Genomic DNA, 104,286 nt, shown 5'->3' on the forward strand with positions numbered 1-104,286 from the left:
TATATTAAAATAGATTGCAGTTCACTTTCAATAGTTTCTTATATTAAGTAGATAGATATGTTTTGTAGATACTATGTTAAATAGATAGACCTTTGATTTGATGTGATAGCCTCGTGTGGCACAGAGTGGTAGGTGGCAGTATTGCATCTGAAAACTCCCCGCAACCTGAGATCGATCCCAGGGGAAGCTGGATTCTCGGGTAGCCGGCTCAGGTCGACTCAGCCTTCCATCCTTCCAAGGCCAGTAAAATGAGTACCCAGCTTGCTGGGGAAGGTGGCGACTGGGAAAGGCAATGGCAAACCACCCTGCTATAGTCTTCCAAGAAAACGTCACGAAAGTGGCGTCCCCCCAAAGGGTCAGACATGACTCGGTGCTTGCACAGGGGACCTTTCACCTTTCACCTTGATCTGATGTGGAGAACTGTTAGTGAGGATCAATGTATTGCCTGCATTAATTTATTGTGTGCATCTTTTTTTTATCCCTTGCAATTCATGATGCTGTATTTCTACCCCACAGATTCCTTTCTGACAAGTCAGTGATTAGCTCTTGTAAATATCTCTTTGCATAAACAAGGCACTTATTTTAGGGGAAGACAAGCATCTTGCCAGCCTACATTGGATTATCTCTTATCTTAGTATCAACACATGGAGCTAATGCTGGCCAAACTTGAGCCTTAAAAGGAGATTCTTGACTAGATAGACTTGGGTTCCTTGCTTCAGGAGGATGTAGATATTTTATTTTTTTAGATAAAATAACTGCATAATTGGTTACTCTGTTCAGCCTGAAAAAAATAGTTTTAGAATTTAGAATTTTACTTTCCACTTTGGATCTTCTTAGTAAAAAAAACTTACAGTAGCCCTGGCTTTCCAGTGAGCTTTGTTTGGAAGAGAAACAGTTTAGAAGTGTCTTTAGAAATACTATGTGAATGTTTAATTTAAAAGTGTGTTATTTTGGAACTATAATAGCTCATATCAGAATTGAAAGGTGCGCGTTGTAATTTATTATAAAGATTAGTCTAAATAAGGAATAGTTAATTCAAGCTCCTTTCTAGGGATACCTATCATAGTAGGATTTACTTATTTATTGTAAACCTGATTTGTTTTGCTTTCAGTTGTTCCTTTTCATGAAAAAAACTGCTTCTTGATGTAAGTGTGAAGGAATAGTGAATTGCCCCTGAATATATTTTCCTGAGTATTTTACAGGTAATGAACTGGATTTGGGGCCAGTCCAAGATAGAAAATCCCAATAGCACACCCTACTCTTGCATGCCTCAATTTACTTCACATACTCATAAGAATTCCATTGCCAGTGCTGATACTGACTCAGGCTAATGGGAACTGTACCCAAATATATCTGGACGGCACCAGTAAAGGGTAGGTAAAGGGACAGGGTAAAGGCTATCCTAGTGTAATGTGCCCCTTGAATCATACCTGATTTGCCATGCATCTGGCCTGATTCTGTATGGAGGTTGGCATATACCATCTTTAACTCTGTAATCCTATATCAGCTTAACAAGAATTCTTTGGTACAGAAGAATTCGTGTCTAGCTAAATACTTCTGTCCGGTGCCAGGGTAGAGAACTTGGAGCCTCAAGATGTTGAAGCAATTCCAGCAGCCTCAACCAGCATGACTAAGGGTGAAGGATATGCTCTATGAGTGAGATGGGTGGTGACTAAATTTGAGATATAAATAAATCCTATTGAAGGCAATATTTAGCTATACAAGGGGTGTTTCATGTCTAGTTGAGGATGTGCTGTCCCAGGTAACAAACCAATCAAATGAACATTGCACTTAAAATCCCTGCAAATTCTCATTGTCAATGCAAGCAGGATTAAGGTATGTCATCTTTTTGCTGAGAAGAAAGAACTTACAGTTGAGCAGTATGTGGAAGTGTTTGAACCTGTAGGTATATCTAAGCATGTGTGTTTTTATTTTCTGCAAGGGCAGCCTAGGAGGCATGGCTTGACACTAGGATCCTCAAAGGTTGCCCATCCATGATCTAGGTCTTCTCCCTTTTTGTTCCTTCTTCATAGATTGTAAACTGCACCAGTGTGTATATTAGCTGCTTCTCAATAACAGACCTGAGAGCTCTTTCCAAGTCTTTGCTGGCTTAGAGAAAATGTGACCAAAAGTACAGTATATATCAAATATAATATGCACACATAGATGAAGATACTTATTTCATGCTCACTTCCTGGGACAGTTATTCATTAAGAGATGCTTTTTAAAACTTTTAACAGGATTTTTCTTAACCATTTTGAAATCCTTATTGAAATGAATATGAATATGAAACCCATGGCTCATTTGTTTTCTTTAGAATGGCTTTAGTATAGGGCAGGATTTGAATGCATCCAGTGCAGCCATTTGCCTAAAAGTAAGTGTGGGGTTGGTCAATGCCTGGGTGAGAAATAACTAGGGAGGTCCATATATATGTTCTACGATGGAAATAAAATAGGATTTACTTGATGATAATATTTTATAATGCAGTATATGTAATTTTGCATAAGTTAATAGGTAAAGTTTGAATAACAGGAAACAACTCAACCAAAAATCTGTTTGAATGCATTTCTAACTTCCTGGTTCTCATGATGAACATGTTATGTGTGCAGGGGCAGGGCAAATATATATGTACAGGAAATTATTCTTAAGATATACTTATTGCAAATGTAATGAATACAATAAAATGATGGTATAACTACTAAGCACCACTGGTTTTTATACTGGAGTTAGTCTGGTGGGAATAGCTAACAGGTGTGCAGATTGGATTTACGTAAGGTGGCTTAGATCGTTCCAGTTGCACCACTCTACCAGGAAAGAGATGAAGCAGGAAAAAAAAGTCAGTTTCCCATTCAACTCCAATTCATTTTCATTATTTACTTGAGATACATGTCTTTTAGTAACTAGAAACAGAAGTAGCACGTTTTCTTTAAATATCTGATTTGACATAGAAGAAATCGGTAGATAACTTTAAATGATTATGAAAACTTTCTTTTTTCATTAACTTGAAGAAATAAAGTCGAAGTTCCAAAACCATTCCATTTTTTCAAGATGACATATTTTCCTCTGCATTTGGATTTTATATGTTAATTCCACATCTGTAGTTCAGGAAACTACAGGAAACTGCATTGTTCATGTAACATCCCAATTTTTTAAAAAGCAAATCAGTTTCTCTACTTAGTGATTAACTTGTGTTACTTCCCAAAATTGAATTGAATTGAATATTGTCTAGAAGAAAACTGCACTAAATTAGCCATTCTCCAGCCATCTGCCCTCAACACATGATAATATGCAAAATGTTTTACATTACAGATATCACCACTTTGGCGCAGATAGGTCCTCCTGTGTCGTCCTATATTTCTAAAAATGCCTTCATTAAAAAAAAATCAGTTTTGTGAAACTATTTGCATTTTGTCATGTGTTGAGGGCAGATGGCCGGAGAATGGTTAATTTAGTGCGGTTTTATTTTTTAAAATATGGATTCTCCCCTCTTTATTCTTCCTTGCTCTTCAAAAAGTTCCATCCACCACTAGAGAGCAGTGTAGCAATAGTGTAACTTCCTTCTCTTAAAAAGATTCAAACTCAATCTTCAGAGCTTTGTGGTTGTGTGATACCTTTAAAACTTTCACTTTTTAGGTAAGTTAGTATTGTCTTTGTATTGGCAGCAAAATAAAGCAAAGGGGTGGTGGAAGATAACAGTTCAAACAGAATGATGGAGGGGGAGCACTGATATTCGGTTCAGGGAGCATTTTTAAGATAGACTGCTGAAAAAACATCCCAGCCCTGAGCATTTGCTAACAAATGAAGTAGAACAGAGGCAGCATTGTAAGAGGAAAGAACAAAAAAAAAATCCTCTTATCAAGTAAAAAGTGCAAGTTTTCACCATTAATTGAGCACTGCCTAAACAACAAGCAGACTGGCCTTCTCCAACATGGTGCCCTCTAGATGTGTTGGACTGTAACCCCATTATCCCCAGCCAGATTGGGAGGATTGTATTAAACCTCTGAAAAATAATAACGCCCTTCCCAAACACAAAGTAGTTTTAATATAGGCCGTTTCAACTTGCGATCCACTCTTAATCGGTGAAACATTTCAAGCATAAGAGGAGGGTGTGAAAAGAGCACAATGTGCTCCTGCAGTAGAAAGTCTGCAGTTCCTTTTATAGAGTGATCATAGTGTTTTGTTTATGACATTTCTATTCCATGTTCAGTATCTGATTCACAAAGCCGTGCTCAGCCACTGACACAAACTCATAACTGATCTCACTGGCTAATTATGGGTTCGGTTTCAGTGAACAAAGGCTTGCAGCAAAGTTGCAGCAAAATGCAAGCAAACAACCAAGCTCAGACAGCACCAGGGACTCCACAGCAAAGTTCTTCCCTATGTTTGAAAGGTGACAGGCAGGATAAAGGTGGGTGGGTGACATACCATGAGCTAAGACTGACACACCTACTGAAAAGGAATTGTGCTCTATCAGCTGATACTGGCAGAAGGAAGGGCTTTGTGTTAAAATAAGAAAAGGCAATCTGGTGCCCTCTGGATGATTTTAGAAGATATTCCACTTGCCATGGGCTGTATTGTTGGGCTTGATTGGAGTTAGTCCAGTATCTCTTCCGGCACCATGTTGCCTCTGCCTGCGTCAGCAGATCAACAATAGCTTCAGGAAAGTACTTGGAAGGGGAATATAGCACTGGTATCTCCCCTAGCAACAGGCTTGCTTGGTTATTTACCAAGTTATTTTTATAATGCATATATACATGGTCTTTCTGCTGAGAACGGTGTTTCTCAACCTCAGCAACTTTAAGACGGGTGGACTTAAACTCCCAGAATTCCCCAACCAGCCATGAGTGAATTTCAGAACAAGATTTACAGGGGGAAAAAAACCCATACTTGTGTTCTGCGTGGCCACTAAAGTTCCCTTCAAGCATATATATCTGAAAAGCCCCACCTCCCAGAGAAGGTCACACTCATTCATAGGCTTACGAAAATCAGCCTCATACAAAAGCTGCTTATCCCTCTATTGCCCTCTCTCTGGTTTCCTGTCACCACATTTAATTTCTTACCCACCTTCTTGAAGCTACCCAAGGTCATTTGGGGTCATCTGTTGTGCCTTTTCCCCAGAATGGGGGCTGCGACTACAACTGAAACAACCCCTGGCACCACACCACTGGGTGGACTTATCTCCTACTACATGCCAGTCCTGCTGATAACAACAATTAAAGCTAGCACAAATAAGAGGCAGGGTGCTGGCCTCTCCAAGGGTATCAGTGCCTTGCACTATTTATGGAATTATGTAAAGAGAGATATAAATAACTAGAGCCTCTGAAGTGATGGCAGCTGGGGACATTTATACTCCAGCCTGAGAGCCAGGTAAACTGTGAGACAGTTGTGCTGGTGTTTTCCTTGGGCTTAACAGGGTTTAAGACAAGGAACAAGACAAGAGAGCCAGTTTGGTCTAGTGGTTAAGGCTAGAAGCTAGAAACCCGGAGACCAAGAGTTCTAGTCCCGCCTTAGACATGAAAGCCGGCTGGGTGACCTTGGGCCAGTCATTCTCTCTCAGCACAACCCACATCACAGGGTTGTTGTTGTGGGGAGAATAGGAGGAGGAAGGAGTATTAGGTATGTTTGCCACCTTGAGTTATCTATAAAAATAATAAAGGCGGGATGATAAATAAATAAAAACATAAATGGATTTTATTTATTTATTTATTTTATCAAACTTTATCACCACCCATCTCCCTCCCAAGGAGGGACTCTGGGCAGTTTACAATAGATGCTCACAAGAACACTTCAGGTTGAGAAGAAATCATCCCCAAAGAAGGTGAGGTCATAAGCAGTGCCGTGAGCTTCTATGTATGACAAGGGGAGACTCACCACCAGGAGATACTACACAATTGATTTTGTCCTTATTGAGACCCTTCAAATCCTCTACTGGGAATTCAACTCAGACATCACACTTTAGATGATTATACAGTATACAGTATATTAGCTTTTCTAGATACCTCTTCCTGCATCTGCTAAGCACCAAGATATGAATAGCTCCAAAAGCTAATACACTGTATTAGCCTTGCCCAGAGTGCCAGGAAGAAAAGGCACAGCTTGGAAAGGGTACACAACTGGCAGTGCATCCTGGCACTGAGGAATCACAGTTTGGGTAGCAATCCCCCCAAAGCTGACCACTTCCTATGTACTCAGTGCATCCTTGCTTGGAGTTTATCAATAGCAAGTAACATTGACCTCATGGAAGGTGTTCCACAAGCTTGATATTCCACTGAACAAACAAAAAAGAAAACAGTTGCTGGGCAACTTTCTGCTCTCTCCAGCAGCCAAAGCAAAAATGGCCACCCAAGACATACAGTGTAGCAGCTAGATGGAGAAGGATTGTCCTGCAACAGCCCACTTGAAGCCCTGAAGGTCATCAACCCAAAGATTCCCTCTCCATGAACTTTAGAATGTTCACATAGGTTTTCTTCCATTTTACCATGAAGAACACCACTTCTCTGCCAGTGTTTTTGGTCCAGGTTTACCTGCCTCAACCATAGGCTAATCACAACATGGATGGTCTACTATGAGGATATAACCTCCTCAAATGTAAGTGGGATGTTTTCAAGCCAGTGCAAGGAAGGTGTATAGATGAACCCACAGATAATCTATGCTAAAAAGCAGAATAGAAGTAATTAATTAATTTTTCTACTCTTGAGACATTTTTCTGCCTGGGGTGAAGAAGGATTAGATGCTATCCTACCCCACTCCACTCCATGCAGGTACCAACTGGATTTGTAGTTGGCAGTTGAGGACATTTTCATATGTACTCTACCTAGTTATAAGCACACACTAATAAAATTACTACAACTACTGTTTCTTTGCCCTGCCCCAGAATAACTCCAGACATGTATTCTTATGTGGTGTTCAACAGTTGAGTTGATTTATTTCTGACTTATTTGTGTTATATCTAAAAAGACAACATTCTGCATAGCCTGTGGGGCCAGACTCTTGCCTCAGCCCATCTTGTGGCTCTAGGACTTCAGCTGATACTGCATTCAGTTCACAGATCATTAAAGAGGACAGATGACGTGACAACTTCATAGGTCTCCACAAAGTTACTACTAAGCCCATCACTGATGATTCTAGCTTATAACATCATCTGAATTGATCTGGATTGTTTTGACTCATCACAGATCCTTGCAATAGTTATTTGTACTGTACAGCAGCACAGAGCAAGAGAGCTGGATGAAACTAACAAACACTTCTGTTTCCTTCTTTTCTTTATTGGGAGGAGCAAAAATGCAAAGCACCAACAATTAGTTGTTTTTCCCTTGTTTATGGAGGGGGAGATGGTGGCTGCAAAATAACTACCCTGCTAATTTCCTAGAAGTTATCATTTACCATAGTTAGGAATATAAACCCAACAAAAGAATGATTACTCCATAGCTTTACAATTACTCCTTTATAGATGTTGCATGGGGGGGTATTGCAAAAAACTAGACAAATGTACATTTGAGGAACATGGGGTGGGGGCTAGCAATTTATTTTCTTTCCACTTAGAGTGAAAGGGTAAGTGGACTTTTGTTACTTCAGGACTGACAGGAGCTTGAGGCGAGGCACTGACTGATTTACAATTTTTTGCACTCTCCTTTGATCAACTGGAGGGAGAGCACTGACTGGTTTCTGGTGCTCCCTGTCAGATCTCTATTCCAAAGTCAACAGGAATAAAGACAACCACATGGCCAGCTTCAAAATAGTTTGGAGGGTTTGGGGAAAACCAATGATGCTGTATAGAAGACCCATGAATCTTAGTTCTATACTAGTGATGAAATGACATTTTCCATTGCACTAGAGGGCGGCAGACTAATTTATGGTGTATAAGGCAGTTTATCTGATGCACACCACTTAGTCTTTCAACACTTTGCTGCTGTGTGCTCCCTGATCTGCCTGGCACCTGCTTTCAACCTACTCAAAATGTTGCAATGCAGTAGTGATAGTTTCAGTAGACATTACATGAGCAGAATGAGGTATGCACAGGCACACAGCTTGCTCATGTGAATAGCCTGTCCTGTCCCCTGGTCCAGCTGCTTCTTCAGTCACTGGACTTTCCCAGTGAGCTGCCTGGATTGAAATGGGCAAAGGAATCTGGCTTGGCTGAGCCAAGTAAACAACAAGCAAATATTGTTGATGGGGTTAAGAGGATGGGTCAACTTGGATAGGGAACTGCAATGGAATGGCCAGTGTGTGTTTCTTTGTGTGGTGGGGAGAAAGAGGCCTGCCACCACAGTTTCCCCTTTTCCAAATATCCACTTCTTGAAAGCTTTGGTAGATGATAAGACAGAGCCCAATTGTCATCTTTTTAGACAAAGAAGGTGCCACCAGGCAGAAGTCTCTGCAGTTTTCTATGGAGTGCACCTGAAAAGCCCCTTTTTCCTAGTTATCATCCCCTCATCTAAGATGGTAGGGCAGCTGGACAACAGCTCTAAATAAATGTTTTATGTTGGGGGGCAGCAGATGATTTTTCTATTCAGTCCTTGTGTTGCAAACAAGATTACCTCCTGACAAAAGCTCAGTATGAGCTGAGGTATTCTTCCAAATTCATTTGTGTATGCACATGTGTGTGTATGCATGTGTAAATACCACTGTCCAGGTATCAATTAAAAAAGGGGAAGCTTTGAACAAGGTCAGAGTAAGAAGTAAATAGCCAAGGCATTAACCAGCTTTTGGTTTGTAACTCCCTCCTCCCAGAAGAGCTTCTTTCTTCTCAGAAAGTTGGTGGGTCAGATTCACTGTGCTTAAATCAACCTAATATTTAGTCCATGTTAGGTAAAGATCTGGCAAATCATTAACTTATCTATAAAATATAATGAGAAGGTGAATCCTATTTAGGAAAGAACCAAGTGCATCCTGCACAGGCCTCTTTGATTATTAAGAGGATCAGAAGGAGAGCGAAAGAGCTGTAGAAGAGATCCAAAAAACAGCTTGGAACAGCATTTGCACTGAAGACAGGCTTGCACATTTCAGAAATATGGAATGTCACTGTTGCCATTCCTCTTCTCGTAATTCATAATGAACACTGGAGCTTACTCCTCCACACTAGTGGCAACCATTAACTGCCTTGATGTAATCCCTCTGTGGGTTTCTTATCTCTCTTCCACATTACTGGCTACTAGCAAGGCAGAGAAACATTAACTGCACAAATATTTTCATCAGCAACTCTTAAGTTTTTATAATGGTTCGACGCTTGATGCCAAGATCCTCTTGCAGCAAAGGCTACATTATTTCTTCCTGCAACCTCCCCAGCCCCCACTTATAGTGTGGCATGCAAAGTTAATAAAGCTCAGAAGTTGAAGGCAAAAGGGTATAGCAAATGCCATTATGCCTAGATCTACTAACATTTATTTTACTTACATGCATGGAAGGACTTCAGAACATGCAAGCTGCATAGCTGCATGAAAGAGATAGATAGTACAGAGTAGACAGGAAGCATTTTAAAAGAAAGCTGTCTGGAACATAATGTCAAATACATAAAGCCTAGATCAATGTTTCTCAGCCTTGGCAACTTTAAGCTGTGTGGGCTTCAGCTCCCAGAATTCCCCAGCCAGCATAAAGTTGCCAAGGTTGAGAAACTCTGGTTTAGAACAAGACTTATCTGTATGGATCAGTTTGGGGGTTTGATTGCCCTAACAAGTCTACTGAAGCTTTCCTCAGTCTGACGCTCTAGCTTGTAAATCTGAGCAAAATACTCATTTGAAGCCACATCTCATGGACAACAGAAGGTGAATTCACGGTAGGTAGCAATTCAAGAAGCAGGGCTGAAGATGCTGGGCATCCCAGTCATTTACTGTTTTTCTCCCTTGCTCCTTCCTTCCTTACCTTCTATCTTCTCTTGCTGTATATATTTAATCATTGTTTCTAGCTGAGGAAAAATTCTGATCACTGAAAGTTAGGGCTTTGCTAATAATAAAGGCAAGATAAAAAAAATCTAAACAAACAAACCTTCTTGGCTCCAGTCGATCTGCTTTATTTTGTCAGTGATGCCAAGGCTATCTTCCAGTTTGAACAGGTGCATCATTGATTCAGCCCTCAAGGCTACTTTTGTTTTGTCCATAACTTACTGTATACACCATGCCCCTCAATATTTATAAGGGAGGAGTAGCACCCGGCTTATCTGAACTCTGCAGAACAACGTTGGCTGCCTCCTGCAAACCTGTCAATATACACCATAGTTAAGAGATGCTGTTAGGAATTCCCATGCACAAACTTGAAAAGTAGAACTATTAATAAATCCTCACTTTAGAATTTGGTGTTTTGAAATCACAGGTTATAGCTGCATAGAGCTTCTGCAAAGCAAGTGGGGAAAGAAAGGCATCTCAACTATGAAGTAATGTTTTTTCTTTATTGTCTCCAGTAATTGTTATGAGATAAAGGAGAAGAGTTACTACTGTATTTTTAAAAACATTATTCATAACTCCTCAGCAATCCCCCCCCAAAAGTCTCCCCAAATAGGGTTGATTTACAATTAATAAAATAAAGTATCAAGGAAGTCTCTGCTAGCAGACTTCCAAACAAAAAGATATGTCACAGAATATTTATTTCAAATCCTGTCTTGCCTCCAAGAACCTGAAGTAGCTTTTAAGCACTACCCTTGCCCCCCCCCCCCGATGTTATGTTCACATAAAAACCCAGTGAAGTAGTTTGGGCTGAGATAGCAACTGGCCCAAAGGTCACCAGCAAGCTTTATGGCTGAGCAGAGATTTGAACAAATGCCATGCAGAAAAGATTTCTCCTCCAGCTTTTTCTACCAGTTCTCTTTCATTTTGCTGAAAGAGAATTTGTTTTCAACCGTTCCTTCAAAGGAAAAGGGAATGTTGGTAAATGGTCTTAGGTGAAATATGGTTTCACCTAATTTTTATGCACAATTTAATTATAAGATAACCAAAAGGGATCCTCTTTCATTCTACAATCATTTCTCCAGCTCTCTGCAGCCTCCCTGGCTTCTCAAGCCTAATTAAGGTAAGACTTCAGGGGGAACTCTTTCTATTGGATTTTTCAGATTGGGAAATGTAGGCAGCCAGGAGGGCTTCATAGTGATGGAAAAATGAAACAGAAAGTTGTATTTAATCTAGGACTCTCAAGGAGAAAACAACAAAACCTGGCACACGTTTGTAGAGTAAGAGTGTGGTTTATAATGCAAGGAATTCAAGATAAGGAAAGGACTTTGTGGAATTGGCCAAAAATCGGAAGAAATTAGGTAGCACCTTTTCCAACTAATGAATGTTATTAAAAGGCATAAGCTTTCATGAGCTGCAGCTCATTTCATGAGATGCATAGAGTGGCTAGACAGATGTAGATTTTAAATTTGGGTGAGGTGGGGGGGAAGTTGGGGGAAGGGAGAGGAAGATAGGTTGATTATGCAGATATAGGTTACATGTGAGACAAATTACAAGTAGCTTATCAATTAACATTTGTAATGCGTTAAAAAAACCCACTGTGTTTCTTGAGATTCTCACAAGCAAGAAGAGCCAACAGGACAATGATACCAATATGGGAACCAGACCCTTCAGCAAATTGAATTGTCTACTTTGCCCCATCACCTACACCAACAGCACCATCACAGGCCCCAGCCAGCACATACAAGAGGAGAGGGGCCGTCACATGCTCTTTCTCTAATGTAATATCTGCCAGCAATGCCCCTCTGGATTTTATGTAGGACTACAGGACAAACTTTGCACAAAAGAATGGACACAAGTTTGGCGTCAGGACTCAAAACAAGGACGGAGTAATATGAGAACATTTCAGCCTCCTGGGACACTGCACAGCAGATGTCCAAGTGACTGTTTTGGAAAAGTGGGACTTTAAAAGTAAGAAATTGTTGAACTCACATCAAAAGATTTCAGCCAATCTCAAAAAATCCCAATAAACACAATGGGTTTCTAAACATTACAGTCGTTGATAATGTGATCTGTCTCTCATGTAACCTACATTTGCATAACCAACATATTTTCCCTTCCTTCTCCCCCTCACCCATGCCAGGCTCACCCCAATTTATTTCCTACATCATTCTAGCCACTCTAGACTGCAGGTGGACTCAAGGTTATATTTGTAAATAAATAAATTATTTCAAAAGCACTGTAAGCCTCAGTCTTGTGGTCTTCTTTTCTTACCCTTCTCCTTGTAAGTTCCAATTTTAAAGAATATGCAAAAATAGACTGCTATGACTGTAATTGTCTTATTGGGCAAGCTGGACTGTAACTTAGATTTGAGACTGAAATTACTCAATAATATTTATTCAGTTACTTAGAATCAGTATTACTTAACATATTTTTTTAATCTTTGTGAAAATTTCAAAATAATTGGTGGCATTGCAGATAGCCAAGATGGCACATTTGTGCATACATTCTTGTCCTCTCTAAAACAACTGTGCTGTATGGCTTGGACAATAGCCTAAAATGACTATGACTTGGGGTTCCTTAATTATGCTTCAGATTAATTAACTTGTTCCTGCAACTACAACTGTCATTCAGAGTAAAGAGTTTGTTTGAACAACAGGCAGAAGAGTCAGATTTTTTAAAAAATTATTTGCATTATTATGATCATTTAACGAATGATCATATACAACAGAAAAATCCAAGACTTCACACTTTTTAAGTTTTATTTATTTTACAACATTTACATCTAAAAAAAACCCCTTAAAAACAGCTACAATCAATAAACAAGATAATCATAGTAACAGATAACAATAGATGTGGCCAACATCACCCCAGGGCCTGAAGCCCACTGAAACTGAATAGCTTTAAGGGCCTTCCTGAATGAGAAGAGGTTAGGGGCTGGTTGCAGTCCATAGAAACTGCTCTTCCCCCATAATTACAAACTGGAACCACCCACTCAGTGTAGGAGCAGAATGGTGCCTTCTATTCCCAAGCATTGCTGTTGGCCCAGGAAAATATTGTGGTCAATAGTACTGAATTTCTGAGTGGTCCAGTAGAACCAGGAAAGGTGCACTCCTCCCATTCAGGTCCCAATAAAGTTAATTCACTACAGAAATCAATGTTTTTTCTGTCCCATGAGTAGGCCTGAATCCCATATGTTAGTGACCCAGGTGCTTCCTCTAGAATCTTTGGTAGATGATTCCCCACCACCTTCTCAACAACCTTGATTGGCTGTATCAAGAAGTGACCTCTTCAGAAGAGGTTGCGACACCACCTCTTTCAAGGCCAGTGGCATAAAGTCCTTTCTCAAATAAACATATAACACCTCCTGAATTCAGCTGCGCATGTCCCACCTGGTTGCACAAAGAAGCCAGGAAGGACATGGATCTAATCCACAGGTGACCGAGCTCAAACAATAGAGGAATTGATCTACTTCCTCAGGTTCTTCAAAACTCAAAAGAATTCCAAGTTTAAGCACAAGATGTTGCCTAGGTCACCTCACTTGGCTCTGCTCAACTGGAATCCAGACCAGAGTGGATACAATTTACTTTATCCACAATGAAACCCACAAACTCATCCTGTCAGCTTACAGGCATATACCCTGTCTTAGTTCCTTATCCTGGATAAGGTCTATATCAATTTGAACAGGGCCATCAGGCAAGAATCCACAGATGCAATGAGATGGAGAAGAACAGACACTTCACTGCTCATATCACCACTGACTGGGCCTGAACATGAGTTTGTACTAGTACTGTTTTTCTTTGGTGCAGTGGTATTTATTGCTCTGATGCTCTCTCACAGAACAGTGGCTACCCCTCCTCCCTGGCCATGGCATTGGGGCTACTGGAGGACCTGAAACCCAGGAGGACAGATTTCCCCTTCCCCATGATTATTTTCTAATTATGGTTTTTCAATAATTTTTTTTAATTTAATTTTTTAATTTTTAATTTCTAAATTAAAATTTAATTCCAATTATGAATTTAGAATCACACCTAATGTATCCCTTTGTTACCACCAACAGTGTCATTTGGCCTTTTCCACAGAAACCTTAGCATTCAATAATGGTCATGTTCTTACGTCTTGAGTACTGGGCTTATGTGAATGCATTGCCTTATTACTGCCATCAATAGATGTTGGATACAAACTATGATCTCTTGAAAATTATGAAATGTATGCTATGATATCATGATGCAAACTGCAGCTTTTTCTACTTGCATCCTGATGTCAGACTCAAGCATGTAAGTTCACATAAGGATTCATGTTTAATTATCTACTCCCCATGTGCAGCACCTTGACTCTGGTTGGTGGCTTCTCTTGTTAAATATGTTTAGTAAAAGTGGATCAGCTGTTTCTTCTACTTAATAGTAATTGGAATTTTAAATCATCTGTACTTGTTGAATTCAAATTCTGGTTAGTATTAATGAGAAACAGCAGTCACTTGCCATTCGTATATCACACTTGATCAGATGAGTGACTGAACAGAAGCAGTGTGGAACAGAGAACTGAATATACCAGTATGTCCTCACATTAATCAGACTGGATGCTTTAATTGTTGTGCAAACAGACTCATAGAATATAACATTACAAAACAATATATCTTCATGGTGCTTATTACAATGAAGAGCATACTATTAACATAGTTTTGTTGTTGTTTATTCGTTCAGTGGCTTCCGACTCTTCGTGACTTCATGGACCAGCCCACACCAGAGCTTCCTGTCGGTCGTCAACACCCCCAGCTCCCCCAGGGACGAGTCCGTCACCTCTAGAATATCATCCATCCACCTTGCCCTTGGTCGGCCCCTCTTCCTTTTGCCCTCCACTCTCCCTAGCATCAGCATCTTCTCCAGGGTGTCCTGTCTTCTCATTATGTGGCCAAAGTATTTCAGTTTTGCCTTTAATATCATTCCCTCAAGTAAGCAGTCTGGCTTTATTTCCTGGAGGATGGACTGGTTTGATCTTCTTGCAGTCCAAGGCACTCTCAGAATTTTCCTCCAACACCACAGTTCAAAAGCATCGATCTTCCTTCTCTCAGCCTTCCTTATGGTCCAGCTCTCGCAGTCATATGTTACTACGGGGAACACCATTGCTTTAACTATGCGGACCTTTGTTGTCAGTGTGATGTCTCTGCTCTTAACTATTTTATCGAGATTTGTCATTGCCCTTCTCCCAAGGATTAAGCGTCTTCTGATTTCCTGACTGCAGTCAGCATCTGCAGTAATCTTCACACCTAGAAATACAAAGTCTTTCACTGCTTCTACATTTTCTCCCTCTATTTGCCAGTTATCAATCAAGCTGGTTGTCATAATCTTGGTTTTTTTGAGGTTTAGCTGCAAGCCAGCTTTTGCACTTTCTTCTTTCACCTTCATCATAAGGCTCCTCAGTTCCTCTTCGCTTTCAGCCATCAAACTGGTATCATCTGCATATCTGAGATGGTTAATGTTTCTTCCAGCGATTTTAACTCCAGCCTTGGATTCCTCAAGCCCAGCATGTCGCATGATGCGTACAAGTTGAATAGGTAGGGTGAAAGTATACAGCCCTGCCGTACTCCTTTCCCAAACTTAAACCAGTCCGTTGTTCCGTGGTCTGTTCTTACTGTTGCTACTTGGTTGTTATACAGATTCTTCAGGAGGCATACAAGATGACTTGGTATCCCCATACCGCTAAGAACTTGCCACAATTTGTTATGGTCCACACAGTCAAAGGCTTTAGAATAGTCAATAAGACAGAAATAGGTGTTTTTCTGAAGCTCCCTGGCTTTTTCCATTATCCAGCAGATATTGGCAATTTGGTCCCTAGTTCCTCTGCCTTTTCTAAACCCAGCTTGTACATCTGGCAATTCTCGCTCCATGAATTGCTGAAGTCTACCTTGCAGGATCTTGAGCATTACCTTACTGGCATGTGAAATGAGTGCCACTGTTCGATAGTTTGGACATTCTTTAGTGTTTCCCTTTTTTGGTATGGGGATAGAAGTTGATTTTTTCCAATCTGATGGCCATTCTTGTGTTTTCCAAATTTGCTGGCATATAGCATGCATTACCTTGACAGCATCATCTTGCAAGATTTTGAACAGTTCAGCTGGGATGCCATCGTTTCCTGCTGTCTTGTTATTAGCAATGCTTCTTAAGGCCCATTCAACCTCACTCTTAAGGATGTCTGGCTCTAGCTCCCTGACCACACCATCAAAGCTATCCCCGATATTGTTATCCTTCCTATACAGGTCTTCTGTATATTCTTGCCACCTCTTCTCTTCTTCTTCTGTTAGGTCCTTGCCATCTTTGTTTTTGATCATACCCATTTTGGCCTGGAATTTACCTCCAATGTTTCTAATTTTCTGGAAGAGGTCTCTTGTCCTTCCTATTCTATTGTCTTCTTCCACTTCCACGCATTGCTTGTTTAAAAATAATTCCTTATCTCTTCTGGCTAACCTCTGGAATTTTGCATTTAATTGGGCATATCTCCCCCTGTCACTGTTGCCTTTTGCTTGCCTTCTTTCTTGGGCTACTTCTAATGTCTCAGCAGACAGCTATTTTGCCTTCTTGGTTTTCTCTTTCTTTGGGATGTATTTTGTTGCCGCCTCGTGAACAATGTTGCGAACTTCTGTCCATAGATCTTCCGGGACCCTATCTACTAAGTCCAGTCCCTTAAATCTATTCTTCACCTCCACTGCATATTCCTTAGGGATATTAGTGAGCTCATATCTAGCTGATCTGTGGGTCTTCCCTAATCTCTTTAGTCTGATCCTAAATTGTGCAAGAAGAAGTTCGTGATCTGAACTACAGTCAGCTCCAGGTCTTGTTTTTACCAACTGTATAGATGTCCGCCACCTTTGGCTGCAAAGGATGTAATCAATCTGATTTCGGTGTTGTCCATCTGGTGAAGTCCACGTATAAAGCCGTCTCTTAGGTTGTTGGAAGAGAGTGTTTGTTGCGCAGAGTGAGTTGTCTTGGCAAAATTCTATCAGCCTATGTCCTGCTTCATTTTGTTCTCCCAGGCCATGCTTACCTGTAATTCCAGGTGTCATTTGATTGCCCACCTTAGCATTCCAGTCTCCTGTTGTCATGATCGCCGGTGCGATGTTGGTGACATCGCAACGGCTCGCATGACGAAGCACGGAGGCTTGCTAATGACTGGAGAGGGATGGGCGATAAAACAGGACAAAGACAGTAATGGGTCTAGGAGATCTACAAGCCCTCATCACCCGGTAATCGGCAATTAACACCATTAGCAAGGGGAAGATCAGGGCGAAGATCGGAAGGGCACGTCTGGATGCTTTCGAGGAATTCTGAAGCCTAATCGCCCGGTAACGAGCCATTACGCCGCAGAAAGAAAGACGGAGCAATGCCCGAGGCGATTGGGGCTGGACGACCCCTCACCTAGCAAGCATGGATGGCCGGTCACCCTGTGGAACTCGTGGGGCACACCCGGGGAATGTGGGGGTGGAGTGCTATTTGGCGCGAGTCTATTTAATTCAACTTTTGGCACGCTTCTCTCACTCTCAGCTTTCTACTGGTGTGCACTCTATTCTGAATAAAAGCCAGAACTTAACTTTGCTTATAGTCTGAGTCTTCTATTTAGCTTAGGCATTCCTCACACCTGTGATGAAAATAACATCTCTTTTAGGCATGTTGTCCAGTAGGTGCTGCAGATCCTCATAGAACTGCTCTACTTCAGCTTCTTCAGCATCTGTGGTTGGGGCGTATATTTGGATCACTGGGATGTTAGATGGCTTGCCCTGAATTCGAATTGAGATCATTCTGTCGTTTTTTGGGTTGTATCCAAGCACTGCTTTAGCCACTTTACTATTAATTATGAAGGCTACTCCATCTCTTCTGTGGTCCTCTTGTCCACAGTAGTAGATCTGGTGGTCATTTGATGTGAAGTGGCCCATTCCAGTCCATTTCAGTTCACTGATGCCCAAAATGTCTATCTTTAATCTTGACATCTCACCAATAACCACATCCAATTTGCCCTGGCTCATAGATCTTACATTCCAGGTTCCGATGGTCTGTTGATCCTTAGAACATCGGATTCGCCGTTCACCACCAGCACCGTCGGCTGCTAGCTGTCCTTTTGGGCTTTGAGCTAGCTGCGTCATCACGTCTGGGGCTAGTTGAACTCATCCTCTGTTCCTCCCCAGTAGCATTTTGACCATCTTCCGACCTGGGGGTCTCATCTTCCGATGGTATACCGACATATCTCTGGTTGTACTGATCCATTGAGTTTTCACAGCAAGAATACTGGGGTGGGTTGCCATTACCTTCCCCAGGGATCGCATTTAGTCTGACCTCTCTGTCATGACCTTCCCGTCTTGGGTGGCCCTTCACGGTTTAGCTCATGGCATCATTGAGGTGCTCAAGCTCCAGCACCACGACAAGGTAACAATCCTTTGCTGAAGATTAACATAGTAGGTATGATTATCCCATATTTTTTTCAGTCATTTGTATATAGTCCATCTGCATCTGCTCTGGACTTGCTATAACTTCATGCTCATAGTATAGATTTATACTATACTATACTATACTATACTATACTATACATACTCATACATACTATATATACTCATACATACATCTCTCTATATACATAGTATATATAGAGTATAATTCTCTCTCTCTCTTTCTCTTCATTTAATTTTTATTGCTTTTGGAGAACAAAAATTGTTTTAAATATTTAAACATTTAGTCATAGAGATGTACCCTATTGGCAACCCAGTTCTAAAGAATGCTTTTGCATCTAGTAGGTTCCAGTTTCTGCACTCCAAGCTCATGTCCTGATTTTCTCATCTCACATGCTCAAAACACAGGATGATACTGGGGACAGGATTAGAGCAGACTGCGTAGCAAAAATAGTTGTGCCCCAAACCCCAGAGCAAAGAAGGCTTGGTTGTGAAAGCAGTCATGTTGTTAGCATTGTCCCATCTTGTTGGTGTAGCGAAAATAATAGATTTCCACGCAGATCTTGCATATCAAATAAATTACTCATTTGTTGTGCAATCTACACATCTTTGCTTAGCATTATATTACTTTCATTTATATTCAACAAGCAGTACAACAGCCTTCTGGCTCTTATGCCAACACTGTCTGGTGAACCTTATGAAGAACAGTTATTTCTTCTTGAAGATTAATTTTAAAGGCTATGTAATCTATTATTGAGAGCCAGTTTGGTTTAGTGGGTAAGGCATCAGGCCAGAAACCAGGAGATCGTGAGTTCTAGTCCCACCTTAGGCATGAAAGCCGGCTGGGTGACTTTGGGCAAGTCACTCTCGCTCAGCCCTGGGAAGAAGGCAATGGCAAACCACTTCCAAAAAAACCTTGCCAAGAAAACTGCAGGGACTTGTCCCGGCAGTCGCTAAGAATTTGACATGATTGAATGGATTGAAAAAAAAAAATCTATGCTCCATCATCTCAGGAATGCTCAGACAGCAACGGTTCTCCCTGAAAAACAACTGTTAGTAATGTTGTTTTGTTTTGTTTGTATTACAGCTGGAGCATATTCTTTGGAAACTGAAACTTCCATTTTTTACACTAAAATGTGGAAAGTTTGTTTTAAAGAATTGCAATTTTTCCTATAGACAATTCTTTTAAGGACTGCTAACTGTCATGAGTACTGATGGTGAGCAGGAGGGGGCCCCTATCCAGGGGGGAAAACGCATGCGTAGTACTGAGGAGTTAAGCAGCCATTCAAAGAGACACAGATCAGACCCGCCTTAACCTTTGGGGTTTATCTGTCTGGGTTTTTCCCACGCTTCTTCAGTTTGTTAGGATTTTCTGTCTAATGTAGCAGCAATAAAGCACTAGAGACCTATTCCTTGTCTCAGTGTGATTTCCTGACTGTTAGGATACTATCTCAACATGCTCCTCAATTACAAGGAAATATAGCAACAATAGTATTTATTTAATTTATCAAATCTGTGCACTGCCATAATCGACAAGGACCCCTAATGTTAACAACATAGGATGCACACACAATTAAAATGTCCATGCCACATAACATTAAAACATCCATTGTAATTATAAATTATAAAATAAAAATTTGTAGATTATTTACATTATACGGCAAATTTTTTAAGGTTAAAATCAATTAACTACCTTATAACTGGAACCATTATACAAACAATCAATCATAAAACAGCAGGGCCAGATAAATATGTATGGGAAAGTTGGCAGAGTCCGGCTTTTTTTGCCCCGTCCTCCCCACCAAATATCTCCAAAGCATCTTCTGAGGATTAGGACACCCTGCAAGACTTGGTCCCGTTGCCTTTTTTCAACCTCTTTTAAAAGATAATTTTCTGTATTTCAGTTTACTGTCTTTTTTTTTCTGTTGTTTGCTTTTAAAAAATAATTTTCACATAGCTTTAACAACAACAACAAAAAAAAAACGTATTTGTTTGAGTATCTCTTTAAAAACTTTCTAAGGTTATACAGTTTGGAAAAAGATGTTGCATAGTGATTTTTACCACTATATTTATCACCTGTGGCCTTTTCCAGGCAAGACATGCCTTACCTCAGTGACACTTGCAGTGTTTCCATCTCAAATGGATGCCTGTAATGCTCTCTATGTGGGGCTACCCTTGAAGATACATGTAGACTGGAAATTATATTGGTGCCTGTAGGACTTTGGCAGTCCAAACATATTACACCCTTCCTGTGCCAGCTCTATGGGATGCATGATTAGGCTTACCATACCTCCAAGAAGTGAAACTGAGAAAAAGTGGTGATCAGTGGGCCTGCCCAGGCAAAGTAAAGTGCCAATTTAAATGGCTAAACCAGCTGTCCCCCAGGCCATCTGACAAAACTGGATTCATTTCTGCCTGCACACAGCTGCTGCTTTGCAGCAGAAAGAGGAATAAGTTGTGACTAAGCCCATGCTTCCTCTTTCTAGGTCTGCACAGCCCTACTTTCTGGAATGTTTTTCTCAAGTGTCTAGAATAGCAGGACTGGCATGCAAAACTAGGAGATACTGTAAACCAAACTGGGGTCATTTCCTTGTCTAATTTATGTTGCTGATATTGGTCCAAACCATTGTGGGTTCTGAAGGCTGAAAGCTCCACACTGGGAGTAGTACAAAGCTTATGCTGTGGTGGCTCTCCATCTGTTGAGTACTCTCCACAGGGCAATCTTTGCAGGCTTCTTTGCTGGAGTCCTACATTTTTAAAAATAAATTCCACTTAGCTTTTGAATGAGTTCTATGCATTGTATAGAGCAATTTTACTGCTGCTCTTATCTAATTTCTTTGTTTCACTGATCTATTAAACCAATAAAATATTATATAACATTGATAAGAGTTAATTTTTTTTAAAAATTACTAGATATATCCTCATCTCTCTTTTGGGTGGTGAAGGTTGCATTTACAGAACTCTTCTAATTTATCTCAGTAACATTTCTGTGATAAGTAGGCTAGGTTGATAGTGTTACTTCCTGATCCTAGTCTAACAGTCACACTAGTTGATCATGTTGTTGTTCAGCTGTTTTATTAGTTAGCTTGCAGTCCATGCTGGGAGAGGGAAAGGGTGGAACTATTAAGTAAACATAAATCATAACAATAAATATTTATTGATAATATTTATATAATGCCTGTCTTGCAAAACGGTCTGTAAAACCTGTAGACCAGATTCAGCATGGCAGAAGGCAGGAACAGGTTTATTGCCTCTTGCTCTGTTTGAGTCAACAGATTCAGGGATGGGAAAATGGAGTGAGGTTGGGGAAAAGATGTGCAACTTTCTGTTTCTGTGATCCTCCTCTGACTGGCTAATGCAGTATAAATCTACTTAGGTATTCTCTTATGATTTAGATGAATGATCACACACAGGCCGGTATGGGCCCTACCACATAGTAGGAATGGAATTTAAAAATCCCTGTCCATAAACAACTGTTACTACAAACATGTTATTCAGATGTGGCTACTTCTATTCCAATCATTGGGTGGGGGAGGGGGGAACAGTACAGAGATATGATAGTCATCAGTCATTTGTGGCTGAGTTCACACCAAGTGCATAACCACTCAAGGAAACAACTGGCAGTCACACAGCATGCTAAATTTGGTGTTAAGTCTTGCTTTAGCACTAAACCTAGCCTATTTAGTTTATTTAAGTTTTAGGGTGTTATACAAACCAAAACATAGGTTAATTCAACAATCAAGTTAACTGAATTATGTGAATGCAGCCACTGTGTTCCTTACAGCAAGAGCCTTCCCCATCAGAAGCTGAACTATTCTTTTCTTGCTTGTTCAAAATAGAAGCCTTGTCAAACTTAGTCTTTTTCCAAGATGTTTCATGTGATTTCCCTTTCTGTATAGAAATATAAAAGTACAACTAGCCCTGAATAAAGGCATAAGCAATCCTGAGGTGTCATTGTATGTCTGTTTCTTAGAAGCAATTCCTGCTTAATTCCATGAGTCATAAAGCTCATCCATCTGTCCCTCTAATTGGAACTTGAAGATGCCTTGCTAATTGTTTTTTAAAGATACGTCATGATTATGCTTTTTCCCATGTCTAGGCTATAGTTGAGAACCCCTAACTTTGTATTTATTTTATCTGATGTTAAAGGGGTGTTTTCCAACTTCTCTTGACACAAACCTTCTGTGAGTGTGATTCCTGGGGCTTCATTACTGGTATGGTTGCGGTGCTCAGGGGCTGCAATCTGCCCAGCACCTGACTGCTTCTGACTGCAGTGTATACATTTTGGTTCATGCTGCTGGATAGATGTACCACCAGGAGAGGTGTAGCAGCAGCAAAATCACTAGAGAGAGTAGTAGAATTCTAGATACAGTAGATAGATATAAATAGACAGACAGACGGATGGATGGATGATAGAGAAAGCTCTTTAAAAAATGGGAGCAGCAGCAGGAAAATCACTACAAAGATTAACTGTAGGGCAACCTGAAAGGTGGCACCTATGATTGTCAAGCAGTCAAAGTGAGAGTCACTGGCGGTGGAGGAAGAGTGCCAGGCCTCTGATTTGCAGTCTTCCATAGCTCAACCCCAACCCACTATAACATAAGGAGGGCAGTCACTGGCTGTTTTTCCTGCTCAGCAGCTGGATGTGGGAATGCTGATGGGAGGAGGTGTATCCACCAATTGCTGTCCCTTAGCTTGCCCCATATGTTCTGGCTTTATTTCTGAGGCTGAGTAGAGACTGACTATGGGGCAAGAGCAAATTATGCTGGTATACGTGTGTGATCTCATGGAAGGAAAAAACATTCAACTGATTGTCTGGATGAGCCCATAACCTCCTCTAAGAGTCTTTAGAACTGCACCCTCAGGCTGTGCTAAGATACTATTTCCCCCAGTGCCTCTCTATGGGAAAGATATTTGGACAGCAACTCAGAACAATACAGGCTGTTCCATTCCAAACCCTGGGTCATATAACACATAGCGGAGCAGACACAGCTTGCCTTGTGCTTCCTAGTGTGTACACACACACACACACATGCACGCACACACACACACGCACGCAACATGGGGCAAGGGCAGAAAGACACCCATGCACATATGCAACATATTATATAATCCCATGGAAGAAAATACAGGCATCTCCTTTGTGGGGATTTTCGCAGCTCACATATGGTAGCCCTAGTCATCTCATTCCGAGCAGAATGAAAAACTTCTTATCTTTGCTCAGAAATGATAGCAATAGACTATCTAATTTTAACTAGATTTTCTTCAGCCATTTTTTTCCATTGTTATTATTTACATCAATGGTTTGTCTTTTTGTCCTGGTACACCTGGATTCATTCTCCTGATTATTATTTTTTTGGTGACCTGCTGTGGAACATTTCTGGCATTGAGTTCGTACTAAACTTGATCATTTACATGTCAAAATACTCTTATTTGTTGCAAAAACAAAGGCTTCATGAAATGATATGACTATTTTTCAAGAAGGATATATGAAAGCTCTAGTTTTCAAAGTACATATTATGGAGTAATGCTGAAAAAGTACGGGATTACTTTAAGAGTGTCAAGTCTCATGTATATTAAAAAGGGGGCTATATCCAATGTTATTCAAGGAAATTTTAATCTCTGCTACCTCCACCTCCATCCTTTCCAAATCTGTGACAAAGAACCTTGAAAACTCCCACGTAAGTCTGGGGGGAAGCACAAAATAGAAAGTGAAGATATTTACAGTGCGGTAGATAGTTATTTTATTGGCAAGAATCCATTCAGTGCAGGCCAAAGATCCCATCATTAAAACATAATTATCACTGTAAATTATTTTAAGCCATATGAAGTTGAAGGCCAGTTCAAACAATTCAGTAGGCTAATAAAAATACTGATGTAAAAGAAGATATCTGAATAATATTTATTCCAAATGGGAGGAAAGAAAATTCTTCAGCTATAGAAAATACTGAAATCCACTTCAGAGTAGAATTATGCAGCTTTACAAATACAGTAACATAATGAAAAAAAGTTTTATTTTTTAATGACACCTTTTCATTAGTTATCTTGTTATCTACAGATATACCATACATATTGTGGTCTAGCAAGAATCCTAAGACTTCCTTTTTAAGTTCAAAGCCCCACACTTTTTGTACAGGCATATAAATACAAAAAGGTGGGGCTTCTGCATTGTCACCTCTACCATCTGGCAGAATTTAACCCCTTCTTGTGGATGTCCCTGTCACTAGAGAAAGATGACCCCTGAAACTGTTATTTCTGTGCCAATGTGTTACCTGGAAGATTCTTTTTCCTGTAAATTCCAAGTTTAATCAGAACTTCGAAAAGAATGCTAGCTCTGTCTTTCTCTCCCCCACCTCGGCAGAGAGATTTTTACTTGTCTCTCTCTCCTGCCAGAGAACTGTCCAGTTTCCCAAAAGAATAAAAACTTTTTCACTTGGAGAGACTGGGTTGTAGGAGATATCTTACTTTCACTATGTGCTAAAGTAAGCATCTCTCTTCAGAAATATCTTGCCTGAGATAGGAAGATGTATACAGTATATTATCTGGGGAGCAGCTGTCCATCTTGTGAATGCCAGGTAGCATCACAACATACAGTACGCATAAAACAGAGATAGCTTTTTACAGCTTTACAACTGTGGTTGTTTTATTTCCTAACACAACAGCTCTAATTATGATTTATTGGAGCACATCTAAAAATGATAGTTGTAAAACATACTTTTCAGAATGAGCTCTGTTAAAATAATAGGATTACACTGTATACAGTAAATATCTTGGAGTAAATACCACTGAATCTCATGTTATTGATGTAATTGCATATTATTTACAAGTTGCTTATATAATGACATCCATTAGCCTTTTTTGATACTTTCCATATAAATGAATTTTTAGATGATTTGATACTTTTCATTATCAATTGTTTTTATCATATGTACATATGTGTACACACACACAAACACACACTGTGTCTGTGTGTGTGTGTGTAACCTAAAACTATCACTATTACTTGGCATAGGAATTGTGTTTTGAGGACATAAGACACCTAACCATATTTATTATCCACAAAAATATATACTAATTGGTTATGTGCCTAATTCTTTAACTGGCACTTTATTAGGCTCAGGGCCCAACATACTCAAGGTTGTATGCTAAGAGTATATAATCCCAGCAGGGTCATCCAAGGTGTGAAGGTCATCCCAGCTGTCCAGCTAAAGCAAGCAGGCATCTATATTGGCAGCAGTGATATAGGAAGATGCTGGAGCTGGAAGATCTCTTTAGTAACAACAGCAAAGTCATAATTTCATACTGCACAGGAAAAGTCAATGGCAAACTACTCCTGTATTTCACCAAGAAAACCATATGGATGAACAATATACTGTAAATCTGTGTGGTTGCTAAGAGTTGACATTGATTTAATGGCATGTAATCAATCAATCAATTAGGACCCCCCTCCCAATCATGACAAGCACAGTACTAATAAATCTATATTTTTATTTAAGAAGGCAGAGTTATGAAAATACAGGTACTGTATGTTCTATCAAGTTTAGATTATATGCATCCTCTTGGCACACTAGAACATATGGATTCCTTGACAACCAATGATTATTCTAAAGTCATGCAGAGAATTTAACACAAAATAAAGTAGGATAAACCCAAATACTAAGGCCAACTACTGAGTAATTGTAAGCAGGCTGTAAAAGAGTGCTTATTTTACCAAGAGGATGCATGTAGTTTACTGGAAAGACAAAATACTATGAATATCAGAATTTGGCTTTTTTTCAATAGAAGGGTAAGTAGCAAGCAAGCAAGCAACTTGGTCAAATGTTTGAAGTTATTATACTTTCTTTTTTAAAAAAATCAATTAAAAATCATTGCCTTTTTGATTAGGGGTATGTGTGTGTGCTTGTTTGTGAATAAAGGGTCCATGGGGCATTGAGCGTTGCCACATGCGCTATAGATCGATGTCCCTTCTGGTTGGTCAAGGAGGTGACATGTACAGTAGCTGGATCCAAGCAGTGATGAATATTTCTTTATGGGAGGGGACTTTTCTGCCTGCCTTAAAGGAGGTGGTGGTCCATCCCCTGCTGAAGAAGTCATTGCTGGATCCAGTGGTACTAGACCACTTTGTCTGGTCTCCAACCTCCCTTTTCTGAAGGGAAGGTTGTTGAGAAGGTGTTAGGCTTACAGCCTCAAAGGATACTGGAGGAAGCAAATTATTTGGATCCATTTCAATCCGGCTTCAGGCTAGGGGATGGTACAGAGGCAGCATTGATTGTGCTTGCTGATGACTTCTGGCAGGCTTTGGATGGGGGTAGTATATCCTTCTTGGCTCTTCTTGATCTCTCAACAGCTTTCAGTGGCACTGATCATGGTATCCTTCTGGGCCAGCCGAAGGGTTTGCAGAGGGAGGGGTATGGTTCTCCTCCTTCCTCTGAGAGTGGTTCTGAGTTGGTGGGAGTGGGGGAAAGGTCAGCTCTAGGCCCCTGCTTTGCAGTGTGCTGCAAGTCTCGACTCTCTCTCCACTCCTCTGCTCCGGGTCCTACCTATTAGGGAGTGTCATTTGGTGGGACCCAGAAAGAGAGCTTTTTCTAGCAAGGCATCCACCTTCTAGAACATCATTCCCCTAGAGACTAGACTTGCCCCAACTCTAGTGGCTTTCCATAAGGCCCTGTAGACCTGCTTCCGTTACTGAGGCTGGGGCCCTGGGCATGTGGTTTAGCCCATATCATGGTCACTCTGATTGTGCTGGCTGGTTTTATCTCAGCTGCTGTATTTTTTATTTAGTGTTTTGTTAGTGTGTTTAATTATTGTTAGCCCTATGTTTCAGATGGGAGGCCATATAAATTGAGTAAATAAATGCGCTCTATGGGGTGCTGCCCTTGAACAGCATTTGGAAGCAGGTTCAAAATATGGCAGCATGTACAATATTTGGTGCACCACAGTATGCCCATGTAACACCACTGTTACATGAGCTACAATGGCTCTCAGTAGGCTTCCAGATGCAATTCAGGGCACTGGTTGTCACCTTGAAAGCCCTACATGGCATAGGGGATTGCCTATGGTGTTTTTTGCCTGCCCCACCAAATCTGGCAGGGTTTTGTTGTTGTTTATTCGTTTAGTCGCTTCCGACTCTTCGTGACTTCATGGACCAGCCCACGCCAGAGCTTCCTGTCGGTCGTCAACACCCCCTGCTCCCCCAGGGACGAGTCCGTCACCTCTAGAATATCATCCATCCATCTTGCCCTTGGTCGGCCCCTCTTCCTTTTGCCTTCCACTCTCCCTAGCATCAGCATCTTCTCCAGGGTGTCCTGTCTTCTCATTATGTGGCCAAAGTATTTCAGTTTTGCCTTTAATATCATTCCCTCAAGTGAGCAGTCTGGCTTTATTTCCTGGAGGATGGACTGGTTGGATCTTCTTGCAGTCCAAGGCACTCTCAGAATTTTCCTCCAACACCACAGTTCAAAAGCATCGATCTTCCTTCTCTCAGCCTTCCTTATGGTCCAGCTCTCGCAGCCATATGTTACTACAGGGAACACCATTGCTTTAACTATGCGGGCCTTTGTTGTCAGTGTGATGTCTCTGCTCTTAACTATTTTATCGAGATTTGTCATCGCTCTTCTACCAAGGATTAAGCGTCTTCTGATTTCCTGACTGCAGTCAGCATCTGCAGTAATCTTTGCACCTAGGAATACAAAGTCTTTCACTGCTTCTACATTTTCTCCCTCTATTTGCCAGTTATCAATCAAGCTGGTTGCCATAATCTTGGTTTTTTTGAGGTTTAGCTGCAAACCAGCTTTTGCACTTTCTTCTTTCACCTTCATCATAAGGCTCCTCAGTTCCTCTTCACTTTCAGCCATCAAAGTGGTATCATCTGCATATCTGAGATTGTTAATGTTTCTTCCAGAGATTTTAACTCCAGCCTTGGATTCCTCAAGGCCAGCTTGTCGCATGATGTGTTCTGCATACAAGTTGAATAGGTAGGGTGAGAGTATACAGCCCTGCCGTACTCCTTTCCCAATCTTAAACCAGTCTGTTGTTCCGTGGTCTGTTCTTACTGTTGCTACTTGGTCGTTATACAGATTCTTCAGGAGGCATACAAGATGACTTGGTATCCCCATACCACTAAGAACTTGCCACAATTTGTTATGGTCCACACAGTCAAAGGCTTTAGAATAGTCAATAAAACAGAAATAGATGTTTTTCTGAAACTCCCTGGCTTTTTCCATGATCCAGCGGATATTGGCAATTTGGTCTCTAGTTCCTCTGCCTTTTCTAAACCCAGCTTGTACATCTGGCAATTCTCGCTCCATGAACTGCTGAAGTCTACCTTGCAGGATCTTGAGCATTACCTTACTGGCATGTGAAATGAGTGCCACTGTTCGATAGTTTGAACATTCTTTGGTGTTTCCCTTTTTTGGTATGGGGATATAAATTGATTTTTTCCAGTCTGATGGCCATTCTTGTGTTTTCCAAATTTGCTGGCATATAGCATGCATTACTTTGACAGCATCATCTTGCAAGATTTTGAACAGTTCAGCTGGGATGCCGTCGCCTCCTGCTGCCTTGTTATTAGCAATGCTTCTTAAGGCCCACTCAACCTCACTCTTCAGGATGTCTGGCTCTAGCTCACCGACCACACCGTCAAAGCTATCCCCGATATTGTTATCCTTCCTATACAGGTTTTCTGTATATTTTTGCCACCTTTTCTTGATCTCTTCTTCTTCTGTTAGGTCCTTGCCATCTTTGTTTTTGATCATACCCATTTTTGCCTGGAATTTACCTCCAATGTTTCTAATTTTCTGGAAGAGGTCTCTTGTCCTTCCTATTCTATTGTCTTCTTCCACTTCCGCACATTGCTTGTTTAAAAATAATTCCTTATCTCTTCTGGCTAACCTCTGGAATTTTGCATTTAATTGGGCATATCTCCCCCTATCACTGTTGCCTTTTGCTTTCCTTCTTTCTTGGGCTACTTCTAGTGTCTCAGCAGACAGCCATTTTGCCTTCTTGGTTTTCTCTTTCTTTGGGATGTATCTGGCAGGGTGGGCATTGTTAATATATTGTTTTCTACTACAGATTAAGGTTACTATGGTAACTAATCATTTTGGCCCGGTGAAGAGATTGAATTTAATTGTCCCCTTTTCACGTGTTAATGGTTGCATTGCCTAAGGGAGGAACTTGCCTGAACTTGTTTTAGTTTGTTTCCCTTCTGTGTAGGCTTGCAGAGAATATGCAGCTGAGAGAGATCTCTCCTCGCAGCAAAAAGCTTGTAAATATGTTTGCTTTCTGTAAATAAATTTATTTTTATAGAAATGCCTGGTGTGTGACTTTTCTGATCTCTCCTGGGCCAAATGCTTTCCTAGCACTCTGCCAACAAGTTATGGGCCCAGTAAGCAGCCCAGTAAACCCAGTAAAACCCCAGAGAGAATAGAGAGATCAGCTCCATACCTCATGCACAATTTAAAGGCAAGTAGCAAAGACCTGTGAAGATTTTCTTTGGAGCTGCCTGGAGATTTTCCAGCAACTGCCGGTCTATAGGACAAAGAAGCCAGCTGAGGTGACTTGCAAAAGAAGGAAGAAGCCATGGCTACCTCCCAGCCCTCAGCAATGCCTCTGGAGTGCCTATCAGAGACCAACTATTTGAACTGGGCCCTGAAGATAGAGATGTATCTTCGCAGAGAGAATCTTTGGCTGCCAATTGGTGAGCAAACCCCTCAAAATTCCAGTGCTGAATGGCTTAGACAGGATGACCGGGCTAGAGCCACCATTATCCTGGGAGTTGAGGACAATCAGCTAGTCCACGTGTGAGGTATGCAGTCTGCAAAGCAACTTTGGGATGCTTTGAGAGACTTGTATGTAAAGGCAACAGCAGGGAGTAAAGTTACCCTGACGAAAAAGCTGTACAAAGCCTACCTTGCAGAAGGAGATAGCCTACCTGAGCACCTGCATTATATTCAGCAGCTGTTTGTTGAGTTGCAGGAGAGAGGAATGGAATTTACACCTCTCACAAAATCCTATATCCTCCTGTCCTCACTGAATGAAATGTGGGACATGCTGATTTGTACCCTGGAGGCTATGACTGAAGCAGACCTGACCCCATTGTATGTTACACAGCGCTTACTCGCTGAATGGGAGAAGAGAGAGGAAAGATCCCCCCACATCTCTTCTGGAAAGCTGCAGTACCAGAAAAGAAGGGAAAAGAAGGGAAAGGAAGCTGAGGCCACAGCGCTAGCAAGCCAGCGATGCTTCACTTGTGGTTCATCTGGACATTTGCAGAAAGACTGTGCCTTGAGACCCAAGAGTAGAAAGACAGAGAAGAAGAACACAAGGACAACACAGAGGAAGGCTCTTCAGACAACCCAAATTGCACAGGTTGCTGAGAAGGGTAATTCTGATGTATGGGTGTTAGATTCTGGGGCCAATTGTCATTTATGTAATTGTAAAAGCTCTTTTGTGTCACTGTCTAAACCTGAAAGACAAAGTGTATCTTTGGCTGACGGGTCTGTGACCAAAATTATGGGACAAGGTGACTTGTATTTATCCTGCTTGGGAGAAATTGTAAAAGGTGTGTTGTATGTGCCAAATTTACAATCAAACCTTTTATCTGTGGCACAATTGGCTGCAACAGGGTATGTCATAACATTTAAGAAAAATGGTTGTGAGATACGTAAAAATGGAAAATTGTGTGCTACTGATATATTAAAAGACTCCTTGTACATTGTGCAAAATGCAAGGAAGCCAAGCTGCAAGTCTGCAGTTGGCAACACGCCATATCATGACCAATGTGTACACCTGATGCACAGGAGATTTGGTCATGCTAATTTCAAGTATATAGCACAAATGCCACAGCTGTGTGCTGACCTAAAGATAAAACCCTGTGACAAATACTTAGACTGTGTAGTTTGCAAAGAATGCAAAACACTAAAAGCTCCTGTGAGTAAGCACAGTGACAGAGTTACAACTAGACCTTTGGAAATTGTACACTCTGACATTATTGGTCCTTTTGCTCCAAGTCTTGGACAAGCAAGGTATGCAATGACCATCATTGATGATTTCTCAAGATACATATTTATCTACATCTTAAAACATAAAGATGAGGCATTTGAGAAATTTAAAGGTTTTGTGACATGGGCAAATGGAAAATTCCCTAGGCCTGTATCTGCACTCCAATGTGATAGAGGAGGAGAGTACCTTTCTCACAAATTCAAAAGGTTCCTAGTGGAAAAGGGGATAGAACAAATCCTTTCTAACCCTTACACCCCTCAGCAAAATGGTGTTGCTGAAAGAAAGGGCAGAACCTTGCAAAATGCGATGGAATGCATGCTGAAAGATTCACATTTATCTTTTAAGTATTGGGGAGAGGCCATATCTACTGCCTGTTATGTACAAAACAGATTGTATAACTGTGATTCAGGACACTCCATTCCATTTGTTTTATGGTGTGAAACCAAAGGTAAACCATCTTAGAGTGTTTGGTAGCACTGCATGGGTTCATATTCCAAAACAACAGAGAAGGAAGGGAGGCCCCACAACAAAGAAAGCCATCCTTGTTGGCTATGAACAAAGCCAAAGGAGCTACAGGTTCATAATGGGAAAGAAATTAATAATTAGCAAAAGCGCTTCTTTTGCTGAACAAAACTGGGGGAGATTAAACTCTAGCTCTCCAGTTGATCTGACCACCACAAGAGAACAGCAAGGACTTGCTGATGGTGATCTTTTGCCTGATGAGGACATTAAACCAGAAAAGCAAACTGAAGATCTGCCTGAGACAGATGCTTCTCAGGAAAGTGATAGGAGTCAAAATTTAAGCCCTGTATTACCTCGCAGATCTCAGAGAAGTAATAAAGGCGTTCCTCCATCACGTTTTCAGGCTGAAACAGTAAAGGCTTTTCACATATTCACAGAACCTGAGTCTTTAGAACAAGTGAATGCTTTACCACCTGAGTGTAATGGTTGCCTATTCTACAACGAATTTCAAAGTCTAACGGTGGCTGCCCATTTGCATTGCGACAGTTCCAGTGAAATGGGTTACCGCCCCCCCCCGCCGTTGAACCATCCAGCTGTGTGAAGATCAAAGGCTGCTGGAGGGGGAAGCTAGGCAGGTCCAAAGCAGCAACCAGATCAGGGTGAATTAAACACCTGGAACACCCAGAGTCAACTAAAGCCCATACCTCTGTAGTTTTTGTGCGGGAACCCAATTTCACTTTTACTGCTAAAGTGGGACAGTCAGCACTCACCATAGCATCTTCACGCCCATCCTCCTCCACCTGCCCACAGGTGCTCTTCATGGCAGGTGGCTGGTGTTTCCCGCTGGCTCCTTAGAGTCATCTTCAGCCTCTCCCGAGAAGTAGATTACTTCCTCAGTGTTGGCTGTCCCCTTGGCTGCTGTCATCCGCCGTGAGGGGGGGGGATTTGGCTGGCGGCTTCCCTGCTCGATCTCCAGCTTTGGCTTTTGGGCAATCAGCTGCTCGGTGGCCCTCCTTTCCGCATCGGAGACACTGACCCCTTGCGTAGCGCTGATCTCTCTCCTCATCCCAAGCTCTATAGCTTGGCCAGGCAGCAGTCATAGCACTTCGGGGTCCCCTCATGGTGGCGGGTGGTTTTTCAGATTTTCTAGTTTGCATGAAGGTATGCTGAGCATGCTCAGCCTTGCCTGCCAGACAGTTCCAGTCGTATAATGACTCTGGGTCGTCTCTACAAAACACCCACCGTAGGACGTCCCGGTTGACTCCCTCTTTAAACTGTTCTATTAGGGTTGACTGAGACCAGTCAGGGATTTTCCCAGCTAGAGCCTTAAACTCTAGGGCGTAATCAGCTATGGACATTTGGCCCTGGGTAAGATCCTTCAGCGCCTTCTTAGCTCTTGCCTTGGCCAGAGGATCCTCAAAATGCAGCTTTAACGCCCACATGAAATCATTGAAATAATCAAGTGCAGGGGAGTCAGCATCACTTAACTGAACATACCAGTCAGCTGCTCAACCCTTCAACTTGGTAGCAATGGCAGTTATTTTAGCCTCTTCGGAAGGGAAGTATGCTCCAAACTGCCTCATATAACTTTTAGCGTTAAAAAGAAAGATAACTTTGTTGGATCCCCATCAAACTTGACAGAAAAGTCTCTCACTCCCACTCCGGTTGGAGTGGAATCGGCAGCCACTTGAGTGGTTGGGCCGCAGGTTACGGGAGCTTTCCCTCTTTGGGGTGGGGATACTGGTGATCGAGCCCTGCAGGGTGGAGATTCATCCCGGAGCCGTCTCCGGCCCCGTTCCACCGGCGGTCTGGATGGGAGGATGGGGGATGGTTGTGGGAAGCTGGGATCTCCTCCGTGCCTCCCCTGCCCCTCCAGTGATGGAGACAGGTTTCTTAGCATGTACTCTATCAATTCTATTTTGGCCTCCATCACTCTTAGTCTTTCAGGGGTTTGAGAGTCCTCCCTCCCTCGCGTGTTCGGCTTTCTCTCTGTTGACACCGTAGTAGATTCTTTGTTTGGGGTTAGTGGGAACCGATACTTCCAGGACGCCCCCGACATCCCTGGCTGGGGTTCCCCTACTTCATCCAAGGTGATCAACTCTGCGAGCAATTCGCTGGGGGCCGGTTGCTCTGGCTCTTCCCCATCATTAGATTCCTCAACCTCAGAATTGGAACTCAATCCATCCCGGCAGTCTGAAGGTTCTGGGGTGAGGTTCAGTTCTCCGCTCTTTACCGTCAACTCCGGCATCAAGCTAGCTGTCTCCTCAAGTCCCCCGGTCGTGAGCTTAGACTGAGCCATTGTTAACTATTTTCCCTCGCAAGAAACTGATCTTGGTAGGAGCTAACAGTACAACTTTGGGGATTCTCAGCTTTATGTAATGGTTGCCTATTCTAAAACACCATCAGACCCATGAGCAGGAATTCAAAGATATCTGATTTATTAAAGAATAGTATGCAGGATCACAGAGAAAGCTGAGAATGATGAAAGCGCGCCAAATTCAAACTAAAAACCCTCTGGGCAAATGAAATCCCTCCCCCCATAGAATCATCTCAAGTTCACAATCCCAGGTGCTCCTAACGGTTTCTGACGGTCTGTGGGAAAAGGCCTTGAACAGATAACATAACCCAAACACATTCCATTGTAATGAATTCAGATTCAGAGCTTGGTACAGGGTTTCACAGCAGCTCCCTCCCAAACAGAAACGCACGTTAGCGCCATGGCATGTGAAACTTTATGATGTATAAACTACATTGAAACAGTGAACATGACACTGAGATTGCACAAAATTGGCATTCTGCCATGCAACAGGAGTTAGCATCCTTGAAAGAAAATAAAACATGGAAACTGGTAAATCTACCTCCCAATGAACGCCGTCTAGGTTGTAGGTGGGTTTTCAAACTGAAAAGGGATGCTGATGGCAAAATCTAAAAATATAAAGCAAGGTTAGTTGCAAAAGGGTTCACTCAAAGGAAAGATTTAGACTTTGACAAGACTTTTGCACCAGTTACTAAAGGTGAATCAATTAAATTACTGTTAAAAATTGCTGCACTCAAAGGAATGTCAGTTCACCACTATGACATTCTAACTGCATTTCTCTATGGTGATTTAGTCCACAAAATATACATGCAGCAACCCCCTGGCTATGAAAAAGGGGAGAATCTAGTCTGTGAACTACAGAAGTCAATCTATGGGTTAAAACAAGCTGCTAGATCCTAGAACCAAAAATTAGATGAAAAACTGCAGAATTTTGGTTTTGAAAAAGGAAAAGCAGATCCATGTGTATATATGAAGAAAGACAGACAAGGCTGTATGTATCTGTGCATTTATGTTGATGATTTGCTGCTGTTCACATCAACAGAAAAACAAAGGCTTGATTTTGAAGGCTGCATGAAAAGCCATTTCACATTAAAAAGCCTTGGAACTGTAACAAATTACCTAGGTTTGGAAATACACAGGAAGAAGGATGGAAGCTTTCTGTTAAACCAAAGGGGAGATAATGTTAAAATAATGTGAATGGAAAGACATACAGAGTTGTCAAAGAAAATTGGTTTGTGTCTTATTCTGTAGTATAAAAAGGGGAGTGTTAATATATTATTTTCTACTACAGATTAAGGTTACTATGGTAACTAATCATTTTGGCCGGGTGAAGAGGTTGAATTTGTCTCCTTTTCACATGTTAATGGTTGCATTGCCTAAGGGAGGAACTTGCCTGAACTTGTTTTAGTTTCAGTTTCCCTTCTGTGTAGGCTTGCAGAGAGTATGCAGCTGAGAGAGATCTCTCCTCTCAGCAAAAAGCTTGTAAATATGTTTGCCTTCTGAAAATAAATTTATTTTTATAGAAATGCCTGGTGTGTGACTTTTCTGATCTCTCCTGGGCCAAATGCTTTCCTAGCACTCTGCCAAAAGGCATGCTCTGGGTCTCCTCAGTAAAGCAGCATCACCTGATGGGGCAGAGGAAGCATGCCTTCTCTGTCATGGTGTCTGCTTTATAGAACAAACTCCAGCCTGAGTTACAGCCCCAACTCTGTTGACCTTCTGGAAGGCCTTGATGTGGGTTTTCCTCCAAGCATTGGGGCTGGGATGTTAGTGGAGGCTGCCACGTGTGTGTTTGTTATGTGCTTAGGGTGATTTTTACTGGGGCCTCTATGAGATTCTTTTAACTGAGTTTGTTGGTTTATTGTGTTTTTATCTTTTGTAAGCTGCCTAGAGTTCTCAGTGACTGCATGGGCAGCTATATAAATTTGCTTAATGATAAATAAACACAGTGACTTAAATAAAAGTTTGTATCATAATAAGTACATTAGTGTTCAAAATGACAGTTTGTTTTTGCTGCTACATCCTAATTTAACTGCAGCTCAAAATAATTTAATCTACACTATTGTTTTTTAAAGTTGGACAAGTACAATTCTACATAACTTTACCTCAAACCAATCACTGAGTTCAGTGGGGCTTACTCTCAGGTAAATGGGCACAAGAGTGCAGTCAACAACAGCAATCTTATGTATGTCTACCCAGAAATATATCTTGTTGACCTGAATAAATTCCGGTGTCAAATAAGTGGATATAGGACTGCAGCTTAATTATATAGTCCATTGGAAAAATTCCTGTCTTCTTCCTCAAAGTTGTATCCTCCTGATAGATTGGATTACAACATCAATCATTCCCAGCCACATGGAAAGATATGAAAATGGGAAGAATGTTACTGCTAAAATACAATAAAAAAACAAAACAAAATTACTGGTAGTTCCCCAAGTTACTTAGGAATGAGGTTGTAATACAAATATAATACAAAAAAATAATAGTCTTCTTTACTTAAATGTTGCAATATGAATTCTCATTATATTTGTTTTAAACACGGTTTCAGAGGCAGGATTTTTGCAAATACCGATGTTAAATATCCAGTTTAATTTTATTGGCTGCTCTTCAGCTGTGGGTAAATAGTCAGTGTTACCAGAGAACAGGGAATTCTAGGTCAAGGGAACAAGCCACAACAATACAACACAGTCAGTGACAAGAAAATTGTATTCTAGAGCCGGGAAATGTGGTTGCCTTTTAGTGGGTAGCATAATGGCAAGGCTATAACTATGAAATAATCATTAATTATTTTATATAGTTTATGTACTACAAGTGATTAGTGATGACTTTTTACAAAATCCTGTTTAAATTTCAAAAGGCATGAAAAGAGATCTGAAACCCCCCCCCCCAAGGTATATGTATAAATTTACGGACTGGATTTCCAAGATCATTACAGTACTGCCCTCCACAACAATTTCCTTCCCAGCTTAACAACCGTGTAATCAAGCAGTAAGAACAAAGGATGTGTTCATTATACAGAAAGCGTCTCAGCATCCCTGTTCCCCCAATTAACGTAAGCACCGCTCCCGATGATGCCCACTAACTGAGCTGCTGCTGCATATGTGCTGGAAGGCACGTAACTCAGATTTAGCCTCGTGGCATGCAGGAGCTTCTGGGAAGGTGTCCTTTGAAAGAGAGAATCCCAGCTCGGCCTAATCATCCAAACGGAGGGCTGAGCGTAACCCACCGCTGTCGACAGGGCTGTCTGAGGAAGTCTGAACGTGTCCTATCGCACATGCACCAAGCCTGCTGCTTTCCCCGCCCCTCAAGCGCTAATCCACGTCCATTTCCATCCAGGGGCCTCCTATCACCATGCGAAGAACTCAGAAGCTACCAGCGCAACATGGATGAAGGCAGCGCCGCCTTCCTATTGGCCGAAACTTTTTCCGTCTCGGCGTTTCATTGGACAGGACGCGAACACCACGAGTCGAGCACGCTCTCCGCAGGCTGACATCTCCCCTCTCGCGCTAATCTCTGGACAACGGAAAGGAGGCGGCTTCTGAGGAGCCAATGAAAGCGGGAGAGGGCGGAGCCTGGGGCCGGGCCTCAAACCGAGAAGGCAGGCGAGTTGGTAAACAAGCTCTGCGCCTCGTGGTGCCACGGGGCGGGTGTCGGCGAGTAGGCAGTCGGGTTAGGGAGCGGCGCCGTGCGGGGCGAGGTAAGCTAAGCGTTGCAAGCATACGGCGCGGCATGGCACCCGTCTGGAGGAGCTGGGAAGGCCTCTGATTTTACCCGCCCTCCGTCAGCCTCCACAGCGCATCAGTCCTGTAGCGGCCGCTGTATTCGGCAAAGGGGAAAATGGTGTCCCGCAGCGGGGAAAGAGGGAAGAGAGATTTTGGCCGCGCTCGCGCGCTGGGAGTGAGGGTCTCTTCGCAGACGTCGCCCCGTGCCAGCGCCCGCAAGAGGGTCGTGGGCTGTGCCTGGTGGGAAGGCGGATGAGGCGAAAACATGTTCTAGGAATTATTGCAGCTGTGGCGCGATGCATGAGAGAGGGACTGGGTTCCGGGAAATAAAAACAGGGCTGCGCTGATATCATCGCTGAACGGTAGCTAGCTTGGGGCGTCTTTTGCAGCCCTTGAGATGTGTTGGATACTGAGTCCCATCGACCCCAGCCCTCTTGACCCTGATGAGAAAGTTATAGGAGGGCGCTGGATGGGGAGCGCTGCATACTGGCTCAGAACAGTTTTCTAAGGCGCAGTATCAAATTGGATTAAATATTCTACGTTTTGAGTCAAGACTGTGACTATTCTTGGTTAATTACCACGGGGCGGCAGAGTCACAGCTTGCTCGAGAGGCGGTGCTGAGAAGCTGGAGCAGAAGAGGGAGGCGTGATAAGCCTCCGTTTTGTTGTTTTTTTTTCCGCCTGGGCGGCAGTTGCAGCTCTGTTTTCTTTCCCTGCCTTATATTTATTCATACCTATCATCCCAAACTCTCTTCCTCACTCCTACTGCTGAATTTTAATGTAAAATATTTGAAATTAGTATATTTTGCTTCCACGTAAATGGATATGGATTGATAAGAAATCCTGTTTCAGCATTTCATGCTAACAAGGAAACTCTTAGCAACTGGCAAGGATAAAAAAAGGCAGCACCTAGATTTTGAAGTGGTGGCCAATAAATTGGGTTGGTGGGAAATATTCACTTGGAAACTGTCTTTTGAAAACAGTTTTTCGTGTTTTTAAAGCCCGATGCTGTATGACAAGTGATCTAAACGGAAAAATGTGTCCTATATGTGTGCGTGTGTATTTCTAATGCTGTTGTTCCCATTTTGGGTTGATCTTTCCATGTTTTGTTTTTAGTTTTGATATGCTAATTAATTTCATGTGTTTTGTTTCCTTCTGATCCTGTGAAAATTATTTGAAGGCATTTTGCATGAAATAATTTGTGCTTGCCAGATTTTGTGTGGAATCTGCCTTGGTGTGACTTGAGTCTCAGAATTGTGCAAGCTGTGCTATGCCATTGTAGTAATTCTCTTTTCAGTCTACCTCATTTATTTTGTTCTGCTGCTGGGGGTATGTGGCTTCAAGAACAGCAACATTGTTCCATAAAATTGCTGGTTTGTTAAAAAAAAAAAAGGAAAAAAATCAGTTATAAAAAACAAAATAACATTTAGATTTCTGTCATTAATTTAATATAAAAACAGAACCTTTCGTTTTAAGAGAGAATAAGTTATAATTTGTCATTTAAGACAAGTGGGCAAAGGTTGGATGAAATTTAATGTTTTGAGGGGGATGAGGGCCATTGTGGGCATGGCACAATTCATAATGAAGTAAGGCTACATTGCAGAGATTGGTTTTCTGTTTTGTTTAGAGGGTTGGAATTTTTTCTTTTTTAAAAATTAATGATAGTCTTATTACTCAATTGTGTTCACACCCAACTGCTGAATGATGGGTGAAATCTGTGTTCCAGATTCTTAATCTTTCCATTCAGTGTTCATAAATTTAGCACTTCAGTATAACAGAAGAAGAGTTGCCAGGTTTTGGCAATTCTGTTGCTGAATTTTGGTGCTGTGGTCACAAAGGACTTCTGGGGCTGCAGACTGGTCACTCCTGGATTAAATCACTGTACTGAAATGGGATCATAAAAGCTAGCAGTGAATGATAAATCTTTTAAATGAGAGTTTCCATAATTATTTTAACACTGTGTGGTATGCTTGTTAAAAACAGTAATTCATTAATCCCTGTCTCCAATTATACAAGAAAACATAAATAAATTATTAAAACTTTACTTCCAACAGAGATTTAAATGCTTGGGTAGGTTTGTTGGTCAGGCTAAAAATTGTAGATTCCTCTTACGTCCAAAATGGTCATATGTAGAGATCTGCCTGCTGGCATCCTTTTGCAGCCACTTGGAAGATCTCAGTCTACTTCTGCTACTTGAGATTTGGAATGAAGATAACTCCCCATCATCCTTGTCAGTGAAATAGCTCACCCAGTTATTCACTTACTTTGACTTAACAGTTTCTGGAGCAAGATCTCCAACTTTGATCCAGTGGGCAGATTTAGAATTGTAAGAGCATGGTATGAATATTCTTTTACAATGGCTTGTGGTGTGTGCAGGTGTTTCATTAACAAAATGACTGTCATGAAGAACATGGCCAAAGCAGTCATTACCAAAAGACAGGCTGGTGAGGTTGCTCCTTGGGACCTCTGTAGTCTTGCATGAAATGTTCTACCACCCAGCTTACTTTTGCATTTTCCCCTTGAAGGTGAGCACTTTACAAAACAAAACACCAGGCTCTAGACTCTCACCAGTTTTATTTTCTAAGAATATCTATATTTTTGAAAGTAAAAAAATAAGTTGGAGGCTGTTATCTTTCTTTGAAGTGTGCAAGCTATTCATTTAATATATAAATGAAAAATGAAAATAAAGTCATGTGGAAAAGGGAGGCTGATTACTGTTTTCTAGGAAGAGAGACATCCCAGAAGTAGGCTTTCAGAAATATATGGCAATGGATGACACAAATAATATATTTTGGAGGCACGCATGCTCTTAAGAGTAGCTGTGCAAGTTCTTGGTTTTCATTTCATAAAAAAAAACCCCAGTCCTTGTTTGTCAGTCTTGTAGACCTATAAGAACTGACCTTTAAAGAAATCAAATTAAAGGATTCAGACTTTTATGTTTTGGCTGTGTTTCTAACTTACAGATATTCATTCATTAGCTATGATAGCCAAATAGCATCCCCTGTGTTCATCATAGACTTATACCTAAATACTATGTATTGGGACAGATGTTCATTTTGTATTGTTATTTTTCCCCAACGAGTTCTTGGCTAGCTGCCATTGAAGATGCAACACTGATAGAGCTGTTTTAATACAGCAAAATAATTCAAAAAGAATAGGAGAATCAGAAAACGTTTATGTCAGCACAAGAAAACGATATTGTGGTCTGAGGAATTTTATCCTTGACATACATGGCTTTAATGCTGCACTGTTTTTATTTACAAATTGGCAAAGGATGAATGTAATAAAGCTAATCTTGCCAGACTTAATCACCATAAACATGGACCATCTTCATTTGACTCACCAGCATTGAGAGCAATGACCCTTGTGACTTTGAAAACTAACATAAAACATATCTGCAAAACTTTATCTTAACACTGATATTATACATGAATTAAGGAAAAGACCTTGGAATGCTCTTAAAAACAAAACAACCCCCCCCCCCAGTAACATTTATATAGAATAAAGATGGCAAAATAAGGAACAATGTTTTTTATAATTTCCTGTTGTCCTCCTTCGGTTTTGCTGACTAATAAACTTGTTCTATAAATTTGTTTATGCTTTGAACACCTGAATAATGGCAATGTGTAAGCACTTTCAGATGTCGGCATTTTGTTTTTTTGGACTTTTCGTCTCCAAGACCAATTGTGTACAAGCAGGTGGTAATGGGATATCATTTCATGTCATGCATGACAATACAAAGAGGTGGGGTTCTCACTTTTTTAGCCTTGATAAGAATTATAAAGAATAAAGATGGCAAAATATGGAACAATGTTTTTTATAATTTCCTGTTGTCCTTCCTCAGTTTTGCTGACTAATAAACTTGTTCTATAAATCTGTTTATGCTTTGAATAGCTGTAGAAAATAGCTAATAATGGCAATGTGTAAGCACTTTCAGATGTCGCTTTTTTATCAGTGATTAACCATAGTTGTTATAATGTTTATATTGCTAAAAAAATCCTTTTATTTGTTAACTTTATTTGCAAAACTTTAAAGAGACCAAATATTTATAGCCTTCCCAATATCACTATATCCCAGGGTGGGATGCTTAAACAACAAAAGATAACTGGTGCATAATGCAGTTGCATGGATAGTAAATGGTGTCAGATACTCGACACATGTAACACCACTGCTGCGTGAGCTGCATTGGTTGCCGGTGTGCTTCTGGGTGGAATTCAACGTGCTGGTTGTCACCTTTAAAGCCCTTGATGGCTTGGGACTGGGATACCTAAGGGACCGTCTTCTCCCAGTTGTTTATACCCATCCAATTCGATCTGACAGGTTGGGTTTGCTATGGGTCCCGTCAGCCAGGGAATGCTGGTTGGTGAGAACTAGAAGGTGTGCCTTCTCTTCTGTAGCACCTGCCCTCTGGAACATTCTCCCTCCAGAAATTAGGATGTCTCCGACCCTGTTGGCCTTTCGTAAGGCCATGAAGACCTGGCTCTGGGCCTGGGGCCCCGAGCGTGTGAATGGTCCCATTTCTTAGTTATATTAACATCCATACATTGCTTACTTGGCAGCCATGTATACTTACTTTGTATTTTAATTGTTCTGATTGTAATTGTTTTAATTGTTTTATAGTTTTATTGTTGTAAGCCTCCCAGAGTCACTTGCTGAGATGGGCGGCTACAGAAATCAAATAAATACATACATACATACACACAAACAAACAAACAAACAATTTAGGTAAACCAAAAATACATACCAGGCTACTGTCATGGACATCTTAACAACTTGGCTGTTTCAGTAGTCACCCTGAAACAAAACCAGAGTTAGTGTCACCCTTGCCTCTAATGTAAGGGCATTCTATAATTGGTGTGTCACAGCTGAGAGTGCTTTCTGTCATGTCTCACATAATGTACTGCTTCCAGTAGAGGGAGTGAAGGGCCCCCTTGGCATTTCTTAATACTTGGGGTAGATATATTTATGGAAAAGCTTTCCCTCAAATAATAAGTTTCAAAGTAGTTGAGAATGGTTCCACATAAAGAGAAACAATTGGATGTTTAAATGCAATTGCAGGAAGTCTCTTGAAATAGATTACTTTCTCATGGGCTCTAAGGATCCAATTTATGCAGTTCCAATGAAAAAAAAATGAATATTCCAGTTTGGCACTTGCACATAAAAAATATGATCAGTGGGACCTTGATCATGAGGTTAGAGGAGTCAATTTCATGTGACTGATTTTGAATAGGGTTTGAATATGTCTAATAAGCTTAGAGCTGGGTGGAAAATGGAATTAAGGGCATCTCTGTAGAACATGAAATCCATTTTCAGTTACCAGTCAGTCTTCTTGTGACTGATCAGTATTTTTGATAGAGTAGTTATAACCAAAGTTTCCCAAAGTGCAATTTGTTTTGGTTAAACTTGTAGCCAGTTAAACCATGTATTGATCATAACTGCAGTAGTAAAATGCCTTGTTTCTGCCACACTGAAATACAGAAACATTCCTTGGGAGCTGATTGTAAAGTTAGAAAAGGAATAGCAGATGCACATCATGTAATCCTTGAGAGAGACATAGAAGTTTACTATTTCTTCAGAGGTCCTCAAATTCCTCCTGCCTCTTCTGAGTATACATCTGGACAGTTATCTCCTGTTAATTTTGCTTCATTCTCCTACTGACCCATCTGTGACCACTGTGTTGCAGCCATCTCCCTTCTATAAAACATCAGTTGAAATTGCTAAAATGAACCATTTAAAACACAAAAACCATTAAATACATACAGGTGAAGCAATGTTTAATAATCCAGCAAAACCTCTCTCACAGTAAAGATACAAAAAATCATGATTTCTTTAGGTTTTTAAAAATTATGTGGATCAACAGGGTCTTTGATTACAACTGAAAGTGTATTCCGCAGTGCCAAGGCCACTGTGGAAAACAGCCCTATTTTACTGGTGAACAGATGAGAAGAACCTGAGTTGTTAAGCTTGAAATGCAGAGCTAATACAGATGGATTTAAATCATTAGATTCTAAACTTTTAAAGTCTAAGTTATAACTTTAAATTCAGCTTTAAAAATTAATTGGCAGTCCAAGTTCTCACCATTCCTTCATCATTTCAAGTGTTCAGTCTTGGAATTTCTATCATTTGACATTTCCAGTCGTTAAAAGCAGCTTAGTAAAGAATGTGTTGCAGTAGTCTAATCTGCAACTTGACTAATTGAAGCAAAATCAAATCTCCAGAAGACCATAATTTTTCTTGGTTAATAAACTCCCGGTGAATTCACAAGCTGTGTATTTGGTTGTTCAGGAGGACACCCTTATCTAGATGTAAATCTCCAGCCAGAGCAGCAGTTTCCTTGCCTGTTGTGCCTCTGTCTCATCTGGATTATGTTTCAGCTTGTTCCACTCCCTCCCCCTCATGTCTCCCTGAGCTCAAGAATTTCACTGTCTCCTGGGAGAAGTAAATGGATGGTAAAATTGAATGTCATAGGTATACTTAGAATACTTATGCCCAAAGTTTTGAATTATTTTGGCCAGCATTTTCATGCAGACATTTACAGCATGGAGAACAAAACAGAACATTGTGGTATATCTTGCCAGTAGCTGTGAAGCAGAATAACACCTTTTCTCTTGCTAGTCCCCTAGATGGGACTGCAGCTATGGTCACAGTCTACTTTCCAAGTTCAACCCAGATAAATATGTGGCATCTTCTGTCCAGTCTGCCAAAGTTAGGAAGGGAGCAAAGTATGCTCAGGAACTGAACTTATAGCTTTGACAGTTGCTGAAAAAGGATGAAGAGTGTGGATGCTTGTGTGGTTGACACTTGATGATGCTGGGAAGGGAGAAAAGTAGATGTAGCATTTTGCTTTATGACATGTCAATGGTAACTGAACATAAGTCTTTAGAGAAGAAAATATAGTAGGGTATTTTTTTATTAGATGGTGAAAAAAATGTTGACTATTTAGGAAGTCCTAAAGTTGACTATGCATGTGCTTAACTCTTTAGGGAGAACAGTAATAAGTTCAGTACCTTCTGCCAGTTAATTGTGTTTAAATCAGATTAAGTGTGCTGAAGGATGCTGAATTAGTTCAGGAAATGCCCAAGCTCAGTTTGTCTTGTTCTCTGGCTTCTATTTTGCTTTGTTTTCCCCAAGTGTGGGTTTATGTATTCAACCTGGAATACAGCAGAATGTAAAACATTTTCTTTCTAAGAGTTTAGTAGGAACTGACAGCTGCATTTTGTAGATGATTTCTGTTGTTGAATTTAGATTTTAGTATTGCCATTAGAAAAAACCTAACAAATTCCTCGGAGGGTCTATTTGTTGTTTCTTTGTTTTGCAGGGGAAGGGGCTTATTTTGGAGAGATCTGCCATCCTATAGAAATGTCTTTCATGATTATAGAGGCAGATAGTTTTACCTGATATGTTTCTATTAAAATAACTCATATTTTATGATATTTTCATAATATTATGAAAAAGTATGAATGACATTGCTCAGTATGAAATGGTTTTATCTGAAACCAAGTTTCAGCCAAAAAAAAAAAGTCTTCTGGAATATATGTTTCAGAGTAAGAAATGGTTAAGTAATGGAAGTAGCCCTAAATATTGTGAGGAATATGCTGTTCCCACTTGTCCTCACTGATATGGTCAAATGGTGCTTTGTAAATATCATACTAACTTAGCATTTATTCTTCTGCTTTTCATAGCACAAAAGAGAAATACATATGCTCCCAACAGCACTGTTCTCCCCTCCCAGCAAAAATAGAGTGGTACTCTTTAAGAGATGTCAATAGTCTCTCTCCTAGAGATAAAAGCAGCTGACACAATGCTGTTGCATTACTTTAACCAGAAAAAATAGCTCAACGCTGTGGCAGCTGCCTGCATGCACCTTCTTCAGTCATTAAGGTCAGAAAAGTGGACAGAGAGAGCACATGAAAACAGCTGACACAGTATTGATTTATTTTCATGGTTTAAAGACATACCCATTGCACTATAGCAGGTGCACTTGTGATTTCCATCTGTCTTTCAAAAGGGTGATGGCTGGTAGACATGGCTTGGTAAATGCAGTGACTCACAGAAAGTACCAATCAAAGCGAATATTTGTACACAAAGTAATTTGCTTAAAGCTTTTCAGAGTGTCCTTAACGCTTGCAGAGTGGCTGTTCATTATATAAGGGAGCAAGAAGATTCGAGAATGAATCAGAATTGGAAATATATCTGATTTTACAACCCTCTGTCTGATCTTTTGCAGGTTCATATTATGAATCTGATGAATGTTAAACATAGCCTAGCCTGTCAATCTCAAGTTAACTATTTATGCATTCCGCTTTCAGTCTATGTGCACTATGAGTGGATGTTGAGACACTAGGGTTAAGGACCTCATGTTCAGATCCAAACATCGTGCTGGAAAATAAAAAAAAGGAATGGCATTCTTCTGAGCCAAAGGATTTTTTAAAAAGATCAGTTGATATTACAGAGCAAATTGGAATAAAAGTTATAGTCTATTCTGTTCAAAGTGTTTGGCTTAATAATGCAAATTTTAGCTAGTTCTCCCCCTCTCCTCACATATGGGTTTTTATATGGGCACTCCAGTGAATTTTGAGGGTGTGATGATCCTCTATGCTTGTCTTCTCAGAAAAGTCAAATTCTCATGTAATGTCAATCAAGTATTGACTAACTGGATGTCAATTTTCTTGTAAGAAGTTGTGATCATTATGTAGAATGTAAAAATAGAGCGTTATATTTTCTACGTTTGACATTCAGAATGCTATGCCTAAGTGACCTCACAAAGTACTGTCTTTTCTGCTATCAAAGCAACTGAACAATATGGCTGTTCTTAAAATTAGTCTTCCATGTTAAGTCCTAAGTTGGGATCTATGGACTGGCTAACCTAACTTTGGGTATGCATTGACTATGGGATTAAATGCTATGAAAAAAAAATGTTTTCTTCTGATGTTGGCTTTACAACGGGTAACGTGCAGTGATCCAATTTATGCCTTTCCACAGTGGAATACTCTTTGATCTAGTGGAAGAGAAGAATGAGGGAGGTGGTTTTAGATGATGCTTCTTTCTTCATGAAGTCCTCTGCTCCTTCTCCAAAGCTACTCTGGGCAATTGGGGACCTTTTGAAACAGCATAGGAGTTAGCATGACTGTGTTTCTAGGTTCTGGTGTGTGTGTGTGTGTGTGTGTGTATGCCTGAGTAGTTCTTTTAAAAAGCATAAGCTTTCGTGAACTACAGCTCACTCCATGCCACTTCATGCATCTGATGAAGTGATCTGTAGTTCATGAAAGCTTATGCCTTTTAATAAAAATGGTTATTCTGAAAAGATTCTGCCAGACTCCTTCCGATGATGTGGCTACCAAAGACTAATAGAGCTCTTCTCCTGCAGTTGGTGGTTCTGTGAAATTCTTGGCCTAATCCAGCAATACTTTATGTTCACACCACCACAGAGTTTTTGGGTGCTAATAACCTGGATGTTGACAGGCTTTGTTCTGGTGACTAAACATTTGGTGATGGTCTCAGTCTTAGACACTTTAAATATTTGCCTGGAGTTATCAGTCTTCATGAGCAAATATTGTTATATTCCAAGTTTTAGACACACAATATAATGTGTTTATGTTTGGTTTTGGTGATGACATTGCCTGTGGGTGGGAATGTTAAAACAAAACATCCACCCGCAGTATGAAACAACTGTGGTGTTCTAATGTGTAGTTTGGCTGTGTTAAATATTCTCCATGGGCTTTAGCATTATGGTCTCATCTTGACCATACTACAATGAAAGTAGGAAACTGCATGTTGCCTATTTTTATAAAACATCTGTGTTTCCAGTCTGTAACAGATAAAGTGCTCCATAGTGAGTGTTACCTACTGTATAGTGTATGAATATTCTGCAAATAATTGAGCTTTATTTTGTATTGAGGGTGGACTGAAATCTTATATAAATTAATGCACTTATTTGCAGACTTGTAAAACAAAATCAGCCTATTAAAACTATTAAGCATTTGTTGTTATGCAAGGATTTTCTGTTAGTCTTTTATAATTTCTTACATTACTAACTTAAGTTTCTGTTAAAATATATTTTAATTGCATCTTGGAGGAAAACTTTGAGATAAATTCATATGATAACTGTAATGAGTAGTCTGTAGAAATGGATATTTTCTCTAGCAGTCAATTGACAAATTATGATTTATGCATGCTATAAACTTAGGTATTTATTGCTAACTCCATGGTTACAAAAACTATGAGAGCTTTAGCAGTTGGGCAGCATGGAAAATAGATGAATAAAAATGATAAGTTGCTATCCTTATTTGAACTTAAACGATTGATAGTACTTATGTAATTTAGATCAGTCCAGCACAACTTGACTTCCTTTAATGGGTTGAGAGTACAACCTTTAATTATCTAGTTATCTTGAAGTTCCAGACCTAATCATCTGGAGATCTCCTGTGTAGATTTCCAGTGGTTTAGATGTAACAGGAGGTGCAAAGCTGTAAGATAGATGGGGCTTTGAATCTTGATTCCTGTATGAGAAGGGGCTGCTAATGTTGTCTGCTTTAGCATTGGGCTATATGTGGCCTGGGCATGATACTGCAACTCAGGAGTCAGATGAAAAGAGGTGTAACAGATCTATAGGTAGGTCTATTGTCCCACTACTCAGTTTTAAATTAAATTCTGACTGCCCATTCCTGTCTCCTAATAGTGTTCTAGATTGCTGGTCTTCGGGCCACAAATATTTTTATGCTAGTACCATTTATATCAAATGGCAGCCAATGTTTTTTGAAAAAAACTGAGCAGTAATTGACTTGTAAACATTATCCTTGTAGGGAGCATGCAAGTTGCTGCCTGGAGTAAGTAGTGTGTAATAAGTAGCTTGCAGTTTTGTATAATAATGAACGTAATTGGATATGATTTATTCTAGAACCCTGACCATCATAAGTGAAAGTTCATTAATTCCAGGGATGCAGCTGATGGCTAGAATTTTGCATGTCCCCAGACAGTGTCTAACCCAGTCAGCCGGATGTAAATGGAGTTGTCAGGCTAGAACTTTTATACTTAATTTACTGATATATCCATGCCTAAAATAAAAAAGTTGTCAGGCTTGATCCAGAATTAGAGTTTTACCCCTGATCTTTGCTGTCTGAAGCCTTTTAAGGAGAAAGTGATGTTGTCCTTATTTGTAAGCAATGGGCAGGGAACTTGTGCCACCATTGGAAAATAATTGTCATTTAAGCAGCCTCAAGAATAAAAAGTTACATTGTAGTATTTTATGTATGAAAGGATTTAAGTAGGATATGGGGTTCATCATTTCAGTTTGGAGGGATTTGCCAATGCATTTAGGTTTGTGGTCATAGCTTCCTTACTGCAGAGTGTCAAAACAGTTTTTCCTTGTGCCTGATTTAACAAATACATTTGTGGGGCTTGCTTGTCTTACTCATGGATTTTCTTGTATTCCAAAACACAGTATAATAGTCCTTCCCAACCCAGTGCTCTCTAGGTGTGTTGATTAAAACCCACATCATACGATGCATCCCTGGTTATAGGAATTTTCCCATGTTGGTTTTTCAATCCTGGTATAGTCTTCCTCAAAATACTTATTTGGCATCTAGTTTTCTAACTTGTAGATGACATTAAAAGATCCCCCCCCCCATTCAGTGGATAGTCCTCAGTAGTATACAGTATATTATCATGGAGCACATTGATCAGCTTATAACTGTCAGAAGGAAAAACCAGTAATTAAAACAATGCAGTCTTAAAGTAGCGAACACACAGTAATTCATTATAGTAGGAATAACAAATAAGATATTTCCAGTTTCTTTCTGAAAGAGAAGGAAATAGATGGTTCTAGTGCAGTGCTATCATGGTCTTGTGTCAGATGCTTGATTACCTAATGACAGGAAACAATGAAAATCTGTAGTTAGAAGATCTGCAGCTATGTATCTGAACTGTTAGTACTCTTTTTTTTTAACCTTTTATGTCTTTTAATCTCAGTTTGTAGCTAAATGTTTATACAATGAGTGGGAAGAAGAACTTGAAGTGTCTCAGAAGGGGCTTCTGCTTATGAGCTCTTTAGTTTAGCAATAGGAATTTGGCTTTGCAGCTTGATGCTTCAGTTTTTTGCAGAGGGTTTTAGATGGCTTCATGATTGGGCTTTTTCTCAAAGCAATCATTCTGCTGTATTTTATAAAACAGTAGGAAATGAATTTGTCCTTTCCTTCTATACTTTATGTTTTGTAATCTTCCTCCCTTGGAAACTTGCATACTCAACCTTTTAAAAAAATTTATACTGAAGAACACGTCATTCTTACGATTCCCAATCTACAAATAATTCCTGCTTCCTCTGTCTTTTTGTCTCTGCCTTGTCTTGCTTTTGTATTGTGTCTTCATTCTGTTATCTTTATTGCTTTCCTGCATGTTTCTCTGCTTTTCATTCATTCCCTTCTTCTCAGCCTTGCCTTATATTTGCTGTCCAAAAGTTCTGGATACATAAACTATTTTTCCCTAGATTTTCTTTGGTTTGTTACTCTATCCTTGATGTGCATTCCTACTAAAGATTGATTATGGTATGAGTGATTAAGCTTAGAAAAATAATGAACAGATAGATTCATGTAATTGTGCAGAAGCTCTTCCCTTACTTTGACATCTGGTCTTAATTAAATTATTTGTGTTAAGCAGTTAGATATGAAAATCAAGGATGAAAAAACAGTGATTGCATAAACAAGCCTTCTTGTTCAGTGGATCTGTTGCTTTGAAGCTATACCAAGGCTTCAGGGAGGAAAAAGCAATCATGACCTTGGCTTTCAATATGCTAATCTCAAAAGGTTGCAGCATACTGCCTGCTCAGTGGCTCTTGTGAGCCATTCCTTCTGTATTTCTTGATCTAGCCCACATTAGTTCAGTTGGCTTTGAAATAGAAGATAGTGCTAGGAGGATAAAATATTTGCTTCTCTGGATGTTAACATTTTCAAAACCAAAAATAAATGGTTTGTTCAGAACTTTGTGCCAGTTCAAATTTGCCCCTTGTAATCTCTGTTCATTTCAGATGAGATAAAGGAAGCATTTTTGGAATTGCTTTAAGATGTGAAATGTACATTGCCCACATAAGTGAGGGAGGGGGAAAGGGCAGCCTGTGCTTGGAAAAACAAAACTGCCATTGAGTTCAGATGGGGTGGGAAGAGGCATCAATCTTTCTAGTAGTATAAATATGGCCAGTTGGTCAGATTCGACAGTATTCTTGGTTGATAATTAAACTAGTTATTTCCTGCCCACATAGAGATGATTTGCCAAAACAACTCTGAGCCAAAGAGATGTTAGCTAAAACTACTACATTCTTCCCTTCCCTTCCCTTCCCTTCCCTTCACATAGTTCCTTTAATTTAAGGAGTGAAATTCCAGGTATACAGAATTTGTAGATTTGATCCCTATACTATAGCAAGGAAAGGGATGGTGATCTAAGAATTTAAGTACATTGTTGCTGCTTTGGAGCTGAATTTCTTACTGTACAGCATTTCTCTACAGCCTGAGAAGTTTAGCTTTTCCTTAAAACAAGTTTGAATTCTATGCATGCATATATAAACACACACACATGCACACACACATTCTACATACCAACAGCAAAATCTTGTGACTACTGTGAATCTTGTCAGTTTTAAAAGAGTTTGTTCTGTGGGCAGTCATTTAACACTGATTGCTAGTTTGCTTGGAAGGCATAAGAATGCCAATTTATTCTACTGTACTGGTTTAGGTAAAGTTTTCAAAATGTCTTGCTGAGTAAAAAAATCCTTAGTGTGTGGGATATACCCCTCTTTAACATTTTAGTTTAGTAAGGTTCTTTTATTCTTCAGTATTACCACTTGTTCTTATATTGAGAGTCATAAGTACACAAAATGACATCATTCTTTCACAAGAGGAGAAGGGTCTGGAAGGCTGCAGGAAAAAAAATGAATGTTTTAAGAAAACCAGCCAAGTAATATTGCCTGATGAGAAACAAAGTGGTGGGATGGAAGTTAGTGAAATGGAATGTCCTAGAAGAGGCCTGATTGAATCTGCTACAATGTACATTACAGGTCCCATTTGTTATAACCCACCTTTTCTTCAAAGTAAAGTATAATATTTCTGCATCTGCTCTTTCAGCTTTATCCTCCTAACTTACCCTGTGAGGTAGATTAAGTTGGGAGATAGTGATTGATTTTATTAATTGAGTACAAATCTAAACCTGGTCTCATAGTCTTACTAAATGCATTATACCAAGCCATTATTTGTTTTAACCATAGTTTGATGAGTATGACTCAAGGGTTAGGTTATTATAATATACCAAAAGCAATCAAACCACAGAATGTGCAATTCTATCATTTCTTTGATTGTGCCTTTCAAGCTGTAATAGATACGTAAAATGTTTAGAGAAGAGAAGAATCTAAATTATTCACACATTAAAAGCTTGACTATATACTTCTTTCATTTTAGGACCAAGCATTCTGCTCTAACTTCTCATAATGACAGAATTTCGTAGGTAAATAGATTTAAAACATGTCTGTGTTCATTTACCTTTTCATTCAAAGCCAGTGTGAACCACAAATAGATTGGGAGCTGCAGTGGAACGCCGCTAATAACAAGTGGTCCAATTAATTTATGCTTTACATGTAAAACTAACAAAAGGGAACTGGCCTTATTTCTTCATCCAATATGTTTAGCTTTTCAAAACTTTGTGGATGTTGAGCAATATAAATTTGCCGCTAGTTTCCTTTATAGCTTACCCGTTAACTTTATTTTGGAAAAATGTTGTAAAGAGGCTCTTCCACTGTGACTGACTCTTTCCTTTTGCTGCTTGGCTCCTTCACTTGTTTTTTCTTTCCTGACATTGTTATGCTGAACAGAGCATTCTGGCACAGGTCTTGGATAAAGGAACTTTAGAGTTTGTTAGGTCATTCATCAACCTTCTCTAGTGCTTTCTGTTCTGAGCAGTGGCTCTCTGGTCTCAAGCAGAAAGGGCATTCCTAGCTCTGCTTTCTTGGCTAATTATTTAAAACTCTTTGTCCAGATCTTATAACAACAACAACAAAAAGTAGAGTAGCTTACAAATACTGTGTCAGTAGTCAGATGGTCCCTTTCAGTAGGTTTACAGTTTAAAAGATAGAAAACACAGCAAAGTTATGGGGAGAGAGGAAGGAACAAGCAGCGTAACCACCAGCATTTAAAGTTACAGTTCTGTGATCAGCTTGAATGCAAATAGTTCAAGTAGTATGTTGAAATGTTGCTAGATGATACTGAGTGTTGGCTATGGGAAGGTATGCATGAAAAGTACATGCTGTATCATTGTGTAGAGGTATGTTCCCAGTAGTTCTTGGCATGCAGAGATGTGAAATCCTGCTATTTATGTGTATTATGCAGATTGAAGGTATTTGGTAGTGCAGAAGAGCAATGATCTGTACAAGGCAATGAAGTTTTTGCTCACAGTCACTCCTGCCCTCATGACCTCTCATCTGGATTACTGCAATGCGCTCCACATGGGGCTGCCCTTGAAGAGTATTTGGAAGCTTCAACTGATACAGAATGCAGCTGCATGGGTAGTAAATGGTGTTGGATATGCGACATGTGTAACACCACTGCTATGTGAACTGCATTGGTTGCTGGTGTGTTTCTGGGTGCAATTCAAGGTGCTGGTTGTCACTTTTAAAGCCCTTCATGGCTTGGGACTGGTTTACCTAAGAGACCGTCTTCTCTCAATAGTTTCTACCCACCCAATTCGGTCTGGCAGGTCCTGTCAGCCAAGGAATGTCAGCTGGAGGGGATCAGGCCTTCTCTGTCATAGCCCCTGCCCTTTGGAACATTCTTCCTTCAGAGATTAGAAAGACACCTGTTGGCCTTTTGTAAGGCCTTAAAGACCTGATTAGGTACCTGGTCCTGGGCCCCCGAATGTGTTAAGGGTCCCATTTCTTAGTTATACTGATAACGATGGGGATAATTTTTTTGGCTGCCATATATATTTGTTTTTATACTGTATTGTAATTGTTTTTATTGTTTTTATAATTGTTTGCTGCCCAGAGTCACTTGGGTGGCTATAGAAATCAAAATACATACATACATACATAAATTCACAAGAACAAAACAGCAGAGGAAAGAAATTAAGTTCCGTATACTCTTTTTTTCCACCCTCTGCCATTTGAGTATTAGAATGTGGACATTGAATCACCACAAATCAAGTATAATATTCTGGAATTCCAAATTCTACCTTCTAGGGGATAGTTAACTTCTTATGTTATACCTGTCATTATTCTGAAGTTTTGCTGGGCATAACAGCATAACCTCACCCAGCAGCTTCATGTAGATGTTCAACAGGAGTGGGGAGTGTCGAACCCTTTGGCACCCCACAAAGCAAGAGCATGAACAATCATTTGCAATACTTCGCATGCTTATGTTGAGATATGCGCAATAATGATACTTGTAGAGCTGTCTCCTTAATAGTACCTTCTAGGTGTATTATACTGGAGCTCCCAGAATTCCTATCACAAGTAAATGTACTTTTTAAGTAAATGTCTTAATTTACTTCCTTCATTTGCTAATTAACACAGGTATACTTCTGTTTTCAATAGCCATTCTTCTAGTTCTCTTAACCTTTGCTGAGAACTTTTGGCTAAGAGAAACACTTGCATTTTAGAGAAATGCTTTGTCTATAGGTAGTCCTTGGGTTACAGTGGCAATTGGGACCGGGGTTGCTGTCGCTAAGCGATGAAGTTGTAAAATGCGTTGTCACATAATTGCATCTCTTGGCGACCACAATCCTGGCAGTCCCAGTTGCCATCATTATCCCAAGCAGCATGGGTCGTTAAGTGGGAAATGGCAGGAATCTCAGGTAAGGAGTGTGGAGATTCTGCAGGAGGGTAGGGGAGGCTGCAAACCATTTTTGGGGACTTGAATCCAAAGCATTGCACAGCCCTGTTATCTACTGTGTTAAATAGTCAACTAATCTGAAACAGTCCTAAATTGTAAAAGTAACATTTAAGTCACCTAAAGCTGCAAATAATTTTAAATAAACTTATGTTTACAGGCACTTTATTATATTTTACCATTTATGATCATTTTTAAAAACTTAATTAAAGTTTCATTAATTATATGTCCCACTTAGATTGCTTTTTAGTACCACTTATGGTACCCGTATGATCAGTTGAGGGACGCGGTGGCACTGCGGGTTAAACCGCTGAGCTGCTGAGCTTGCTGATTGGAAGGTCAGCGGTTCGAATCCATGTGATGGGGTGAGCTCCCGTTGCTAGTCCCAGCTCCTGCCAACCTAGCAGTTCGAAAACATGCAAATGTGAGTAGATTAATAAGTACCGCTTCAGCGGGCAGGTAACGGTGTTCCGTTTAGTCATGCTGGCTACATGACCATGGAAGTGTCTACAGACAAACAGCTTTGAAATGGAGATGAGCACTGCCCCCTAGAGTCAGACACGACTGGACTTAATGTCAAGGGAAACCTTTACCTTTTTTTATGATCAGTTGAGAACCACTGATTTAGTGAATTCACATCTGCAGGGCTTTCACTGTAGGTCAAATTCTCTACCATGTGGATTGATAGTTAGCCTGCAGAGAGATATAGAACAATGAGCTGGGTCAGACATCAAGGTCTTTATATAGTTTGCAGATCACTGTTTGGTTCTTCGGTCATTCCTTTGAATCACTTAAAACTATAGGAGATAAGAAGAACAGAATAGAGGTTTCTTTACAACAGTCACAAAGACAATTGATTCAGTAGGCTCTAGTTAAACTTCTGGTAAGGTATTTTATATTCAAAGCATTCAGGAATCTCTCCCAATCTGGCTGCCTTTCGATGGGATGGAATTGTGACTTCTGTGATTCCAATTTGACTAGCTTGAGTAAATAACTACTTAACTGGACTTAAATGCACTCATCTTTCCTTTTGAACAGCAGATCAGACCTTTTCAGTGCATGGCCTATGGGTTTGCTGTTCATTCATTATTTATTTATTAAAGAAATTTATAAGTTTAAATAAAAACTTATTCTAAAAAAATTAAAATAAAATTTAAATTTATTCTAAGTTTAAATAAATTTATAAACATCAAATTGTTTTGAAAACACAAGCCCTTCAGAATAAGAAGTTTACTACATGTTTTTTTGAGTGCTGGCCAGGATGTTGGATGAAATATTAAACAAAATATTAAGATAGAAATTGCAAGTAAGCATTGTTTTGGCAAAAATATTAGAATTTTCATTGTTCTTCGTAGTACTTTTTATATGTTAGTTGTGCACTGAGTCAGAAGAAAAGATTCCTCAAGGTTAAATGGATTTTCAAATATGGTTAGATGACTTTGGTGGGGTTGAGATTTATATTTACATAGGTGAAGCTAGGAAAAGAGTATGCAGAAGAGATGGTAGTGAGCAAGGCAGAGAAAAATAGTAGTGGGGCTATGTCATAGAAGGAGGTGAGATTGGAGTTTGCCCCTTTGGGGTTTATTTTTTGCAGTTTGAGAATGGCATTTCTTAATATTAATAGGTTTATTACAGTGTGTATTTTCCTGTCCCACCAAAATCATGCCTTTCTATAATGATAATTTCTGCTGTATTTCAGCAGTAACATCTTGAGGAGCTCTAAAAACAGTAAAAAAGTAGCTCAGGAGCCGAATGTGTGCTGTGGATTTCCCATTGCTATCCTAGAATATACAGGCAGCAGAGCTAGACAAAATTCAGAAGAATGTTGCTAGTAGTTTCTTTTGTTTTTTGTTTTTTGCCAAAAAATGGGTGGCATCATTTTCAGCCTGGATACTTACTTATATGCAGGTCTTATGTGGACAAATAGGAGCACTATCATATGTATACTTAGCATAGGCAGGAGTCCATGTACACCTGTGATGTTGTTTTTGTCTACCTAAGAAGGGATCTTTTCATGTATTCGCTTAGCTCTGTGAAAGTATTAAGCAGATAACCCTGCAATGAGCAGTCAACCCATAGAATATTTGTGTGTGTGTATTCATGGACTCTCATATCTTGGCTTTTAGCTGACTGTTAACTTATGTCTTCCAGCGCCGGAGGTGATCAGTCATGGCAAGTGATGCCATCATGGTGATGCGAGGGTTGACAAAGCTCAGTAAGGCAGTCCTAGAGACACAGGCAGGACAGCTCCGACAAGTAATCCTTGGCGGGGATGCAGTAACCATAGCCCGGAGCTTTCAGGCTGTTGCTGAGGAGCAGTTCAGTGCTGCTATGGGAAAAATGCAGGTAACAACATTGCTGTTTCTGTGTGTGAGTTCTCTCTGTCTCTCCCCCTTCCCATTGATAAATACTTGCTACTGTCTTCTTTCCCCATGTCTTGCATGTGAAAACCATTAAAAAATTCTACCCTTATTCAGCCCTACTTGTGAGTAAATCCCCTTGAAATGAGTACACCTGACTTCTGAGTTAATATGTCTAGGATTGCAGTGATTATGGAATTAAGGTTTTCTGTGCACTTCAGTGCATCATTATTTAGACAGTGGTTCTGTTATAATCAATATGACTGAGTTTTGGGGATTACACTATAAAACGTTTAACACATACAGTATAATACTAGCCATGTTAGACAATTAGTATTAATCTATTCTGAAAGGTTTTCTTTAGTATATACTGAAGAGATAAAAAAATACATGCACTTGAAAATAATGTAGCTATATTACACTCATCAGAGAATAACAACAACAACGATAATAATGAGTTAATTATGAAATGTACACTTACGGTAGTGTGCTTGCTTTTTTACCATGCACAGTTTCTCTCAGCAGGATTGAGTCCATATAGGCAGCAAGGGGAGTTTAGTTCTTCCTGCTGCATTCTCAACAATTTCCCTTCTCCACTTGAAGAATTGCTATTCCCTTCTCCACTTGCTTGTTGCTATTGATACTATCAGTAGGGATGGTAATGCTTAATTCCTTTTTCTTGCACACAATATTTCCAGTCCTGCCTGCAACCCCCCACAATGGCTAACTGCATTTTGAAAAAGTGTGTGTGAAGTTTGTTAAACGCAGACCACCCAGAATGGTGGTATGTATGATGTCTGCCTAAAAAATACTGGCAGTGTGTATTTCCCTGTCCCCATGTTAGGAAGAGCAAAATAATTAACGAAGAACATTTTTACTCTAAAACAAGTCTTCACACTGAGAATTTGTATGTTAGTTCAGCGTGAAGATACTGCATTTCAGTGTTAAGGAGAACTGAATTTTTCACATCCTGCTACCATTCAGAGTTATAGGATCATAATTCACAGAGTTCTAGTGTGGTTGATGATAGGCACTAGGTTGGGGAATACAACAAACCATTATAACTCTTTTGGACAGTGGTTACATCTGGAATGTAAGGCTATGTTCTTGGTTTCATGGTTGCTGTTTGGGGGAGAGGATGGAATTTGCCCATTAACTGAATGGCTAGAGGGGTGATGTGGCCAGTGATGAAACAAAACAAAAGTCAGATGGGGCATGAGACCCTAGGGGCATCAAGGGAAGTGGCTCTGGGCATGTTAGTGCCCATGGGTAACATACTGAGGATTCCAATTGCATAGAGATAAGAACATGAGTGCAAAATTATCTCTACTTACAAGAAAGTTCTAGCATGGTGTAGCAGGGTTCACTTGGGCTGAGACATCCTCCTGCAGGCAATAAGTCTAAAAGTAGGATGAATATAGGAGACAGGAGTTGTTATCTGAAGACTACTACTTAATTTTGCCTCTTTGTTTGAAAAAGCACTAAGTACTGAGTATATTTGTTTTCATATTGATTGGAAGATTTTTGTGTTTTCAATTAGTGTGAGAGCATTTGATATCTAACTATATTTTATTGGAAAACTCATTTTAATGCTTTGTTTTCAGGAACTGGGCAAACGAAAGGAAAACTTGAAAGATATTGGTGAGGACTTTGGAGAAGAATATAACTTTTCAGAGTCGGGAGGCATTACAGAGGACTTCTCTCCCCTTCCTCAAGACCAGCCTCACAAGCACAGTGGTACAAAGGGCCCATCTTATTCTTATGATGCCAAAGGACCTTTCCAAAATGGTGGGAGTGGAGATGCCACTGAAAGTCAGAATCCCATTTTTGCCAAAATGAATACAAAGCTCTTTGGAGGCTTTAGGGACCCTTGGAATCCTTTTGCTCTTGTCTATGGGCAGACCCGGCCTTTTCACCAAGATCATTCCCCTGTTAGTGGACTAACGGCTGAAGACATAGACAAAGCCAGGCAAGCTAAAGCAGATCCACAACACAAGCCCCACAAACAGATGGTAAGTATGCTATTTCACAGAAGTGGAGAAACCTCTGGAACAACAACTTTTATGTCACCAACCTCCCTGTTTAGCTCCTATACAGAGTGACTTGGTGTCTGGGTTGTGTTGGGAGAAGTATGGTAGTTCCCATTGTTTTCAGTTACCCTGACTCTTGGCCTGTCTATAGACCAGTACATACAGTGTGAGATATACTGAGAAAGGCTAGCACCATTGTTATATTCACGTAGTACAAGTAGGTGATCTTGCTATTTATTTAAGGTAAGGGTCCTGTTAACCTATTAGTTCATTTGACAAGATCCTAGCTGGCATATATGTGTGCCCCTCCCTTTCTAGGAAATAACATGTGAATCTGCCTGTTTTGTTGTTTATTCGTTTAGTCGCTTCCGACTCTTCGTGACTTCATGGACCAGCCCACGCCAGAGCTTTCTGTCGGTCGTCAACACCCCCAGCTCCCCCAGGGACGAGTCCGTCACCTCTAGAATATCATCCATCCATCTTGCCCTTGGTCGGCCCCTCTTCCTTTTGCCCTCCACTCTCCCTAGCATCAGCATCTTCTCCAGGGTGTCCTGTCTTCTCAGTATGTGGCCAAAGTATTTCAGTTTTGCCTTTAATGTCCTTCCCTCAATTGAGCAGTCTGGCTTTATTTCCTGGAGGATGGACTGGTTTGATCTTCTTGCAGTCCAAGGCACTCTCAGAATTTTCCTCCAACACCACAGTTCAAAAGCATCGATTTTCCTTCGCTCAGCCTTCCTTATGGTCCAGCTCTCGCAGCCATATGTTACTACAGGGAACACCATTGCTTTAACTATGCGGGCCTTTGTTGTCAGTGTGATGTCTCTGCTCTTAACTATTTGATTGAGATTTGTCATTGCTCTTCTCCCAAGGATTAAGCGTCTTCTGATTTCCTGACTGCAGTCAGCATCTGCAGTAATCTTCACACCTAGAAATACAAAGTCTAAATCTGCCTGTACCTTATTTATATGAATGTGTTTTCTCTCTGACTACATGTTCCTGGAATGGACTAACAGAGATTTGATATTCAAAAAAATGTGGCACAGACGGGTTCCCTTCCTAGCTTTTTTACTTGTGAATCATGCACATTTCCAAGATTCTTACTACATTGGTTTTTTTTTTTTTACTAAAGGGTCCTCTAAACATGATTAATCTATCTTGAATTGTGACTTTTAAAAAAATCATTTAATCTTTTCATTGTTGTTTTTGTGGTGTACTATCTTTGAAGTGTTGTCAACCAAACTTCAGAGTAAGGAGTACTTAAAATAATATTGTATTTTATTTAGTTCTGCTTTTCTAAGCAAGATGTGTATGGATATGTTCTCTCAGAATTAGCTCAACTCTCCTAACAACTGGACATTTGTTTAGAGAGGTCACAATATTCCCTAGAAATAGACATCTTCTTTTTAACTTTCAACAGGTGTTCATCTTTCCTTTGCTGGAACTTGATATTTTGCTAAATGGTTGGAATGGTTAAGAAGCTAAGCTTTATTAGTTGTTTTTCTTGTGTCCGTTAAATTAAAAGTCAAACAGGTGCAGCACACATTTGCTTATAATCCTTTCTGCTTTGGATTTTTTAGAAGAGAGAATTCTGTTTATTGGAAGTTGATTTATCTTTTAACTGAAAAAGTCATAGTTTAAAACAACCTTCATAACCTGGTACACTCCAAGTGTGTTACAATTCGGTTCCTATGATTCCATTGGCCATGCTGGGTTGGAAATATGGGAGTTGAAATCTAATACAGATGGAGAGCATTAAGTTGGGGAATGACAACTTAAAAGGACACAGTTGAATAGAACATGTTATAATTACTGCAAGGAACTGAATGATTAGTATGACTTAGGAAATGACCCTAAGTATACATTGCTTTAAAACAAAAGTGCTATTTCTAGTGAATTTGAGTATTGGAGAAAAAGGTCAAAAGATGTATTTAGAACAGTTTTAGAGGAAATTCTCTTAAGTACTGACTCTCCTGACTTCTTAGGAGCTTCTGGCCATATTAATGCCTACCTGACATTTCAGTCTACTTGAAATGAAGACCTTTGAGGGAGGGAAAGCAGTTTTTTATCCCATGCAAAGCAAAGGAACAAGGGGCCTACAGCAGGCCAAACTACAGCCAAGAAAGGCCAAGTTCTGCCTAAAACAGGATATACATAAAAATGGAATTTGAAGTTGACAGCAGTGCCTGCTCTGATTAAGCCAAGGCAAATAACAATAGTCCCTTGTTCACATTGTTTTTCACAGAACAAAATATGCATTAAACAAGGTGCTAGGTAAGGAAGACAAAATACTTGTGTAAATGGCACCATGGTTAAGTTTCTAATACTCCCATGAATTTGTGAACAGTTGTATAATTTGCATTGATAGCTGTGGATTTCTTTAAATAATTTTGAAATAATGCTATTTGTGTGGCAGAACTTCCCAGCACTTGGGGGAAAGCTGTTTTAGACCATCTGCTTATGAAAGGTTAGGTTTTTAATGTTTATTAACAAAACAAGCATCAATTTAATGGTATGCTTTCTTTTAAATCTTGCAGCTTAGTGAACGTGCCCGAGAGCGAAAAGTGCCTGTTACTCGAATTGGAAGACTTGCTAACTTTGGAGGTGAGTCTCTGAATTTAGGGGGAAAAAAAATGATCTGAAGATGGAAACTTCTGAAAAGACCAAAAGTCCCATTGCGTGTTACGCTGTGCATACAAATTGACATATAAAGAAAGGGTTTTGGACAGATCTGTGTAGCACTGATGCTGAATTTTTACTATATGTTCAGAGAAAGAGTTGCTCATCAGTTAATAAAGAGAAATGGCCCTGTGCTCAGGCTCATCTTTGACAAGACATAAAAGAAGTGGGAGTGGAGGGAAGAGAGATAGAGCTGCTTCTCAAACCCAGAAAAAAATAGCAGGCAGCCATCAATAACAATAAAAAATACAAATACATTTTGAAATGTAATGGGTAAAAACTTGTACTAGTCAAATTAAGACTAATACATTGATAGAAGCCAGGTTCCAAACCTTTCATTCAGTAATGAGCCTTCATTAAAAACTACTTTATACTGAGATTTATTTTAGGAATCAGCTGAATTTTAGGAAAATCCTCTGAAGAGTAACAACTAAACAGTTAACAAATCAAAATCACACAGTGCTAGCTGCTCATTACATTTTTAGAAGTGCTTAAAACAAGTTTCATAAATATTAAAGGAATATTTTTATTAACACAATTTAATAATTAGTCATAACAATTAAATATCTGGCCACATTTTTTTCCCTACAACCCTAGTCTCTTGATGATTTTGAATTAATTGTAATAATGTATCAGTAATACTTCAACCAATACTTTCTGTATCAGCTCATGCTTGGAGAGGGGAAAAGATTCCGAGATTTTTCATCTGTTGTAGTCCAACACCATGAAAGTTGATAAATTGGAGAAGCATGGGGTAGCGAGATAGGGAATGTCACCTTTCCCCAGGCCTTTTTGGCAGCCAATGTGAAGTGAGCATGTTGTAGTTAAAAAAGAAGCCGCCTCTGTTTTGTGACCTTCCCTATTTATAGCCAGAGTTGGCATCTATCCTTTATATTCATTTCTCCCAGATGAGATCTACTTCTGTATACCTTTTGAACATTTCTGTTTGTATAACAGAGTGATAAGGAACTTGACTTTTGCTAGGCAAGTTAACACAGGCCTCTGTATGTACTATATACTATCCCATGAAGCAGAAAAGAGTAAACATTTCCTTGAGCCAGTAGATGAAATGACTGCATGAGTGCCATTTTTGTCTCTTACCACTAGTGCCTGTATTATATACTTCCGGTTTGTTGAATATAACCAGTCTGTAAGAAATTGTAAATGTTTGATACAGCTTCGGAAATAAATTGTGTCTTTGGCCATTGGAGTCTTTTAGCATTTATAAAAAGCTACAGTGTTTACTTTGGCACGTTTTTCGTGTGACTTGCATGGATGTGCAAGAAGGTGGAACAGGATATATTGAGAGATCCCTAAGTGACATTTGGTAGTTTGGGAAGAGAGTGAGTTCCAGTTAGTGGCAATTTAAAAATATTTGCTGTCCTACAAATTTGGTTCCTAGAAAACGTTACCTGGGCAGTGAGAGAATGAGAAATATCTTTTTGTGTGGAAAATATTTGGTCCTTTTGATTCTGATAATAAACACCTAGACTGACAATGTGCTCAAATGCATCCTGTTTCATCCATTAGTGGATCTTGTGGTTATAGTAAGATTTATTTTTCTGTCCATACATTCTGCAAGTCTGGGTTATACCTATTTCTGAAATAGAGTACTTTGTCAAAAACATCTGCTGCGCCCTGAAAACATCAAGAATTGTAATTGTTTTTAAATTGGTCCTGTCCTGTTCAGACTATGCAACCAGGCAGAGTAATATCAAAAATGCTCTTTATTAATAACTATTTACGATAAATAAGTCCTTGATATATGAAGACTTGGGTTCAACGAGCCTAATTGGAACACAGCAAGACAGTGGAACGACTTCTAACTGGAACTAGAGGCTGAATGAGATTGGAACGCAAGGTGCTGGTGAAGCTGAAGGCAGCAGGTCTTGAACTGGAACAATACTGGAGCTGCTCTGGTGCTGGATCACTGGGTAGCTGGAGACTTGCATTGGACTAGAAGCAGCAGCTGGAGTCTTGAAGCAGGACTAGGAATTGGGAACAAGGCTGGACTTGGCTAGAAACTCTGGACTGGGTTGAAGACTTGAAGTAAGACTAGAACTCGAAGCAAGGCTAGACTCAGTTGAGAGTCCTGGACTGGAGACTTGGAGCAAGGCTGGGAACTCAGAACAAGACTGGACTCTGCTGGAAGCCTCAGACTAGGCTGGATCCTCTGAACTGGAGACTTGGAGCAAGGCTGGGAACTCGGAATAAGACTGGACTCGGCTGGAAGCCCCAGACTAGGCTGGATTCTCTGGACTGGAGACATGGAGCAAGGCTGGGAACTCGGAACAAGACTGGACTCGACTGGAAGCCCCGGACTGGGCTGGATTCCAGATTTGTCCTGTTCAGTCTAAGCACCAGACAGGTTCTCAAATAATATTCTTTATTAAATAACTATTTACAATAAGTAAGTCCTTGGTATGCGAGACTGGGTTAAACAAGCCCAACTGGCCGACTCGGTCTGATGGGAACACAAAGGCTGGAGGCAACAGTTCTCGAACTGGAACAGTACTGGAATGACGCTGACGTTGAATCTCCGACTCACTGGATCTAGGATCAGGACTACGAACAACAGGCAGGGATGAACGGAAGATTTGGAGCAGGACTTGAACTCAGCGCAAGGTTAGACTTGGCTGGGAGTTCTAGGCTAGGCTGGGTACTCTTATCTGAAGGCTGGAAGACAAGGCTTGAAACTGGAACAAGGCTGGACTCGGCTGGAAGCCCTGGACTAGGCTGGATTCTCTGGACTGGAGACTTGGAGCAAGGCTTGGAACTTGGGACTCGGCTGGAAGCCCTGAACTAAGCTGGCAACCAGATCCTGAACACGATAGGTGTGAAATTCCTGAATGCAACAGAACTTGTGAAGCGTGGATGCGCAGGACTGAAGGCGAATGGTGGCGCTGGAACGTCAAGACTTGCCCACACTGCTGCGGAGATTGTGGAGTTTCATGGCTGGAAGCAAGGCAAAGGCTACTGGGCACGGCTGGCACTGTTTCCTTGCTGGCAGCAGAAGCAGGATTCAATCTGTCTTTGAAGTGGAGCTCGAACACTGGTTCCTCTTCGACAACAGACGCTGACTCCAATACTGGAAAGGACTCTTCTCTCGCTGCAGGCTTAGATCGGTTGTCTCTGGCAGCTCGCTCTCTGCGCGGCTGCCTTTTATCCCAATCTTTGGCGCTCTTGGAGTCTCCTGCAGCCAATCGGGCTGCCTTCTCCTTCGCTCATTTTTCAGCCCGTCTCTGGCGTGCGCTGATTGGCGTATTCAAATCCTCCTCCAGATCTCGCCCAATCAGCGTTGTTGATTCTTCCTGCTCTGCTGAGCCATGCTGGAGTTTTGTTTCTCCAATTCCAGCCTGGTAAGTTTCCAGTTTGTCCTCTGACTCAGAACTAGTTTCACTTTCTGAGTCAGAGGCAGTCTTGGTTCTGAGAAGATCCTGAACAAGATAGGTGTGAAATGCCTGGACACGACTGAGCACACAAAGCATGGCTGGCCGAAACCGAAGGCACGTGGCGGTGCTGGAGTTTCAAGGTGTGAAGAAGCCGCTTGGAAGATTGCGGAGTGACAAAACTGGAAGCAAAACCAAGACTGCTGGGCTTGGCGAGCAAAGGATCCTCGATGGCAGCAGAAGCAGGATTCAAGTCCTCTTCAGAGAGGATCAAAGGTGCTGATTCCCCCTCGGCAACAGTCACTGTCTCCGGTGCAGGTAAGGACTCTTCCTTGGATGCTGGAGGCTTGGAGAATCTGTTGTCTCGGGCAGCTCGCTCTTCATGTGTCTTTTATCCCGATCCTTCGTGTGCCTGGACCCTTCTGCAGCCAATTGGGCCGCCTTCTCCTTTGTGCACTTTTCTGCCCATCGTTGGCGTGTGCTGATTGGAGGATTCTAATCCTCCCCTGAATCTTGACCAATCAGCGCCTTGGACTCTTCCTGTGCTGCTGACTCATCCTGGAGTTTTGTTTTCCTGGTTTCAGCCCAGTAAGTTTCCGATTCCTCCTCTGACTCCGAAAGAGTTTCGCTTTCCAAGTCAGAGGCAGGCTTCACTCTGACAAGTCCTAGTTTGGTCTATCTTTTCCTAAACTATTTGTGCTTTAGAGTTAACTAAGGAAAATATAGTTTCTTCCCCTGTTTTATTTTTGTTTTCCTTTTTTTTTGTTGCCTTTTAGCAGTGTGAAGATCTGATAACGGTGATTCCTTCAGAATACATTAGTGTGTTAAATAAAATTAGATGCAGAGAAGAACATTTCTGAAGCAATGTATTAGAACCAATTGGCCATATTTTCTTTAAGACACTGGATGCTGTTAAGAACTTTCCTCAGAAGACTGGCTGTATTAACATAAATGTAACATTAATTCTTTTGTGCATTGACATGCTGCTTCTACTAAAATTGGTCAGATGCTCTTCATATGCAAGCATTTTTACTAAACCTAACAGTCACATGTCTGTCAGAGGATATTGTGGAAGTTTTTAAGGCCATTGCAATCTTGTATTGGAAGCTAGGTTGTGAGATAGAGTGGGAAGGGGTCTTTCATGGTTTTGTTTATTGAACAAGGTAAATTGTTGCATTTGAAGCTACATGCCAATGTGTTTTCTCAAGTTCTGTGGCTATACTTTTCTTGCACAGTGTTCCATTACTGTTATAGTTCAAATGGAGAAAATCTGCTGCTATGTTTGAGATCTAGTTTCTGTATTTACAACAGTTGATTGAAAGGGGGTTGGGGACTATTGCTTTGAAGTCGGCCAAGAATATGCTGGAATGGGAAGATCAGAAGGTGATGCTGAACAGGCCAGGCAAAGCTATTGGCTTGAACAGTACATGCTTGGCTGAGACTGGAATGTACAAGGTGGCCCTATAGCTTAGATCCATCTTGGCACAGAAACGTAGTTAAAACTTGGGACTTAAATTTGCTTATACCTTAATGAATTCCTTTATGTTCTGAAGAGCTACTTGCCAAGACTGCCTTTTCAGAGAAACAATGACTGTTTCAAAATACTTTTTTCTCAGAATTTCAGATAGATTGATTTAGATGTTATAACAGAATATATGATTTTATGGTATGAGGGAGAGTCTTAAGGAGTTTTAGGGTTATGCTGATTTCTTATTTTCCTGACTTTAGACAAACCATAGTCTGCTGTTTTGTCTGAACCAATGAAAATTGGGAAAGGGAGATGTCCACACAAACAGGATTGGAATTACTATTTGACCAGATTTTCAGGACAGCACAAAACTTTAGTTTTCCTGATTCAAAATGGTAGAAAACTATGCTTCCAATCAGGTAAGGAACTAGTTTAGCCCTTTTCACCCACTTTGAAAAGGTACCATTCCTTATTCTTTGTGACTACATTCTCTGCGGTGCTCTTTTTCTCTGTGTACACATTGTGCACACACATTGTACAAGGAAAGAGAAGAGGATGGTGATCAGCAAGATGAATGGACTCAGTTACATCGGCAATGAGTGCACCGTTGGGAGACCTGAAAGAACAGGTTAGGGACAGATGATCATGGAGAAAACCTATCTATGAGGTCACTAGGAGTTGAAAATGACTTGATGGCACATAACCATCAATAATCATCACACATTGTACAATATATTTCTTTCATTGTTTATTATTATTATTATTATTATTATTATTAATTGAGACACATAATGCAGAATATAAGACTGACAGAATACAAGTCTAAAAAAGGAAACAGGAAAGGCTAAAACGGTGCAGGAATAAGGAAAAAAGCATTCAGACCAGTGACTTCTGACCTTTTCTAGCACAGGTATAAAAGTACTTAAAACTTAATCTCTTACTATTAATTAAAAATTTAGTATCATTGTATCTCTAAAATCAAACCATTCAATCATCAAAACCTAAAATCAAGACTTCATTCTTTTGCATTACAAGCGAATAGTCCAAAAGCAGCTTCCAGATGGAAGTGCATCTAGTTACAGTGTTTTCTCTTAATGCTGTCAGCTTAGCCATTTGCGCCAATTCCATCAACCTAATCATCCAGTCCTCCATTGAGGGAATACGTGCATCCTTCCATTTTTGAGCATATAAGAGTCTTGCTGCTGTTACCATATATAAGAACAGAGTTCCAGGTTGCTTTTCAAACTGTTGGTCCATCAAACCCAAGAGCAACAGCTCCAGTTTCAACTGTAAGTCCACTTTAAGAATCATTTGAATAGTACTACATATTTGGTTCCAGAATTTCTTAGTTTTTCCACAAGTCCACCATAAATGATAGAAAGTTCCTTCCCCCTGTGAGCATTTCCAACAGACATTTGATATCCTATTATACATTTTAGACAGCTTATCAGGAGTTAAATATCAATGGTATATCATTTTATAAAAATTCTCTTTCAAATTATAGTTCAAAGTGAATTTCAGACCTTTGTTCCACATATTTTCCCATTGTTCTATCATAATATTGTACCCAAAATTCTTAGCCCATTTAATCATATAATCGTTCATATGTTCATCTTCTTTGCCCCTATTTAACCTTAAGAAAAAATCAAACCAACTTTGAATCATTACGGGAAAATAGAATCATACAGCCTTGAAATCAGTCCACATACTTACTCTTAATTTCTTACCCACCTCATAGTAAACCAGAACATTTATTTGTCTCCATATTATACAAATGACATTTTTTATAAATGAATCAGGGAGCTCGAGTGCTCCCCTTAGAAAGCCAGCAAAAAACTTCCCACATAACAGAGCCATCTCATTCTCAAAACAAACCCTTGAGACAAACAGACCAGTCGTTACCTTGCAAGTCTAATTGTAGCTCCTTGATGGACAGCACATATTCATCAGCTAGCATTTCTTCACATTCTGGATTCTCTCGATTGGGAAAAATGCCTCCTCCTCGATAAATCTCTTCCTCTCCTTTCAGAAAATCCTCAGCCAACTGATACATTTTAAAAATAGTATCCCAAATATCTTGCAAAATAGCTTGAGTAGTTTCATGGAGAATTTATTTGAAATTAGCATGCAGCTCAGCAGAGTCCTGAAATGGTCCCCTTAAGGTCTTCCATGATCCAAGCTGTAAAATCTAGCTCCCTATGAAAGACTTCCAGAAGCTATTGAATGATATTGACAAAACAAAAAATATGCAAACCAGCAGATACAGCATCTAAGGAAAGTGAACAGAAAGGTGAAAACTCAAAACATCAAATTAAACGTGTAGGAAAAAATTACATCATTCAAGTTAGATACAAAAATAGTAGCGGAGAGATGATTATTTATTCTCAGTCCTCCTTAAATTTTAAATGGGAAGTAAGCCAGCAGTTAAAGGAAGGTTTTAACAGTAATCCAATGTTTAACACCAAGGGATTAGTTTCTTCTTGCTGTGGAGAGTTTCTCTTGAGGTACTAAACTTAAAAATATACAAATTGGGTGATTTAGAAATGAGAAAGTCTTGACCTAGTGTCCCAAAGGGACTGCAGTCTGGAAAATGGTGGTACCCCCGACTCCCATCTCCCCTGACCGGATTAGCGCCAATGCTGTTGACGATCCTCAGACTACAAGGTGATGTTCCAAAGTACAAATGGGGTGATTCCAAGTGTTTTCTATCCATGAAAACACTCTAGGGCAACAGGAAAAGCCTGCCTGCGCCCCCAGAGTCACACGCTACCAGGTCTGCCCACTGAGCTCATGGGCAGTCTGTTCAGTCCACCATCTTCTCCACTCCCATTTCTTTCATTGTTTTGAAGCAGTCATTCTCTTATGTGCATTCTCATCCACAGCATCTTTCACTTTTTCATTTTACTAAGCATCTTTTTTCTTAGGTAAAGGTAAAGGTTTCCCTTGACATTAAGTCCAGTCATGTCTGACTCTAGGGGGCGGTGCTCATCTCCGTTTCAAAGCCGAAGAGCCGGCGTTTGTCCGTAGACACTTCCGTGGTCATGTGGCCAGCATGACTAAACGGAACGCTGTTACCTGCCCGCCGAAGCGGTACCTATTAATCTACTCACATTTGCATGTTTTCGAACTGCTAGGTTGGCAGGAGCTGGGACTAGCAACAGGAGCTCACCCTGTCAAGCGGATTCGAACCACCAACCTTCCGATCAGCAAGCTCAGCAGCTCAGCGGTTTAACCTGCAGCGCCACCACGTCCCCTATCTTCTTTTCTTACTTTTTTCTTACTTATTATAACTCCCCATGCTTCTCTTGAACGCTTACTTAATTCTTACTTCATCCCAAGCAGCTTCCACATCCCCTTTCCTTCCATCCATTTTTCACTCATTCTGGTAATCTTCTAAAACTTTTTCATACAGGACTTCTGTGTTCTATTCCTGTACTCATTCTATATTCACTCTGATTTTTAAAAAAAATCTTTCCTTTTTGTCCAAATCAGTTTCCCCCCCCCCCCAAGATTCACTTTCTCTTGGAAAAAAAAATTGTCTGGGTTGCATTGAGAATCCCTCATCATTCTTGTATTTTTCACTAATTCTCTAAGTCTTTCATCAGAATACCCAGATCAGTCATACTATTTGATTCATTACTTTGTACACATTAATAGACACATTTAAACCATAAAGTCAAAACAATTAGACCTTTCTCTAAGCAAAGACTCAGCAGTCCCCTTTCTCCTTCATTCTTTGGTTTTCAGATGGGCCAGTCATTTTCCTCTACCTTTTCATTTGTTTGCCACCCATCTATTCATGCCACCTAACAAAATGACATTTTCCCAGAATGTCGCATAATTTTTCTCAAGCTCAGTTCTGTTTTTTAAAAATTATTACCACCATTCTCTGGAGTGTAGTATATGATTATCACCAGTCTATGAATCCTTAATTTTATAAACACTCAGCCCAGGTGATGCCAGTGCATATTTACTGGTATACAGGTTAGCCCTTTCATTAAATTTACACCTTCATTTCTATGCATGTACTGTATTTGGCAATTCTATTTCAATGAGTTTGAGGCCACCTTCATTCAGATCAATTATATCATTCGCTTTTCTCTGTTTCACAGGTACATCTGTATTTTTTTTCTTTCCTTTGATTCTTTAATTTATGCTCTTTACCATTTACTGGATGGAGCGATGGATTTTGACCTCTGCTGCCCATTGTGGCTCTTGCCAATTGAAGTTTTCACAAAATACTTTCTAGTATGACAGGGGAGGTACAAATTAAATCACGAACCTTACTTGCTCTTATGCGACATTAACATTTTTCTGCTAACAGAAAGGTTAGTGCTAGTCAGTTTTGGTACATTTTGCTAAGTAGACTTGGCAACCAAAGCCTACTTTTATTCCAAGCGTGCCCATGCTTTTCTATGCAAGATAGAATTGAGAGTACAGATCCTGTGTTCAAAGTCACTCAGTGCCCAGGAAGATAACTCATTTGATCTAAGAAAGAGGCAACAGATGAAACATGAATAAATGCTGATTTTGTTGAAATTTATATTCTCCTATCCAGTTGGAGCTTTTAATGAAGAAAAAGTGGATTGGGACCTTTAAAACATGTGGACAATAAGCCAAAATTAGCTTTTGCCAAAGGAAATGAGCAGACACAGTCTGGCTGTCAGTGGGGCTGCAGTCTACCCACTGCCTAATTTTTGTAATGACAGAGGTGGTTATGTATGTATGTATGTATGTATGTATGTATGTATGTATGTATGTATTTGATTTCTATAGCCGCCTATCTCAGCAAGTGACTCTGGGCGGCTTACAACAATAAAACTATAAAACAGTTAAAACAATTACAATTAAAACAATTAAAATATAAAATAAATACAAAATAAATATACATGGCTGCCAAGTAAGCAATGTATTGATGTTAATACAGCCAAGAGGTGGGACCATCCACACGCTTGAGGCCCCAGGCCCAGGCACAAAGCCAGGTCTTCACGGCCTTACGAAAGGCCAACAGGGTTGGGGACATCCTAATTTCTGGAGGGAGAATGTTCCAGAGGGCAGGCACTCCAGAAGAGAAAGCACGCCTTCTAGTTCCCACCAGTTGACACCCCCTGGCTGATGGGATCTGTAACATACCCAACCTGCTAGATCGAATTGGTCAGGTAGAAACAACTGGGAGAAGGTGATCCCTTAGGTAAGTACAGTACGGTATAGAAGTACAGTATAGAACTGTACTTCTTTAAATACACAGAATGCATACACAGAGACACTCACAACCAGTGATTGAGAAGTGGATTGAAAGTAGTGATTTGCAGCTTGTGGTGCAACTGCATCCTCCACTTGGCTAAGTGTGAATGACTGATTATGTGCCATCAAGTTGGTGTTGACTCTTAGTGACCACATAGATCAAATCAAATCTTTATTACAGTAATAGACCAGCATAAGGAAGGTGGGGTACAGTCATTAAAAAAGTATATAGGATACATCAAGAGTAAAAATAAAAATCTCAAAAAGTTATGCTAGAAGTATAAAATATATCTGAATTAAACTAAACATATATACAGGTAGTCAGTTAATTATGGTAATTGGGACTGGAATTTCTGTTGCTAAGTGATGTGGCCATAAAGAGTGACATCATGTGACTGTGCTGCTTAACATGGCAGTTCTGGCACTTCTAGTTGCTGTCATTAAGCGAATCCTGCACCATCATTAAGTGCGATGTCACATGGTCACCATTTGTGACCTGCTGCTGCTTCCACATTGACTTTGCTTGTTGGAAGTCAGCAGTGAAGATTGCAAATGGCAATCACGTGACTGCAGGACACTGCAACATAATTGTGAGCCGGTCGCCAAGTGCCTGGATTGCGATCACTTGACTGCGGGGATGCTGCGACAGCCGGAACTCGTTCAGCACCATTGTAACTTCAAATGGTCCCTGAATGAGTGATTGTTAAGCAAGGACCACCTATATAAAAAGGGAGGATCTAAAAGAAGGGGAAGACCATTACATGAATATAAGGGAGCATAAAAGGTTAGTATGTGGAAGACTATATCAAGTTACAAAGCCCTCTAATATGGCGAACTACGGTAAGTGTTCATTAAATCTAGTTCATAGCACAGGTCGTCATCTGGTGAATTTTGATTTTTGCTGTGCAGAACCTGGCAATATTGTAAGTTGTAACAGGGTTGGTATCTGAAAGCAACAGAGTAGTGTAAACTTCTATGTGCCCTGGGTATCTATGCAGTAATGGTAAGATGAGGCTAGTATGAATGTTTCTGTAGTATGGGCACTGGAGAAGCACATGCTCTTGTTCCTGTGTGCCCAGGGTCACAGAAGCATTGTCTCTTCAGGTAAGGAATCTTCCTGTATCGGGAAGGGACAGCTGAAGGGAGGGCATGACATCATGCCAGAGTAAAGGCTCTTCTGTGTTTAGGTACTTCAAGTTTAGTTAGGTATGCCATAGGGGAGGCAGAGTATCTGTTGGATTCACTGCCAATAAAGTTTGGGTTCTGGCTAGATCCAGTTGGCACTCTGTCTGCCACATGCTGTTTAAGAAGTGCTGTGGCCTGATCATATCCCATGCTGAGTAGAAGTTGTTGAGAGAAGCCCAAGGATGAGGTTTTAGTTGCCACTGCCTGTTTCCGTGTGGATTGAAAATCATCACTCATATGTAAAGGGGCAAGACCAAGAATTAAAAAGAGACACTAGTTGAGTATAGACTTCTACACCCTGGCCTCCACTTTAATGAAGCCTGTCTCTAGTCACAAGGTGGCATTGTAGACATAACTAGGGATTTGAAGTGCTGATGTTAAAAATCTGGATTCTACCAGTTATAATGGTGCAAAATTGGAGAAGAGGCCTAGTTGGGCACCATAGAGAAGTTGTGTTACTGATTTTGCTTCAAATAATTTGACAGTTGCAAGTATGTAGTGGGTCTTGCCTTAAGGAATTTAAGGATGGCAGATGAATTCTTTTGTGCATATTCAGTGAAGTAGTTCCTGTAGGCTTTTGTACTGCTGGCAAAATGAAGGATTACCCAGGTATTTGAAACGGGATACCTGCACGATCTTGTAGCCATCTGTGCTCCAGGAATGGCTCTTGGGCCTTTTGGGAAATGCCATGATTTTAATTTTCTGATAATTGAGTTCTAGCTGGTCTTCCTTACGGTACTGTGCTAGTGCTCTCAGTGATCTTTTAAGGCCAATAGATATTGCTGAAAGTATTGCTGCATCATCTGCATAAAGTAGATCAGAGATGTGTCTTCCAGCAAGTTTTGGGGGTGAAAGTCCATGTTGTGGAGATAGCCCACCATCGAATTGATATAGAAATTGAGTAAGTATGTAGCCAATATGCAGCCTTGCTTGACACCTTTCTCAATTGCAATAGTGCTGGTGAGATGGCCCTGGGGCCATCTTACTTTGAGTGAGGTTCCTTCATGTAGCATACATATTAATTGAGGTAGACGTTGGTCAATCAAGGAGGCCTCCGGCTTTTTGGATTTGGAATCAAAAGCTGCTCTGAAGTCTATGAAAGTGGCATAGAGGGAGGTTGCATTGTGGGAAGAGTATTTTTCAATGAGATGATGGAGTACTAGGCACTGATCAATGGTGGATTGGCCATCCTTAAAGCTAGCTTGCTCCTCTGCAAGTGTGTTTTCTTATTCCAGCCAGCTCTCGAAATTCCATTTTAGGTGTCTTGCATAGAGTTTTCTGATTGTGTTGAGGAGGCTAATTGGTCTATAATTAGCAGGATCATCATTTTCCCCTTCTTTATATAGAGGGACAATGATTCCAAGCCCCCAGTCCTTGGGGATTCAGCCATAGATGCCAATGTAGGTAAAGAGTGGGGACCCAAAAGTCCAGGTTATTTTCAGTGGCCTATGGAGGGATTAGGTCTTCTCTTGGAGCCTTCCTGGGTCTCAGTTGGGGAGCAAGGTTCTTGACTTCTGATACTGTCACTGGTGCCCACATTGGCAGGTTTTCTAGAGTTCAGCCTGGGCGTCCATTTTTCAACAGAGGTGTCCATGTAAGGGTTTGTGAAAATATGCCTCCCAGATCTCTGGGGAAATGTGGCAGTCCACCATGGATGGACTTTTGCTTTGGGAGCTCAGTGTGATATGCCAGGATGCCAGCATCTAACCCATAGTAACAGTGCACCCTTGAGGCATGATTAACATGGGGCCAGGATCATGCAGGGGAGAGCACATGCTGTGCAAGAAGTAATCTTATCAAGGTTAAAAGGGAGGCAGTGCATTCTTGAATCAAATATATTGCTACCATAACTTTTTATATATGTTCCATTGTTGCAGTAAAAGCATCTAGATAGGCATGCAACATAATCATAAAAGGATTTAATGAGATCATTAAAATGAAACTATAATAAAGAATTTTTAAATATAGTAACAACATACAATGAACAAAGCAAAATGCATCTTAACAGCAACAAAACATCTTATACATGCAAACAATAAAACTAGGTGATTTATTGTTTAAATAAACACCCAGAGGATCCTGATAAGTTTTAACTAAAGGGAAACACCAGAATTGCTAAAGTGCCACAAATCTTGTCTTCTCTTATACAATATTTAGAGGTGATCTCAAGAGCAATTTCCGTGGTAATTGGTAACCTCCTCCTAATCCACTTAAATCCAAACGTTTTGCCTTGAGGTGCTTTGTTGACTTGTTTTGTCTGAGCAAGTACAATGGTGTAATTGTAAAGTTTCTTCATGAATTATCTCTGCCGCATTGTAGGGTAGTTTTTCTCACTTTGGTTCACTCCAGATAAATAGTTTAGATAAGACACTTTTTAGTTTTGTTGGCCTGGCACTCTGGAAAATGTGTGCCACACATCTGGAAATCCCTCATTTTTGAAAGGCTGGTCTAGGTCTTAGAATATGGATTCTAACCTATTTGTGCCCATGCTGTGCAAAGTCTTCCAGTATTTGTACTCTAGTTATCTTTTTGTTTAATTATTCTGTGTTCTACCATTGAACAATAAAAGTTTTGTTTCTCAGATACTGTGTGTGGATATAAGGCTGTATTTGTGAGATGAAGAGACGGTTAGAAGTCTTGACCTCTTAGTAAATATATATGATTTTTCATGGGTATATAGCAATGTTGGAGCATCTGGTCACTATATTCTGCTAGTAACTGAAGATTGTCACTAAATAAATTATTATTTTTGTAAGTATTCTTATTCTTCTTCCTAGCATTTTCCCGTTATTGCGGGGTCTGCTTTTCGGATCCTGAAATGCCACTTTGCCCAGTTGTCTGCATCCTCAGGGCGCAGATCATCAATTTGCATGTCCTTGTTGATGGTGTCTTGCCATCTCTGTTTTGGTCACCCACCTGGCCGCCGGCCATTGGTTTTAAGATGGTAAACTATTTTGGCGACTGCTGCAAGAACATGCCCCTACCTACGAAGCCGGCTTTCTCTCATCTTCTCTGTAATTAATGACAGGCCTAGGTGTTGTCGGACGGCATCATTTGTGATGTGATCAAGGAGGGAGATGTCCGATATCCAACAGAGTATACACATTTCCGTAACATGGAGGTGGCTTTCTATACTCTTTGTTGCTGCTCAACACTCGGTTTCATACAGTGCCACAGGGCAAACGATTGTCTTATAGATCTTAGATTTGAGACGGGTTGGTATTTGTTTGTCACAAAGCATACCAGTGAGTTCTCGCCAGCGCAACCAGGCCGCATTCACCCTCACTCACACATTACCGCTGATGCCACTGTCACCTTGGAGATGGGAGCCAAGGTACCGAAAGATATCCACCTTCTTTAGGTTTTCTCCATTTATTTGGAGCGTCCCATGGGTGGTTACAGTCTCTAGGTATTCAGTTTTCTCTATGTTCAGGTGGAGTCCAAAATGGCTGAGGCGGTCATTCCATGCCTGTACTTGCCACTGCAGTTCATTCCTAGTAGTAGAAGCAAGCATGACATCATCAGCATAGGGTATGGTCCAGGGTGCATTTCGCTGCAGGTCTCGTGTGATGGTATCCATGGCTAATATAAATAGGAGCGGTGGCAGCACGGAGCCTTGGTGTACTGTGAGACTAGACTGAAGCTGCCATTATCTAAAGATGGAGCAGGCATATAGGCAGAGAGGACAAAAGCCAGGAAACTTGTCTAAAAGATCCCTTCAGGGAGGTAGATAAGGAAGCAAGTCATTAAGGAAACAAAGGAAAAATGTCACCTGAACCAGAAAAGTGAGCTGGGCCTGAGCACATGGAAACCCCCCCCCCCCATCCCATCAACAGCTACCAAACTTGTGAAATCAACAAAGCAAGGACTTCTGGGAATAAAAGGGGTCCTGAAGCCCGCCCACTCCTTGAGTCGTCTTTGGACCCAGACTTGGCAGCTTCTGTCCCTCTAGCTAGTGCCTGGCAGCTTAGTTGGACATGGGTAAGTGTGGATGAGCGTGTGTGTGCATGTGTGTGTGAGAAAGAGCAATGTACCTTGCAACCAGTAAAGTTTTGCTGTTACTTTAAATTCACTGGGTCTCCGTGTATTTCAAAGAACCTGTTGTGCCTCAGTGTTCGGTTGAAAGTTGTGTGTGTCCCTAATTACTTCCTGGCTGTTAACCAGGGCTGTGTGTCTTGTCTGCTCAAGCCGCACCTATCTGGAAAACCCAGGTAGAGAGCAAGAGGGGCTGACAAGATCCACGTGCCTCAACAGGCTGTGAGTCTGTGAGTGATTGACCATAAGCCGAACCTGGGAGTGTGTGCGTGTAACAGTATTCTGACAGTCACTGGAAAATTGTCAGGCCAGCTGAGCATCACACAAGGCTACTAGTGTTCTTGTATAGCATTTTGACCCAGTCAATGAGTAATTCAGGCACCCCGTGATCACGAAGGGTATACCAAATCAGTTGGTGTGGAACATGGTCAAAAGCCTTTTCCAAGTCTAGGAATGCCATGTGCAATGGTTGGGTCTTCTCTCGGTGTTTCTCTATAAACTGGAGAGCTGCAAAAATGGCACTGGTAGTCCCGCATCCTTTGACGAAGCCACATTGATTGGTGGTGAGTTGGACAATGTTGCGAATGCGCTGGTCCAATTTTTTTTCCAAGATCTTCATAGTATGGGACAAGAGGCAAATTGGGCGGTAATTGGCGTAGTCAGCTGGGTCACTCTTGTTTTTAAATATGGGGACTGTTATACTCATTGACCAATCAGTCAGTACATAGCCATTACTTGTTACGGCATTAAAGAACTCGGTCAGCCAAAGTATCACGGAATTCCTGCAATTTCCAGAAACCTTCAGGTAGATCATCAAGTCCTGAGACCTTCATGTTTTTCATACTATCTATTGCATTAATGACTTCCGTAGTGGGCAAAATTGGCTCATTGGTTGGCGTGCTCACCGGAATTGGTGAGTGCAGGAATTCAATATTGGAGATCTCATTAAAATGGTCTCGCCAACATTGCAGAATTTTCTGCTTGCCCTGAAGTCTTCTGCCATCCTTGTCCTTTATGCACATACAGTTCTCAGTGTCTTGGGCAGCCTTCTTTCGTGCTTTGGCCAGGCGGTAGATGTCCTTCTCCCCTTCTCTTGTTTCCAGGTGATCATACTTGGTAGTGTTCCTCCTTGGCTTTGGCAACAGCCCTCTTAGTTGCTCCTTTGGCAGCCACATAATACTGCCAATTTTCCTTGGTCTTATCTGTTTGCCATTTCTTAAAAGCTCTCTTCTTCTCTTGCACTTCCTCCTGTACTTGTTTGGTCCACAGCCGCGCTTGCTTATCAATATGTCAGCAGCCCGGTTTTGTGATGCTGAGGATTTCTCTGGGGATGGTGGTAACAGAGTCACAGAATGCCGTCCATGTGGTATCACTTGAGGTGGTATTAATAGGTGGAAATGTGATTTTCCTGATCATTGCTTCTTTGAGGTTCCGTAACTTCCACCATTTGATCTTCTCAGGACCCGTGGTGCCACTCATTCGCTTATGGCATGTTATTTTTAAATCTGTGATGAGTAACCTATGTTGTGGGGCAAGAAGGTCAGAGGGAATAAGCTTTGTGCTGGATACAATGGGAAAATCACAGCATCTCAGAAGAATATAATTAATCTGACCACTATTTCCCCTGCTGGTATAGGTGATAAGATGGTTTAAATGTTTCTTAAAAAACGTACTGCAGATTACGAAATCATTTGCTTTGGTGAAGTCAAGGATTCGTAATCTGTCTTCATTGCGGCTTCCATAGCCTTGATTCCCATGACACTGGTATCTGTTCTGGGCACTTCCCACATGTCCATTTAAGTCACCACAAAGAAGTAGCAGATCTTCAGGGCAGGCAGAAATTCTAGCCTGTAATTCATTCCAGAATTGATCCTTGGTATCTTCGTCAAGTCCTGTTTGTGGAGTGTAGGCAGAAAACACCTGGAGTCGGCGGGTGGGGGTGTCAATAATGACGGACATGAGGTGATCAGAGTACCTCAGGATCTCAGGCATGCAGGTGCGTAGGTCCTTACTCATGATTTTTGTAAGTGTTGTTAGTATCTTTATTGGCAAAGCTGAATTGACTGAAATTCCAGAAGGTTATATTTCAGAAGAGTACTGGGAATATTGTAATTTATTTTAAGTATGTATTTTACTTTAAGTATGTATTTTCCCTCCTTGAAAAGTATTGTGAAAAGGTGTTTCAGGGGGGTGCCTTCGAGTCTTTTTTTTTTTTTACTCCTGACAACTGCCTGGACAGGTCCCTGCAATTTCCTTGGCAAGGTTTTTCAAAAGTGGTTTGCCATTGCCTTCTACCTAGGGCTGAGAGGGAGTGACTGGCCCAAGGTCACCCAGCTGGCTTTGTGTCTAAGGCAATACTAGAACTGATGGTCTCCCAGTTTGTAACCTGATGCCTTGAGCATCACACCAAACTGGCTGTCATGAAGAGGAAATGGCCAGGATTTATATTGAAACTGAGAAAATGAAGAAGGAAGGAGAGCAATTCATTTAATGTACCACAGGAGACTGGACCATGGTTTCATTATGAAACCCTAGGCAAAAACCTGCTTGATAATTCTACTAAAGCATTACCTGACAACTGACTGGAGTCTTCAGCATACACCTGCACAGTGCAGTTGAAATATGTAATGTAATGTAAATTTATATTAAAAAGTATGCCACCCAAAGTCTTTGTAGAATTGGGTGGCCTTATAAATGCAAATAAATAAATATATCCTAGCTGAATTTGACTAATGCTTAGAACTTAGTCTAATGTTTGCCATAATTTTGTGTAAATGTCGCTTTGCAAGCATGACAGGATTTTGTTTATCTCCAAAAGTCATAATGGTGAACACTGGAAAATTAGGTAAATGAATGTTTCAGATTCCAGTGCTGTATCCTGGAAAGAGCTTCAGAGTTGATACATATTAATACACATGAAGATGTAAAGGTATGCCAGTGGCATTTTAACTTACTTCCTCTTCCTCCTTTTTTCTTCCTTTGTTCATTTAAGGCTTAGCTGTTGGTCTTGGCATTGGAGCTTTGGCAGAGGTTGCAAAGAAGAGTCTTAGACCTGAAGAGCGCAATGGTGAGTTTTTCTTTGTTTGCTGTTAATACAAGCTCCCAGTTTCTGAACACTCCTTGTTTCTGACCATGGTATGTTATGCAAGTGCAGAGAATAACAGCTCTTTGAAATAGTCATACTACTGGATAAAGGTGTAATATTTTTTGCTTCTGCATTTCTTATTCATTTTGAATTAATATTTTAAGGAGAATGGTGGTGATGATACTATTCATTGAAGGAAGACAAAGACTGCCTCTTGTCCCTTAGGGAGGAATGGGAAAAAGCTGACATGTGGGCTGAGAATGAGGCATTCGCCTTTTGAAAGGAATCTTCTGTGTCTTGGACTTGATAATACGGATGTCTAACTTGTTTGCGTAACAAAACATTCATGCTGGGTTGTTTTGTTTTACTGCAATTCTTGAACTTTATTCTGAAAGTTGGCCTATTTTTTTCCTCTCAGATTTGTGTTTATGTAGATATTGTATGTTCTCTGTGTGTACACATATACATGTACATAGATTAAAAATATAGCTGTACATTTTTTAAAGCTCTCTTGTTTGTCTGTGAACTAGCTAACAATCAGTCGTTGAAGCAGAGGTTACATAAAATGTATTTGAGATTAAGGGAAAGGGTTATTTTACAAAAAATATGTGGCAAGTAAGACATTGTTTTACTCAGATTGCCGTCTTACATCTGAACTTGCCCAGTGAAAGTTCATAAAGGTAAGGGGATGTGGAGCAGGTTGGACTTTATTCTGTCCAAGGTGCTCATGCTGAAGAGGTGTAGATAACATGCCTTTACTTGTGCTAGTATCAAACAGACTTTTTGTTGCCACATGTTGCACTGCTTACACATATTTTGCCACTTTCAAATTACTTAGGCAAAGAATACTTCAACATTGTGAGTGTGACTATGACAAACTTTGACCACAAGGTCCAAGTTGGTGTTTTAACCTACTAAATAATGGGCAGTTGTCATCTTTGCAGCAACTTCTTGAAGAATGTCTATAGGAAAGTAACATAAGTAACATAAGAGTAACTTTTAATTCTGCTTGAAACCTATTAACTCCAACAAGAGTATGTTTTTTGCTGTTATCCAGCCATCTAGCTTTGAAGGGAAAAGATACATGTTTTATAGCAAAACTGACCATTAAGCCAGTCTTATGTTGACTTTGACAAGAGGATGCCTTGGTATTTAATATTTGCAGGATAACTTTTATAATCATTATAAATCTTGGTTGGAATTTTAAAAAAATAGCTTTCAAATGCTTCCTTTTAATTAGGAAGCACCTCCCCTCTGCTGCCTCAGCTATTCTCTTTCTAATAGCATGAAATAGATTTTAAGGATTCAGAGCTAACTTGTCTGCTTTCTTTGCTGCCCTGGAGATCCTTACATTAATTATGTTTATTACTGATGGCATTTATATGCTGCATTTCCTCAGATGCTCCCAGATAATCCTATCAAACAAAGCTTAAGGAATTAACAACAGTAAAATGGCATTTAAGACTTGACAGTGGGTGTCAACTCTTGTCCCAAGTGCTGAGTTTGTAACCTGTCTGATGCCCTGGCTTCTGATCCCTGCAGTAAAGCCATAGCTACGAGGTAAGGGCAGAGTGGGGAATATTTATTGCCCCCTTATGCTGTCACGGTATCTGAAAGAGTCATGAGAAGCAGACATGCATATTATGCGTGCACATCTGTGCACATTCACTCTAAACAAAGAAAATTGTGACTTCAGAAAATGGTGCAAAGCCATCTGTGGTCTATCTGAAAATGGTTGGAAAAGTCACAAATTCATAATTACGGAATCTGTATAGGCCCAATATACTGCTGTATTGTAAACTGCATGAATAGAAAGATGGGGCATTCAGTGTGAGCACATCCACACTATTGGCAGAATCCTTGAAAGCATTTCCTTGGTGCAGTCTGGTTTCAGCAGATCTTTTCCAGGACGTTGGTTTTGCAATAGTTCTATTTACATTTTCCTGTTTGCAAACAGTACCTTGTATAACTGGGCACTCCCTGATCTGAATACAGGCTGAACAAAACTAATTACAAGAAGTTAAACTTGTGGCTGCAAACCAATTAGAAGCTGGACGAATGGGAGCAGAATGAGCTTCTTTCCTGAGTTTAAGTATAAAGAGAAATTAATTGTCAAGGGCTTTTGTTTTGTATTTATTTGCTGATTTGTTTACCAAAGAACCTTAGACATTTTTGTGCAGCTTGCAAGTTCGAAGGCTACTTTTTTGGCAATTTGTAAATACAAACTGTATGGGCCTTGAAAGAGAGTACCATTGAAGAGATCAGCTAGTGAGCACAGATCACTGGTTTTAAATGTTGGGTCCTGGTTCTGCCACAGATTTGCTATCAGTGCTGTGACTTTTAGAACCACTTTTCTCCAACATGGATCATGACAGAAGCTGGGATCCACAATTCCCATAACCATGAACCCTTGGCTATGCTGACTGAGGTTACTTGGGGTTGTCGTTCACAGTTTCTGCCATGATCCAAGATGGGAAAGTCTACTTAAGCAAATTCTTTCATTTCAGGGACACTGTTTTTTGCTTCCTCTTTTCTTCTCTGCCCATTGGTCTGTTTAGGGTAGAATTTCAAATGATTGGGGAGCTTAGTCTGTTCTTTCAATAGCGATAGCAAGAACTGAAGCACAAGGCTGTATGAGGCTGAAGCAAATGATCCAAAAAATTTAGTTAGCCTTCATTTGTATGGGCTGCTGCTTTGGGCCTGCATATATATAGCTGCCAGAACTTGTTCTCTCTCTTGCTTATGTCTCAAGTGAGAAAAGGAAGGCCTTAAGAGTGATACCAGCCTCAAGCATTAAGGGCACACAGAACATGTATGGAGACATATTTCCTCCTGCCCAGCTTGGAGAAGACTGAGATGCTCCCTAACAATGTATACAACTTCAGAGAGTAAAAATGCATCCCTTCTTAATGTATGGACCTTTGCAAAAGCTTGGAGGAAGAATAAGGCATCATTATTTTTGTTTAAACTTTCTTATTGCATTTTCTCAGTAAGAAGGTAATCAGAAAAATGGGGGTGGGGTGAGGAGGGAGCACTTAGTGCAAAAGTGCAACCAAGGCAATCTAGACTCAAGATGAGGAAATCCCAAACCATTTCCTATTATAATTAGTTGACCATATGCTTTGGAATTCCATGCCATGGAAATGTTCTAGAAAACCTGGGTTGGGATCAGAGATACTTTAGGTATTCTAGGCTGCATTGCTGAGCATATATATTACTCAGATGTGGTCATCTAAGAATTTGCATTTGAAAAAAATATGGATAGAATTGCAATGTTTAATATGGAGTGGGTTTAGATATTGAATAGATACATATTAGAACCATGGCTTCTTTGGTTAGTGAGTGTAACTGATGTATTCCTGTTGTGATTTGGCATCAATCAGTCTACCATATAATCATGGGATATTTCATGTTCCTCTCATGCCATGCTCTGGAGCAGTGTTAAGCAGTCTGGTGCCCTCAGCTATTATTTGACTTCAATTCCCCCAAGCCAGTAGCAAGACAGAACAGGAACTAGGTTACCTTTTGCTACTGTTGTGCATAACTCATTTGTTTCCATGTCATAGCACAGCATAATGCCCATGAAAGAAATGGGAATGTCAGTGAGAAACGGTGACCTTAAATTCTGTAAGTTCCCACTCTGAGGCCTGTGTCTACTTGGCTCTGTGCTATTGAAATAGCATATTTTTCCATTTAGCTCTTTTTTGTCTTCCCAGCTGAGTTCTCCACCTGTCTGTTCTGTCATTCATTCCAGAAAGCTTGCAACTGGAGCTTTGCGGCTCCCTTTTTTTTTCAGGGGTTGATGTCACCTTGTCAACAAGAGTAGCAGGCTTATTTTGTGCTTGCAGTGGGTCAAGTTATAGAAGCTTGAGGGTGATTGCTAAAATAATGGATATGTGTTCCCCTTACCTGAATACCTTAGTAACCTTTTTCCTCAGAGTGGAGTTAAAGAACCTCCAAACAGTTTTCAGCAGTTTGAAAATCCACTCATGATGCAACTTTTGCTGAAATTGGTGAGACTAGATGCTGAAGAAGAAAAAGAAAGAGTACAGAATCTGCTCCAGAGAAGGCCACATTTTTGCCACCAGTTATGGCAGCTTTCCACAACCTGGTGTCTTTCAGAAATGTTGGTTTTCAGCTCCTGTCTTGTGGGCACCAAATGGGAAAGTTGAGTGATAAAATTCTGAATTCTCATATTTACAGCACAGGAGTCCACTTGATAAGAGTTTTGCCAGACAGAAGAGACACAGAACAAAAATGACAGCAAACAAATATCCATAGTAATTCAACATTATCAACAACTGATCATCCCAAGGAACGTATTTTAAAAAAAGCCAAATTAATTGGAAGAATACATACGTGTGTGTGTGTAATCTTGATGAAAATGCAGATATTTTACATATTCAGATTCAGTATCGCTGTTTAAAATGACAATATAGCTAATAAATGGCCAAATTTGATTGAATTTATCTTTCAATGAGGAGTTGTTTTGTTTTGTATATTTTTATCAAAATAAGTGTCCTCCATTTTTAAGCATCACTGATCCAATGAAAGCTGCACTTCAGTTTTGCAACACTTTGCCATAACAATTTTAATGCTCAACTGACTTACATTTTTTCTGCTGCACAAATATATAGGCATTAGGAAATATGGACAGTATGCAATCTCAGTCTGTAGGGTGCTTTCTCTATTTTCTCCAGAAACATTTGATCAAAAGTGCTGTCTAACTGGGTTTCACTATGGCTTGTTGGCTTGACTCTAATGCCAAGTTGTGGTTTGCCATAGAGTAGAAAGTTGTGGACCATAGGTTCATGCAAGTGTATGTATGTATTCAAGTCTGGTTTAATGGCTCTTACAGCCAAATCATTTTAAGTAAAGTATGTGTGGGAGAGAGAATGCTTATTTTAAGTATGAATTCCAGATGCAGCTTACTGTATCTACCAAACAAACAATGTTAAAATAGCTTTTTGATTACTACTGACTTTCAGAGCCGTTTTAGTGCTTTTGGTGGGAGATACATAAGCCATGGTAGGTGAAAGGACAGTGTTTCCAAGAATATAAAATGAAATTCTATCTTGATACGCCCTCTTGTGTTGGTGGATGAATGATGAAGATCAGCTTTATTAATGTTCAGGGGCATGATTTAAGTTTCAGTGTTGCAAAAACAAGTGTGTGGTTCTTGAGCCTACAATCTTGGAGAATGTAGATGTCTGTGAAGTGTTTATGATTTTGATGAAAAAAAAATAGTGCCTCAGAATAAAGGACAATAAAGTAGAGTTCCAGTATACCCTGTGGAATCTCTTTCCTGACCTGGCCTACCTCAAAGGACTGATACACAGGGTGAAGTGAATGCCCTGCAGAAAACATCTGATCATTGTTCAATGATCCTAGCTCCAAGTTGGCATCCTCTAAATCAGTGGCCAAGATGATTGATGCTAGCTGAGGTTGAAGGGCATATCTAGAGGAAGTAAAATTGGGGAAGGTTGTTAAAAACCTTGATTTGCTCTTTGATCTTTAGGAGGAGAAAAGAATGTACTGCAAATCATTGAACAGAGAATATAGAATACAGGAGATACTAAGTAATGAGTTTTGCAGCTGAACAAAATAGTTAAGAACCAGAGTGGGCACCGGTCAGATTATAGGTGATTAAAAATATACATTTTATAATCACAGCCCCTAAAGAACTGGCAGAACATCTCAATTTGTTGACTTTTCAGTTTGTCCTGGAGTTGCTGTGGAAGCCTGTACAGCCTTGCATATGTTTTGGCTGATCATATCTCAGTTTGATAAGCTGAAATATTGTCAGACGTTTTGGCTGCATATAGAGCCATAAGGTGAGCATAGAAACAATTCAGTCTTTGCTTTATCTGTAGGATGATGAGCAAATAAGCAGTCTTCCTTAGGCCAACAGTTTTCCATTAACTTTAATTTTCTATTTATACCATTTAATTATGTAATTTTCTAACTCATATACATTGTTAAAAAAATCTCAGTGGGATTTTCATATTGACAAATTATGTCGAATAGCCAGCATTATATCCTGGCATTGCCAGTTCCATTAACCAACCTTTTCTAGTGGATAAATACAAACTGGGTCATCTGAATGGAATCAAAATAATCTCTCTTCAGTTTTTGTAAGGATTATTGTGTATATGTAAAAAATAAGTAAAGCTTACTGTTCCTTAGTATACTGAAGAGTGGTAAAAACAAGTGATCATTTGACAAGCCACAGCTAGAGTTTTAGATATCATAACTTGGTTGATTATATATATATTCCTGCCATGTTGGGAGGAGAGTTTTACTCTCTCTGCATCTCTAAATTTCTGATCAGTTGCTAATTTTCTAATGGATTTCTTTGCCATTTGTTGATTGGCTTAGCAAGTAGCTATATTAGAAAATAACATTTTTCTCATTTTTAACAAAACCTAAATGCCACAAAACCTGTGCAGGGCAAATAAAAATATTTACCCCCCTCCCCCGTTACATTTTTTGTGTAAATTGTCCCCTTTCTATCTGTTTACAGCATTAAATGTTGCTTCTTTGATCAAATTAGCATCTTCTCCAGATTAATGCAGTTAAGAATTGCTAGTGTTGTTTTAAGCAGGATTTAAGTTGTATATCTTACCGTAAAATGTGCATTTTGGCTCTTGGCAATTATGTGGAACTGTGCTTGAGTTAGGCAACTCTGATGTGGCAGGGATGCCACTTCATTTCTCATTTTGCTGATATACTTTTCGTTTAGTATTTCAGAAAAGGACTCTTGACTTTCTTAATCATTAACTTTCTCCTTAATATGTTACATGCTGGAGATCCTTTTGTGACCAGAAAAGATAAATTCAAGGAGATGGGGGTGGGGTGGGGGAGTATGGTATTCAGCTGCAATCTGAGCTGTTATTTTCCCATGCTGAAAACAAATTTACCTTTACCTTCCCCATTAATTTTTTAAAAAATGGGGAGTTCTGAGACTGAGTTGTTTGTACAATGTATTAATGGTGCTAGTACAAAGGGAATCTATATATTGGCACAAATTCCCTCAATATTTTAAATGTTTTGTACTCTGTCTGCTGGTTCCCAGGAAAGAAGGCTATTTTGGATTCCAGCCCATTTCTCTCTGAAGCAAATGCTGAAAGAATTGTGAGTACCTTGTGCAAGGTTCGAGGTGCTGCACTGAAATTGGGACAGATGCTGAGCATTCAAGGTAAATCCAATAGCTCATCTAGGTTTTTGACCCCTTCCTTTATAGCACTCTTAAGTTCACTGGAATGAAGTATTATTTGGGAAAAACAAGGAAGCAGCAAGGATAGGTGAGCACATCCAACAGTACTGGTTAATACTACTACTACTAATTCATTAAATTTAAATGCCTGACTCCCAGCAACTCTGGGCAGTTTACAATTGTTAAAACATTTCAGAACAAAGAACAACAGAAAAAAACCCACAATAAAAACAGCACAAGACAGAAGAACAACAATGACAAAATAAACCCAGAAGGGAACAGAAATGAAGAAAGGGGCGTCAGTCATCCTCTCCAAAGGCCTGAGCGAAGAGCCAGGTCTTTAAGGCCCTTCGAATACCAGCAGGTTATTAACCTCATGTTTTCAAAAAGCATGGTGGATCAGTATAATCCACTTTTGGCTTGTCCTGTGCCAAGTGGAAAATTATGAAAGGACTAGATTCCAAATAGCTGGAAGGACTTGTAAGAATATCTAGGTGAACATGATTGCAAACTTGAATGTGGTTAAAATTCTTACTCAGACTTCCCCACACAATGCGGGAAGTTTGGAACTGGAGTTTGTAGACCAATATATGGATGTTGAGTGTAGGATTGTATCTCATCTCTGTGTATAATAGCTGGGTCCATACACCAAGCTGAACCATGCAGAATGTTGAATAAGCTATAGGTGGTAGGGTTTACATATAGTGCTAAGTTATAAATCATGGTTCGTGAAGTACAATTACTGAATTTATACCATATACCAAGCCGTAACAAGTTTGTTTGCTTTTGGCTTTGTATGTTGTATGAATCCAATCAATATATCAACACTGAAGTAGAATTGTTGTAGCTTTAATGCCATGGCAGCCTTTTCTCCTTCCCCTGTTTAGCCTGTTTTATTAAACATCTAGCCTGATGAAGGTTTCTGAGAAAGATGAACCATTGGGCACTGTTCATTCATCTTCTGATTAAAGTAACATAGCTGAAGCTCCATATTTAAAGGGAAGTTTCATTTTTAAGAAGAATATGAGAAATAAAAAAGCCCTGGGATTGATCCAGACATCATTTAGATTGCAGAAGAAAAAGAAAGAACATACTTCATTTTTCAAAGCAATAAAATGAAGATAGAATCGAATGGCTTAGTAGCTAAGATAGCTGTCATACCTTCAGGATCAGACAAAAGACAGACCCTGTTCAGAAACAGTGACAAGAAAGGGCTACTGCTCTGATGCCTGGTTTGGGGGACTTCAAATCACAGATAGTTGGCCTGTGAGAAGCAGGATGTTGGACAGCTTAAATCTCTGTTCTCTATGGGGTTACCAATATATTGAGATGCTGCTACATCTTAGCCCTGTAATTCTCCACTGTAGTTGCGTCTGTGAGATGCCTGTTACTCAGAGTCTGTAAAATTCTTTATTTTACACATTTGACACAGGTAGGTAGGTAGATGTACATAAGCATTTAATTACTAGAATCTGCCCCACAAATAAAATGTTATCCATGAAAGTGTATGTTAAGAATCAGCAATCTTTCACAACCCTGGCCCCCATGCCACAATTTTGTATGAGAACTGCATCACCAGCAGGTAAAGAAAAGAGGTTCTTTTAATCAATTTCGCAAGAACGGTGGGGGATTTATTTATTTAGTTATTTATAATCTAGGGGAATGTCTCTGATTGCTAATGGGATTATTTGTTAACTTTTAAGACACCATAACATGTTGATATACAGACTAACGTTCCCTTTCTGGAAATTGGGCTATAAAATGTTTCTCTTACGTGGCAGATATACCAAATTATGCCATTTCAATTCAGCAGTTCATCAGTTTCTGGTGGCCAAGTAGAGAACTGAATGCATTGTAAAAGAAATGGAATGTTGGTATAGTACTGTGCACACCCAGAGGATGCAGAAGTGGAATTGTTAATATCAGGGTTACTAGAATTTTGAAGTCAGGAGAAACATTTCCATAACAGCTGGCAACCTCTAAAATTAAACATTTTTCCTATTGTTAGCATAGCATTGCAAGGGTTGCTGGGAGGTTTGAAAGGGGTAAACAAAACGTAAGCCAGGACAACATTAACAGAACCTGTGGACATACAAATTGTATTCCTTCTCTGAATTCTGCCACCCTTTTGAGGAGCATTATGTTTTTCTTGCTCTGAAAAGGACCAGGAAATTGGGCTGTCCACACCAGAAGTTTAGCTTACTCTACTGCCAGCAATAGATTGATGCAGCCTGTAGGCTGCAGCCTGCTTGCAGTTGTTTCATGCCCTGAAACTAATGGCTAGCACTATTTTATGGTTAGTATTGCTTAGACGACTCACTGGGGAAAAGGAGCCAGCTGGTTGTGTGCATTATCTGTGCTTATAAAGGGATGGATGTCAAGAAGAGTACTTACTTCTTGGAAAGACTCATTTTACCTGTTTACTTCAGCTGGGTGCAGCATTGCTTGGAGGCAGTCGCAGAAAAATCTTTCTAGGACAGTGTAGGGTACACAGGAAAACTAGGAAGTGGATTGCCTAGTGTGCTAAATAATGCAGGACACCTTTACCCAATGTAGTGTCCTCCAGATATGTTTGACGAGAACTGCCATCAACTCCCAGCCAGAATAACTATAATAATTCAGCATATCTGGAAGCCACCAACTTGGGGAGGGCTGTGGTAGGGAATGCATAATGCTATGTGGTAGCTCTGCTTCATTTTCTTAATCTGTTCTCCTTCATTGCTCACTCTGTTTGCGTGACCTTACTTTCAACTGATTTCCTGATTTGCCAACCCCAGCAGGTGAGTTCCCAGCTATATTTGCTCTCTGTTCTGTCTCCTGTCTTTTAAAATGGTTTCCCCACAGCCTTCCGCCACCTCTTTTAAAATTATAAATATGCAATGTAAAGACCTTTGTCATTTGCACATGCTGTAGAAGGATATGAATTGGGTACCTCTGCTAGGTGGAAAAATACAGATTGTTCTTATGTTATGCCTCTTTGGAGGTGATTCCTTACAGGAGTCTTTGAAGGCTTAGCAGACCTGTTGGCATATTGTGAGCAAGGCAGATATGCCCAGAAAAAGGCATATCTGGTCACATGTGTTAAGAGTTCACACCCTGCTTTCTGGATGGAGTGAAAGCAGGGCCTGTTGAGAATTAAGATGTCGCTATCATCATGAGAATAGCTGCTTGATCAAGCTGCTTTATTATGATTCATTGGGGACCATCAGAATAGATGATGTTTCAGCACTGTTTGAGAATCTCAAACTTGTTTCTTAAGAGCAGATGACACAATAATATTATAGGACTGTCTGCTTTCTTCCATGTGCTTCTAAAAATAGCATTAGACACAAAATCTAGCATCCAAATCTTGCTTTAACACATGGTACTTGGCCTGCATGCTGACCACCTCATTTGTGGCCTTCCTGTATGGAAGTGCCAAAATGTTTGAATTTTGCTGTGCACATTGAGCCCACTTTTGGAATGTGGCTAGTTAAGGGTGGGAATGGGTGGCCATCTGCTCCTATTTTCAGCCTTAATCCCTCCCACAAAATTTGGTTTTTTAAAACTGGTTATCATCCCTTTCGAGGGATGTCATAACATCATCATACTGTATTGCTTCCTGTGTTCCTTCAGAAGGTCATGAGTCTGAATTGCAACCCCTCTTCCAAGAAACTCTGCTCAATCCCTCTGTAGTGAAATGATTTTGAAGTTTGCGAGCTGTAAATATGAATATAAAGATTTGGTGTAGTAGTTAAGGTGCTGGCCTAGAAACCAGGAGACTGAGTTCTAGACCTCCCTCAGGCATGAAAGCCAACTGGGTGACTTTGGGCCCATCACTCTCTCTCAGCCCAATCCAATCCAACCCAACCCACCTCACTCCCTCCCACACACGCATGCACAAACATATGGTGTGATAAAAATATAATAAAAATAATAATACCTGGGGATAGCTCAGAAGCAGGTATCCTGTCACTATGACTACCAGAATGAGTATAAATTGTGCATAATATATACATTTGCATACATTGTATTGGTCATCCTTCTTAGTAATAAAATGGCTTCCTAACTGTTGCTCAGTACTTTGATTTAACATATAAAATCTGCATGATCTTCTGTGGTGTTATTTGTGCTGAGAATAAGAAAACCATAATGTAGACTTGAACAAGTTAAAATGCTTGGCTGTGATTTGAGAGCAATAAGAGATTGGAAATAAGGCCTTTTATAATTGTGGGCCGCACCATGTTTTTGTCATTGTGTGACTGACACCCTGTTTGGGTTTTTGTTTTCATTCTTGTTGATAGATGATGCTTTCATCAACCCACAACTGCAAAAGATATTTGAACGTGTTCGCCAGAGCGCAGACTTCATGCCTCTAAAGCAAATGATGGTAAGACATTGGTTTAGGAACATGAAAGGTGAGAAGCTGGGGACAGAAATAGAAACCAGGCCTGGTAATTTGTATAATGGCTCCTTATTCAGACTCTGGTATTCTTAGGCAAACAGGTAGAACACAGTACCTATTCTTGCTATACTGTAGCCATAAAAGCTCAGCCTGCTGTATTTTTTTTTAAGATTAGCACTCTACTTCATAAGGAACAATTGGGGGAGCATATTGTGCAAATAGCTAGCCGCTGGCTTTTAAACACATTTTTGTTGTTTGTTTAAAATAGTCCATATGTTATAATATATTATGTAAGAAAGCCTAACTGTAATTTCTATTAAGATATGTAACTTTTTTGCTTTTTGTTTACTGCTAGAAAACTTTGAATAATGATCTTGGCCCTAACTGGCGTGATAAATTGGAGTTTTTTGAGGAGCGACCTTTTGCTGCAGCTTCTATTGGACAAGTTCACTTAGCTCGTTTGAAGAACGGCAAAGAAGTTGCCATGAAAATCCAGGTGGGTCTGGTAGGCTTCAGTGTCATCATGTTCATCCCATCTATGTTTTCTGATAACAAATTTGTTTAGCAGTAGTACTGCTGTTGTGACTAATGTTTCCAGCTCTTTGATGGGCCCACTGGTTGGAGGTTACCAATATTCCTATATCATATTTGGGAAATATATTTGGGATATTTGGGAAAAGCACTGTACAAATTTCATATTAGAAGTCAGACTTCAAAAATACATGCACCTGTATACTTCCAATGAAATAAATTACTTAAGCCATTAATATCTAAGGAAATTGAACCTTTTATTAAGGGTTATTGTTTATAAGGCAGGCATTCAGTCACATCAGCTGGCAGCACCTAGCTGGCACTGATTCCTTTTGAAAAAAGAAAAGGTTGGATCTGCTTAGTCTTTTTGGGAGACCACCAGAAAATTCCAGAGGTGTAGATGAAACTGGGAAGTTGAAAAAAACATTCCAGAAGAAGACAGTGGGAAAACACTTTTGTATTGTTTGAAGAAAATAACACAAACATGCCCTGGTAGTGGTCAGGACTCAAGTTCTACTTGATGGTTATTTTGCCTTTTACTCATTAATTTAAAATATTCTGAAAATTAAGGAAATAGGGTAATCACTCTCCTTGTGGGGGAGATAGGTGGTGATAAATTTGATAAATAAATAAATAAACCACTTTAAAAAAAATTATATTTTATCTTAACTTTAGAATAAATGGTTGGGTTGGGCATTCCTTGTGTATATGGCAATAATTATTGTTGCCAGTTGAGCATAGTAACTGCATTTGTCTTTTCCTTTTATGGTGAAGTTGAGTGGGTGAGAGGAAATTAAGCTTCTTTATTGTGCAGCTTGGTCTGCGTCAGACTCATATCTCCACAGCCTGAGATAAACAGAGATATGATCTTAGATGAGGAGCATTTCTTGCCATTTATTCTTGGGATATGACAATTGTAAGTGTTAATACATTCATATGTATTAAATTTCCATGCCTGGTGAACAAACTGAATATCTGAACTTGCATCTGGTGTCTAATTCTGAGAATAATTCATGGGAAGCATTCTCAGTATGGAAATCCTGGCATTGTAGTTGGCATAATTCTTGATTCTCTCTGAGTTCATCATTTCCATCAGTAGCTGAAAGATAAGCTACATTGCGACTTGTTTTTCAACAGTCATTGGTTTTTTTAAAAAAACAATCTAGGTTAAAAGTGGAGGAAAGTAACTGTTCTTTCAGCTGTTTGTGTCAGTCTACCATCTGGAGCAAAAGTATTGAAGTGAAGGTGGCTCTTGGCTCTTTCTTTAAAGAGAGGAGACAGCATAATTATGGATTTATCTGGGTTGTCTACTTCAAGTTTTTGAGATTCATGGTTTGGGACAATCTAAATAAGCATGGAAGGAGGAACTTTTCTTTAACTCAGTATCTATCCCCATAGTTACAACTTCCAAACATGGCATTCCCCTTACAAAACTGCATTATGGAAAAGAGATTACTCTGATTATAATAGAACCACTTCATTTTTAAAGTATTTTGTGCTGGCCCTTTGCAAATTGACGTTAAATGCGAAAGGCCATTTTTCCCCCTGGCAGAACACATAATTTACAAGCAAAGATCCTATGTGCCTTCTTATACCTCTCCAGAAAATACTGGGAAAGAGTTTCATTTATAACTGTGCTAGTAGTCAGTATAGACATTATAAAGCTAGGATTGGCCAATGATCAGAGTTGGTAGAAAGCAGCCTCTTGTGATCTTTTATCTCTTTTCTATACTGGACCCAAACCATTGTTACCATTCTTTAGACTTAACTTAAATATTGTTCTTCACTTTATGTAGGTGCCTAATTAGATGCTTTAACTGGGCAAGAAAGCAGTCTATTTAGGCAGGAATGGGCTTCCAAATGTTGGGAACCATCTCTCTCTATACTATTGAACATATTGGCTAGGGCTGCTGGGTTGTGGCTCTGCACTCTCTAGAAGGTCACAGGTTCCTCACCACTAGTTTAGAGGGTATTAGGATTCAGAACCAGTTCTCTTCTCATCATTGCCCTTTTCTCTCTCGCAGTATCCTGGAGTGGCCCATAGCATTAACAGTGATGTCAGCAATCTGATGACTGTCTTGAGTATGAGCAATGTTCTTCCAGAAGGTAAAATTGTTTGAGAGGGAAGGAATGTCGGGCTTCAGAGGTGTGTGTTGAAAGAGTTGATGGGGAGCTTCTTCCATTTTCCTCTTCTAAGCCATACTAGAATAGAACATATTGTGGAATTGGGAAGGCCTCTGTGTTTTTGAGAGGTGCTTCCCACTATTGCCAACAGCATATTGTTGCTTTTCGTGGTAAATTGGGAATATTATTTTTTGACTCTGAATCTTGGTTATGTGAATTAATGGTTGATTATTTTGTTGTTTTAACCTTTTCTGTATCATCCAGAATAATCACTATGAAATGGGTGGCCATATAAATTGTTCAAACAAACAAACAAATAAATTTTAACGTAAAAATTAAGAGGCCATGTGCTGTTTATGGTTTTAGCCTCTGTGTACTATGGCTTATACTTTCTGTATCTGAAAAATGACCACATCTGTGGAAGAACCCAGCATTCATGCTTGGTTTTTGAGTATAAAGAGAGAGAGGATGAGAGAAAGATTAGCTTGTTGTGTAATATGATATTCTGTCTTTGTGCTGTTGGCAGTCTGTGGACTTTTTCTGCTTGACTGTGAATGCTGAACACAGTTCTATGCCTTTATTTTGTAGCCTTCATTAATTTTGATATTGAAGAGGTGGGGAAATGACCTCCAGCTCTTTGTGTTGTTTCCTCTACTTATGAAGATGACAACCAAAGGCTTCCCATACTTTCCCTATGTACTCCAAACCAAGGGTGGCTTTAATTTCACAATAGATGCAGGCCAAGATGGCAGCCTTAAGCAGCTTCTTTCCCCTTTCCTTTTGCATCTAGGTCTTTTCCCTGAACACCTGATTGAGGTTCTAAGGAGAGAACTGGCCCTGGAATGTGATTACAAGAGAGAAGCTGCCTGTGCCAAGAAGTTCAGGTGAGATCCTCTGCCTCTCTTTGTTCCTGTTCTTCCTGTTTTAGGAAGTATTATTGGGGAGGTACAGTAAGGTAGCATTTATGCTGCAAATGGCAAATCTAATTTTATCCTAATATAAGTTATGGGAGCAGGAAGTCTCTGAAGGTAAAAGAAGAGGCTGAAAAACAGAGTGACTGTCTTGGGCAAAACAATTTAATATTTGCCGGTCAGATTTTGCAGATGCTTTAAGATCCCTTGGGTGCTTTCATCAAGTTGTTTTTTTGCCATTCAGGGAGCTGCTCAAGGACCATCCCTTCTTTTATGTCCCTGCTGTGGTGGATGAACTGTGTGGTCAGCGTGTCCTCACAACAGAACTTGTGTCAGGCTTTCCACTGGATCAGGCTGAAGATCTAAGCCAGGACATTCGGAATGAGGTACTCTTTCAACTTGGTGATGAGAAAAGAAGACCTGTAAATGGCCACAGTCTGACTTCTTTCTCAGACATTTGTAAGGGACTCCTGTGAAATCTATAGGTTAGAGCTCTGGTAAGGGTTATAAACAAACTATATGGTTGGGAACCCTTTGTTTCATTGGGAATGATATTGCAGAGCCAGATTAGTTCTTTGCTTGGAACAGTTTGCAGGTAAAAAGATATGGAAGTCTTTCAAAAACTGTTGATTTTACTCTTTAAATTTCTCTCTCTGGTGAAAAGTTTTTCCTAGGGTGCTTCAAGAGTTTGCATGCTCTGCATTTCAAAGTGAAATACACTGAACTTCACCTGGCAGATTATCTGCAAACTGAAGACTATTATCTTTTGGATTTTACTCATTAATCAGGAATGAATGTGCATATTTTTGAGGTTTTCAAGAGACCTCCAGCTTAAAACCTCAAATACAATTCTGAATACAGGCAAATAATTTTCTGGGCAGATAATTCTCTGCTGCTGAACAAATCTCCCCCCCCCCATCTCTGTTCTTGTCAACCAGTTTTGTGACCTTGAGAGTAGGATGACAAGCTTGCCAGAAAAGTTCACCTTCTGTTTCCTTGGCCAAGTAATGAGAAATGCATCATCATCTTATTGCATGAGCACCCAAATATAGGTTTCCAAGTTAGGGGCAATTCTAGCTGTCCAAGGCTGATGGAAAAGTACTGTCAGTAAACGAGAGACTGAGGAGAGTTAGAGCATGGACAAAAGGGGAATTGGAACTGAATATGGTAAGGATTAGAGAGTTAACATTAGGACTGACAATTCTAGCTGCTCCTGCATTGGCAGACAGAGTTGTCCTCGGCTTTTAACATACTCTGTATGAAGCTGTATAACATGTAACAGCTGTCAGCTCAGTGAACTATGTTTTCCAGGCTAGCAATCTGGTGAAAATATGTCTTGTAATCATAATATCTAGAACCATTTTTTCATGTATACTACTCTATACTAATATTGGGTTAAAATCGTAAGTTTTAATTCTAACTGTCTTGAGTGATAAGTTTAGCCTTTTTGGATCAATGACTGTAGGTGCGTACTTGTACCAATATTAGTAATCAGGTAAGATGATCAGCTCAGGCTGCCGCTGCTGCCTGAATAAAAGTAACCACATAGTGCTACTAGAACTGTGTCAAATGAACACAATTCTGTGCCATTGTAGTAACAAAACACACTGGTTATTTGCTAGAAGATAGTTAAACAATATATACTAGGTGTAAACAAATCACTCAAGATCAATATTTGAAGGTGCCAGGATTAGATTCCAATATATGATTCAATATTCAAAAGCAATTTGATTTGATAAAGATTTGACTACATACAGACTACTACTATAAAGATTATACATATGGACTATTTCCTTGTATCGTATAATATATATGCAATAGCAATACCACACTTTAAAAAAAAATAAGTGCCATTCTCAGAACAACTATCTTTGCTAACGAACCATGCCAATAAGGTTGCCAGCCTAGAAAAGCAAGTGGTCAAATGGCAGCAGATTCTTTGATCTTTAATAAGAGCTTCCTTTTGAAAAAAGCTTTTGAACATTTTAATTTTCAAGTTGTAGAGGGATGCAAGTTCTCTTTAACTATTTGACAGTTGTAAAGCAGCAGTGCTGTTTTTTCCTCATTCATGCGAGTTCTGCCTTAAAAGGGGGACAGAGGGAATATTTCCACATATTTACTATTGTGGAACCCTTAGTTACTGAGCTGTAATTTTCCATGGTCTATGTACTTTAAGGGCCTACCATTACTGCTAATGAAGCTGCTACAGGTGTTTTGATACATCTCCATTATAACCTGTAGTCAAATCTTTATCAAATCAAATTGCTTTTGAATATTGAATCATATATTGGAATCTAATCCTGGCACCTTCAAATATTGAACTTGAGTGATTTGTTTACACCTAGTATATATTGCTTTATTGCTTTATTTATTTATTTTGATCCACTTTGTTCTCTTTGTGGTTATATTTACAGATCTGCCACAACATACTGGTTTTGTGCTTGCGGGAACTGTTTGAGTTCAGGTACATGCAGACTGATCCAAACTGGTCTAACTTCTTCTACGACCCAGAGTTGCACAAGGTAAACCCCTCTGAAAGTTGAAATGCACACTGTAGAATTTATTTCCTTTTTGCCTCTTTGCGGTGCTTCAAGTAGCCTTACAGTAGGAGTAGTAGACACCTGCTTCTAAAATTATAGCAGTTTTGTTTGGGGAGGGCTCCATTATGATTGCAGAGATTCTGAGTCATAATTCCAGCCATTTTTGGTTCTTATGGAGCACTGGTCAGACCAGACAGTCTCTGTTGTCTTGTCATCCACAGGGCCTGCATTTCAGAATAAGCTTCATACCCTCCAGCATCCACACACTTCAGGAAGAGATGGATAGCAGCATGTTAATTTTATGCCAAACTATACGGGTTCTCTAATCGAGGAACCTATAAAAGGACCTAGGGAAAAGGGTTCAGAGACTGAAAATTCTGGAGTACTGTATAGAAGTTGAACAGTGGTTTTTTTATGATATTCTCTGGCTTCCTTTTACTCTCTTGAGGTGAACAGAAGAGAACAGAACATTTTTTTTATTACAGTCCAATACCTATACAATATACCTTAAAACAACTCTTGTTTAGTCCAAATATATAACAGCATTATAACGGTTTAATATGTGGTGGAATTCTTTTAATATGTCTGAATATGCTGTGGCCTTATGGCTAAGGTACAAAACCTGGCAATTAAAAATGTGATTTCAGGACACCTATCATTTAAGAAAATTTCTAGATAACATTGATTTGGGTGGGTGGACAGTCTTTCCATCAGAGGATGAACTAGTTGGGAGCGCAGTTCTGCCCAGAACTTACATTTTAGGAGAACATGTTCTAGGGTTTCAAGCTCACCAGAGGCACAAGGGATTCTTTTGTATCTGCCATTAAGTCCACCTAAGTGCGGCAAGGATTTCTTTATATCTACCAGGCATAATTACCGAAGGGAGGGCATTAAAATGTGCTCTGGAAAACGTCTATTGGTAATGTGTATAGGATAACTTAAATAAATAACATGCAGGTTGTGATTCCCTTGAGTCACCAAAGAGACAAATTATGCTGAAGTTCAGTGTCTTCTGGTCTTCGTTTAATAAGCCCCATAGTGTTGTTGTAACCCATGTTTAGAAGGGAGTCAGGGGCGAAGGTGAAACTGTGTGTTGGTTATTGCTATATGCCATCTAGCTTTAAAGCTATTGCACACCAGAGAGGCAGAAGCCCAGTGGGACATAAAATAGATAGATTCTAAGCCAGTCGATATGATTAGTTGCCACGCTCTTGTTTCAGTGCTAATCAGCCTGGCCTCTAGCCCAAGTGCAGCATTAGAACCGGTAAGGTATAGATCAGCTGAAGCACAAGGTGGACAAAGCTACCTTTTGGGAGGAGCCCTGTAGAAATGTCTTCTCAGGCAGCTTAGGGTAAGGGTCTTTTGATAATAATCACCAGGGAATACCTTTGTCTGAAGTGGCAAAACCGTAGCTTTCTGCTGCAGGGACAAGAGGTGAATTAACCGAGTCTGGTCTCTATCCAGTGTTAAAATACTGCTTTAAAGTGTGGGTTATTGGTCTATTTTGGCCTATTATGGCCTATTTTGCACTGTATGTCTCTTCAGCTGCCACCATTTATTGCTGTATTTAGCCAGTAATATACTGTCAGATGTGCTGTTTTGTAATGCAGTGTAATGGTGTCAGTTTTAGATTTTCAGCCATTCCAGTGAAAACTCGACGGAGAATGTAGCTTCTGAGAAACTAGAATGAGCATTCTTCTAGTCCTTCCAGTTAGAGGTGAACCCTGTGGAATTGTTCTGCTGCCATTCAGAAATTTTTGCACATCTCTTTTTCCAGGTGGCACTTCTGGATTTTGGAGCAACACGTGGCTTTGACGAGAAGTTCACAGATATCTACATAGAGGTAAGAGGTAACATTGCTGCAATGCCTGCTGTGGGATTTGTGACAAGTGGATGATTCTATATATTTTTGAACCAAAAATCAAACTAACAAAGCTTGACAGAAGCAGCTTTTTGCTGCATTCTTTTTATGATTTTTTAAATTTTTATTCAATTTATATCTTTATGCTCAGAGAGTATTTTTATACTCCATATCTCAGGCACCATAATTTTACTATTCTTGCCTTTGTATCCCCAAAGAGAACCAAAAATGATTTGATCAGTAGGTCCAGGCTTTTGTTCTGAGGAAGAATGCCCTCTTTTTCTTCCTATCCACATGTTGTTCCCCACAATGGAAAATATTGATAATACCAAACAGTTGTTCATATTTAACTAACCATCAGGCTACCCCATCTGTCCTGGATGGTCATTTGGTTGTAAGCTAAATGTATGTATTACAACCAAATTATCATAGAGGAAAGATGGGCTAGTCCGATGATTAGCTAAATATGAACACTTGTTTGATATTTGTTCTACAGGATTCAGGTGCTAATATGGGCTTCTGTGGTAAAAATTGCATTATTTTTCCAGGTCTTTGGTGTTTCTTCTGGGAAACTTATTCTAGTTTTTGGGTACTGACCACTCAGGAGAAATACTCAGATATTTCTCCTCAAATCTTGGTTCATATTTCTGCCTTGCATGTTTTGAGCGATAGCAGAAGTTCATGCTTTTTCAAAGCTGATACCATTTAGGAATTGCTAAGGTATTTATTACAAGGGTGACTTGCCTCCTTGTGAAGTAAAGGCTTTTCTTGACTGCAGAAAGTACCTAATCAGATTGCTTCTTACTTCATGCCTTGTTCTTGATTTCTTGCCTCTCACAGTTAATCAAAGCAGCTGCTGACATGGACAGAGAGAGAGTGCTAAAGAAGTCAATAGAAATGAAATTTTTAACTGGCTACGAAAACAAGGTATGTAGCAGACCCAAACAGTCCCTGCTTCGCTACTGCTATGGGTTGAGTTTGATTTTCTGAATCTCAACTGGGAGAATGCAATAAATATCCCTCCTCAAAAAAGGAATGTCTGCATTGCTACTCTGTCCTTGCATTACCACCTAATAAGCCAGGTTGCCAAGGGTTTTTGGTTTTAATGTGTGACTGAGTTGCCTACTGGGATGAGCACCGCATAGCCCACTTGCATCTGCTTTTCTCCTCCCTTCACCCATATAGCTAAAACTAATCAGGAAGTATGAGCTGGTCTAGGATGGGACTCCTGGTTTCTTGCTCACAAGCAAGCAAAATTCTAAGGCAATAATAAAACAATGCATCTTTCCAAAACCTGAAAACCACCATAATTGCTGAACTATATTCACCCTCTTTCTCTCCCTTCATCTAGTTTAGTTTGTCATGCAGAGAAGTCTTGACAATTCAAAAACTCTGTATTTTAGCTGAAGATCTACCACAGGGCAAATAGAGATAGGATGTTCATTTGCAATCTAAATAAACTGAATCTTAATAGGCTGACAATCATTCCTTACTGAAAGCCTTTTAAAATATAGACCTTGGAGAGTTCTCTTGCTGATACGGTCTCGGACCAGGGAAAGCATGGGGGTGTTTTGTATGCTTGTCCTGTGAAGCACAGTACAATTTGAAAGAGGATTGAACCTGTAGTGGTGAGTTCCATTCAATTTTCTGGCCGACATGGTGCCTTTAAAACAAATTGTTAGCTGGAGCTTTGTTGCAGAAATTAGTGTGAGGTATGATTGGAGGTGTCATGAAGAACAGTTGCATCCTTGTGAGGATTGTGGGAAGAATTGGGTATGCCTTTGGTTTCAGTATTGGTTTCATCTACTCGCATACAATAAAAGGTAATAAAACATTGTGGTGATCTTGAAAGAGTCTTTACTGTCAAGTGATACTTTTTCAGATTTGGCTTGAGCCTTTTAATAGGGGACAATGTAAAATAGAAAAGCTCAACATATGTTAGGCCATCAAAGCGCTTAGAGAAGCAGGAGATAACTCTGTACAGTTATTGAAAACTCAAAATTTAGCAATAGGCAGCAATCTCCCATTTTTATTATTTATTTATTTATTATTCAAATTTAGCCACCGCCCATCTCCCCCAAAAGAGGGACTCTGAATCTCAATTTTATATAATAGGGAAAGGATTTCAGCTGGATACCTTTATAAATGAATGGATGAGGGACTGGTTTATAAACTAGGAACTTTCTCCTTGCTGCCGCCCATAATATGAGGTCTGTGTAATTAATTAATTATTATCCCACCTTTATTATTTTTATAAATAACTCAAGGCGGCGAACATACCTAATACTCCTTCCTCCTACTATTTTCCCCACAACAACAACCCTGTGAGATGAGTTGGGCTGAGAGTGAGTGACTGGCCCAAGGTCACCCAGCCGGCTTTCGTGCCTAAGGCGGGACTAGAACTCCTGGTTTCTAGCCCGTTGCCTTAACCACTAGCCCAAACTTGACATTGTATTGACAAAGCTGCAGTTATAACTTTTCATAGTCCCTATGCTAAGTTGTAAGTTTGCTTCAAATTGGTATGATTGATCAAATAAATAGTAGATGTTGAATTTGAATAAAAATATGTAGGACTGGATTGGATTGGAAATTATATGCTACCCTGGCTATTCAAATCCTGTCTACCCAGATTGGGGTATAAGCATGTTGTGTATCTGCCCTGCTTTAAGACATGCAGTGAAGTATTTATTATTTTGGACTATACTGCCAGCCACAACTGTCTTATCTGTGCTAAGAAGGCAGAGCCATCTCTGCCTTCTTTTGTATATTAAGCCAAGTATAGCTGCTTGTGGGCTATTATTCCAGAGCTTGATTTTGACTACTGCTGCTATTTGTCAGCCCTTTCTTGTCTGATTTATGTTGGTGATGTTCCTTTAATTTTCTTCTCAGTAGACCTGCTTGCAGCAGCTGATCACAATCACTTTCTGCTTTGTTTTTAATCAGGCTATGGAAGATGCCCACTTGGATGCTGTCCTCATACTTGGAGAAGCTTTTGCATCCAATGAACCTTTTGATTTTGGCTGTCAAAATACCACTGAGAAGATACATGGATTAATCCCAGTCATGCTGAAGCACAGGTTGGTTCCTCCACCAGAAGAGACCTATTCTCTTCATCGGAAAATGGGTGGCTCTTTTCTCATATGCTCCAAGCTGAAAGCCGAAATTCCATGCAAGAATATGTTTCAAGAAGCCTACAATAAATACTGGAGTGAAAAGACCAAAAAAGAGTAGTGGCACAAAAGAACTATTAAACATTGTCTTATGAATATGGCCAATCATCAAGCTCTGGCACACCACAGTACTGTTTCTTCCTTATCACACCTCCAGAATTGCTTCAGCAATGCAGCAGATGATCTCCTGGAAGAATAATTTTGAGGACATTGTTCTTTTGTTGGGTATAGTTCCTCAACATTCTCACCAGATTTTAGGTGTATCTCCAGGTTTATAAGAAATAGTGGTTTGCTAGTGTAGAAGATGTGGAGGGAAAAATGAACAGCTGCATTTCATACTGTACTAGATCTTGGCAATCTTTTTCATATTTTAATGTTGATAACTGAGTTGACTTTTTTAAAAAAAAAGAATAGTGAGGTGGAACAAAAGAGTCAAAATGAGTTGGCATAGAAATCTATTTGTACATCTCTAAATGTTATTCTCCTCCCCATCTTCAAGATTTTTTTCAGTTTTCTTCTAAAGTGAAAGGCTTTCTTCTGCTTCATACTGCAAAGAATAGAATGCCAACATAATTTACAACAAAACCTTATTTTTGTATGATACTCGGTGGGAGTCTGTAATGACTGGGATTTCCTTATGGAGCAGTGTGAAATATATACATATGTAAGCTGTCTTATACCTTCAGTCTCTGGTGCTCAACAAACAGGATTTTAAAGAATCTGATACAAACAGTGCATTGGTGCATGCAGAACACCTTACCTTGAAATTTGGTTGCTCATCTCTGATTCTTTGAGCTATAAGTAGAAGGAATGTAGTTAATGGGGTTCTCTTATAAATTGACTTTATTCATTAAATGGAGATTTAGAGAAACTAAAGCTCTAACTGTGGCATTTATAGGAGCCCTGCAGAAAAACTATAGTTTTTCCATCTTCATGTCTTCGCATTTGATAGTGCAGCTATTGAAGATAGATGTACATTCAGTATCAATTATGTTTCAAGATTGCATTGAAAAGCATACACATTTAAATGGCTCAATGCACAGACTTGCAGGCTGGCACATACATACATACATACATACATACATACATACATATATATATATATATATATATATATTTGTACAACAGTTGTAACTGTTCAACTTCGAACTGATTTGCAATAAAGATGTGCTTGTGCAGAAGATTGTGTTGGTGGAGTTGACTCAGTGGTAAAAAGGGTCTTGTACTTCCTTTTTTGTTTCAGTCTTTGAGCAGTGGGAGGAGCAGGTTAGCCAACACAATCCAAATAAACTGCAAAATAAACTATCCATTGAGCAGGAAGGTCTTGAGTGGATAATTTCATGTGTTCAGCTGAATTTGATTTTTTCAATTTATACCCCACATTTCTGTCTTTGCAGGAAAAACAAAATA

General features: G+C 40.0%; 1 protein-coding gene across 1 annotated transcript; it reads left to right on the top strand.

The window, feature by feature from the left end:
- Positions 1-37,672: 37,672 nt before the first annotated feature.
- On the top strand, positions 37,673-104,057 carry COQ8A (coenzyme Q8A). Its single transcript, XM_063304296.1, has 15 exons — positions 37,673-37,784; positions 56,819-57,013; positions 58,632-59,039; positions 61,592-61,658; positions 80,047-80,121; positions 87,215-87,337; positions 91,639-91,724; positions 92,095-92,235; positions 94,295-94,376; positions 95,185-95,278; positions 95,550-95,691; positions 97,720-97,827; positions 99,623-99,688; positions 100,547-100,633; positions 102,650-104,057. The coding sequence occupies exons 2-15, from the start codon at positions 56,837-56,839 to the stop codon at positions 102,935-102,937; spliced, it is 1,944 nt and encodes a 647-aa protein (XP_063160366.1). The 5' UTR covers positions 37,673-37,784; positions 56,819-56,836; the 3' UTR covers positions 102,938-104,057.
- The last annotated feature ends 229 nt before the right edge of the window (positions 104,058-104,286 follow it).

Source organism: Candoia aspera, chromosome 1, assembly GCF_035149785.1.
Source record: "Candoia aspera isolate rCanAsp1 chromosome 1, rCanAsp1.hap2, whole genome shotgun sequence".
In the NCBI taxonomy this organism is placed as follows: Eukaryota; Metazoa; Chordata; class Lepidosauria; order Squamata; family Boidae; genus Candoia; species Candoia aspera.

Coding starts and splice junctions, on each gene's coding strand:
- COQ8A (XM_063304296.1), top strand. CDS start 56,837: ATGGCAAGTGATGCCATCATGGTGATGCGAGGGTTGACAAAGCTCAGT. Junction 57,014..58,631: donor CTGCTATGGGAAAAATGCAG/GTAACAACATTG, acceptor CTTTGTTTTCAG/GAACTGGGCAAACGAAAGGA. Junction 92,236..94,294: donor AAGTTGCCATGAAAATCCAG/GTGGGTCTGGTA, acceptor TCTCTCTCGCAG/TATCCTGGAGTGGCCCATAG.